The following is a 144179-nucleotide window of genomic DNA, read 5'->3' on the forward strand; positions in this document are numbered from 1 at the left end:
CAGGCTGGGCTGTTCCCATGGGGAACAGGGTCAAGACTTATTTGCATATGGCTGGGTCCAAACAGGGGTGGCATGGTGAGCAAAAGAACTGATGGATTAAACCCAGATCTGTGACTGGGGGTGAATGTTTGATTGGTTCCACATTCCATCCATTATTTGCTTTTGTCGCCATGAATGTGTGGGGTATGCCCAGACGTAGATCCCAGGAATACTGTGCCAATGTACTCAAGCTAGCCTGGCTGATGAAGGGTGATACCCTGAAACCAGTTCCAGGATGCTTGTTTCCAGTCCGGGGAGGACCTAGCCTGGCAGTTCAGGCTGGACAGTTCCCATGATGAACAGGGTCAAGACTGATTTGCATATGGGTGGGTCCAAACTGGGGTGGCATGGTGAGCAGAGGAATTGATGGATTAAACCCAGATCTGTGACTGGGGCTGAATGTGTGATTGGTTCCACATTCTGTCCATCATTTGTGGTTGTTTGTGATTCATACATAGAGCGTGTTTTCATAGTCCAGTCTGCTAGTGATGAGGGTCTGCGTGATGGTCCTTCTGGTGTCTGCTGGGAGAAACCTGAAGATCTTGCGGAGCATGCGAAGGGTGTGGAAGCAGGCAGATGAGAGTGCATTGACTTGATTCTTCATGGATAGCTTGCTATCCAGGATGATGCCGGGGTTTTGGGAGTGGTCCTTTGGAGCGGGAAGTGTACCAAGCCCTGTGGGCCACTATGTGTCAGTCCATGGCTAGGTGTTGTTCCCAAAGAAGTGGATTTCCATTTTTTCAGCATTGAGTTTGAGTCAGTTGTCCTTCATCCACTCCATTCATCATGCATTTGTGGAAGTTAACTTTTGTGATGGAGGGATGTTCGCACAGTGAGAGGATGAGCTGTATGCCGTCAGCATCAGAGTTGATGATGAATCTGTGTGATCTGACAGTTATGGCCAGGCGGTTATGTAGGTGTTGAAGAGGGTCGGGCAGAGGGAAAATCCTTGGGGGACTCCAGAGATGATCTTCATGCGCTCTGAGGTAAAAAGTGGGATACCTAACTTTTTGGTTCTGCTGGTGAGGTACGAGGTGATCCATTTGAGGATGTTTCCTTGAATCCTTATGTGGTGAAGTCTTTTTATCAGGATGTGGTGGGAGATGGTCTCAAACGTGGCAGGCAGGTCCAGGAGGTCGTGGGCAGCCCTTTCCCCATGGTCCAGCAGGGCTCTGATGTCATCTGTGGCTGCAATGAGGGCTGTCTCCATGCTGTGGCTAGCTCGCAATCCAGATTGGGAGTGGTCTATTAGGTGTTGAGTGAGTTGCTGGTAGATCGCTTTCTTGAGGACTTTTGCTGGATAGGGGACCAGAGAGATGGGTTGGTAGTTCTTCAATTTGGTGTGGTTGTCAGATTTTGTTTTCAGGAGGGGCCTCACTTCAGCGGGTTTCCAGCCCACAGGGAAGGAGGCCATGGTGATGGAGGTATTCAGGATGTTCCTGAGCTTGTCGCCGATTGTCTTGCTTCCCATGTTAAAGAGATGGTGGGGGCAAGGGTCTGTGGGTGCTCCCGAGTGTATGGAGTTCATGATGAAGATAGTGTATTGCATGGTGAGGAGTTCCCAGTGGGTGAGAAGGTGTTTGTGTTTGTGCATATGAGCTGTTTGATGCTGTCTGCGGTAGAGGGTTGGCATTCAAAGTTTTCAGTAGCCGGGGTCTTGTCATGGAAGAAGTCCGCGAGGATGTGGCACAGTTCCTGGGAGGGAGTGATGTCATTCTCGGTGGCTGCGGAATTTGGTTAACTCCTTCCCGATGGCAAAGAGTTATTTACTGTGGTTTGTGCTGGCCTTGATGTGGTCTGCTAGTGTGTTCTTGGTTTCATCACTTACATAGCAATACAAAAAGATGATGGACGGAGTGCTGACAATGCAAACACTCCCCCCCAGTCACAGATCTGGGTTTAATCCATCGTTCTTTTGCTTACCATGCCACCCCAGTTTGGACCCAGCCATATGCAAATTAGTCTTAACCCTGTTCCTCATAGGAACAGTCCAGCCCGAACTGCCAGGCCACGTCCTCCCTGGACCGGAAACAAGCATCCTGGGACCAGTTTCAGGGTATCACCCTTCTTCAGCCAGGCTAGCTTCATTCCAGTGGCACAGTGAGCAAGGGACCCACGACTGGGCATATCCTTCCCACTTAGGGCAACTTTAGCAATACAAAAAGATGATGGACGGAGTGCTGACAATGCAAACACTCACCCCCAGTCACAGATCTGGGTTTAATCCATTGTTCTTTTGCTCACCATGCCACCCCAGTTTGGACCCAGCCATATGCAAATCAGTCTTGACCCTGTTCCTCATAGGAACAGTCCAGCCCGAACTGCCAGGCCAGGTCCTCCCTGGACCGGAAACAAGCATCCTGGGACCGGTTTCAGGGTATCACCATTCTTCAGCCAGGCTAGCTTGATTTCAGAAGCACAGTGAGCAAGGGACCCATGTCTGGGCATACCCTTCCCACTTAGGGCAACTTTAGCAATACAAAAAGATGATGGACAGAGTGCTGACAATGCAAACACTCACCCCCAATCACAGATCTGGGTTTAATCCATCGTTCTTTTGCTCACAATTCCACCCCAGTTTGGACCTAGCTATATGAAAATCAGTCTTGACCCTGTTCCTCATAGGAACAGTCCAGCCCGAACTGCCAGGCCAGGTCCTCCCTGGACCAGAAACAAGCATCCTGGGACCAGTTTCAGGGTATCACCCTTCTTCAGCCAGGCTAGCTTCATTCCAGTGGCACAGTGAGCAAGGGACCCACGTCTGGGCATACCCTTCCCATTTAGAGCAACTTTAGCAATACAAAAAGATGATGGACGGAGTGCTGACAATGCAAACACTCACCCCCAGTCACAGATCTGGGTTTAATCCATCGTTCTTTTTGCTCACCATGCCACCCCAGTTTGGACCCAGCCATATGCAAATCAGTCTGGCCCCTGTTCCTCATAGGAACAGTCCAGCCCGAACTGCCAGGCCAGGTCCTCCCTGGACCGGAAACAAGCATCCTGGGACCGGTTTCAGGGTATCACCCTTCTTCAGCCAGGCTAGCTTGATTCCAGTGGCACAGTGAGCAAGGGACCAAAGTGGGGTGGCATGGTGAGCAAAAGAACGATGGATTAAACCCAGATCTGTGACTGGGGGTGAGTGTTTGCATTGTTCAGCACTCCGTCCATCATCCTTTTGTGTTGCTAAAGTTGCCCTAAGTGGGAAGGGTATGCCCAGATGTGGGTCCCTTGCTCACTGTGCCACTGGATTCAAGGTAGCCTGGCTGATGCCAGGATGCTTGTTTCCGGTCCAGGGAGGACCTGGCTTGGCAGTTCGGTCTGGACCGTTCCCATGAGGGAACAGGGTGAAGACTGATTTGCATATGGCTGGGTCCAAACTGGGGTGGCATGGTGAGCAAAAGAACTATGGATTAAACCCAGATCTGTGACTGGGGGTGAGTGTTTGCATTGTTCAGCACTCGGTCCATCATCCTTTTGTGTTGCTAAAGTTGCCCTAAGTGGGAAGGGTATGCCCAGACGTGGGTCCCTTGCTCACTGTGCCACTGGATTCAAGGTAGCCTGGCTGATGCCAGGATTCTTGTTTCTGGTCCAGGGAGGACCTGGCTTGGCAGTTCAGGCTGGACTGTTCCCATGAGGAAACAGGGTCAAGACTGATTTGCATATGGCTGGGTCCAAACTGGGGTGGCATGGTGAGCAAAAGAACGATGGATTAAACCCAGATCTGTGACTGGGGGTGAGTGTTTGCATTGTTCAGCACTCAGTCCATCATCCTTTTGTGTTGCTTCATCACTTACATAACCTCGTAAAATCACACTTTCAGTGCTGTTTCCACTCTGTCACATTGTGGTGCAAACAGTTATTTTTTCACGTCTCAGTTAATGTAGTTCTCTGTACCTAGGGCTTCCTGTTTCAAGTCTTTCAAAGTTGTCCAGTTTTCATAACTCTGACATTTATTTCACCTTTCAACTGCCTCATCACTCTCACCTCTTCTGTTACAATGCACTTTGCATTGCCACTTTCTATTGGCTCACTCTTTCCAGCACTATGAAGATCAAGGGTCTCCTAGGCCCTTATTTATACTTTTTTAGCGCCGCATTTGCGCCGCTTTTTGATGCAAAAACGGCACACACTTAGAAAATACAGTTGTATTTTGTAAGTTTGCGCCATTTTTGCGACAAAAAGCGGCGCTAATGCGGCGCTAAAACAGTATAAATATGGGCCTTAATGCTCATTTTGCTTTTCACCATTCCAGTACTTGATTTCTTTATATTATTGATCACTTAGATCATCCTCTGAATTAATGCTCACATTTTACAACATTCCTCACACTCATGCTGGTGGTCGTTCTTTCTTATACATGGCTGCAAAGCGTGGAACTCTCCTCTGCTGTCCAATTGCATGATTGAGAACCCCCTATCCTTTTGCAAGGCCCTTAAAACTTACCTTTTCTCTCTTCTTCTATAACAAGCTTTGTGTTATTTGATTCTTTTACCAGCTAGAGCAAGAATCTCCTTATTAGCCAATAGCGTGTTATACATTTTTTTTTACATTACATTACTATGAGAATGTGGATTATCAGTTGAATTGGATGGTGGTCCACTTCAAGCAATAATGACAGTATTTTTTAACAGGTCCAGTTAGGTCTCAATAATTTAACCTGAGCTCAAACCTTGGTAACTGTAGCTCAAAGCAGAGAGGTTTAGGACTAAATTGCAAATCCTTTATCGGTACCAAAAAAAGTAAAAAGCAGAAACAACAGCATATTAAAATTCCCACTTCAATGTATACAAATAGAGATAATTTTATTGAACTAACAGACACCAAAACAACTAAAACTTGATGAAGAGAACAGGAGATATGATTTTTCAAAGTTTTAGTTGTTGTACCTCCAGAAAGCACAAAGCCCCAAGTGGTTATCTGGTAGTACTAGACAGGTCAAAGCCACAAGTTAAGGATGAACACGAAGGAGCACAGGTTGGATACAGATACCAGGTTAACTCCTGGTGGAAACTTTACTGTCTGACTTAGTTATTTTTCTGGACAAATGTCATCATTGATGAGGTTGTCGGCGGGTTGAGGTGCAGGTTAGATCTGAAAAAGGACTTGTCAAAAAGGGCCAGCTGAAGCGTAGCGAATGTGCTAGCCTCAGCTCCAATGGGGGGTTCGAGGCTCTCGACATTGATTGCAAGAAAACGCTGAGTGAGAAAAGTATGAAGTTAGTGCCCAGGAAGGCATCAAAGTCATTGGCAAGCTGCTTGGCTTTGTTCCTGGTGAAATCTTCTACATTCAGATGTAGAAACTTTTCTGGAAGTCAGGATCCTTTCCGCAGGGAAAACCAGCAGGTGAAGTCTGACCATCATTTCAGCTGCTGTGGGTTGACAGCCTCTGGTCCTTTTTGCAAGAAGTTTAGAAAACACTTCTAACTATCCAATCTTGCACTTTTGGAAGGAAAAAGAGTACCCTCTAATACCAGAAAATGGTCTAGGATCTTTTGGGCAGCACTTTGGGGTTAGAACTCAATTTCCAGAAGCCACTAGAAGGGTCCAGAGCAGATCAAGTTAGAACTGCTCAGTTGGGTTCAGCAAAGACTGGGGCTTCTTGCAGCTTTTGTGTTCCTGGACCTGAACAGGAGGCCAGCCAGCTAGCCTGTGGAGTCTACCCTTCTGTCCTGGGTACAAGCGGGAGCAGGTCCAGCCCTGGGAGTTTCACACCACAGGTTTAACAGCAGGTGCTGTCCTTCTTCAGTCTTCCACAGGTCCAGAAGTATCCTGAAGAATGTACGCTGGGGTTACACTCTTACGCATGGCACTAGCTTATGGGTAGTGCTTAATTAGTAAAATAATGAGAGCCGGTACCCAGATCGCTGATCAGACTCCTACGGTTAGTTTAATTAAACACTGGTACTCATAATACCGAGGCTAGTAGTCTTAAATCCACCTCAATCCCTGCAGATGCTCCCTGCCATATTATCTATCTCTTGCAGGTCCCTGCTTTCATCTTTTGTGACCTTTTTTGCCGTCTTTACCCTCCTCCATCTTCCTAATCTTCCTAATATGTGTTTATTAAAATAAGTGCCCGTCCCCAAAAATAATTGATGTGGCCCCACCGGCAATCACAAGCTCAAATTAAGTACTGCTTATGGCTCTGGAAACTGGGGAAACTCCATGACCAATAAGAAAAAAGTTGTCAGGGCAACCATCTCGAAGAAGCCACCAGAAGAGTCCAGGTTAAGTCCAGTTGGAACTGGTTATCAGGGCTGTTCAAGAAGGTGGGCTTCTTGCAGCTATTTGTGTTGTTGTAGCTTAACAGGAGGCTAGCCAGCTAGTACTGGGAGATCACTCTTCTCTACTGGATTCAGGTGGGAGCAGGTCCAGTCCTTTGGGTCTATCTAAACAGGTTGCAATGGGTACCGCCCGAGGGAGGGTTCAGCAGGAGCAGTCTTTCTTCTGTCTTCCTGATGTCTAGTAGTGTTTTGAAGAAGGTAATCATTGGGGCCACTTTAATGCCTGGTACTAAGTTGTGGGTGAGAGTGACTACCTCACCAAGAGGGAAAACGTTCCTGGTGGCAACCCTCCCACTTACACATCACTTCCTGGGGATTCGACCCACACCTCCTCCTACCCAAGGCCCTTTTGTTTGCTTTCCTGAGAGCCGTTCACACCTCCTTTCAGGGGGCCAGCAGGTTGGCAGGTGACAGTTGGTGAATAACTCTGAAAAGGCTACCAAAGGTTTTAGGCAGAAAAATAGAGGCATTACAAAGTCACTATTTCTGAAATAGTAGACCAAATTCAACTTTGGTATTAAGCTACACTTTGTTTAACAATACAAATTAGTATGTGAGATATGTTTCTAGCTAGTGTCAACCTGAAGTTAGCTCGATTAAGTTTAGTAAAGCAACCCATGTTTTCTACGGCACAGCCAGCCTTGCTACAGTAAAAAACGGGTGTGGGGCCTTTTTCACTGTCTGGACATATAATACTTATGTACACATAGGTGTAAGTTTGAATTTACAAACCAGGCCCCTAGGGCTTAGTGGAACTACTCAAAAGCCAGGACTTCAGCTTCTATCAGAGTTCAAGAAGTGAGGAGGAGGCTGTTATGTGCAGCAGCAGGCTGTTCCATGCTTTAGGAGTAGTGTAGAAGACCGCCGGATCTGGTTTTCTATATACATGGGATATGTCCAAGTAGGAGTCTGGATGAGCAAAGGTGTCAGGAAGGTTTGTGTAAGCAGATGTAATAGGTGAGGTATGCAGGGCCAGTGTCATGTAGTATCTTGAAAATATGGGTGAGGGGTTTGAATTGTGCTCGTTTGTAAATGGGAAGCCACTGGAGCTCCTTCAGCAGTGGTGTGGTGTGAGTGTGTGGTGGGAGGTTGAGGATGATTCTGTATACAGAGTTCTGAATAATCTTTAGCCTTCTGGTGAATATTTTGTTGATCTCAACATACAGGGTGTTCCCTTAGTCCAGCTTACTTGTGATCAGAACATGCATGATGGCTTTTCAGGTGTATATTGGGAGCTGTTAGATAATCTTCCTCAGCATCTTCAGGGCATGAAGTTGTGACGACATTGACTTGTGCGGTCTGTTTGAGCTTGCGGATGATGAAGATCACAAGGCTCTTCACAATGGTGGTGGGGTTGAGTGTTGGCCACCATGTGGAGTCCCACAATGATGTGTTCTTCCCAAAGATCACGATTTCGGACTTTTTGGTGTTCAGCTATAGACAGTTGGTCCTCATCCAGTGAGTTATTTTAGTCATTTAACTTCTTCCGGATATTGGGCGTCTTGTCTGAAAGAAAGAGAATGAGTTGTGAGTTATCTGACTAGGAGAGGATGTTGCTATCATGAGAGCGGATGATGCTGGCTAGAGGAATCATGTATGTATTGAAGAGGATCGGGCTCAGGGATGATCTTCACAGAACTCCAAAGATGAGGTCATAAGTATCCAAAGTGTACGGTGCCAGGCTGACTAACTGGGTCCTTTGAGTCAGCAAGGAGCAGATCCCTTGGCATGTGTGTCCTTGGATTCCGAGGTTGTGAAGGTGTTGGATGAGGATGGGGTGGGAAACTGTGTCAAATGCATAGTGAGGTCCAGGAGGATGAGGGCCACTCTGTCTTCTCTGTCCAGAATATTGCGGATGTCATCCATGGTAGCAATGAGGGCAGGTCCATTATATCTCTGAACTCAGACTGAGTGGTGTCAAGGAGTTGGTGGTCTTTGAAGTATTTGGTGGGGTTTCTGTTGGTGATTTTCTCTAAGACCTTGGCCAGGAATGGTAGCAGGGAGATTGGTCTGTAGTTTGCAAGCATTAAATGGTCCATAGAGAGTTACTTCAACAATGGGAGGACAATTGAGCATTTCCAAGCATCTGGGAAGGTTGCGGATGAGTTGGCACCATATACAGTGGGTGTGAGCATGGCCTTGATGGGGTACAGCCCACTGCAGTAGGCATGGTGGAGGCAGGGGTCTGATGGGGCCCCTGAGCTTATGGACTTCATGGTGGAGGCAGTCTTTTTTTCTGTGGTGATGACAGGCCATGTGGATAGCAATGGTTCTTTGGATAAGATCAGTAGGCATTTGGCGAGGTTTGTCAGAACTGGTTGCAGGCTGCAGTTGCTGTAAATTGTGGTGATTTTGCTGCTGAACAACTGAGAGAGATTACTGCATAGGTCCTGTGAGGGTGTGATCGATTTGGAGGCAGCTGATGGTGAGAGGAAATCTTTGACAATGGCAGGGATTTTTTTGCTTCTGTTGGTGCTAGCATCATTCCAGTCTGCAAAAGTGGTAGGTTTGGTGTTCTGGATCGTTTGCTGGTAGCGTCTCAGGATGCATTTGAACATGGTCATGTCTGTATTGTCCTGGCTTATTCTCCATTTGAGCTCCAGTTATTTGCAGTGGCATTTTATCAGTGTGAGTTCCTCTGTGTACCAACTGGCCTGGAGTCTGGCTCTTGCTGTATTGTTGTGTTTGAGAGAGGGCAGGGAGTCAGCGCAGGAGGTGATCCAGCTGTTGAAATTCTTAATGGCTTTGGGTTCGGGTCAGTGGGTGTTGAGAGCAGTGCTCCAGTCCTTGTCTGTGATTATTTTCCAGTTTGTTTATGTTGTGTGTACTTTACAGATATAGTATATTGCAGTGTATTTTCAATGTTTTCTGTAGTTAATTCTTTACAAAAAAGTCTATGGAGTACCGTGGTGTTACCTAAAAATTACTACGCTACTTAATCTGTATTTTTAAAAAGTGTGCTGTTCTATAAAGCGCTGTAAAAATATGTATAAAACATAAATATATTTCTCTATCACCACTTTAATAAAGTGGTACTAGGCACGGAACAACAATAAAACCTACTTCTTACCCATATCTTAGGCCCTAACCCAGAATGCAGTAAAGTGTGCTGAAAATTACATGGCTCCCTTTAATGTTTTGTAAAGACAGCCATTAGTAAGTCAGACTTCTCATTGGCATGTACCACAGTATACTGAAAAGTTACCACAATATATAACTAGTGATGGGCGGAACTTGTGGAGTTGAACTCTGCAGAATTCCGTGAAGTTATATAAAAACTCTGTGAAATTCCATGGGGCTCTGCTCATACTATCAACATCAACCTTGACATTAGGTGTCTCCACTGGTCTAGTCTCCAAGTTCGGTAAACTCCTTTCTGCTTTCAATGTTTTCATCCCTAAACCGTTTCTCTCTGCTTCCACACTCCCCTCTGGTTCTGGATGTAGCGGTGGGCCTGGAGCTGTGCCACGCTTGTGCTAGAGACACAGAGCAGGCTACAGGGTCCGGAAAATTAACAGGGAAAAACTCAGACCCTGACAAACAGACACCACATAGCTGCAGTAGTCTGAACAATCGACCAGTGGATGCGTTTTTGCCAGGAAGACACATCATCTATCGGTCATTGATTATCTCAGTGTGCCAGAGCTTCTGGCAAGGATGTTCTACATGGAATCCCTGTTGGAAGGGGAATAGATTGTAGACTCCTTGAAGTCTCAGAAACAATCAAATGCCTATTCATGTAAAGCTCCCTCTCAGCTTTTCCTTCCTGGATGTTTGCCATATATCACTTAACTGACTGTCTTTTTTGGTTTTGTTAATGATTTTTTACAAAAGGTCTACCTTGAAATAATAACGTTTGCCCATCTTTAACATGGAGGCCATTACAGACACAGACACTATCTGCGCAGTAGGCTTTTAATGTCTAGAGGCAGCTGTCAAGTGAACTGTCTGCCCATTCCTGAACCTAGCTTTGTTCTGTATGGTGGCATTGGCGGCATCAAAGACAAGGTTAAGTGGACTTATTTTAAAAGTATGTGTGAAGTGGGGCTGGTGCTGTGCTTTCCTTCCTGCTCTCAGTCTTTTTCCGCGTGGGCTTCATGGAGGTTGTAATTAGCACCATGCAAACACCAAAGTTCGAATTTCAGAGAGAAACTCAACACTGCTGCCTGTCTGTCCAATGGCCACCACCTATTGACCATGTGCAGTAGGAATGCCTGTTCTGTCATGAGGGAATGGTGGTTGTGGGTTGTCGCTGTCAAGCTGGTAAACTCTGCCACACAGCAGTGACAGAGTTTTAGCAGAACGCCCCACTCCAAGTGGAGCGCAGAGTGGGCAAAACTCCATTAACTCTGATGGCAGAACAGAGTTTACCATCCACCCCTAGATATAACTATTTTAATACTTATAACTTTAACACTACTTAAACTAATTACACAAACTACCAAAAATTATCTTTTACCCCTCCTCATCTATAATCCTGCCACATTATATTTTCAACTATTCACCCACTTTCATGCTGTGTCTGTTTCAAGTACCACACTCTACTCTATGCCACTCACTTCTATGTTATTACATTCTACACCAATCCACTCTGTCACTCCACTGTATGCCACTCTACTCTACATTAATCCACAGTATGGCACTCCACTCTACAACACTCCACTCTAGAATACGCTATTCTAAAATGCTCCATCCTACGCCACTCCACTGCACACCCCTCCACACTACGATACTCCACTCTAGTCTACACCACTATACACAATTCCACTCTACAACACTACATTCTACACTATGCCACTCTATGCCCCTCCAATCTATGCCACTCCAGTGTACCCCATTTCATTGTATTCTATTCCACTGTACAGCACTCCACTCTAAGCCACTCCACTCTATGCCACTCCACTATATGCCACTCTACTCTATGATGCTCCACTGTACACTGTTGCACTGTGCACCACTCCACTCTACCGCACTCCAGTTTACGCTATTCCACTGTATGGCCCTCTACTGTATGCCACCCCACTCTATGATATTCCAGTGCATGTCAATACTCTGTTCTTCACTCCACTCTATGCCACTTTACTGTACACCACTCAACTCTACATCACTCTAATCTATGCTGTTCAATTGTGTGCTGTTCATCTGTATCCCACTTCACTCCATCACGTTTCACTCTACACCTCTCAAATCTACACCACTCTACTGTATTCTATGCCACTGAATACCACTCCACTCTACGCTACTCCAATCTACAGCCCCCCATTTTACACTACTATACTGTACGCCACTCCATTCTGTGCTATTCCACTGTGTGCAACTCCACTGTAGGCCAATCCACTCTATGCTATTCCAGTCTATGCCACTCCACTCATTGCCAATCTACTGTACACTACTCCATATGCTATTCCACCGTACGTCACTCCACTCTTTGTCACTCTACTCTATCCCACTACACTTTATGCCACATTACTGTACACTATTCCACTGTACAAAACTACACTTTATGCCACTCCATTCTACACTATTCCACTGTATGCAACTACACTCTACAACACTACACTCAAGGACACTACACTATACAACACTGTCCTCCACTCTACTGTGCAACACTCCACTTAATAACACTCCACTCAATGACAGTGGACTCTACGATTTAAAGCACATTGTTATTAAAAAGAAACATTTATATTCACTGAAAAAAAGGGTAAACCTTTGTCATAGTTAGGAAAGCTTTATTTCCTTTTTCTAAGCAAATCAAACTTAAACTACACAAACACCAGAAATGCGAAAGTTATAGTTATACCTTAAATTTATAATTTACGCAACACCTTCAAATTATTATAACTCATGCACCTCTATACACAATGTATTCAACTCAGTAACCACACTATATTAACTATAACTCACCGCCCTACCATGCACTCTGTTCTCACAAATAATACGATTTGAGATGTCATAAGTGGTGTTGTAAATGTGGTAATTTTAGATGGTATAAATAATACAATATGAAAAGGTATAAGGAGGGTCTAGCAGTTCTAAATAAGTAAATAAAAGCTTCCTAACTACAACAAAAGTTGAACCTCTGTTTTTCAGTGATTGAACCTCTGTTTTTCAGTGAAAACAATAAATAAATATATATATATATACATATATATATATATATATATATATATATATATATATATATCAAAGGTTACAGGGATGTTACAGTTAGGCTCGATTTTACACACACAAAACCACAGAAATTCAGCAATTATAGTTAGAGTTATTTCAAGTAACTATAACTCACGCCCTTGCCATGCATGGTTTTCTCATCAATAATTTTACTGCAAATGTTACTGTGATATTATCATAGACGATGTCATGAGTGATGTAATAATTGGGGTAATTAGCCGTGCATGGCGAGGGCGTGAGTTATAGTTACCTTAGGGCACGAGTTATAGTTACTTGAAATAGGTCTAACTATAATAGCTGAAGTCCTATGGTTTTCTGCATGTAAAATCTGAGCCTAACTAAAACGTCCCTGTAACCTTTATTTTTTTTAGGCCATTTGTAAGGTTTTTTAAATTCTATTTGCTAACTCCTACATCCTTGTAAGCTTTGTTTTTTCAGTGAGTTTCTAGGGTTTTTTAACATTAAGTGAGATGACAATTGCAATGCACGGTGGGGGGTTTGTATGCAGGGTCTGGCTTGGCCTGGCATTGTGTTGCCCCCACCCAAGCTTGCTGCTCCTACCCCCTCATCCTTGCCATCCATTGCCCAGGTTCATGCCCCTCCTCTCGAATTACAGCCCTGTGTGGCTGTTGTTCTGCCACTGCCCTTCCCACCTGCCCTGAACAGTTAGCTTGCTGCCTCTTCACCTCCTCCCTACCCTCTGTTGTCCATGCATCAGCCCCCACACTCCCCGCCCTGCATAGTCAGATGTGCTTCCACTGCCCTCCAATCAGCTTGAAATCCCTGCCCACTCCTCCTGCCCTTCGTTGCCCAATTCTATGCCCCATCATTGCTCTCCTGCTTAGCCTCTGTGCTAAGCTTGCTTCCTCCTACCCTCTGCCCTCTGATGTCTGTATGCATACCCCTGCTCCCTTCTTTTTGCCCACCATGTTCCCTGGACCTGTCTACTCTGAGTGTTCTGTTGAGCTGCCACTACCACTCCCACCTGCCTAGAATGGTCAGATGGCTGCCGCCTGTTTCTGCAACTTCCACCCAGCCTGTCCGAGTTCTATGCCCCTATCCCCTCCCTCCTATTCTCTTTGGTCCATTTTGCTGCCACTCCCTTCTGCCCTGCATACTCTGTTGTGCTGGAACTGCTCCTCCTGGCTGCCCCGTGTTGTCTGTGTCCACCCCTTAACCCTCCGTTCTGTCCTCATGGTCTTTTGTGCATGCCCCTGCCCTCTTGCCCACCGAAGCTGTTGTGCTGCCACTTGCCATGCATGGTCTTCTGTAATGCCACAGCCCCCTTATCTGCCCAGTGTTGTCAGCTTGTTGCCCCTGAACCCCTCACACCTTCCCTCCGTTGTCTGTGTGTAAGTCATTATAGTCTCACTTTTGCTCTCCATGGTGTGTTGTGCTTCCATTGCCCATCCCAACTGCTCTCCATGGTCAGCTTGCTGCTCCGCCCCCTTGCCCTCTGCTGTCCCTTTTCCATGTGCAGGCCCCTATCCCCTCCCTCCTGCATTGCCTTGTCCGTTGTCGTGTCCCCGACCCCTCCCTCCTGGCCTTCATGGTCTGTTATGCTAAAACTATACCTCCTGTCTGTCCGGTATGGTCAACTTGCTGCCCTTGCCTCTTTCTCCTCTTCTCTCTGCTGTCCATGATGGTGGCCCTGCCCCTTTCCTACTGCTTTCCATGGTCCGTTGTGCTGCACTGCCATCACGCTTGAACTGTATAGTGTATTGTGCTGCTGCAACTCCTGATGCCTGCCCTGTAAGGTCAGTCTGGTCTGGTCAGGTTCCCCTCTCCATCTCCCTCCTGCCTTCTGTTATCTGAGTTCATGCCCCTACCCCATTCCTCCTTCCCTCCATGGTCCAATGTACTTTACTTGCCAACATTTTGAACTAGGTAAGAGGGAGATTTTTGAAAAACAAACCTGGGGAATTGATTTTCCCCATAGACCTATATTGAAAAAGAGGAGATTTTAGGCAGGGGACAGATAAAATAAAGCCCTTTTGGGCTGAAAACATCGGGCGTCTCCTATCTGAAGTGGGTCTGCTGGCATGTATGGTTTTACTGCCACTTCCTCTTCCTTTTACTCTTAATGGTCTGTTATATTGCCTGTCCTGCATGGTTGGTTTGTTGCCCCTGCTAATCTTTCCCCTGCCCTCCATAGTTCATTGCGCTGTTAATGTCCCTCCTGCCTGCCCAGCATGGTCAACTTGTTGCCTCTTCACCCTCCTACCTGCCCTCAATTATCCGAGTCTGTGCCCCTGGCCGCTGCCTCCTCACAATATTCTAATGAACAACTAGATTGCTAACATTCTATGTTTATTACAAAAGTGTGGCACGCCTGCTGTCATCTTGATATAATCAAAACTGTAATACCTAAATCATTTCCTTTAGAAATTATAAAAATGAGAGGGTCTTATTTCATAAAATTATGGTTAGTGTTCTAAAAAACTAAAATGAGAATATATTGTCTGAGTGCTTAAATAGTGACAAAGCGCTTTTAAATTATTTGCTATCTTTATGTTCTTTTATTCAGTTCATCACTTAATTATATGTTTCACTTAGGGGAGAGGGTGAGGCATTACGGCCAGAGCTGCAGACTTTGCAACTGGGGAAACAGGTTTGAGGTTCAGAGTCAGCTCGAAATCCTAATCACTTAATCTCCCAATGTCTAAAACTAAAATGAATGTGTTCTTGTGTAATGTAAAAGATGGTCACGTACAGCACTCCAGTACCTCCTGGTCTGGTCTGTGCTATATAAAACTCCCAAAAGAAAAAAAGAAAAAAGAAATTAAGGCCCTCATTACGACCCTGGAGGTCGGCGGTAATTTGGGGAAAGGTACTGCCAACAGGCTGGCGGTACCTTTTCCCAAATTATGACACTGGCGGTTTGGCTCAAGCCAAACTGCCAATGTACCATTCTGTCTGCCAGGGTGGTAACGGCCGCTGGGCTGGAGACTTTGGTCTCCAGCCAGGCGGGCGGCACAATCCCACCCTCGGGCCATGGTTTTCGTGGCAAGCGTACCGCCACGAAAACCATGGTGGAAGGCCCTATCAGTGCCAGGAAATTCCTTCCCTGGCACTGATAGGGTCTCCCCCACCCTCCTCCCCCCCACAGTCCTCCCACACCCTCCCTCTCCAGTCCCCCCGCACATTTACACACCCACACGAGCACACATACACACTCATACACACATGCATGCCCACATCCACCCACGCATGCACGCATACATACCCACACACAGCAACACACACCAACATACATTGTTGCAGACATGCATTCACAACACACAACATACATGTAAACTCACATTCAGTCATTCATGCACTCATTCATCGTTACTCACACCCGCATGCATGCATACAAAAACTGACACACACACACACAACACCCCCACACTTGCACACACCACCCCCCCACCCCCTCTCCTGTCAGAGAGCCCGACTTACCTGCTTGCAGTGGGTCCTCCAGCAGTGGACAGGATGCAGCGCTGCTGTCAGCAGCAGCGTCCGCCAGCAAAACACAGCCAGACCGTATCATTGCTCATGATACAGTTGGCGGTGTTTTGCTGGTGTGGCACTGCTGCTGACAGCAGCGCCACCTTACCAGCTGCCCGCCATGACCGTCAATGGTATTCCGCCAGCCTTCTGGCAGAATTCCGTCTACGGTCATAATGCGGGCGGGCGGCTGGTAGCCACGGCGACGGTATGGTGACGGCCGTCGCCGTGGCGGTAGGCGGCATTTAACTTCAATGTTGTAATTAGGGCCTAAGTGTTATGCACACTTCTGTCTTTAGGCTACATTTGGATGATATCTGTGCTACATGTAGGCTTTTTTTTGGCTGGTGGCCATCTTGGGAGACTTATTTGTCATGAAGCTCTCTAATTTCCTCATTTACTGCAGTATCCTCGGAAAAAAATGCTTTCAGTTTTTGACTTTGATTCCATCAAGATGGCATTCAGATGTGTCACACTTTTGGCATGAATTCAGAATATTAGCGCTGTAGTTGCTCATTAGAACATTGTGGTAAAGCCGCTGGTCACCAGGGACTTAACTGGCAGTCTCCTGCTGGTGTTGAAAGTGCATGTTTCAGTCTGCATGTCAGAATGTTTTAATGAAATACAAGAGGAAGATATGTGAGAAAGCACTTAAACGTGTCCTAATTTTTCTTTCTACAGCACTAACCATAATTCCTATGACAAAATTAACCCCCTCATGTTGTTCCTTTCTAAATTAAATGTATTAAGGATTGCCAGTTTGATTCAATCAATATGGCTTTAGGTGTGCCACACTTTTGTCAAACGTATGACTATTAGCACTCCAGTTGTTCTTTAGAACGCTCTGTGAGACTGCAGAAGAACACAAGGGAATCATTTGACAGGTTGCGCCTATTGGAAGTTCATATTTTACTGAGAAAAGCAGACTTAGGGGGTCATTACAACATTGGCGGTAAATGCCGCTTACTGCCGTGCAGAAGACCGCCAACACACCGCCGCAGCCGCAGAATTCTGCCACAGCTATTATGACCCACAGCTCGGAATCTGCCAAAATTTAGACACCCACACAAGTCCGCCACACCAAAGGTCAGTGATAAACTGGCGATAACAAAACCTCCACCGTCACGCCAACAGGAATATACCCACACTATCACGACCCACGAATCCACTCAGCGGTCTTTCAGCTGCGGTATTCCATTGGCGGTGCACACCGCCGCGCTCAAAATACACACACATTTACAAAAAACACTACCACATTGGACAATTCCAAATACACACACCTGATACACATACACACACCACTCACACACACCCAATACAATATAAAAAACACACCCACATCACCCACAAACCCTTACGACCACAATTGCGACTGAAGGCCAGAGAGAGACACCACCATCTACAAACTAGCATCCACAGGCACTCAACACCATCACTCACACAACATCCACGCACAAAACACCACACACCACTAAACATCACCCCACACATCACAACACACACCACCCCAAACATCACCCACACCACCCCATGGCACCGCAAAGACACCCCAGGTTCTCCGAGGAGGAGCTCAGGGTCATGGTGGGGGAAATCATCCAGGTAGAGCCACAGCTATTCGGATCACAGGTGCAGCACACCACCATAGCTAGGAAGATGGAGCTATGGCGCAGAATCGTGGACAGGGTCAACACAGTGGGACAGCACCCAAGAACACGGGATGTCATCAGGAAGAGGTGGAACGACCTATGGGGAAAGGTATGTTCCGTGGTCTCAAGACACCACATCGCGGTTCAGGGGACGGGCGGCGGACTATACTGCATCCTGAGGGCCTTGCAGGAGTAGCTGGAGGAATGGACTCTGGTAAGGCAAATCTTTCACTACCTCATCCCCCACCCTACCTGCATGCTATCACATACCACACTCTCTCCCTCACCCCCATCACTCCAACTCCTCACATATGTCCCTCTATCCCAACCCACCCATCCCAACACCAAGCCCTGCATGCAACACCAAAGCATGGACACCCATCACCAATGCATGGCCACTGCACATACCCACACACACCCCTAAACATTTAGCACAGAAGATCCTAACCAAGAATGCAAGCACTGAGGTACAGGGTCACCCACCCATTGCACACCATGGCACCCACAGATGAAATAATCATGCCTTTACCCCCCTGCAGGACCCCTACCCAACGTCACCGGACAGGAGGTTCCAGACATGTCCATGCCCCCCACAGAAGAGGCCCACAGTGATGACAGCAGCTCTGTCCAACTGGATCTAGATGACCAGCCCGGCGCATCTGGGACCTCGGGACAGTCTATTCCCCTCACACTGGCACAAGCCACTACAGAGCCTCCCCCCTCTGGAAACACCAAAACAACACCCACCCAGCGGGCCAATACCTCTGTCCCCAAGACACGTCAAGCAGCAGTGTGTCCACCACTACAGTGAACTACAGGGAACCAACCACCCCAACAACACCAGGGCCCTGGGGGCAGTGGCAGTGGGCACACCGTTCAGGGGACAGAGGCCCAGGAACACAGGGGAACAGGGCGGGCTGCTGTGCGACAGGTGGAGGACAGGCCCAGGGAACCCACTCTCCACGAGGCCCTCTCCAACATCATGGGAGCCTACCACCATTCCCAGGAGACGATGACAATGGTACTGGCCAAGTTTCAGGAGACCCAGTGGCTGCAGGAGGAACAGTATTTGGGGTTCAGGGAGGAACTCAAATCCATCAATACCACCCTGGGCACAATTTTAGGGGTGCTGAAGGAACTCGTCAACACCAGGAGGGACACTGTGGCACATCAAGAGGCCCCTGACACTAGCCTGGACGATGAACTGCCCACCACCTCCGCTGGCGCTAATGGACAGGAGGCACCGCCACAGGACCGCAAACACCAGCACCCCACCCCTGCAGATGGAGAACCACCCTGCAAACGGTCCCTGAGATCCAGGATAAAGACAGAGAACAATGCCAAGACCCCCGCCAAACAATTAGACCACCCTGATTGTCATCCTTCTGTCCCACTTTGTTACCCTGTCCATCCATCAACTGCCCCAGCTCCACTTCCTTTGCCCCTTTGGACAATGCACCTGTGAGACTAATAGACTGGACTCTGCCATGGCCATTCCTCCACCATCACCCCTGACCATTTTACACCACCCTCCAATATTTAGCACTTAAATAAACACCCTTAAACCACAAAACAATCTGGAGTCAGTCTGTGCTTTCGAAAATGTGTATTTGCAATAACTGTGGAAAACTGATATATATCCATTGTATTGTCAACATACCTATGTCACACAGCTCTAGTCCATGAGGAAACAAAGCAGATGTCACACAGTGGGACCCACATCTGTGAAATTGAAAGGGAAAGTAACAACTCAGGGTCCATACACTGGGTAAAAGTGACAGACAGATGAGAGGTAGAACAAGGGTATCAGATTTAGCAGGTAGTGATGTCTTCTTACCTGTGTCTCACTGGAAGTATTGATGAATCACTGTGTTTCTGTTGTCGATATCCTCTTCTTCTGCTTCCTCGTCTTCACAGTCCACAGGCTCCACAGCTGCCACAACTCCTCCATCTGGACCATCCTGCTGCAGAAAAGGAACCTGTCCTCGCAAAGCCAAGTTGTGAAGCATACAGCAGGCCACGATAATCTGGCACACCTTCTTTGGTGAGTAGAAAAGGGAACCACCTGTCATATGGAGGCACCGGAACTTGGCCTTCAGGAGGCCGAAGGTCCTCTCTGTAACCCTCCTAGTTCGCCCACGGGCCTCATTGTAGCATTCCTCTGCCCTTGTCCTGGGATTCCTCACTGGGGTCAGTAGCCATGACAGGTTGGGGTAACCAGAGTCACCTGCAAATGTCAAGGGACAACTGTTAGACACACACTAACTCTTAGGGACATCCCCAGACACCTAGTCACACTGTATAAGGTCCATGTCCTCACCTAATAGCCACACACGGTGCCTCTGGAGTTGCCCCATCACATAAGGGATGCTGCTATTCCTCAGAATGTTAGCGTCATGCACTGAGCCAGGAAACTTGGCATTCACATGGGAGATGTACTGGTCGGCCAAACACACCTGTTCACTCCTGCGGGGGGTGCCAAGGCCACATGTGTCCCATCAATGGCACCTATGATGTTGGGGATATGTCCCAGGGCATAGAAGTCACCTTTCACTGTAGGCAAGTCCTCCACCTGAGGGAAAACGATGTAGCTGCATGTGTGTTTCAGCAGGGCAGACAGCACTCTGGACAACACATTTGTGAACATAGGCTGGGACATCCCTGATGCAATGACCACTGTTGTTTGAAAAAACCCACTGGCCAGGAAATGGAGTACTTACAGCACCTGCACACGAGGGGGGATTCCTGTGGGATGGCGGATGGTTGACATCAGGTCTGGCTCCAACTGGGCACACAGTTCCTGGATTGTGGCACGGTCCAGTCTGTAGGCGACAATTACATGTCGCTCCTCCATTGTCGACAGGTCCACCAGTGGTCTGTACACCGGAGGATGCCACCATCTCCTCACCTGCCCCAGCGGACGTGCTCTATGGAGGAGAACAGCGAGCAGAGAGTCAGCCAACACTGAAGTACAGAAACACAACTTTATTCCACAATTTTTTTAATCCATTATGTGCCTGTATTAGTGTGTATGCAAGGCCTAGATATGTGTGACGCATTTAAAATTAATGGCATGTGGCCCCCTGAAATGGCGGCTGCCCGACCAGTAATGTTGGACAAGGGTATATGGGGTAACTGCGCTGGTGTTGTACACTGTCGCGGTAGGCGGTCGAAGATCGCAGCGCAATCCTGCATTGGTTAACATTGGACCCTATGGGTCTCAGGAGCCAATGACGATGTACGCCGGCGGTGACGGTACGTACCCATGTAAGCAGCAATCGGGCATAGGCCTTGTACCCCATGTCCCTGTGATTAGGGAACTCAAAGTGCACGGCGTAGTGCAGGGGGCTTCTGTGTCTGTAGTGTCCGCCAACGGTAGCGGTATTACATGCACTCAACATGTCTTTCTTCTGTCTTCCCCCCTTTTTGTGGTCTCCCTGTTCTTGTGTGCATTAGCATCATCAGGCGGAGGAGCAGTGGCACCGGAGCAGGAGGGAGCTGCATCCCACATGGCCCTGGAGGGCGACACAATGGAGTCTGAAGCCACCAGTGGGACGGAGGGGGAGGGGAGCTCCACGGCGGGGACAGGAGCTGAGACCAGCCACAAGGACTCCTCCTCTGATGGGAGCTCCCTTGCGGTGGCGTGCCCACCTGTGCCCACCGCATCTACAGTTACAGCCACCCCCCCCCACCAGCACCGCCCTCCCAGCCGCCCCTCAGCGTGTGCCCCGTGGCCGCTCACCCTGGAGGGTGGGCATCTCCTTTGCCCCAGGCACCTCAACTCCTGCCCCTGTCACGCCTGCTGCCCTCAGTGAGGAGGCCATTGACTTCCTCAGGTCCCTCACTGTTGGGCAGCCTACCATTTTGAATGCCATCCAGGGTCTAGAGAGGCAGTTGCAACAGACCAATGCATAACTGGAGGGCATTCATTCTGGTCAGGCAGCCCAACAGCTAGCTTTTCAGACTCTGGCCTCAGCACTGATGGCAGCCATTGTCCCTGTATCCAGCCTCCCCTCTCCAACTTCCTCCACCCAGACCTAAACACCTGTACCTCAGCCTATCCCAAGCACACCATCAGACCAGCATGCACCCACCTCAACACACAAGGGAAGCTCTTGCAAACATAAGCACCACACATCCCACAGGCACTCACACAAGCATCATACCCATGCACACATACCAACATCCACTGCCTCCACTGTGTCTCCCTCCTCCCCCGTCTCGTCTCCACTCACACCTGCATGCACTACATCTTCAGCCACTACGTCCATCACCAGCACACCCATCACCACACCCCGCTCACTTGCACTCACCACCCCCACTACCATTCACACATCCCCTGTGTCCTCTCCCAGTGTGCCTGTGAGCCCACCTCCCAAGGTACACAAACGCAGCCACACACTCACCCAACAGCCATCCACCTCACGACAGCCTCCAGCCCATGCACCTTCACCGAAAGTCAGCAAACGTACACCTCCTACAACCACTACCTCTTCCTCCACTCCCAAACCCCCTCCATCTACCCGTCCCAGTATGTCCAAACAACTTTTCCTGTCCAACCTTGACCTCTTCCCCTCACCTCCCCCACCCCTTCAGTCCCCTGGGGCCCATCTTTCCAGGTCCCAACCCAGCACCTCAGCCACAACATCAGCGGGAACAGTGGTGCCAGCAGTAACCGGCTTCTGGAGTGCGCCAAGCAGCAGGGTAGCTAGTGTGCCAAGGAGCCAGACCACGGACAGTCCCCCACCTCAGAAGCATAAAAAGTTGGCTACTGCCCGGCGGGAGAAAGGCAAAACATCTACCACCAAAGGATCTCCCAGGAGTACAGTTGGGAGTGGGAAGACTGCTGCGCCATCATCCAAGGTGGGGAAGGGGCACAGAAAGACAGGCAAGTCGCCGAAAACCTGCACGGCAGACAAGACCGCCACCAGCACCACTGCCAAGGACACCGCCGCCACCAGCACCGCTGCCAAGGACACCGCCGCCACAAGCACCGCTGCCAAGGACACCGCCGCCACCAGCACCGCTTCACAGGACACTTCCGCCACCAACACCGCTGCCAAGGACACCGCCGCCACCAGTACCGCTTCACAGGACACCGCTGCCACCAGCACCGCTGCCAAGGACACCACCACCAAAAGCACCGCTGCCAAGGACACCACCGCCAACAGCACCGCTTCACAGGACACCGCCGCCACCAGCACCGCTGCCAAGGACACCGCCGCCACCAGCACTGCTGCCAAGGACACCGCCGCCACCAGCACCGCAGGCCAATGACCACCGACAGCTCCAATGCTACTGAGGCCGCCACGAGCAGGAAGAAGTACTCTTGGCACAAAGCCCCCTCCAGAACCAGTGGAGAAAGGCATCCACTACCTCAGTCCTTGGCAGGATGTAGCACTCTGGGCACAAAGACCCCTCCAGAACCAGTGGAGAAAGCCATCCACTACCTCAGTCCTTGGTAGGATGAAGCACTCTTGGCACAAAGCCCCCTCCAGAACCAGTGGAGAAAGGCATCCACTACCTCTGTCCTTGGTAGGATGAAGCACTCAGGGCACAAAGCCCCCTCCAGGACCAGTGGAAACTGTTATCCACTAGAGAGGCTGTGGCTTTGCACTCCCCAGGATAAAGCAGTGGGCAAACCACTCACTGGAGAGACTTGTGAGACTGTGGCTTTGCACTCCCCAGGATAAAGCAGTGGGCAAACCACTCACTGGAGTGACTTGTGAGACTGTGGCTTTGCACTCCCAAGGTACACAAACGCAGCCACACACTCACCCAACAGCCATCCACCTAACGACAGCCTCCAGCCCATGCACCTTCCCCGAAAGTCAACAAACGTACACCTCCTACAACCACTACCTCTTCCTCCACTCCCAAACCCCCTCCATCTACCCGTCCCAGTATGTCCAAACAACTTTTCCTGTCCAACCTTGACCTCTTCCCCTCACCTCCCCCACCCCTTCAGTCCCCTGGGGCCTGTCTTTCCAGGTCCCAACCCAGCACCTCAGCCACAACATCAGCGGGAACAGTGGTGCCAGCAGTAACCGGCTTCTGGAGTGCGCCAAGCAGCAGGGTAGATAGTGTGCCAAGCAGCCAGACCACGGACAGTCCCCCACCTCAGAAGCATAAAAAGTTGGCTACTGCCCGGCGGGAGAAAGGCAAAACATCTACCACCAAAGGATCTCCCAGGAGTACAGTTGGGAGTGGGAAGACTGCTGCGCCACCATCCAAGGTGGGGAAGGGGCACAGAAAGACAGGCAAGTTGCCGAAAACCTGCACGGCAGACAAGACCGCCACCAGCACCACTGCCAAGGACACCGACGCCACCAGCACCGCTGCCAAGGACACCGCCGCCACAAGCACCGCTGCCAAGGACACCGCCGCCACCAGCACCGCTTCACAGGACACTGTCGCCACCAACACCGCTGCCAAGGACACCGCCGCCACCAGCACCGCTTCACAGGACACCGCCGCCACCAGCACCGCTGCCAAGGACACCACCACCAAAAGCACCACTGCCAAGGACACCACCAGCACCGCTTCACAGGACACCGCCGCCACCAGTACCGCTGCCAAGGACACCGCCGCCACCAGCACTGCTGCCAAGGACACCGCCGCCACCAGCACCGCAGGCCAATGACTACCGACAGCTCCAATGCTACTGAGGCCGCCACGAGCAGGAAGAAGCACTCTCGGCACAAAGCCCCCTCCAGAACCAGTGGAGAAAGGCATCCACTACCTCAGTCCTTGGCAGGATGTAGCACTCTGGGCACAAGGCCCCCTCCAGAACCAGTGGAGAAAGGCATCCACTACCTCAGTCCTTGGCAGGATGTAGCACTCTAGGCACAAAGCCCCCTCCAGAACCAGTGGAGAAAGCCATCCACTACCTCAGTCCTTGGTAGGATGAAGCACTCTTGGCACAAAGCCCCCTCCAGAACCAGTGGAGAAAGGCATCCACTACCTCTGTCCTTGGTAGGATGAAGCACTCAGGGCACAAAGCCCCCTCCAGGACCAGTGGAAACTGTTATCCACTAGAGAGGCTGTGGCTTTGCACCCCCCAGGATCAAGTAGTGGGCAAACCACTCACTGGAGAGACTTGTGAGACTGTGGCTTTGCACTCCCCAGGATAAAGCAGTGGGCAAACCACCCACTGGAGTGACTTGTGAGACTGTGGCTTTGCACTCCCAAGGTACACAAACGCAGCCACACACTCACCCAACAGCCATCCACCTCACGACAGCCTCCAGCCCATGCATCTTCACCGAAAGTCAGCAAACGTACACCTCCTACAACCACTACCTCTTCCTCCGTTCCCAAACCCCCTCCATCTACCCGTCCCAGTATGTCCAAACAACTTTTCCTGTCCAACCTTGACCTCTTCCCCTCACCTCCCCCACCCCTTCAGTCCCCTGGGGCCCGTCTTTCCAGGTCCCAACCCAGCACCTCAGCCACAACATCAGCGGGAACAGTGGTGCCAGCAGTAACCGGCTTCTGGAGTGCGCCAAGCAGCAGGGTAGCTAGTGTGCCAAGGAGCCCGACCACGGACAGTCTCCCACCTCAGAAGCATAAAAAGTTGGCTACTGCCCGGCGGGAGAAAGGCAAAACATCTACCACCAAAGGATCTCCCAGGAGTACAGTTGGGAGTGGGAAGACTGCTGCACCACCATCCAAGGTGGGGAAGGGGCACAGAAAGACAGGTAAGTCGCCGAAAACCTGCACGGCAGACAAGACCACCACCAGCACCACTGCCAAGGACACCGCCGCCACCAGCACTGCTGCCAAGGACACCGCCGCCACAAGCACCGCTGCCAAGGACACCGCCGCCACCAGCACCGCTTCACAGGACACTGCCGCCACCAACACCGCTGCCAAGGACACCGCCGCCACCAGCAGCGCTTCACAGGACACCGCCGCCACCAGCACTGCTGCCAAGGACATCACCACCAAAAGCACCGCTGCCAAGGACACCACCGCCACCAGCACCGCTTCACAGGACACCGCCGCCACCAGCACCGCTGCCAAGGACACCGCCGCCACCAGCACTGCTGCCAAGGACACCGCCGCCACCAGCACCGCAGGCCAATGACCACCGACAGCTCCAATGCTACTGAGGCCACCACGAGCAGGAAGAAGCACTCTCAGCACAAAGCCCCCTCCAGAACCAGTGGAGAAAGGCATCCACTACCTCAGTCCTTGGCAGGATGTAGCACTCTGGGCACAAAGCCCCCTCCAGAACCAGTGGAGAAAGCCATCCACTACCTCAGTCCTTGGTAGGATGAAGCACTCTTGGCACAAAGCCCCCTCCAGAACCAGTAGAGAAAGGCATCCACTACCTCTGTCCTTGGTAGGATGAAGCACTCTGGGCACAAAGCCCCCTCCAGGACCAGTGGAAACTGTTATCCACTAGAGAGGCTGTGGCTTTGCACTCCCCAGGATAAAGCAGTGGGCAAACCACTCACTGGAGAGACTTGTGAGACTGTGGCTTTGCACTCCCCAGGATAAAGCAGTGGGCAAACCACCCACTGGAGTGACTTGTGAGACTGTGGCTTTGCACTCCCCAGGATAAAGCAGTGGCAGTGGGCAAACCACCCACTGGAAAGACTTGTGAGACTGTGGCTTTGCACTCCCCAGGATAAAGCAGTGGGTAAACCACCCACTGGAGAGACTTGTGAGACTGTGGCTTTGCACTCCCCAGGATACAGCAGTGGGCATGGAGCCCCCTCGTGGATCTGGCATTGTGCATTCATCCGGCTGAGGTGCTCCCCTTCCCTTTCCCCTGAGGTGCCTGTTGTATTTCTATCTGATGCCCCTGCAGTGTTCTCTCCGTTTTGATTGGGTATCTGGTGTGGGCCTCGCCCACGCATTTTGGGTCCAGTGGTCCACGGACTTTTATGGTGCAATACCTTGGACTTGTATTCTTGGTGTAGATATTTGTTTATAATGTATATATATTTTTTGAGTACTGGATTTTAATCGATTACAAATGTTCAAATCATTTCCTTTTGTCTTTGCATTCTGCTGGGGGGTGTAACTGTAATGTATCATGATGTATTAGTGTGTGTGTTTTAGTGGGTGAGGGTGGGGGTGTTGCGTGTGTGTGTCACTCTCTTTTCCCTCCCACCTCCCCTGTGTCGTAGGTGCAGTACTCACCGTGGTCTTCGCCGCCGGCGTTCGTGCTCCTGGTAGAGGAGCAGGAAGACAAAGGCAGGGAGTACCTGGAGTTCGGGTTCCATGGCGTCCTGGTTCCTTGTGGGGTGTGTAGAGGTGAGCGTTTTCCCTTCCAAGTCCTGTTTCCGCCGTGTTTTTGTTTGCTGTGAATCCGCCCCGGAAAAGGTGGCGGATTGGACTGTTGTAATACTGTTTGCGGTACATTGTGTTCCGTCTGACTGTTGGCGGTTACCTGCGCGGTGTTTGTTTGTACCGCCGTGGCGGTCGAAATGTTAAAGTGGCTGTCTATGTTGGCGGTTTCCGCCACGGTCGTGATTCCATTTTTTTGGCCACCAGCCTGTTGGCGGTTTTACCGCCGCTTTAACACCAACCGCCAGGGTTGTAATGACCACCTTAGTTCTCATCTGGCTGAAAATGAAATCTCTCTTTTTAGCTTCTGGAGCACCTTCTATAACCTCTATGGGACAATCATGAAAAAACTGTTTTCTCTCAAACATGATTCATGAAATCCCAGCAGGGTAAAATCACCTTAGAACACACCACAATTCCTAAAATTAGTATGGCACCATCAACAAATGATTTATATTGTAACTAAAATTTGTTATTACCTTTATACGTTCCTCTTTTTGTGACCCTCACAAAAGTGTCCTTTTAGGTCTTGTTGTCCACTGAAAGATTTGGGGTGATCGGTCACGAAGGGGAATCGAAAAAAGGGGGGGTAAAAAAATGTGTTCTCCATGTTAATTACCATAGGGATTTTGAACACGACTACAGCCCGAATCGCTCGGCGGAATTACACCAAATTTGGCAAAAAGGTAGCTCTTGGTCCAGAAAGCATGCTTTTTGTTATATGGTGTAAATACGTTCAGTAGTTTTTGAGATAATAAAGGGAAAATAAATTTGTACATCTCGGCTTTTGGATCCAGGGATAATTTTTCAGAAACCAGTCAAATGTTATATTCGCGAGCAGTCTTTGGAATGTCTTCTTTCTCAAAAAAGAAGAATAAGCATGATGAAAAGAAAACTAAAAGGGACTTGGTGGCAGCTAAAAGCATACAGAAGCAAGTGTGAGAAACCAGCGTACTCTCATTTGGCGATGAAGAGGATGAGAATTAGATTTTGCACATAATGGCCCTCACTACAACCCTGGCGGTAAGTTCCGCTTACCGCCGTGCCGACGGCCACCAAGATGCTGTGCGCGCGGCGGTAATCCACCACGGGTATTATGACCCACATAGAGAATACAGCCACAATACAGACACCCACACAAGTCCGCCACACCAAAGGTCAGTGATTAACTGGCAATAGCAAAACCCACACCATCACGCCAACGGGAATATGCCCACAGTATCACGACCCACGAATCAACGCAGCGGTCTTTCAACCGCGGTAAACCATTGGCGGTACACACCGCCGCGCTCAAAACACACACACACTTACAAAACTACACCACATTGGACAATTCAAAATACACACACCTGACACATACACACACCACACCCTCACACTCACACCACTATAAAACACACACCCACACTACCCACAAACTCTTACAACTAAAAAAAGAGATCAAGCACAGAGAGACAAGCAAAGAGCATACACTCAATCAGAGGCACAGAACACCATCACTCATACACCATCCACGCACATCACAATATACACCCCAACACATCACCCCACACATCACCTCACACATATCACTCACACCACATCAATGGCACCCCAAAGACACCCCAGGGTTTCTGAGGAGGGGCTAAGGGTCATGGCGGAGAAAATCATCCGGGTAGAGCCACAGCTATTCGGATCACAGGTGCAGCAGACGTCCATTGCAAGGAAGATGGAGCTATGGCAGAGAATCGTGGACAGGGTCAATGCTGTGGGACAGCATCCAAGAACCATGGATGACATCAAGAACAGGTGGAACGACCTACGGGGGAAGGTGTGTTCCGTGGTATCAAGACACCAGATTGCTGTACAAAGGACTGGCGGTGGACCCTCACCTCCTCCCCCACAACTAACAACATGGGAGGTGCAAGTCTTGGCGATCATGCATCCTGAGTGCCTCGCAGGAGTAGCAGGAGAACTGGACTCTGGTAAGTCAAATCTTTACCATTATCTCCCCCACCCTACCTGCATGCCAAACATACCCCCACCCATACCCTCACTCCCATCACTCCATCACCTCACATATAACCCACCATCACAACACACACATCCCAATACCAAGTCCTGCATACAACAACAATGCATGGACATCCATCACAGCCCTGCATGGACACCCATCACCACAGCATGCCCAGTAGAGAGACTCACCCAGCCCACACAATCAGCAATCACACAAGGCCAAGGCGACAGGGAAACCACAATTATACAGGGAACACACCCATTGCACAAGATGGCACACACAGATACAATAACAATGCATTTGCATCCCAACAGGACCCCTATCCAACGTCACCGGAGAGGAGGTGCCACCAACATCCAGTCCCCCCACAGAAGAGGCCCACAGTGATGACAGCAGCTCTGCACGCCTGGATCACGATGACCAACCTGGCCCATCAGGGACCTCTGGACAGTCGGTTCCCCTGCCACTGTCCCAACCCACCACAGAGCCTCCCCCCTCAGAAAACACCAGCACAGCACCCACCCAGTGGGCCCATTCCTCTGTCCCCAGGACACATCAATCAGCAGTGTGTCCACCACCACAGGGACCCCAGGCAACCCCACAAACCCAAGAAAATCAGGGACCTGGGGTCAGTGGCAGTGGGCACACGGTTCAGGCACAGGATAACAGGGAAGCTGGGAGGACTGCTGTGCGACATGGGGAGGACAGGCCCAGGGACCCGACCCTCCACAAGGCACTCTCCAACATCATGGGAGCATACCACCATTTCCAGGAGACCCTGGGTACAGTACTTGTCAAGTTACAGGAGACCCAGCGGCTGCAGGAGGGACAGTACCTAGGGATCAGGGAGGACCTCACAAAAATCTACACCATCCTGGTCACCATATCAGGGGTGCTGGCTGACACGGGCAAGACCATGAGGGAGGTAGTGGCACAACAAAGGGCCCCTGACACTAGCCAAACCGAGGAACAGCCTTCCACCTCCGCCGGCGCTAGTGGACAGGAGGCCCCGCCACAGGACCAACAGGCCACCAGCACTCCATCCCCTGCAGACGGAGAACCACCCCGCAAATGGTCCCTGCAATCCATGCAGAAGACAGAGAACATTGCCAAGAACTCCGCCAGGAAAAAAGACTTTCCTGATTGTCACCCTTCTGTCCCACTATGTCACCCTGTCCACCTTGAACTGCCATTACACCCCTTCCTATGCCCAATTGGACAATGCAACTGTGATACCAAGAGACTGGACTCTACCATGGACCTTCCTCCACCATCCCCCCAGCCCCTTGCACGTACCCCCATACTATTTAGCACAAAAAATAAACACCATTGAAATATAAACCATACTGGAGTCAGTGTAATAATTGGAAAGATGTATTCTTACAACATTCTCAAAGCATTTCAACATCTATGATCATTGAATTATACCAATGTATGACAGTTGGTGGGCAGCAGTACACATAGCAGGAGCCACAATGGGGTACACAGATCTGAAAAAAGGGAATCCAAAGGGAACAGTCAGTGGACATAGACAGAGGGTAAGAGGATGCCATGTACACTGTCCAAAAGTAAACTGAAATGTGAACAGGAGTTCCAGTCTCTTACCTGTGTGTCACTGGAAATACTGTTGTATAATATTTGTTCAGTTGTCCACATCTTCTTCATCTGCCTCCTCTTCCTCACTGTCCACAGGCTCCACTGCCACAAGACCATCACCAGGCTCATCCTCCAGCAGAAAAGGCACCTGGCATCTCAAGGCCAAGTTGTGCAACATACAGCATGCTACAATGATCTGGCACACCTTCTTGGGTGAGTAGTACAGGGATCCACCTGTCAGATGGAGGCACCGGAACCTGGCATTCAGGAGACCGAAGGTCCTCTCAATAATCCTCCTTGTTCGCCCATTTGCCTCATTGTAACATTCCTCTGCCCTTGTCCTGGGATTCCTCACAAGGGTCAGTAGCCATGAGACGTTGGGGTAACCAGAGTCACCTGCAAATATCGAGGGACAACTGTTAGACACACACTAACCCTTAGGGACAACCCAATACTCAGACACCTAGTTATACTGGGTGGGGACCCTGGGCTCACCTATTAGCCACACCCGGTGCCTCTGGAGTTGGCCCATCACATAAGGGATGCTGCTATTCCTCAAGATATAGGCGTCATGCACTGAGCCAGGATATTTGGCATTTACATGGGAGATGTACTGGTCCGCCAAACACACCAGTTGCACATTCATCGAATGATAGCTTTTTCTATTCCTGTACACCTGTTCATCTCTGATTTCTGCGGGGGGGGACAAATGTCACATGTGTATTATCAATGGCACCAATGATATTGGGGATATGTCCCAGGGCATAGAAGTCAGCTTTCACTGTGGCCTAATCCTCCACCTGGGGGAATACGATGGAGCTACGCATGTGTTTCAGCAGGGCAGACAACACTCTGGTCAACACATTTGAGAACATTGGCTGAGTCATCCTTGATGCCATGGCCACTGTTGTTTGAAAGGAGCCACTTGCCAGGAAATGGAGCACTGACAGGACCTGAACTAGAGGGGGTATTCCTGTGGGCTGGTGGATAGCTGACATCAGGTCTGGCTCCAATCAGGCACACAGTTCTTGGGCGGTGGCACGATCAAGTCTGTATGTGATGATAATGTGTCTGTCCTCCATTGTCGACAGGTCCACCAGGAGTCTGTACACTGGAGGATACCGCTATCTCATCATCTACCTCAGCGGTTGTAGCCTATGAAGGAGAACGGTGAGCAGAAGGTAATTTACCACATAGATAGCACAACTGTGTTTGAATTAATGTCACAGATGCAGAGTGTGAATTCGAGAGTAAGAATATGTGCCAATATGTGCTGTGACTCAGTTAGGTGCCATGCCATGTGCCGCCCTGAAATGGCAGCTGCCTGACCTGTGAGGAGGGACAAGGGGAAATGAGATAACTGCGCTGGCGTTGTGCTGCATCACGGTAGGTGGTCGATGACCGCCGCGCAACTCCGCATTGGTTGTCATTGGGCCCTATGGGTCCCAGGAGCCAATGGCGATGAATGCCGGCAGTGACGGTACGCACCACCGCAGACATCACTGCCATTTTCTATCTATGCACTCACTTGCTGCCTGACCATCAACAGGAGTGGACCTCCACTGCAAGTGCTGCTGTGACCTGAGTCTGAAAGCGACAATGGCTAGAGTGTCTGGGGAAAGGGCCCCTGCCTTCATTGCGGAGGAGTTGGAGAAACTGGTGGATGGGGTCCTCCCCCAGTACACGTTACTCTATGGTCTTCCAGACAAACAGGTGAGTACACTGTGAGCATGATGCGCGGGCAATGCCTGTTTTGAGTGTTGTGGTGTAAGCCACATGTTGTGGGGTGCTAAGGCATCCTGGCCTGAATGCTTGATGAGAGGTGGTCACTGTATGTTTGTCAGGGCATGGGTGGGAACTGGTGGGCAATGAGTATGATGGTCCGGACGGGTGAGTAATTACATTTTCTGCTGTCTTTTCGCTCTAGGTCAGCGCCCACCAGAAAAAGCTTATTTGGCATGCCATGGCCAAGGAGGTGCGGACCCTGGGGGTCTATCACAGGCGGAGCACCCACTGCCGCAAGAAATGGGATGACCTGTGCCCCTGGACCAAGAAGACGGAGGAGGCCTAGCTGGCATCCCAACGTGGAAGGGGTGCCCGTCGCACCATGACCCCCCTGATGTTCCGCATTCTGGCAATGGCCTATACGGAGTTGGATGGGCGCTTGAGGGCATCACAGCAGCCACAAGGGGGTGAGTACAGTTTCAGAAAGCTGACTTTTCACACTTAAGGAACTAGCTTGGTGGGGGATGTGGGCTGTGGGTGCCCAAAGGCCAGGGTGATCATGGCAGGGTAGGTCCCTTGTTTGCAGGCTCTGAAGCACCCCTAACCCAATGGTACAAGTGACCAACTACTACTGGGCAGGGTCCTGTGGGTGTCAGGTGTGCAGATGCTGGCGTTAAGCATTGTATCTCATGGGCTGGTGACTACCTTAGTGAGTGGTTCGGCATGGCCTTGTGCATAGGGCAGCTCAGTGTGTGTTGTGTACGTCAACGGTAGTGGTGTTGTTGCCATTGACCATGTGTGTCCTCTGTCTATCCCCCCCTTCTTGTGTTGTCACCCAGTCCTTGTGTGCATTAGCATCATCTGGTGGAGGAGCAGAGGCACTGGTGACGGAGGGAGCTGCATCCCACATGGCCCATGAGGAAGAATCCACTGAGGGTGAAGGCACCAGTGGGACGGAGGGCGAGGGGAGCTCCACGACGGGGACAGGAGGGGACACCAGTGACAGCGACTCCTCCTCCGATGGAAGCTCCCTGGCAGTGGTGGACATCTCTGTGCCCACCCCAACTACAGGTACAGCCGCCACCCCCCTACCAGCACCGCCCTCCCAGTAGCCCTTCAGCATATTTCCGTGCCCGCTCACCCAGGAGGGTGGGCATCTCCTTTGCCCCAGGCACCTCAGGTCCTGCCCCAGTCAGCCCTGCTGCCCTCAGTGAGGAGGCTATTGACCTCCTGAGATCCCTCACTGTTGGGCAGTCAACCATTCTGAATGTCATCCAGGGTGTCGAGAGGCATTTGCAACAAACAATGCATGCCTGGAGAGCATTCATTCTGGCGTGGGGGCCCAACAGAGAGCATTTCAGGCTCTGGCCTCAGCACTGATGGCAGCCATTGTCCTTGTGTCCAGCCTCCCCCTCCAACTTCCACTACCCAGACCCAATCTCCTCTACCTCACCCTATCCCAAGCACACCTTCAGACCAGCATGCAACCAGGACAACACACAAAAGTGGCTCAGGAAAACATAAGCACCACACATCATCACACAGGCACTCACACAAGCACCATACCCATGCACACATACCAATATCCACTTCCTCCACTGTCCCCCTCCTCTTCGCCCACCTCTCTCCCAGTAGCATCTCCACTCACACCTGCATGCACTACATCATCAGCCACTGCCTCCATCACGAGCACGCCCATCACAACACACTGCTCACGAGCAATCACCACCCCTACAACCATGCACACGTCCCCTGTGTCCTCTCCCAGTGTGTCTGTGAGCCCTCCTCCCAAAGTACACAAACGCAGGCACACACCCACTCACTAGCCATCCACCTCACAACAGCCTGCAGTACATGCACCTTCACCCAAACTCTGCAGATGTACACCTCCTACAACCACTACCTCTTCCTCCACTCCCACACCTCCTCCATCTTCCCGTCCCAGTGTGTCAAAAAAAGTTTTCCTGGCTAACGTTGACCTCTTCCCTATGCCTCCCCCCCGTCCTTCCCCGAGGACCAGGATGTCTAGATCCCAGGCCAGCACCTCAGCCACCAAGTCGGCATCCGCTGTGGTCCCTGCAAGTCCGAGAGGATCGAAGGAGGCACCCATCAGGGCTGGCAGTGTGCACCCTACCGATGCTAAAGACCACCCGATTCGGCCACCTGCCAAGGTTAAGAAGGGGCCGGCATCCAGCACACACAAGACGCACCACCCACCCAGCAATGCCTCATCCAAATCAAAAGAGGACAGTGCCAAGGTCCCAGCTGCGTCTACCAAGGTAGGGAAGGGACACAAAAGCAAAGGCAAGTCACTTCAGGGCTCGGAGCCTCCTGGTGAGGAACTGGTGACCACCATTTGTCGTGACAGGCCAGCAACCTGTACCACGGTAAGCACCGCCGCAATGACCGCCACCTGCTCCGCCACCTGCCCCGCCATCTGCACCGCCGCTGCCACAACAACAGTCACCAGCATCATGCCCAGTGGGCAGCTGTCCGAGCCTGCTGGAGACGGCCTGGTGTCTCCCTTCACTACTACAGACACCTGCACCACGGGCAGCACCGGCAGCATCTCCACCGCAGGCACCACCACCTGCACCGCCATATGCACTGCCACATGCCCAGCCGGTGCCACTACATCGGACATCAGCAGCATCCCCAGTGGGCAGCTGTCCCAGGCCGCAGGAGACGTCATGGACTCTGCACACACCACTTGAGGCACCACCACCAGCACTGGCACTTCCAGCAGTTTGCAGCCTAAGTCGCCGTAGACACCCAGGTGAGGGAATGAGAACTGCCACACCCCAGGTGCAGCATCACTGGGCACAATGCCTCCTCCAGAACCAGTGGAGAGATGCATCCACTCACCCAATCCTTGGCAGGATGAAGCTGACACTGGAGAGATGCATCCACTCACCCAATCCTTGGCAGGATGAAGCAGACTGGTCACAATGCCCACTCCAGAACCAGTGGAGAAATGCATCCACTCACCCAATCCTTGGCAGGATGTAGCAGACTGGGCACAATGCCCCCTCCAGAACCAGTAGAACATGTCACCCACTTGAGAGACTGTGGCCTTGCACTTCCAAGGAGGAAGCTGTGGGCAAACCACTCACTTGAGAGACTTGAGAGACTGTGGCTTTGCACTCCCCAGGAGCAAGCAGTGGCAAACCAGCCACTTGAGATACAGTGGCTTTGCACTCCCCATGACCAAGCAGTGGGCAAACCACCCACTTGAGAGACTGTGGCCTTGCACTCCCCAGGACCAAGCAGTGGGCACCCCACCCACTTGGGAGACTTGAGAGACTGTGGCTTTGCACTCCCCAGGACATCGCTGTGGGCATGGAGCCCCCTTAAGGAGCAGTGGCGTAGTACCATCTTCCGGCTGAGGTGCCCCCCCTCCCTTTCCTCCTGAGGTGCCTGTGTTTTTTCGACCTGATGCCCATGCAGTGTTCTCTCTGGTTTGAGGCAGGAGTCAAGTGTGTGCTTCGCACATGATTTTTTGGGCCACTGGTCCATGGACATTTACAAAGGACAGTGTACGGCCTTCTGTACATATTGTAAATGTTTGTTTATACTATTTTTTTATATTCGTTAGCTATATCTGCATGTTCCAAAATATCACTGTTTGAACTCAATTCCTTTTGTCCTTGTGTTCTTCCAGGTGGTTACAGGGTGTATCTGTAATGTTGTTCGATGTGTTTGTGTGCATGGTGTTGTGGGTGGGGGTGGGGCTGTTGCATGTTGCGTGTGTGTGTCACTCTCTTTTTCCTCCCCCCCTCCCCTGTGTGCTAGGTGCAGTACTCACCGTCATCGTCGCCACCGCCATCTTTCAAATTCCTGGTGTATTAGTAGATACACCAGCATGGGGAGGACCTGCAGTTCGGGCTCCATGGCGTCTTGGTTCTTCGTTGAGTGTCGAAAGGTGAGTGGTTCCCCTTCAGTATACTGTTTCTGCCGTGCTTTTGATGTTGTTGGTACTGCCCCGGAAAAGCTGGCGGAATAATGCCTTGTAATAGTGTGGGCGGTACATTGTCTTCTGTCTGTCTGTTGGTGGGGACCGCCGCGGTGTTTGTTCTAACGCCCTGGCGGTCGGAGTGTTAAAGTGGCTGTCTGTGTTGGCGGTTTCCGCCGTGGTCGTGATCCCATTTTTTTTTACCGCCGGCCTGTTGGCAGTATTACAGCCACTTTAACACCGACCGCCAGGGTTGTAATAAGGGCCAATGTGTTGCTTCCCTAAGGTAACTATAACTTGCACATATATATATATATATATATATATATATATGTATAAACATATATATATATATATATATATATTCACTGAAAAACAAAGGTTACAGGAAATGGGGGAATTAACAGACGGAAGGAATTCTGTAGCAGTATAACAAGTATTTTGGACTGATTTTCGCTTATAAGCCCTGAAGAAGTGATTGTGTCTTGAAACATGCGTTGGCTGTTGGTTTTCAACATATATGCGAGATCAGATGCTCTACAATTTTCGATGTTCTTTGCTGTGTATGTGCAAAATTTGATGTTCCACGAAACTTCAAAGAAAATACACCAATAAAAGAAAATTGGCATTTGATATATGGACTAAAGAATAAGGACTGTTATTACAATTTCTTCTCAGATAAACCAGAGTGTGCACATTGTACTACATTATATATCACTAATATAGTGTACTGGAGTGAATTTTAAATTTTTGGACTTTTTTTCTATATCTATGACGGTACTTCCTAGGGATAGAGGTGGTAGTCTGTAAAATTTTTTTAAAATATATCAGAAAATATAAATACACTCCCCTACCTATTACCACTTTGACAAAGTGGTAATTGGTGGAGAACAACAATACCTATATTTGAGGCCCTGGTCAGAACAGAGCCAAAGTGTGGTAAAAACAACATGTCTGCTCTTTACTTTTGTAAAGGCAGCCATTACCCAATGTCATCAGCATGGTATAGCACAAAGTTACTGCGGTATATCCTTGCCCAGTATATAACTAAGGGACAGATTTATTATTGTATTCTGTTGCCTTGCATCACACATGGTGTTGTAAGGCAACGCAATACTACATCAGATTTACCAAGCAACGCAAGGTCACCATGCTCTGCTGCATTGCTTGGCAAATGTGGAGTAATGCAAGGCAGCACAAGTTGTGTTCTTCTGCCCAAGGAAGGCATCCCATGGGTGAAGCATGGGCAAGAATCTTGATTGATATGGCACAGTCCTGCACTCTCCCTGTTACACAACACAGCAAATCCATTCAATGCCACTTCACTTTATGCCACTTCAAACTACACCAATCCTCTCTACGCCACTCCACTCTATGCTATTTAATTATATGCCCCTCCACTCTATGCCGCTCCACTCTACACTAATCCACTGTACGCCACTCCACTCTACACTATGACACGCAACAACTCACTACTCTATGCCACTTGACTCTATAATATTCCATTCCATGTCACTCCACTCTACACCATTCTACTCTTCGCCACTCCACTCTACGCTATTTAATTATATGCCACTCCACTCTATGCCGCTCCACTCTACACTATTCCACTGTACGCCACTCCACTCTACACTATGACATGCAACAACTCACTACTCTGTGCCACTTCATTCTATAGTATTCCATTCTATGTCACTCTACACTACACCATTCTACTCTTCGCCACTCCACTCTACGCTACTCCACTCTACAGCACTCCACTCTACTCTATGGCACGCTAGTAAACACTACACCACTCCACTGTTTGCCACTTCACTCTACTCTATGGAGCGCCACTCACAGTCTATGCTACTCCTCTCTATGCCACTCAATGCTACTGTATTCCACTGTACGCTAGTCCACTCTACACTATGACATGCAATGCCTCACCACTTTATGCCACTTCACTCTACAGTATTTCACTCTATGCCACTCCACACTACACCACTACACTCTTTGCCATGCCAGTTTACGCTACTCCACTCTACAGCACTTCACTCTACTCTATGGCACGCTACTCAACGCAGCACCATTCCACTGTATTCCACTTCACTCTTCTCTACAGAGCGCCACTCCAGTCTACGGCACTCCACTCCACTCAACAGTATTCTTCTATATGTCACTCCACTCTATGCCACTCCACTCCATGCTATACCACTGTATGCTACTGCACTCTCCACTACTCCACTCCAAGCCACCCACGTCTATGTTATCTCGATGTACACCACTCCACTATATCCTGGGACATTCCACTCCACTTTACCTCACTCAACTCTACGCTAAGACTCGCAGCTCCACTGTACACTACTCCAGTTTACATCACTCCACTATATGCGATTTAGGTAGCTAAATGCTGTTTGTACTTGAAGAGCACAGTATTTATACATATCTTAACCATCAGTGTTTGATACCTGAATTTCTCTGTTAATTCAAAAACAATTCAAAATTCATATGGAATGTAAAATTCTAATGTCTTTGATCCAATCAATATCAGTTCAAAATCAGTTAACGTTCATCTTTCAGTCAATTTGATTTCCAGTATAATTCTCTGAATTCTGAATGTCTTTTGGGAAATTTCCAGGGAAGATTACTGTGTACCTCCAACACAAATACATGAAGCAAGGGGCCCTGGCTGCAGCAACATAGTTCGATTACCTAGCAAGGATGCCGTGAAGCATGAGGAAAGTTATACTTAGCAAGCTTGGATGGCCGCTAGCATTTCTAACTCACGTGAGAATTCAATGGACCTTTGGGAACTGTAGTTAATTCTCTGTCAACATTACATAGTGTAGCTTCCATGCACTTGAAGCCTTCCACCAGTCAGCACCAACACTTGATGCATACCACCTGCCTCTCCTCCCATGAAATATTCAGCAGGGTTGAGTTTGGAATATGGTTCCTCCAAGTTCATCTAATAATGTGGATAACCCCTTAGTCCTGATGAGGGCCTTGCTTTCTCTGAACATTGAGGGATCCCTCCTATGAAGGAGAAAGCTGCTACGAAAGTATTTTCAAACATACTTTTCCTACTTGGTAGCACACAGGTGGACTGATTAGCCAGTTCTTTGAAGCAAGAGCTAGCAGTCAGATGAGACAAAATTATGAATTATGTATGATCACAGGTTCAAATGCGTGGGCATTTTGGAATGCTCAGGCATAATACATGTAACATTCTAAAACAGACATAATGATGATAAGCAATGAGAATTTAACTTCACCATGGTCTTTTCAATCTAGGTTACCTACATACTATCTATTCTAATTTGTTTTCTTTGTCATTTTCATAAGAAGATTCGAAGATTTAGGGTTAAAATCCATTTCATACAAAAGGAAAATTTCAGGCAGCACAGGCTTCTAGGAAACACAACAGCTGTGCAAAATGGAGGCTGGTTGCTGACAGAGTGTTGGCTACCCTGTGGATGCTTTTATCAAAGAAAAATTCAGTACAAAATATAGAATTATAGATCCGTAACTGTTAGTTACGGCGATATTTTTCACTGAAGGGTTTTGAGTGATATTAAATAAACTACAAAAGCGAAGTTCGAGTTGTCTATCATGGCGCTCAGACCACAGAGGTGAAAAACATCCACGGAACTCAGATACCCACTGTTGCTAAGGTCATAGAGGAATTCCAGGCTCCTCTGTCTAGGCTGTCTAACAGCCTGTCAGAGCAGCAATGGAAACCACGGATCATTGCATCTGGAGGAAAGGGCACAGAGGATGGTTGGACTGTGTAGCAAGAGGAAGGTATTTTTTTTACATTTTGTTCACAGAAGAGAGGCCATGTTATGTATGGCTCCTACCTTACTCCTCTGCCCCTGCATCACAGGTGACAGCAGAGGCAGATAATTTTGAGGGCCATACATAACATACAATTATAATTGGGTAAAAAGTTAATTAGGGGATGTTTTTCTCAATGTCTATTTGATTTTTTTTAAATATTTCTTTTTTGGCATTTTCAAGTCCTTACAACAGTGATTTAGGCACTGGCATGTCAATTATATCAGCATATAGAACACAAAAATCCCAACAATGTAACATTTGATTATAAAACTATATGGAGAGACAGGTGGTGTGCAAGTAGACCAGATTTATTTTGCTTGTTATTAGCCCCCATGCAGGTGAGGTAGGCCAGGTCAGTACATTCCCCAGGTTAATGCCATCACTATAAATCCTCTCTACAATAATGGTCAAAATTCTACAAAGTAAAACATGTTTAAACAATCGGGGAAACTGGAGTGGCCATGGGAACTCAGTGGTACGATCCATATGATAACAAAGAGAAAAAACACAAATGGAGAAGCATTGGGGACATCCATGTGTGACCATGTATAAAATGATGCTCTCTGTTCTGTCCACCTTCAGGACGTCTAAAGGCGAGGGCCTTCCCTGCGTGTGCATTGGAATCCCATTTGAGGGTCTCCCCAGAGCTGGCAGACTGGCAGCCATCCCACGTGGCGTAAGAGGCCAGGAGTGTTTTGGACTGTGCCAGTTATCAAGTAGGGGCACCTAATCTGTCCTGCAGCTTAAGCACATAAGTGTCCCATAGTGTGGCAGCACCCCACTCTCCCTGCATATGTGAGTCAACTGCCATAACGTCAGCCTTGGCAGTCTCCCACCTGAGCACAACCCGAAGTGAGCAGGCGATTCAGGGTGGTTGAGCTGCCTTCCATGACATAACTATTAGTCGCCTGAAAAGGACCATAGCTAGGTCAGCCAGTTTTAGATAATGTTTAGTGCATTTTGTGTGCTTGTTAATACCAAGCAAAAAGAGCAGGGGGAAGGGCAGTAGTGGCACATCGATCACCTCTGACATATGATCCATAACTTGCACCCACATCTGTGCCAATGGGGGGCATTTCTACATCATGTGGAGTAAGGTTGCATCATAGTGACCACATTGGGGGCAGACTGGGGCTACCCCCAGAAGCATCTTATTATAGATTTTGTATTATAAGGTAAGTGTGATATTGGTAACTGAGCTGGGTGAACTCCTGACAAGTATTGCAGGGCACCCCTTTTACCTGTTCGAGCACCATCCCCCACTGTTTAGTGGTCAGGACTGTCCCCAAACATGCGTCCCAGCTGGGCTTGCCTAGAAAAGCAAGATCCACATCTGCGACTTGTAGTGCTGCATATAGCACCATGACAGTCTAAAAACCTAGTTTGTGCCTCAGTATACACTTCAACCCATGCCTCCTGACCCACCATTCAGGTATTCCTGAACTCCAGCATGAGAGCATTGTAGGCCAGGAATTGGCCAGTTCCCAGGTCAGTTACATCCTGCATACCCTGAAAGGAACACAGGTCCCCATCATTGTATAGATCTCCCAAGTAGGACACCTCTAACTCCCGCCAGGGCACCTGGTCATGTGATTCTAGCAAAACCCTCATCCTAGGCATGTTCCAGAGTGGTAACTGCAGGGCATAAGACAGTGTGCCACGTCGTGACTGAATATATATATTCCAACAATGCTTAGAGATGCATGTCAGTCTACTCATTCCTCTGTGCAGACTACTGGTGACAAAAGCCACTCCGGTATTTCCAAACCACTCAGGTTCTCTCTGACAGATCTGCCCTTGCCGATTGGGTCTCCTGCCAGCTACTGCACAGGCCATTGTAGTTGTGTCACCGCAAAATAGAGCTTGACATCAGGTACTCCCAAGCCACCTTCAGTTAATGGTCACTGAAGTGTTTGAATAGATACTCCCTTACGTGCTCCACCCCATATTAGGTCAGTGACTAATCTCTGTATGTCCGTAAAAAAGGCCCTGGTGGGGATCACAGATATCACAGCGAAGAAATAGAGGAGCTGCTGGAGGATAAAAAAATTTGGTCTGGATGGCAAGCCCATAGGCGATAGGGGCAGGCATGTTAAAAGCCCAAGGACTGCTTAGCGATGTGAGGTTTCTGCCATGGTTCCCCTAGAGGAGGTCCCTGTCAGTGTGACATATGTTCACCTCAAAATAACAAAATGTCTCGAACTGCCAGGGTAGAAGGTCAGAATCCAACTCCTCTGGGTTTGCGCGTTCCATGCTCCTCAGGGACATTTCTCCAAAAAAGTCCAAAAAAGTAAATAGAGCTGGCAGTTCTCTCCCAGGTTCCATAGGAAGACAAGGAAATTGTCTGCATATAACAAGACTGTGTGCCAATAGGGCCCCACTGCCATGCCCCATTCTGCGCCTCTCGCCCGCACCAGGACAACCAGGAGTTCTATGGCCAGTGAGAACATTATAGGGAGAGTGAGCAACCCTGTTGTGTATCTTCACCAATGTCAAACTGACGAGATATTTGTTGTGCCCTCCGCACTCTGGCCGGGGGTGCTGTGTAACGTAACTTCACCCATTCAAGAAACTCTGGACCCATCCCAAGGGCCTTCAGGACAAGTAACAAATACGCCAACCCAAGGGTGCCAAAAGCTTTTTCGAAGTCCAAGCAGACCGCCACTGGAAGTTGCACAGACCCTTCGACTGCACACATAATGTGGCACAGCCTTCTTGTGTTATAGGGGGTGGCTCTATGGGTGCAGGGGGTGGACCAACATCTGGAGCATCAGGAGCAATCGGTTTGCCAGCACTTTGCTCAAACTTTTATGGTCAATATTCAGCATTGACAAAGGCCAATAGGAGCTTACACTCAGGTGGTCTCTGCCAGATTTGAGTACTACCACTATAAGGGCCTCACGTAGAGAGTCAGGCAGCATACCTTATTGATGTGCCTCTTGATACATTGCGAGCAACTTAGGTGCAAGGCTAGCCCTAAACATTACATAGTATTCCACTGGGAATTAATCTATTCCTGGCACTTTGTTAGGATCATCTGGCATATTCCTGCCTGTATTTCCTTGAGCTGTAGTTGTTGCTCAAGTTCCTGGAACTGCAGGGGATTAAGGTGGGGGAGGGCAGACCTAGTGATGTAGCTCTGGAGGCAGCCAAGGAAAGGGTCTGGTGAGGGGAATACAGCATCTTGAAGTACTGAGCAAAGACCTTGCAAATAGCTGCCTGGGAGTTCACAACCTCGTCACTGTGAGTGTGAATCATCCCAATAGTAGTCCTAGGAATTGTGGAGGGCAGGAGCCACGCCAACGTGCAGCATGGTTTATCCCCATCTACACAAGCTAAGCCAGGGTCACCTTATAGTGAATGTTATTAAGGCAGCACGTTTCTTCCCTACCTTGACCTCTCAGGTCCCAAAGTCGTGCACAAACCTAGACCATCATCACTGCCTCTAACTCAATGGTGTGCCAATGTGCCTCTAGTTCCAACACACTATGAAGGAAGGATGCCCGTTCCCCTCATGAAGTCTTGATGTAAAGTCCCCTCATAACCACCTTCATGGCATCCCACTCTACAACCTTGGACCCTACAGAGCCTTCATTCTCCTCCAAATAATGGAGCAGAGGAGCACTGATGGCCCTGTAAACTGTATCTAGAAGGGCCTCTGTCAGCAATCGCCAGGTCAGTATTGGTGCCCTGCCCCCCCCCCCCCAGCGAAAGGTCAACTTAAGGGGGCTTTGGTGTGATGTTGTCCGGCCTAAGTATTCTGAGCTTTGCACATGGTGCCAGAACTCTGCATTACAGAAGATGTAATCTAGTCTGGTGCCCCGGAGTTTAATAGAAATATTCTGCTTCTCCTAGGTAGCCCAATTGCCAGATATCGCAAAGTTGTGTCGTAGATGTCCTTTGCCTGAAGTGCTTGGTTGCCTGTAGGCCCTGTGTCACGGGCAGAGGGGGTACCAATCTATCCATAGCGGTACAATGTGCACAAATGAAATCTCCTTCCCAGAGGTTAGGAACCTGGGGATCCATAAGACAAGCTTGAGAAAATGTGCACAGGAATTCACCCTGGGGCATGTTAGATGCGTATAGTGAAATGATTGACAGATAGCAAGCATCCATCTAGTGCACTTTCTAACAGTACAAAGCGCATATTGGGTTCTACCATCATTCTGCTCTGTACAAATGGAACTCCAGAGGCAATCCGAATAGTAACTCCTCTAGCAAACACAGAATACCCAGTACCAGACCCCTGCCCATTCCAGTGCTTGAACACTTTCTCTAACTCAGTGGCAAGAAGTTGTAACTCCTGCAGTCAGACAATCTATATGTGTCTTCGCCTTAGGTACACATGTATTCTGTTGTAATGCTTAGAAGTTGCCATATCCCTGATATTCCATGTCAGTGTATTATACATGGTAGCCATAAAATATGTAAAACGCCCCACCACGCAAACTTGCTAATATGTTCACCCCACACTGGAATCCCACTGCCCCCATCAGTACCCAGCCACCCTGCTCAATCCCAGCTAAGAATAACAACCAAAACATACCAGTAACACCCACTCCCTTGACTTGGACACCAACGGGCACTGTGCCACAATTTCCCCAACAGAGCATTTAGTAAGAAAAATTTGACTTTAATGCTGAAGAGTCCTTGCAGAAGTCCTTGAGGATTGGGTCAACAGGTGTATGAAGTAAGGTTCGATGAGCCCTGAACAGCCTGGGCCCCCATGCAGAGCATGAGTGCCCCAGAGATACACCACAGTCAAACATGACCTCCAAGTGCCAACAAAGTAACTACCCCACCATCCACCCTCCCAGCACAAGCATAATTCAGTTCACCCACTGGCCTGGTACTGGTAAGAGTCACTGTTCTGGAATCTCTCCTTCAGGCAACCTCACCGAAGCAATGGTAGATTCCCCATCTGAGGTCACTGAACCGGGAGTGCCGAGCATGGATTGCTGGTCTGTGTTGGGTGCCAGCATTTGGAATCAATTAGTCCCAAGAAGCAAGACCTCTGCCTCCACCTGTGCTCGCTTTTCACAGCTTGTTCATCGGATGGACGTCATCAGGGTCTGTGTGGGTGGCGGCGGCTTTTGGGTCTCCCATTGGACAATCCTCACGGTCTTCACCTTCCACTCCGGACTGGCCCTGAGCTCCCTTGGTGCGCAGGCACTTCCAGGCCTTATCGGGGAAGAAAAGAAGTGAGTCATGTAGGCGTCTACTACCCTGAGCTTCACAGGGAAGAGCAGGGCACACTTCATTCCCAAGTTCCACTCTGCACTAGTACTGCTCCAAATGTATTGCAACACCTTTGGACCTCTGCTGTGTAGTAGGGGTATGTCATGATGGTATTCCCATTATGTATCCAGGGGTTCTTCACATGGAACAGCTGCAAGAGTAGGTCTCCTGTAGTTGGGCAGATGCACAATCACTTGGTGCAGAGGGGCCCCCGGACCAGGTGGAAGGCCAGGAATGAGTGCCCTTTTGCATCCTCTGCTCTCGCCTTGAGGTTGCATACTTCAGTTTGCAGGAGCTTCAGTTGATCTTGTAATGCCACCATAGAGGGTCACAAAGAAGTCAGAGAGGACTCTGTGTCATCTACTGTCTCTGCGAGCTTGGCATGATCTTCCCCCAAGAGCCAGATTTCTATCTGGATGGCCACAAATTGCATCTCCATGGCTGTTTTAGAGTCCTAAATGGCCTGCAGCACCTGTTGAATATTCCAGTATGCCTTTTGAGAGTATCTTCCAATTGGTGGATCCGGTCCACCAGCGCGGGGGAGGCTGCCTGCATAGCCATGATCATTTTTTGAGGGGACATATGTTTGGAGGTTTTCAGTCTAACCATGCCTCAAAGGCTTCAATTGATGGCAACTGAAGGTGCGGGGTGAGGAGATGCTGCCTCCAGCCTTGATTCCAGGAGTTTTCAGGGGAAGACCAGGTAGTGGTGGTAAAACTCAGCACCATACAGCACTTCCAGGCTATAGACTTAAGTGCTCCTGAGTCTGTCTGTAGCACCAGTGTTGAGGTGTTCTTCAGGGGATCATGAGGGGCCCCATCACGGTCAATTGGGGCCCTGTTGGCTGGATGCGCCATCGCATCTCACTCCAGCACCACATGCACAGATGCTGTTCTGTCATTGCCCATGGGAGTCCTGAGTGTGCCCCTTAATACACAGGCAGTGCCATCCCAAGGACTGCTAGGTAGTGTGGCAACCAATCCTTTCCTCATGGTACTGGAAGAGTGTCTCTCCCATAAAGGATGAATTAGAATTCAGGGCACTTGGCGATGGGTTACGCCATGGGGCATTCACATGGGTAGTATGCCTCAACAACATCTCCAGCTCCCTGCCACTCCTGCAGCCTATGGGGGCAGCTCTCTGTCCACAGAGTCATGCAGTGCAATATTTGGTGGTTCCCTAGTGCTCTATCCCAGCTGGTCGCTCCCTTTCCCCACTCAGACTGCCTTAAGGTATATGCTACAGTGAGGCATGGCCCCCGCGCCTCAAGCAGCCCCTCCTTAATCAGGACAATATCTCTACTGGCCCCCAATGGGACCGCCACCTTCCCTCACCACCGTCAGCCCCTGCGAAGGTCCAGGTGACAGGTCCAGGTGACAGATTGTTTCCGGCTTGAATGCCCTTCAGAGGAATATCAGAGGCCTGTCATGACTGCCGTGCTCTTCTTGCAAGCCGTAGCTGCACTAGGTCTTGCTCCTGGCCGTCTTCCAGGACCGGAGTCCTTGATATCTCCGGGTGTGGCAAGTGGCAGTGTGCTCACCTGTATGCCCTCATGTGGATGATCCCGACATGTTGATGGCCTGGACAGGCAGGGATCGCGGGGCAGGTGTGGGCTCCATAAATCGGTAGCTCGCCCTTCGTTTGGGCCTTCAAGCAAGCACAGGCCCTTCCCATGGGTGACGGCAGTACAACCATGTGGGTGCTGGAGCAAAAGTCGCTCAGTGCTTTTGGCGCAATGGCCATCTCGTGGCGCCGCTCTCCATACATCCCCCAAGCTGCATCGGGGTGTCAGAGCATTGCGTACTGCAGGCATCCTGGCAGGTTTTCGCAACAGGCGGGGTGCGCTGTGGACTCCCAGCGCTGAGTCAGGCATGAGCCTTGTGTCACAGCGGGGCAGGCCTCGCTGATGGATATGCCCTCCTGGTCACCCATGGATTGCCAGCCTCATTGGAGGACTTTCCCAGCACTCCGCATTAGACAGCAGCTACAATTCTATATGTTATCAACTGTTACTACTTCATTGCAGTGAATTAGCAGATTTAGACTCTGGTGTAAACATTAGAGACTTCCTATGGAAGCCATGCATACCATAGAAAACACACTAAAACGCACAGCTCAAAATCCAATGCTGTTTGTTTAAAAATAGAGTCTGACATTTCCTTGCAATAATACAGCTAAAGTTAGGTTCTGGTTACAGTTAAAGTGAGGTTATGGTTAACAACTGAACTATAAAATACCCAGAAATTGAACAGTGTTGGTTAACTGAGCATAACACAACTTGTGCCGCAGACAAGAAAAGCATACATCACCTACCTAAATCACTGCCCATGATCATGAAATTTGTGTCAATAAAACTTGAAATTAACAAACCAACAGTATTACTTAGAAACACATAGCCAAACAAAGGATAATGGGCCAGATTTATTACAAATTACTGCAGTGTGGTGCAGTGCCAAAAAATTGCAGCACTGCACTGTGTCACTTTAGGAATATAGGGATGCACTGTATTTACTAATTTACAGTGCACCTCTGTGTCTCCCCCTGCGCTTCGCTAAATATAGCTGCTAACCCAGGCATCCTTGCACCATAGTGCAACAGTGTCTGCATTGAAGGGAATGAATGATTGTGTATGTGCAGGAAGGTGTCCCTACCTGCACATAAAGGAGCTACAATGATGATTGGCACTTCTATGTGTGCTGCAGAATGTAGAATGCAGCACACATAGAAGTAGCAAATCGTCATTTTTGAATGATTGTTTATGTGCAGGAAGGGACACCTTCCTGCACATACACAATCATCCATGGATTTTTGCTTTTTTTGCAGCACACATGGAAAAAGCAAAAACGAGGAGGAATAAAAGTATTCCTTCTTGTTGTGCCATGCTAATACACCCCCTTAGGTGGCATTAGCTTTTAGCGCTGCCACAGATTTGCCACTTTTTGTGAATCTGGGGCTCAGTCAGAAGCAATGTGTGTGTCGGTGGGACGCCCACATCAACACGAATTGCACGCCCCTCTGATACAGAAAATTGCTTCGGAGGAACCCATCTTTACACAAAAAGTGGCTTAGCGCTGCTTTAGAAATGTGGTGCACTGCACAGCGCCACCGCAGCGTCACAAAAAATTACACTTCAGTGGCACAAACAAGGGCCTTGTATATCTGGCCCAATGTATCCATGGAGATATCATCCCTAAGGTGACATGGAATGGCACCAGTGATGTCATCAATGTCATTTATAATCACTTCTGCCACATCATGTGTGAATTCTGGTCCCCCTTGCTATTGTGTGACCAAAGCCCAGCCATAGAGGGCTCTAGAGACAGGAATATTGAAATCAGATGGAGAGCAGTGCTTAATTTTTGCTTTACAGAAAAAAGTCATAGGCAAATCAGCCTCTGTTTGAGTAGGGACAGCCTAGACCAAACCATGCTAGTTAAACTGAGTCGTCAGTGAGGTATAACTTTATTTCTGTGGTATAGTGAGCGCAGGACCCATATTTGGGCATACCTGACGCACTTAAGGCATTAGACTGAAGACACACAAAAAAATGATGGACCGCAATGTGCCGGAGTAAATATAGTGGCGGAGATTAGTTCAGGCATTCCACCCATCACTTTTTTTTTTTTTCCTCACCGCAACACCCTCGGTGCAGATGTACTGGATGGGATGAATATTTAGAAGAACTACCAAATGTTACTACAACATTCTCCAGTTAAAATGAGGAAAACTATAAATGTGCACACACGTTATGCATGATTACACATTTGAATTATAAACTCCACTTTAAAGTAGCCTGCATGGCCATGATGAATTCAGATAAGACAGAGCTACAACATGTTTGATTGACTGGGGCTAAGTCTTACAAATGACCGATTTGTAGCGTGATGGTTTAAATTTGAAGGATTAATATGAATATATTTATGTTTTGATATATGTAGATGCTATGCACAAGCTAGCCCTCTGCTAGGCACTTTGCAACAGGTTTGTGTCAATAGGTACAAAGTGTTGATTTTGGGATTTGTTTTCCAGTGTAAATCATGTTTTGCTCTACTTACTTTGGAGACCCACAAGTAGATAACATTCCCAACCGATGGAACGTTTCGTAATAATGTTCTGTTTACCTTTCCTTTTGAGTTGTATAATGCCATTGTTCTGAGGCTTAGCCGCTGGCTGCTAGTTAAGTATGGTTATGTTTTATTGGAGTAGCTTTATTATTTTAATATGCATTTTTTCACATCTTTTGCTACATTATGCCTGAAACCTCTCTCTCTATGATCAGTACACTACATTGAACAACCCACGTTCTCCTCCTCCTAAACTTCAGGTCCCTGTTGTTTGAATGCTATGGGTCTTGTTGTATCTGCTAATTCTGGATTTTAAATATGTATTATTTGTATATTTCATATTGCACCATGCACAATGTCACTTTTCACCGAATTAAGGCCCTCATTACAACCCTGGCGGTCGGTGTCAAAGCGGCAGTAATACCACCAACAGCCTGGCAGTAACCAAAATGGAATTATGACCACAGCGGAAACTGCTCAGACACACAACCACTTTAACACACCGACTGCCACAGCGATAGCAAGATGCACCACGGTGGTAACCGCCAACAGCCAGGCGGAAGACAATGTACCGCCCACACTATTATGACACACCTATCCGCCACCTTTTCTGGGGCGGTACCAACAACATCAAAAGCACAGTGGAAACAGAACACAGAAGTCAAAGAACTCACCTCTATAGACTAAGGGAACAACCACGATACCATGGAGCCCAAGTTGCACATTTTTCCCATGCTTGTCTACCTTTTCCTGCATTACGAACATCAACCCCGGCGAAGATGACCACAGTGAGTACTGCCCCCTAGCACACAAGGGAGGAGGGAAGAAAAAGAGAGTTACTCACACACGCAACACGCAACACCCCCACCCCCAACACCATACACACAACCAGATGCACTAACATTACATATCCACCCTGTACCCCTCAGGAATAATGCAAGGACAAAATGAATGGAAGAAAGTGAGTGTAATATGATTAAAGAACATGAATAAATGCATCAATTTACAAACTTATATACATATTTACAAATGGAGGGATACTGCCCAGTCCTCAATTTCCGTGGGCCACAGGACCACAACACATAGGCCAAGGCCCCACCTCACTCCTGCAACAACACGGAGAGAACATTGCAGGGGCATCAGGTCAAAAATACACAGGCACCTCAGGAGGACGGGGGATGTGGGGACAACTCAGCTGGAAGATGGTACAACGTCACTGGTTCTGGAGGGGGCTACATGCCCTGTGCGCTGTCCTGGGGAGTGCAAGGCCACAGTCTCTCAAGTGGGTGGTTTTCCCACTGCTTGGTCCTGGTGAGTGCAAGGCCACAGTCTCTCAAGTGGGTGGTTTGCCCACTGCTTGGTCCTGTGGAGTGCAAGCCACAGTCTATCTAGTGGATGGCTTCTCCACTGGTTCTGGAGGGGGCCTTGTGCCCTGTGATGCAGATTTTGGGGGGTGTAAGGTCACAGACTCTCACCTGGGTGTCACACCTACAGGATTTGCAGGGCTGCCCGCAGGCGGTGACGGCTTCTCAGTGGTGGCAGTGCTGGCAGTGGTGGGGGGAGGCTCCAGCCCAACCCCTGCAGCCTTGGGCGGCTGCCCACTGGGGCTGCTGCTGCTGGTGGCGGTGCTGGCAGTCGTGGGGGTAGACTCCAGCCCGTCCCCTGCAGCCTCGGATGGCTGAACTGCCATGGTTGGTGGTGGGGGCTCCGAATGAGTCCCAGCACCAGGCCTCCTGTCTTTTCTTCCTGCCGGGGCAGGCCCCTTGCCCTTCCATTTTGCAGCTGGTGGTGCCTCCTTGCCCTTCCCTTGCGCAGCTGGTGGTGCCTCTTTGCCATTACCTTTTGCAGCTGGTGGTGCCTCCTTGCCCTTCCTGATGCACCTGGTGCAGGCACACTTTCAATGCTGCTGGCTGGTTCCTGGGATCCTCTCCCACCTGCAGTAGCTGTCGACACTACTGTGGCCGTGGACTTGGTGGCTGAGGTGCTCGCCTGGGTTCTGACCACCCTGGTCTGAAGTGAAGGATGGGGGGACGGGCAGGGAAGAGGTCAACGGTGGTGAGGAAAAGCTTCTTAGGGACATTGGGGTGGGCAGAGGGTGAAAGTTTGGGAGTGGAGGAAGTGGTTGTAGGAGGTGTCTGTCTGCAGTGTTTGAGTGCAGGTGCATGGGATGGATGCTCGTATGAGGTGGGTGGCTGTTGGGTGTCTGAGTGCTTGCGTTTGTGTACCTTGGGAGGAGGGGGCACAGACGCAGTGGGAGAGGAAACAGGGGATGTGTGCATGGATGTGGGGGTGGTGACTGCCAGTGAGGGGTGTGTAGTGACAGGGGTGCTGGTGATGGAGGTAGTGGATGAGGATGTTGTGCATGCCGGTGTGAGTGGAGACGCTACTGGGAGGTAGGTGGAGGACGAGGAGGACGGGACACAGTGGAGGCAGTGGATGTTGGTATGTCTGCATCTGGATGGTGTTTGTGTGAGTGCCTGTGGGATGATGTGTGGTGCTTGTGTTTGCCTGAGCCACTCCTGTGTGTTGTCCTGGGTGCCTGTGTGCTTTGGATAGGTTGGGGTTGAGGGGAATGGGAATGGGTTGAGGAAGTTGGATGGGGAGGCTAGAAACAGGGACAATGGCTTCCATCAGAGAGGAGGCCTGAGCCTGGATTGATCTCTGTTTGGCCGCCATGCCAGAGTGAATGCCCTCCAGGAATGCATTTGTTTGTTGCAAATGGGCTGCCAGCCCTTGGATGGCATTCACAAAGGCTGACTGCCCAACAGAGATAGATCGCAGGAGGTCAATAGCCTCCTCACTCAGGGCAGCAGGGCTAACTGGGGCAGGGCCTGAGGTGCCTGGGGCGAAGGAGATGCCCACCCTCCTGGGTGAGCCGGCACGGGAAACATGCTGAGGGGCTGCTGGGAGAGCGGTGCTGGTACGGGGTGGCGGCTGTACCTGTAGTTGGGGTGGCCACAGAGGTATTTGCCACCACCAGGGAGCTTCCATCGGAGGAGGTATCACTGTCAGAACTGTCCCCTCCTGTCTCTGCCGTGGTGCTCCCCACGCCCTCCGTCCCACTGGTGCCCTCACCGTGGGTAGATTCGGCCTCCAGGGCCGTGGTGCGCCCCACGCCCTCCGTCCCACTGGTGTCCTCACCGTCGGTGGATTCGGCCTCTAGGGCCATGTGGGATGTAGCTCCGTCCATCGCCGGTGCCTCTGCTCCTCCGCCAGATAATGCTAATGCACAAAAGGACAGGGTGACAAAACTAAAAGGGGGCGGGGAGACAAAGGATACACTTCGTCAATGGCTGCTCCAACACCACCGTTGGCGTACATGACACACACACAGGGAACAGCCCTACGCACTAGGCAATGCACTAACAGTCACAATGCTAGTCACCAGGCCATGGACAGGAATACCTAACGCCAATAGCAGCACACCTGAGACCCACAGACCCCTGCCCAGTAGTGGATGCCTAGTAGCTTGGTTGGAGGTGGTTCACATCATATCCTGCCCAACATGGGACCTACCCTGCAATGTCCGGCCTGGCCTAGGGTCACCCATAGGCCCACATCCCCCACCCGGAGACCACCCCACCTCGCGCAAGTAGTATATTGGAAAACTGTACATACCCCCTTGTGGCTGGTGTGATGCCCTCAAGCGCCCATCCTGCTCCGGATAGGCCACCGTCAGTATGCCAGCAATCAGGGGGTCAGGGTTCGACGGGCACCCCTTCCTCGTTGGGAGGCAATCCCCAGCTGGGCCTCCACCGTCTTCCTTGCCCAGCGTCTCTGGCCCTCCCACCGTTTGCGACAGTGGGTGCTCCACCTGCCACAGACCCCCAGGGTCCCACCTCCTTGGTGATGGCATGCTATATACCCTTTTTCTGATGGGTGCTGATCTGCAGAAAAATACGCATAGAAAAAGGTATCAGCTAGACCGTCTGGCCTGGTACACTCATGACCCACCATAGCCCTCACATCCCCTTACGCACAGACATTGCCCACCATACATGCAGCACGCTGCCCAGGACTCTTCCACTACCCCCCCTTACACGAGGCCCTCACACACAGCACTCCATGCATTCATGCCCCATGCATTGTGCTCACAGTGTACTCACCTGTTGGTCTGGAGGCCAATACAGCATTCGGTACAGGGGTAGGACCCCATCCACCAGTCTCTCCAATTCCACAGCGGTGAAGGCAGGGGTCCTTTCCACAGTGACACGAGTCAAGGTCCGGTCCAGACACAGGTCACAGCAGCACTTGCAGTGTAGGTCCTCTCCTGTTGATGGTCAAGTAGCAAGTGAGTGAACAGATAGACAATGGCGGTCATGTCCGTGGCGGTGCGTACCGTCACCACCGGTGTGCATTACCATTGGCCACTGTAACCAATAGGGCCCAATGACAACCAATGAGGAGTTGCACTGCGGTACTCGATCGCCTCCTGCAACGGCGCACAACGTCAGTGGAATTACCTCATTTCCACATGTCCCTCCATTCAGGACAGGTGGGCGCCATTTCAGGGCGGGCAGGCCATGGCACCTAACTGCATCACAGTACACTTATGCACCATTTGGGCCTATACAACAGTATACTGTTACAGTCACAACATGCAATGCAGTGTAGTGTTTGGAAATGTGGAATACTGACCAGCTGCTCACGTTCTGCCCCTAGATTACAACCGCTTCTGATGAATAGGAGATGAGACACCCCTGTGTTCAGACCCCTGGTGGATTTGGTAACTATGGAGGACAGGCACATAATCCTCACCTATAGACTTGACAGGCCCACAATCACAGAGCTGTGTGCAAAATTGGAGCCTGACCTGACATCTGCTATCCGTCACCCCACCAGGATCCTCCCTCTTGTGCAAGTCATATCTGTGCTCCATTTCTTGGCAACTGGCTCCTTCCAAGTGACAGTGGGCATGGCAGCAGGAATGTCACAGACAATGTTCTCAATAGTGCTGACCAGAATGTTGTCTGCCCTGATAAATCACATGCACAGCTACATCGTATTCCCCCAGGGAGAGGATTTGGCCACAGTGAAAGCTGATTTCTATGCAATGGGACATATCCCCAACATTATTGGGGCTATTGATGGTACAAATATTGCATTTGTCCCCCACCCCAAGAGAAATGAACAGGTGTTCAGGAATAGAAAGAGCCTTCACTCGATGAATGCGCAGATAGTGTGCCTAGCGGACCAGTACATCTCCCATGTCATTGCAAAGTATCCTGGGCCTTCTCATGATGCCTTTATCCTGCGGAATAGCAGCATCCCATATGTGATGTCTCAACTCCAGAGGCACAGGGTGTGGCTAATTGGTGGGCCCTTGTTCCCACCCAGTGGATGTTGTTGTATGATGTGGGCCATAAGGGTGAGTGTGTGGCTAACAGTTGTCCCTCGATATTTGCAGGTGACTCTGGTTACCCCAACCTCTCAGGGCTACTGACCCCAGTGAGGAATGCCAGGACAAGGGCAGAGGAATGTTACAATGAGGCACATTGGCAGAAAAGAAGGATTATCAAGAGGACCTTTGGCCTCCCGAAGGAGAGGGTTCTTGCCTCCATCTAACTGGTGGATCCCTGTACTACTCACCCAAGAAGGTCTGCCAGATCATGGTCGCATGCTGCATGTTGCATAACCTTGCCTTCAGACGCCATGTGCCTTTTCTGCAGGAGGATGAGGCTGGAGATGGTCGTGTGGCAGCAGTGGACCCTGTGGACAGTGAAGATGAGGAGGCAGAGGATGAGGATGAGGACAACAGAACTGCAATAATACGACACTACTTCCAGTGACACACAGGTAAGACACTGTAACTTCACTTTACATTGACAGTTTTGTGTTTGACATTGTACATGGCAGGCAGATTCTCCCAATTCTCTGGCCACTTACTGTACCCTTTTTTCAGATATCTGTGCCCCACTCTGGCTCCTGGTGTGTTGACTGCAGCCTACTACAGGTCATTCCCATGTATACATTCCTGTACAGTTGTATTGCAGTGTTTAACGCTTGTTAAACTAATACATAGTTCAATCATTTGCCAGACTCCATACTTGTATTTTTTTTTAATGGTGTTCATTCAAGTGCCAATAAGTAGAGGGGTATGTGCAATGGGCTGGGGTGAAGGTGGAGGAAAGTCCAGGATAGAGTCCAGTCTATTTGTATCACAGGTGCATTGTCCAAGGGGGCATAGGAAGGGGAGCAATGGCAGATCAAGGTGGACAGGGTGACAGAGTGGGACACAAGGGTGACAATCAGGAAAGTCTTATTTCCTGGCGGGGGTCTTGGCAAAATTCTCTGGCTTCTGCCTGGATCGCAGGGACTGTATGCGGGGTGGTTCTCCTTCTGCAGGGGGAGGGGTGCTGGTGGCCTGTTGGTCCTGTGGTGGGGCCTCCTGTAGACTAGCGGCAGCAGAGGTGGAGGGCTGTTCATCGGTGTGGCTAGTGTCAGGGGTTGGGGGTGTGCCACTGCCTCCCTCATGGTGCTGGCCATATCTGCCAGCACCTCTGCAATGGTGACTAGGGTGGTGTTGATGTCCTTCAGGTCGTCCCTGATCCCCAGGTACTGTCCGTCCTGCAGCCGCTGGGTCTCCTGCAACTTGTCCAGTATCTGGTCCATCGTCTCCTGGAAATGGTGGTATGCTCCCAGGATCCCTGCAAGTGCCTCCTGGAGAGTAGGTTCCCTGGGCCTGTCCTCCCCCTGTCGCACAGCAGCCCTCCCAGCTTCCCTGTTGTCCTGTGCCTCTGTCCCCTGAAACATGTGCCCACTGCCACTGACCCTAGGTCCCTGATTGTCCTGTGTTTGTGGGGTGTCCTGGGGTCCCTGTAGTGGTGGACACACTGCTGATTGACGTGTCCTGGGGAGAGAGGTATGGGCCCACTGGGTGGATGCTGTGCTGGTGTTTCCTGAGGGGGGAGGCTCTGTGGTGGTATGGGACTGTGCCTGGGTAACCGACTGTCCGGAGGTCCCTGATGGGCCAGGTTGACCATCCAGATCCAGGCATCCAGAGCTGCTGTCATCACTGTGGGCCTCTTCTGTGGAGGGACTGGATGTTGCTGGCACCTCCTCTACAGTGACATTGGGTGGGGGACCTGTGGGGGTGTAAATGCTGTGTTATTGTTTCTGTGTGTGACATCTTGTGCATGGGTGTGTTGCCCTCTATGGTTATGATTGCCCAGGCAGCTTTGACTTGTGTGCGTAGTCATTTGGTGGGCTAGGTAATTGTCTCCAGTGTACATGCTTTAGTGATGGGTGTCCGTGCATTGGTGTTACGTGCAGGGCTTGTTATTGGGATAGGCGGGTTGTGATTGTGGGGTGTATGTGAGGTGGTGGAGTGATGGGGTGAGGGTACGGGTGGGGGTTTGTGATTGCATGCAGGTAGGTGGGGTGATAGGAATAGAGATTTGACTTACCAGAGTCCAGTCCTCCTGCTACTCCTGCCAGGCCCTCAGGATGCATGATTGCCAAGACTTGTTCCTGCCATTTTGTTAGTTGTGGGGGAAGAGGTGGGGCTCCACCGCCAGTCCTCTTTACTGCTATTTGGTGTCTTGCTACCACAGAACACACCTTCCCCCGCCGGTCATTCCACCTCTTCCTGATGTCATCCCTTGTTCTGGGGTGCTGTCCCAATGCGTTGACCCTGCCCACGATTCTCCGCCATAGCTCCATCTTCCTAGTGATGGATGTCTGCTGCACCTGTTATCCGAATAGCTGTGGCTCTATCTGGATGATTTCCTCCACCATGACCCTTAGCTCCTCCTCTGAGAACCTGGGGTGTCTTTGTGGTGCCATGGGTGTAGTGTGAGTGGTGTGTGTGAGAGTGTGTGGAGTGATGTGTTGGGGTGTGTGCTGTAAGGTGCGTGGATGGTGTATGGGTGATGGTGTTATGTGACTCTGGTTCTGTGTGTGCTCTTGGTCTATCTCTCTAAGTTGGCAATTATTTTTAGTCATAAAGGGTTGTGGGTAGTGTTTGTGTGTGTGTGTTTTACAGTGGTGTGGGTGTGTGGGTGTGTGGGTGTGGTGTGTGTATGTGTGTCAGGTGGGTGTAATTTGAATTGTCCAATGTAGTGTTGTTTTGTATGTGTGTGTGTATTTTGAGCGCAGCGGTATGTACCGCCAATGGTTTACCGCGGTTGAATGTCTGCTGCGGTGATTCGTGGGTCATAATGCTGTGGGCGTAGTTCTGTTGGCGTAACGGTGTAGGTTTTGGTGCTGCCAGTTTATCACTCACCTTTGGGCTGGCGGACTTGTGTGTGTGGCTGTATATTGACGGATAGCTATGTATGTGTCATAATATGGGTAGCTGTAATCCGCCGCGCCGGCGGTATGTTGGCGGCAGTCAGCATGGCGGTAAGCGGGACTTACCGCCAATGTCATAATGAGGGCCTAAGTGTTATGTAGTATGATCTATCAACTTGCTAATTAATTTTAAACTTTTACTTTTAAATTGCAATTTATGTAAATTTGGAGGAGTTTTATCTCGACTTATAATGTATTTGTATTGTTGTTTTGTTTTCTTTTTAAATCTGATGTTATTAGTTATGTGGACCTCTGTCAGAGTTCCACATCATAATAAAAATGCTTGATGCTTGGCTACTTTGCTGCAAAGGGGCGTACCGATGTGTGGTACATGGGTGTTCCCATGCAACCACCCATGGGTTTTGATGCAAATCTTTCAACTAACATTGGTAGGCGTGGATTTGTGTAAAAAATGTGTGTCTTTTTTAGGAAGGCGCAACACTAGAGAAAGTTTTATTTTCTCAATAGTATTTTGGACTGTAACGGTTCCTTTCCAGTACAAAGTCTATGCTTTACATCATTCACAAGTCCTTGTACTATGGTGCAAGTGTGTGTGCATTAGTGCAAGTCAGCCAACTTCAGTGCAAGCAAAGATAAAAATAATGCTGTATCTTAATAGATATGGTACTGTTCTTCTCTCCCTTTCACACAACCCAACATAGCAACATTGGTTGTGTGAATTCCTCTGAAATGTGCCCCTTAAATCTTACTATTTGAAGTAAATCATTTAAAGCAGATGTGGTCCATATGTACTTAGTTATATTTACCACCGGGCTTTTCGGAAGAGAACATTGATTTTGTGAGTCACATTTTGCCTTTGTGCTGCTAATATGCAGCTTGTCACACAACAGGAAAGCAAGCCCGGAACAAGTGAAAGCTTCAGAATATGAAATAAGATGTGAATGACAACATTCCCACGTTAGGATCTATTGATCTATGGATCATGCAAAGAATATCAATGAGGATTCTGGAAAGAAATAATTGGTACAGGATATCACATCGGCATTCGGAGAACACCAGGGAAAGACCAGCTAAGTAAAAGGGGTGTGAAAATCTGATCAATACTTATATAAAAATATTGAACATGGCCTGGAGCAGTGACAATCCTTTCTGTGCACAATTTAGTTTAGACAGACCTAATAAGACACGTATTCTGCCAGCTGCTTCCTCTGGGCTACTTTATGAAGGAGGTGACTGATTAATTAATGTGTAAATTTATAAACATTAATGCTGACCTTCAGGAACATCCATGTAGGAGGTAAGAGAGCTAGTGAGGTAGTAGTGTGAGCCATATAACTATGAGTAGTTGCACGTAACAATAGCATTCATTTCTTAACTTTGATAAAGTATTGAATTTTTTTTTTTTACATTTCTACTAATCTTACCTAGGTTTTTCGCCTGGTCTTGAAAAGCATAATGCTTTCTGTGTTGCATTGTGATTAGGAGGGCCTCATATCTCTATGGCTGAAAACTAAGGTCCTGATTTAAGGAAAGTGGCGCTGCTCCCAGTGCGGCGCCACTTTCCTTGTGCCCTGTAGCACACCCCCAACGCCATCATTTGTGTGTCGAATCTAAGACACAGCGCACCATGGCGGTAGTTAGGAAAACTAGCATCAGAATTTTTTAAGCTATTTCGGAGCTTTGCAGGACTAGCGTCAAAAAAATTGACACTAATCCTGCAAAGCCAATTGAGGCCCATTGAAAACAATAGTGTGCCTCCTTTTAACGCCTGCTCTAAGCAGGTGTTAAAAGTGCCAGAATAAATGACGCAAAGAAATCTTTTAGATTTCTTTGCAACATTTTTTCGCCCCCCCAATGGAGGAATGCCCCCTTTGCATACATTATGCCTGGCGCAGTCATCAGCAAAGGGTTACAAAGTGGCACAATGCATGCATTGCAGCACTTTGTAAATTTGGTGCAGTGATTTTGGCCTCTTTGGTCCACATTAGTGTCATGAAAAATCAAGGTAATGTGGCGCAAGGAGGAGCTATGGGCTCTTAAATCAGCCCCTATGTGTGCAGATGAGATCCTCCAGATCACCACCACTTCCTCTGAAATCTTATTGCCCCTATGTTGCTAAACCTGTACGTACAGCCGTAACCAGCATTACTCGGCCAGTTCTCGTTGCCATCCACCACTGATGACACCCAACCACTGAAGACACCAAACTACAGCTAAAGTGTCATCCTCTGAAAGAACTAGGTCACCCTACCACAGTCTGGAGAATGCAGATAATCGTCATATTCCAGCAAGCATTGGCAGAATCAATTGGTCTGGCACTGGTTTCCAGCCTTTTTGCCTTACCAATGCTTGTTTTGTTTAGTCGTATTTTTTTTTTTTTAAATAATTTTTATATTTGGGTGATCTACAAGGAACCGCCAACATAAACAATATACATAGTCAAAAAGCAAATATATTTTTGATTTCAGAAAGCCCTCATTGTCAGAGTAGTTTCTGGTACTGAAAGGAACTGCTTTGGAGGCTGACCTAATGCCCCATGCTGTATGCTACATTCAAACATGTACTTGTAAAGTTCTTGTAAAGCATGTTGATTCATGCTGTATAAAAATGTGAAATAAATAAATACATAAGTACATAAATAAATATTACATTTTGGGCTTCCTCATTTGCTACGGATTCTACAGGTTTACTAGGCCTTGAATTTCAGAGCGTCCTTAGCTGGGTCAAATGGAAATGAAGTGGAATCCTAAACATCACCAGCTATAATCTGGCAGTTACACCATTACAAAGCATATGTTTTTGTAGAGGGGCCTACACGCTGGCAGGAACGGCACACAGAATGTACTTTTGTCAGCAAAAGGCCACGAGCGACCTCAAGCCCATTTATGTATGCCCTCGAATAGAAAAGTGAGTGCAATGTATATTAAGAGGCCGGGGGGCTCTACAATTGTGTATACTCACTTTAATGTCGGCTGCTCTTGTGTGTCGGCTGCTAGCGTATGATTTGAGCCCTTGACTCTGTATTGGACTAATAAGCAGAAGGAAATATAAAATATTAACTTGTAAACGTTGTATCCGCATATGAGGAAATGGACACTCGGCGCCATCCCTAGAGAACACAGAAATCTTAAGCAACGCCACAGCCGTGTTAAAAAAAAACAGGGGCACAGAATTAGAAAGCGCGGCACTGTCTTTTTCAACAGAGAATGATAAATCACGTCCCATAAGTAAGGTAACAAAAGCAAATCCTTTGACTTAGAATAACAAAGAAATCAGCCAACGTTGCTGCTTCTCAGAAGCATTTTTTTCATATTCTGAGAGTGTTTTATAAGCTTTCCATGTCCTCCTCTGCGTACAGCATCCCTTGTGATTAACAGAAGATTCACAACATCGCTTCTTACAGACAAAAATATGTGTCCTTGTCCCAGTCGAGGGCTCGGCTAGTATTGTCCTTTCTGTCCGGTATCCGTGGAATGTCGCGCGTGCCTTGCTGGTAGTCTCGCTGCGCGTTGACGTGTCTGTTGGCGTCTTTTGTGAGCTTTTCAGTTGTTTCCTTTTGTTTTGTGGGGAGCGGGGACACAGCTCTTTTTCAGCAATAGGAAAATAAGTGCTAGTAAAAGCCGACCGGTGACTGAAGATGAAGGGTCTGACAGTGAGTGGTGCGGCAATGGCCCCATGGGACCTAAAGCAAACATGAAATGTGGGCTCCATCTCCTAGTTTGTAGTAAAAAATAGCCATGAACTGAGGTAAGGGGCCCTTCACACCCAGACTTAATGATGGTTACACCTTTGGGGAATCATGAAAAATGTGTCTAAGATAAAGTGAGGGGAAAAAAACTGAATTACAATAGAAGAAGTGATCGACATCCTAGCCGGTGCTAATGAAAGTGCTAATATTTGCACAAAATATATCATTCTTTAGTTTTGATAATACTGCCGACAATAAATCAATGATGATTGAATAAAGACATTTCATAAAACAATGCATGAGTTACTTTCGTAACAATTTCAATTATATATATAAATCTAAAAACACAGGTGTGTTGATTGATCAAAATCATAACTGAATAACACAATGAGAGAGTGAGAACAGAACACGTTTGTCTACCCTATCTTCATATGATCAAACAATAAAAACGAGTTCACTACCGAGCTCGTTTTCTTTGTTTAATCAAAATCACAACCACGCTAGCCACTGTGTTCCCGAGCATAGGGGGCTCATTTACAAGTCCCTCTTTACAAGTCCCTCCTGCCACCAGAGTATCACTTTCAGCAACGCCCAGGTAGCGCTGTGCCCTTTTCCATATATTCACAAGCTGGCGCTAAGCCACGGTGCGTGGTTTAACACTGCCGTGTAAATATGCCCCCCCCTCCCCAATGCAGTTTTCTGCAGCAGAGGGGCATGCAATGGGTGTTTCCAAGCAGCATCCATTGCTTTTGACACAGCCCCAGATTTACGAGAAATCGTAAACTTAAGGCACTGCCAAAACCTAATGCTGGGGTGGTGTTAGAGTGGCCCTAAGAGGAGAAATACTTTTAATTCTCCTCGTTTATGCCTTTTCTATGTATGCTGCATTATGCAGCACACATAGAAAAAGCAAAATGCCATTAATGATTGTTTATGTCCAAAAAGGTGTCCCTTCATACACATAAACAATCATTAAATAATGATGATTTGCTACTTCTATGTGTGCTGCATTCTGCAACACATACAGAAGTAACAAATCATCATTATTGATTGTTTATGTGCAGGAAGGGACACCTTCCTGCACATAAACAATCATTAATGGCATTTTGCTTTTGTTATGTGTGCTGCAGAATGCATAAAGCATGCTCTATATACAAATTTAAAACACAGGGTATTCATTTATAATAGCACTGATCACCATACATCATTTTAAACCCCTTAGCTCCGGAGGCATTGCCACACTGAGTGCTGAGTCCTTTTTTGACATTTGGATTGACGCGCACTGGTGGAGGAGCGGGTGCAGCCCAAGGAGCAGACTACAAGTCCGAGAAAGCCTATACCCCCTAGGAGGCGGGGTTTGTGACTGCACTGCAAATGCGGCTCCAATTTACACTCCCAGGGCCCCCGCTGCATGGGACAGGGGCTGGTGGAGAAGCAGGCGAGGCCCGAGCTGTGCACTACATCCACAGGAAGCCTTTACCCCCTAGGAGGCGATATTTGTGACTGCAGCACAAACGCAGCTCCATTGTAGACCCCCGGGGCCCTCGCTGGGCGCTGGTGGAGGAGTGGGTGAGGCCCAAGGAGCGGCTACAAGCCCAAGGAAGCCTTTAGCCCTACGAGGAAGGGGTTTGTTACTACACCCCAAACGCAGCTCTATTTCAGACTCCGTGGCCGCTCACTGTACGGGAAGCGCCTTGGCACATGCCCGGGTGAAGACCGGGCCAAGATGGGCCTATCTTTGCCCGTCACAGCCCGGAATAGGCTGGGCCACCCCCTTTGGCTGCAAGTATAAAGGTACTGTGGACATTTATTTTAGATATTTAATAATAGGGTTATGTAAATATGCCTGTTCCCTGCATGAGGGATAGTGAGGCTAACTGGAGACATACCTTAAAGTATTTATATCTCTGTACCCTACATTTGTATTGTCCCTGCAATGGGGAAGTGTAGAACTGCTCCATTGAAGTCCACATCTGGCACCACCATAGATGATTATTTACAATAGACCGTAGGAGCACTTAACAAAGAGATTGAAACTGAGGAATGATGTTTACCCTGCCTTTTACCACAGTATCTGAGCCTTCACAGACTCTTACTGTGCCAATTATAGCTAGATAGACATTGATTTACCACAATAAGTTGTTACTCCTGGAAATTCTGACTTTGTTTTTGGTCAATTAGATATTGCTTTTATTGAAGGGGTTGGGTCTGTTGAGCTTATGGATAACCTGGGCAATTTGGAGGGGATACAAACCACTGCAGGGATAAAAACACTAAAAAAGAATGAAGAGAAAAGAAAGCGGGTGGAGGTGGTGGACAAGTCAAAGACAGTTCATGGCCCCTCAGATTCATTGTGCAGTACCTGCTCTGGTTTGACCCCTGGCCTCAGTAGCAAATCAGTAGAACTTGTGCCTGATATGGTTGATGAGATATGCAAAAGGCTGGCCATACATGTTATGAACATGTTGGGCCAATTCTGATTCGTCTAGATAAAGTGAAAAAAGCTTTGATGAATTTGAAAAGTGCCCTACTGCCAGGCAACAATCATGGTGACTTGGGGAGTACTGTTGCCACAGCTGTTACTCCTATTAGTTCATGCCCTACTCAGTCAATTAAGGTCAGAATTGATAATCAAAGTACTGAACTGGATACTGTAGGTTCCTCGGGTATCCCTCCTGTCATCATCCCTACCATTCCACAATTTACCCAGCTGGCTAATGCGGGAATTGATAATCCAGGTACGTGCCCTGCTACTGCATGTCCCTCCAGCATGTCCTCTTCAGGAGAAGCACCACATGGTACGAGTCAGCCTATTAATTCTGAACAGAGGGAGAGGCAAAATAATAACACAAATAATAATGTGATCACTAATTTACCCCGTCGCATGTTGCCTGTGTGTGGCAATTATGACCAATGCCCCCCCTTGCCACCAGGTGAGGTTGAGTCCAAAGATCAATTAAGGAACAAGGTCCTGCATTGGTTGCAAGCCAAGTTTATCTTTGCAGTAGCGAAAGCTGATCTGATAATTATAATGAGAAGAGTTAGTTGGTTTGGACCAACCAGGAAGGCTTTTAAGGGGGACTGTGTTTGCTATCATAAATTCTAAATACCCTAGGGTTGCAGAAGAAATGTTATCTAAATCCTAAGCATCTAATACCAACCCTAGGAATGTAGTTGTTCTTCCCTAGGGATATTTTTATTGCCACTTGCATCCATCTTGTAGGACACCAGCCCTTACTCCACCCACCCAATTCCAGCTGAATAATTATTAACCCTCTGTTTTCACATCCAACAGATTTTCGACCTTAAGTGAGTTACAGGATGTTGATTGACAGAACATGAATGGGGTTCTTTGTGGTTGGGTGGAAGAAGACAATTACCTATATGGTCCCCACTGTGTTAATAAGGGGCAGACTGATAGATCTGTTTAATCATAGTACCCAGTCATTGGACCCAGTAGCATTAAGGATTGTTAGGAATAACGATGTACCCCTTTTGCTAGAAAAAGGGGAACAAAAAGGGGCATATTCTTTTACATCATGGAATATGTCTGGGCTTAATAAAAAGTTAGATGCTCCTGAATGAGTTAAAATTACTAGAATTTCACACATTATGGCCGTCATTACATCCCTAGCGGTCTACAGACCGCCTAGGCTGCGGTGGCGTTTTAACTGCCACCAAAGCAGTTGTCCGACCGCATTGGCAGTGGTCAGACCACCACATTATGACCGTGGCTGTTCGGCCATGGTCGAACCGCCAGTTTCCCTCCACTGGAGGGACTGGCAGTCCTAATCATCCAGGGCAGCAGTGCATGCAGCGCCTCCCTGAGGATTACGAGCCCCCTCTCCACCAGCTTTTTCCTGGAGGTTGTACCACCATGTAAAAGCTGGCAGAGACGGGATTGCAGGGGGCCCCTGCACTGTCCATGCACTTGGCATGGGCAGTTCAGGGGCCCCCATGGACAGCCCTGTCGCGCTGCTATGCAGACAGTGAAAAGTGCGACGGGTGGTATTGCACCCTGTGCACCACAACATTGCTGCCGGCTGCATTATGAGCTGGCATCAATGTTGTGGGCAGTTCCCCGCTGACTTAGTGGGGAACTTGTAATGGGGTCCCTGGGAAGGTGGTCGCACTCTTGGCAACCTTACTACAGGAGTTTGGCGGGCGGGCTTTTCCGCCTACCAAAATCAAAATGACCCCCTATATGTTTACTGGAAACATGGGATATAACTCCTTCCCATGTTGAAGGTTTTCTTACTATTTTTTTGTTCTGCAGATTCTATGTCATTAGGTCATCCAAAGGACGGCCTTCAAATTTTAATTTCTAATTTGTCACCTGTGACTGTTAAGAGATCATTTTCTGCCTCTCCTTATGTACTTATTTGGGGGGCCTGATTTGATCCTAATTAATTATATAAATATATTTGTGAAACTACACATAGCACAGTTGTGGCTTCTCTAGAGGCAGACCTAAATATATTTCTACAGGTTTGCCCATCTAACAGTTTTATTCTATGACCTGGGGATTTTGATGTACAGAAATACAACCTTGAAGCCAAACCAGTATGTGGCATAACTGACCAAGTAGGTGATGAAGCCCCTCCTTTTTTTACATAATGGTTATGGGCAGACACTTAATGCTTTTATTTTTAAATATGATTTACTATTATGATACTTAATTTGGAGCAGGTAAAGTCTGGGGAAAGCGCCCGGGCCAGATGACTTAATGCAGCTGTATGGCATATGACCCCCTCCAGTTAGGCTGGTTCAATCATAGTCCCTATCTTTAAGACGGGGGAAAGATGGAACTCCAGGTTTTAATGTCCAATCTCTTAATTGGAGTCCTCAGCTAAATTGAGGGTCTTTTTGGGGGCTGCTGATAATTTTATATTGACTGAAGTTCAGTTTCAAGACAGGTTTGGGGACACTAGAGCAGTGCGTTAATCTGGACATACCTATTGGGAAATACACAAAGGCTAAGTCTGGCTTATTATATTTATGTTTCACTGATCTCAGTAGTGCCTTCGATTTGATGGACCACTCAATTCTATGGCAAACTCTACTCTCGCTAGGGGCACCTAAGAATATTGTTAGCTTCCTGGCTAGTCTATATAGGAAGTTGACTGCCAAGGTACGTTTTGGCCCAAATGGGGAATACATCAGCCCATTTAGAGTTAACAAGGGGATAAGACAGGGTAGTGCCTTGGCCCATTACTTTTCTAGCTTTATATTTATAGGGTTGATTACGCCCTTCTGCCGTGCCTATCATCGTAGGACGTTCAGTCCCTGTGTTATTATACGCAAAAGAGACTGTTTTAATGTCGAGAACAGCTGTGAGCTTTCAGAGGCTGCTGGATGCCTTAATAGACTTTATGGAAGAGAGGAAACTGATGGTGAACACTACCAAGACGTTATAATGGTATGTGGGAAGAGGCCCCAGAGGAATCAAACTTTTTTATTAAAGGATCCCCAATTACAAGGGTCATTGCCATTGATGGCTCTTGCAGTAAACATATACAAGGCACCGGACTTAAAATGAGCAGGGCTTGTAAAAGTATCTTTAAATTTTCGCATAAGCTTTGTAGTCGCCCTAGTAAAGAACTGATTAAAATGTACCAAGCAAAAACACTGTCCATTGCCATGTATGGAGTAGGTATCTGGGGTCATGCAAAGAGTGGTCCCTTACAGATGAGGAGAACACCTTCCTCAAATGGCTATTGAGTATTCCCACCTTGGTTTCAACATACATTACCCATAAGGAGGTTGGGCTTAATTATGTACAAGATCAACTTTCACTCCAACCAATTTTGCTTTGGCATTTGGGTTAAGTCTGAAACAAATTTTACAAAATCTCTTGTAAGGACTGCTTGCTCTTTATTACCCCTTCATTATTCCCTGTCTTTTTTACATTATTAGTAACCTAATGAAGCTCTGCGGACCCCTTATGGGGGAATTACCAGATGGTGTACTGGCCTTGCAGAAAAAGGTGAGCTGAAAGCCCTCTTGTTGGGCTCTATATGCGAAAAACGGGCAATTACATAAGGAGGGGAAACTAACGATCTGCTCATATATGACATTTTCATTTAGTGAAGGTTTCCAACCCTATTTTTTTATGGTCACACACCCCAAGCATAGATTTGTTTTAACTAGGTTGCGGCTGGAAATTGTGCATTTTTTAATGGCCTTTCCTATTATGAAACAGCGACCTGGAGAGATGACATTTTGTCTACGTGATGCTATTTTTAAGCAAAGCATTCACACTTTATTCTATTTTGTGGATTTTAAGATGGGTTGACGATTTTATCTGAAACTTCTATTTATCAAGAACAATATTAGGGATCACAAAACTGTGTTAAAATACCTATGTGCTCTGACAAATTTATCCTTGTGTTTTAGTTTTGCTTCTTTTATATGGGGTGCGGTGAACATTAGGAAGAGTTATTTTTTAAGATAATATGTTGTAATTTTGTCTGAGTATTTTATTCGAGCATTTTATCTCTGTTAATAATGAATTGGTTGATGTATGTAAAAATAATTTTTACGCTAGATATCAATTCTTCCATATATTCTCTTGTTTTTACTGTTGATATAGTATATATTGCTCTTTTATGGTCAGTTTGTTTGTACCGAATAAAAAATAAGAAATAAAGAAACAAAAAAGTTTGGGGTGCTGATATTTGGGGTAAGTTGTGCTTATACTTTCATATTTATTCTTTATATGCTCTCCAAGCAACATTTGCAACCTTTTTTCAACATACTGGGTATTTCAAAGGTTTGTAAATTTCTAAGTAGGGAACTGAGACAATAGCCAAAATATAGCTAAATCTGTTTTTTTGTGGGAGAATAGTGCAGTGCAAGAAAGCATGGGGCAGATTTATGAAAAGTGGCGCTGCACCTAGTGCAGTGCTACTTTTTTTGCACCGGTGTGAAACTCATGGGTGGTTCTGGAATCTATACAATTTGAAAAGTAGATATAACTCTGAAGTCCACAAGTGGTAATTTGTGTAGATCCTTCAAGGCTTTTTCAAATAAATTAACTGTTTAATTAAGAAAACAATGAAAATGAGTAAGAAAACCATCCATTTGTAACAACATTTTCATCTGCAATGTTTTGGCACAATGGCTGGTATATGAAAGAAATATACTGTTACATTGAAAAGGCCCTTCTCTTTGAGGGGACATTTAGGGGTTTTAGGTTCTTCAAAAATACACAATACCCAGATCCAACAACTGAGCTAAACCTTACAATGATTGTTCGTTGTGTACCAACTATACAGCAATTCATACAGTAAAATAGAAAGGATGACAAATGGGCATGAAAAAAACCTACATAATTCTGAAATGTAAATAAAATGCTGAGATTAATAACAGTGGTTATTTGTACACCTCTGAATTTGTGATTACCCATAAAATCATGTGATTCAGAGGGCATTTTGCAAAACAATCTTCTACTTTGCACACTGGCTTACATTTGGAAGCCACAAATGCAGAGAAATCCAATTGATAATATCAAATGTGACTCCTGATAAAAAAAACATTTTTGTGGGTGAGCCTAGCGCCTGCAACAAGAAAGGACCTAAAACACAATATGAACATATCAAATTTTCCACTCAAATCCAAACTTTTTTTTTACAGTGTAAGCAACCACATAATTAGGACCGTAGCTCAGCTGCACCAAGGTAAACCTACCAGATACAGTCATTTCTGAAAAGTAGATACCCAGGGGTGTAAAGGGTTGCTGAAGTGCTGGGACATCAGTTCACAAGTAACAGCTTATGAGAAAGTCTTACTAACTCATCAAGGAGACATCCCACTCTCTAGGCCTATGGATCTTTAGTATTAGATGTGATTAACCAGGAGCTTTACATAAGTTACATTATTATGACAGTTTCAATTAAATTCTCAGTCAATAATGAGAGTTGATGTGAGCTTAATCGCCTTATTAATCAGTGTTTCAGAAGCTCATTTTTATTAAGTGAGCATTCACCTCATCAACTTAAATCAGCAATGAATCAATTATTAACAATAAGCAGTCAATTATCCATAATCAGTGCATAAAGTGTGTTCCATAGAGGAAAGAATCCCACTTCTAACAATGAGGATGGTTAAGGGAGCAGAGCAAAAAGAAAAGATGTCAGTCAAAACCTGTAAAGAGTTCCAAATTGAGAGTCAAATATCAGAATTAATCGAAGCGAACTTCCCATAAAGAGAGGCTCAAGAAACTCAGTAAAGTCTCAGCTCGGGCAAGGAAAGTGGCCTATGAGAGAATCATCAGCAATGGGGCAAAGAATCTGTGATGAGATCTGATGAGGTAAACTACTCTAGCCACACGCACTATTAAAAACAGTATGATCTAAGCTTTTGCAACATGTTTCTTCTTCATTCTTCAGTCGGCCAATCAGCTTTTGGTATCCTCATGGGAACAGGAACACTCTTTCATCATCTCTCAGGGACACAATACCACAGATGGCAACATCGAGAGACTGCATCCACTTTATATTACTAAATGTCCTTCTTTTCACGCTGTATTATTCAATCTTTTATTCAGAAAAACACAGTTTGCATGTGGGAAAACTTTACTTTATTCATTTATCAGCAGGGGTCATTGTTTTTTAGCAGAAATACACATTCTTATCAATACAATGCTTTGTTTCACAGCTGGTTGTCACCATTCATTTGCTTCAAGAAATTGCATTTCAATTTTTAACATTTTACATTATCTCAGTAATATATAAGGTTCATATTCAATTATTCTACAGTGTGCTTTGTGTAAGTGGAAACATTCGCAGGGTTAAGTACCAAAAATGTATTCTGTTAATACATTTTATGGAACAAATGTTTATGCACCCTGTCCAAGTAGGGACCACAGTCCTAGCAAGGGTAAGTCAGTTGCAGTCCATAAATTAACCTGTGCTCAACCTTTGTTAGCTTGTCTCAGAGCAGTCAGTCTTAACTTACGAGGCAATGTGTAAAGTATTTGTGCAACACTTAATTAGAGTAACACAGAGAAAGACAGTACAAAAAGACTTAACATCAGTTTAGGAATATAGAGAATATTTAGATGACTAAAACAAGACCAAAATATAAAAAATCCAATAGTAGAAGTCGAATTTTTAAAGATTAAGGGGCCTCATTACGGGTTTGGCTGGGGGGATTACTCCATCATAAACGTGACGGATATCCCGACCACCGTATTACAAGCTCCATAGGATATAATGGAAACTGTAATACAACGGATGGGATGTCCGCCACTTTTGTGACGGAATGATCCCCTCCCCCAAACTCGTAATGAGGCCCTTAGAGTAAAAACAGTACTTAGAAGTCACTAGCGGTCAAAAGGTTACTGGAAGTTGTGAGATACATCTGCAAATCCAAAGTTCAGGCTGATCACAATGGAGGGTAGGCCTGCTACAGGACCCAGACAGGTCCTGCAAAAGAAATACTTCGGATGGAGCTTTTGTTGACGTCAAGAGTCTGCTGTGTTGCAGTTGAGCTGCGCAAAGGGGGTCCCGCGTCATCGTCGAGCTCTGTTGAAGTGAATTCAATGCATCAATGAGCTGTGCCGGGCATTGTCGCTGGACCGTGTAGACAGTGAATCCACTACCGTCGATGTTGAGTCGCGCTATCTCTCTGTATTAAGCCAGACCAGATGTCGAGGTGATGTTGCCTTCTAGCTGCTGCACCAGCATCGAAGGGGAGACGTGTCATCTCTGGGTAGTGCAAAATCCTCGATGCATCAACCTGAAGAGGGAAAAAGCTGCAACACCCACTTCCAAGGCCCAGGACTGGAGGGGGCACCTCAGGCAAGGGTAGAACTCACAGCTGGCAGAGTCCAGCAGCACCAGGGTAGTTGCAGGCAGTCTTTGATGTACCTGAGACTGCAAAAACAGGGGGCAAGCCAACAAGCCCTTGGAGCATCTTGGGTTCAAGGATGCAGAGATCAGGTCCAGTCCCTCTCACTTCAGGTAAGAAATAGCAGGCAGCAGGCCAACACAACAGAGCAAGTAGCTAAGTGGCAGTCCCTCCTGCAGCTCAACACACAGCAAGCAATAGGCCAATACAACAATGCATGTGCAGAGTGACAGTCCCACCAAGCAGCACGGCAGTCTTTCTTCCTGGCAGAATTTCCTTGGTTCAAATAGAGTTCTGATTTGGTAGGGTTTGGGTGCAGTATTTATACTAAAATCTGCTCTTTAAGTGGGGGAGACTTCAAAGAGGCCTTTGAAGAGCACAAGGCACTGCCCTTCCTTCCCTGGCACTAGACACTCTCCAGGGGGTAATGCACCCCTTTGTGTGAGGAGATGGGACAGCCTTGTTCAGGTGTGTCAGCTCCTCCCACCCATCAAGCCAAGGAAGACCCATCAGTCTGGTGATGGGCCATCAGGATGCAGATATCACACCCAAGCACCGTTTGTGTGTGTGACAGTCTAGATGAAATGCACAAAGCTGAGCTATCATCTACCCCAGACGTGTATTCAGAGCCAGGCAGAGGCACAGAATGGTCAAAGTAAGAAAATGACAACTTTCTAAAAGTGGCATTTTCAAACTTACAATTTAAAATCTGACTTCCCCATAAGGTGTGATTTTAAATTGTGAGTGCAGAGACACCAAACTTAAAATTTCTATCTTTTCCCAATTGGAAGTTACACATAAACTATGCTTCAAGGTGACCCCGATGTTAACCCGTGGGAGTGAGAGGCCTTGCATTAGTGAAAAACAAATTTACCAGATTTTCACTACCAGGACATGTTAAACCTAAAAGCACAAGTCCAACTATTTCAATATACCACACCCTGTCCTTTGTGTTAACTAGGGCCTACCTTAGGTGTGACTCACATTTAATAAAAAAGGAGGTTTGGGCCTGCCAAGTGGGTACAATTACCAGGTCGAAATGGCAGTGCAAAACTGCACATACACAGGATCTGCAGTGGCAGGCCTGAGGCATGTTTGAAGAGCTATTGTAGTGGGTAGCACAATCAGTGCTACAGGCCCACTAGTAGCATTTAGTTTGCAGGCCCTGGGCACACACTGTGCACTTTACTAGGGACTTACAAGTACATTATATATGCCAATTGCAGATAAGCCATAGTTACCATATTTTAAGAGGAGAGCACAAGCACTTTAGCACTGGTTAGCAGTGGTGAAGTGCACAGAGTCCTAAAGCCAACAACAACAATATCAGAAAACGAGGAGGAGGAAGGAAACAAGTCTAGGCATAACCCTGCAGGAAGGATGATCTCCAACAGTCAGTTTGTCATAAAATGCAGTTCCAGCTATTCAAGTCTAGTATGTGTAACTATGGTTGTTGTGTACATTTTTCTTCTTTGCAGGTTGAAAGCATTCACTTCTCAAATGAGGCCTACATGTTAATTGTGTACCATATTGATGTTAAATGCATCATTTTCTTAATTGTATAAATGTGCTCCTTCAGGGTGGTGTGCCTTACATAGAGCTCATGCATTTTTTTACCCAGAAGCCCTTGTAAACCTCAAACTTTGGACAAAACACACATTTTCATCACATTTGTGCGTGGGAAAGTTCTGGAAAATGCAGGGGTCCAAAAACATCCTTTCACCTAGCACTCCCACACCTGTATCAGTGGGTATAAGGCCCCAAAACACAGTGTTAAGACATAAACATTTTCTGTCAAAAAATGACCTGATTTGAGAATCAGGTAGCTGCAGTATTTGGGTCCGGGCTCAGTGATCACCCAGGGAAGCCTACCAAAACCAGACCTTTCTGAAAATTACACACCTAGAGGAGTCCAGGGTGTTGTCCCTTGCATGGGTCTCACAATGTTTTCTTACTCACAATGTACTGCAAACCTCAGACTATGGCCATAACACACATTTTCACACAAAGTTGAGATTCACAGGCCATTATGAATAAGACAACATCATGGGATTCATGCAAAGCGTACTATTCTGAACTCCCATGGGGGTCTCATTTTCAGAAATGTGTGGGTTTGGTAGATTCCCTAGGTGGCAGTCGCATCTGGGCCCAAATGCTACAGTTACTGCTATTGCATGTTGTGTTTTTGAGATTTTTGTACCACATGCATTATGCTCAGTCACACAAGTGGGGTAATGTTTTTATCAGGACATGTGGAAGGAATTTTTTGGATCTCAGCATGTAAGGAAAATGTATGATTTCATGTGAAGTTTGAGGTCTGCAGCGCACTATGGGTAAGAAGACACAATGGGATCCACACAAAGCACACTACCCTGGACTCATGGATGTGTAGTTTTTAAAATGTTTGACTCTAGTAGGTGTCTCAGAGGGCAACTCAACAAGGGCCAGAATAGTGAAGCCATTCACCATATCCACTAAGAGGACATTTGGATTTACTCCTACTCTGCAGGTTCATATGTCAAATCTGTACCCAAAGGAATCCAAATGTCCTCTTACCTGCCTTGGGAATGAGGATGCTCTGCACCCCAGGTAGACGGAACACTGTTGGTGCTTTATGGGTGGGGTGGCAGGTCCAACACTGGGATGGTAAGCTCATACTCCATATTTCTTTCAAAAAATATTTATCCCCGGTGGGATAGTTCCGTCCACCCCTCATGAGATCATAAATGTAGTAAACCCCACAGGGGGGAGCAAAAAGACTGTTGGGCCCATTCTAGAGTGGGAACACAGCCCAATGCCCAATGCTTGAATCGTTGGCTCACCCCTTCTGTTTTTTTGGGACAATGTTTTCCTTGCTTGTTGGCTTTCTGCCTGGTGGAGGAAGTTTGGAAGGTAAACGTCCCAAACTGCCCCAGCAGATTGTCAGACCTGGGTTGGGTGAGACCACAGGCCCATGGAATGCCTGCTCCCTTCTCAAAACACTATTGTTTCCAGGTTAAAGTAAATAATAGCCCTGGTACTAGCACGTTCTGACTAGTTTGATATAATCTACACTCAACTTTAAAAAAACAGTTCTATGACAGAGTATTAACAACAACATCAACCTACCAGACTATCCAATCAAAAATATTGTCTACCAAAATATTGGGTTTGCATACATTGAATATAAACTACCAAAATACTGTGTCAAAAATATTGTGAAATAATAACATAAGAATATAGAAAATTGAATATAAATACCATTATAAGTAATTTATTATAAATTATTACATTACAAAATAGTAGTATTAAAAGTAATAGCTTCAGTAAGTGATGTAAACAAAGTATATAAAACATATACATTCTTGAATAATATAAAACCAAACATTAAAAACATTTTAACATAGTTTCCATTAATATTGTGCACTAAATATGTAAATAAATTATACACACACAAACACACATATATAAGTATCTCTCTCTCTCTCTCTCTCTATATATATATATATATATATATATATATATATATATATATGTGTGTGTGTGTATACATATATATATAAATCTGTGTGTGTGTACGTATATATATATATATATATATATATATATACTGTATATATATATATATGAAAGAAAAGATGTCCTGATCTGCGTGTTACGGCGCACTTAATTCTCCGGTGGTGCTGGTTTGAGGCAGGACAACCATATTTTCAAAAAACAAGATTCTCTTTCTGTTTTAGCAAGAGAAAACCGCACTCTGTCGTTGTGCCAAAAATACCTTAACTTTTAATACATTAGTGAGATCATAAACAAACAAACAGGAATCCCCTCGCTAAATCCTGCACCTCTGATGGAAGAAAATTAATGTTTGGGTATTATTCCTTCAGTCAATTTATATTGATAGCACCAAAATTGTATGTCTATCTGACAAATGACAACGGGAAAGAAAGCATCTTATCAATTGGTGGAAATGACATAAAATAAATGAATGGCAACATCTTATGAGCTATGACAACTCTTATAGGTGTACAAATAACTCCTCATCCTGGTTTAAACCTAGCGGGGTGAGAGATCGGATATCAAGTATATGTCTGGATTCTAGTTGACGCAATTTCTTTTCTCTGTCACCACCGCGTTCTGATTTTAGTACCTGATCAATTACATAGAATGTCATGAGTTCCCACTTGCTATCATGTTTCTGTTCCATATGTCTCGCTGTTGCATAGCTCCTATCTATATTGATAGTGGCTCGAATATGTTCTAAAATTCGCTTTTTAGTCTCACATATGGTACTGCCAACATATTTCAACCCACAAGGACATTCAATCACATATACTGTGAATCGACTTTTACAGTTCAAGTGCTTACGTATCACTCTCTCCATGCCAGTATTTGTTGAGTACTCTTTCTTATTCACCCCAATTTTACATGCCTTACAGCTGCTGCACTTCCAAAAGCCAGTTTTCTGTAACCAGTTTGCTTTTGTAGTTTGGAAATGGCTGTGCGATAATTTATCCCTTAAGTTTGCTGTTCTTCTGAAAGTCATTAATGGGTATTGTCCCATGATTTCCCCCACTATTGGGTCCATTTGTAAAATTGCCCAATGGTTTTCCAAGATTTTACGAACTTGTGTAGCACTCTGTGAGTATGTTGTTATGAACCTCAGCTGTTGTTGTTTGGCATGTTTAATGGCTTGGTTTCCTCCATGAATTAGTTGTTCTCTTGATGATTGTTTCACACGTTTCTGTGCCAGAGCTAAACACTTTTTCGGATATTGTCTTGCCAGGAATCTCTCCTCCGCTAATTTCAAGTGCTTCTCACACTCTTCCGGCTCTGAGCAGATTTTCTTTATTCGTAGAAATTCATCATAGGGAATGTTCCACTTTGTTCGTGGTGGGTGAAAACTGTTAGCATGTAATATGGAGTTCGTAGCTGTTATTTTCCTGTGCAATGAAGTCTGAATTGTCCCCTCTTTAACATAAATTTCTGTATCTAGAAATGTCACACGTGTTGCACTGATGTCGTAGGTGAAATTAAGTTTGGCTACATTAGAGTTCAAGATCTTAAAGTATTCATCAAATTCTGACTCAGTACCATCCCAGATAAGAAAAAGGTCATCAATAAACCTCAACCAAGTCACTACTTTTTGTTGGTAAATCTCGTTTTCTTCTGCCCAAGCTATTCGTTGTTCAAACCATCCCATCGTCAGATTCGCAAAATTGGGAGAAAAAGAAAAACCCATTGCTGTGCCCTTAATTTGCAGATACAGTTGTTGGTTAAACAAAAAATAATTATTTGTTAGACAAATGTTCATCATTTCCAGAAGCATCTCATTGTGTTGATAAAAACGTATATTCCTTTGGTTGAGAAAGAATTTGCATGCCTGGATTCCTATTTGATGTTCAATGTTCGTGTACAGCGAAACTACATCCATTGTTACTAATTTATAGGTGTCCTGCCAAGGTATCCCTTCCAATTGTAACAGTAAGTCTCCTGTATCACGTAAATAGGAGTTCAAATTTCTTGCCAAGGGTGCTAGAAAGAAATCTATGTATTCTGACATAGGTTCTAATAGAGATGCTTTGGCTGATATTATAGGTCTACCTGGTGGATGTTGCAAATTTTTATGAATTTTAGGGAGGAAGTATATTGTTGGAGTTACAGGATGTTCCACTAACAAATATTTTGCCTCTACTTGATCAATGAGGCCTTGATCTTCCCACCTTAAGATACACAAATTTATCTCCTCCTTCAGTTTTATTACTGGGTTCCCAGTAGCAAGTGCATAACAGGTTTTATCCGACAATTGCCGCATCGCTTCTTTCACATAATCCTGTTTATTTTGTATTACAATGTTTCCACCTTTGTCCGCAGGTTTGATTTCAACCATTGTTTCCATCTGAAGTCTGTGCAACGCCTGTTTCTCTGGTATGGTTAAGTTCTCCTCTTTCTTATTCCAATTCTTTTTATAAAGATCATGAATGACCATCTCCGCAAATAAATCTATTTTATTCCCTGCTGGTAGTGCTGGGTAAAACTTGGAAGGTGGTCTTTTATCTGTCAGGCCCGCCCCAAGGGGTTTAACTATTTCAGTAACTTCCAATGGTTTGTTTCCCAGATCTAAATTCACCAGAGTCATCAACGTCTCTTTATCTCCCACAGTAAGGTCATACTCCTGTGTTGGTGGATCATTTTTCTCTTTCATTTTAGTTTCCGCAAAGGTTTTGGCAAGTTTGATTTTGCGTATATACTTATAAAAGTCTATGCGTGTTTGTACTAAATCCAAATCTGTAGAGGGACAGAATTGTAGCCCCTTTTTTAGGACAGATTCCTCCGATTGGGACATTTCTCTGGTGGAAAGATTAATAATATTTAGCTCTTGAAAGTTGCCGCTGTTTGAGCCCTGGTTTTTCTTTGTCTTCCCTCTTTGTCCCCTTCGTGTGGGTTTATTCCTTTTGCGCCTCGTCCTCTTCCTCTCCCTCTTGTTTTGACTTGCTGATCTTTGGATTGTTGTTGGAGGGCGGGGCGCATCTCGTTTAACAAAGTTAATTTTACTCCCTGTGTATTTATTGAGGTTGATTCTCCTTCACTGGATTCATTATCAGTTGACCTTGATTCATTACTTGATTTATCCGATTTTTCAAATTGGGATACATCTATTTGTTCCTTCAACTTTGCATATTGAAATCTCCTTGCAAAGGTGAAAATTCTCCCCTCTTCATAGTCACTTTTGTCCCTTTGAAATTTAGTTTGTTTGCGTATTTTCACAGTCTCCTCATGTTGTTGAATTTTTGAAGCCATTTCACTCCTGATTTTACTTTCTTCTTCAGTTAATTTTATGCCCGCAATTTCTTGTTCTAAAGCCTTCAATTCAATCTGAATTTTATTCAATGCTATTTCCACATGTTTGATTAATATCAAAACTAATCCCTTTGATGAATCCAAGATATGTGCACCCCATTCTTCCAACAGTGCACTGCTTGCATCTTGGTGACTGGGCATGATACCAATTCGCAGGCCTCTTGGGATTCTGTTCACTTCAACATATTTCTTCAGGGTAAAAAGTTCCCACCATTTATTAATCTCTTTGCGTGATAGTTTCTCCCATTCACGTAATTTCATCTTCACACCACCATGATTCTGCGCCACTCCACTACTTTTGCCATTCAAGTTTGAGCTACTTGTCGGCTCATTAAAAATCTCTGCAGCTGTTGCAGTTCGTATAGCTTCTCTTTCCTCCATTGTGCATAAAACAACTCTATTTTGCTTGTAGATCCCACTAATGTACTTCACTTTTCAATTTAAATCCTGTGCACACACGACCACCCCTTTGGACAACAGCAAAGGATTCTCATTACCATGTGTGTTTGTCGGGGTTCCCTTTTAAACCATCAAAGAATAGAGAAAAGCTGAAGCCGCTTTTGCACCTACGTGTCTGTTGTTTTAACTGTTGAACTTGCACAGATACCAATCTCTCCTTTCTGTAACTTAAGACGGCAATTAAAGTTTCAACAATTTGCTTAGTTTCGATATGCTCAGAATTCCCTCAGGACTTCTCACACTGCAAACAACACTTCGCATTCATATATTTTCTTCGGTTTTCACAAAAGACAAGCCCTTGAATAGACACGAGTGCATTTTGTTTAAATTAGCAGCATTTCTGTTCTCTCCGCTTACCGTTTTGCTCTTATTCCTTCGGTTTCTGAGACAAAAGGCTTAGCAGATGGTGGCTGCCCACGCAATTTGAAAGGTATGAAAGAAAAGATGTCCTGATCTGCGTGTTACGGCGCACTTAATTCTCCGGTGGTGCTGGTTTGAGGCAGGACAACCATATTTTCAAAAAACAAGATTCTCTTTCTGTTTTAGCAAGAGAAAACCGCACTCTGTCGTTGTGCCAAAAATACCTTAACTTTTAATACATTAGTGAGATCATAAACAAACAAACAGGAATCCCCTCGCTAAATCCTGCACCTCTGATGGAAGAAACTGAAGGAATAATGCCCAAACATTAATTTTCTTTTGTTTTTTGAATATATATATATATATATATATTGTAGAACAAAGTGGTCGAAGAATTGCTGGGCGGCGCACTCCACTGCCGGTGCCAGTGACAGAGAGGGCCAATCTCGAAAATGTATATAATACCAAAAGGATTTCACCGCACTCCACGAGGTACAAGTAGCGTATATTTTCTTGCAGTAACAACAGTTAACAACAGTTGTTACTGCAATAAAATATACGCTACTTGTACCTCGTGGAGAGCGGTGAAATCCTTTTGGTATTATTATGTATATATATATGTATATATATATATATATATCTTCACTGAAAAAACAAAGGTTACAGGGACGTTATAGTTAGGCTCACATTTCACTTGTACAAAACCAGTGAAATTCAGCAGTTATAGTTACCTGAGCTAACTAATACTTAGGCCCCTGCAATGCACTGCTTATGACCTCACATATTGCATCACTCATGACAGTTATAGTTCGCACATTTTACTGGTTTTGTATGAGTGAAATGTGAGGCTAACTATAACGTCCCTGCAATCTTTGATTTTTTCAGTGAATTTCTACGTTTTTTTAAATCTTGTTTCCTAACTATAACATCCCTGTAACCTTTGTTTTTTTTAAGTGAATTTATAAGGTTTTAAAAATTTTACTTCCTAACTGTAACCTCTAACATTTGACAGTGAGTGTGTGAGTGAGTGGATAAGTGTCTCAGTAGGTCTGTGAGTGGGTGTGTCAGTCTCTGAGTGGGTCTGTGAGTGGGTGTGTCAGTCTCTTAGTGGGTCTGTGAGTGGGTGTGTGAGTATGTGTGTGAGAATCTGAGTAGGTCTCTGAGTGGGTACATGAGTTTCTGCGTGGGTCTGTGAGTGAGTGCATGAGCCTGAGTGGGTCTGAGAGTGGGTGTATGAATGTCTGAGAGGGTTTGTGAGTGGGTCTGTGAATGGGCCTGTCAGTGGGTGCATGAGCGTCTGAGTGTGTCTGTGACTGGGTTTGTGAGTGTCTGTGTGGGTGTGTCAGTAGCTGCGTGAGTGACTTGGCCACAAAGGAACCCCACCTGACTGTTTATCCAACAAGAGTCCACAGTGTTGCACAAAATGTCTACCCAACTGAAGTACTTTCTACTGGTTAGTTAGTAAGTGATACCTTGTTAGTTAAATGTTCAGCGTGTTTTCTAAACAAAAGCTGTGTAGTGGACCACAAGGAAATGTCTTCAGCGACCTTGTGTGCATTTGGCAATGTGATTTTTCCTTGTGCGTCTTTTTCCAGAATTCTGTGAAAACATTAATCCTCTTATAGAGAGGCCAACAAGACTACAAAGACGTACATCCACCAAACCAGGGTCCTTCCTATTAGCTGTATGACATAAGTGCTTCTTTGTTTGGTGGGGAAATTCTCATATTCATCGGTATCAAAAACACACTACTAAAATCTGTGTGAAATGCACTGGGGCCCTTTGGTGAGCTGTACATCATCCTGCAAAATGCAGGAAGACCTTTGCATACTACTAACGTGGACAGGGCGGGGCCAAGCGGGCAGAGCTTCCAGATGATTTGCACATTTGCACACTCGTAACAATTTAAAGGAAGAACCAGGAGAGGACAAGAAAGAATCCACTTGTCAAGTCACATACAGATTGCGCTCCAGTAGATGAAAGATGCATTCACACCACAAAGGATTTCAGATCATTTTTCAATTTGGAATTGTAGAGTAAACACATTTGCTTTGCCTTCCACAAGCCCAGGAGTCAGGATCATTTGTCCTTTCCAGAAGTAGAGCTTCAACTGGGGCACCTGCTACATTTAAATTTATAAGTGCTTCCTGTTGAGGTTTAATTTCTGTGAAATGAGCATTGTGGCCAAAACGGAAATTCACTTGCCCATTTATCCAACAAGACTCCACAGTTTTGCACAAAATGTCTATTCAACTGGAGTACTTTCTACCAGTTAGTTATTAAGTGCTACAGCATTGGGTAAGTGGCCAGTGTCCAGGAGGGGGGGCTGCGTGAACCTCATCCCCCAGGCTGATTTTGGCCCTGGGGTCCCTATCCCCCTGGGACCGGTCAACTGTCATGGGTGCCACTAGGGCACCCAGAGTGCGATGGGAACCGCAGGGAAGCCTCATGGCCCCCACAGTCCCAGCCGGTGCCCCACTACCTGCAGGAGCCAGCATTGCTCTTGCACACAGGGAGATGCTAAACATGCAGCTCCCTGTCTGCAAAAGCAATTGTTTAATCTTGTTCCCTGCCCGCATCTCTGCGAAAACACTTTGACAGCTCTCGCCCACTGGAAGCAGAGTGTTTGCTCTGACTTAGTGAGAGCTGTCAAACAAAAAATGCTCTTCCTATGGAAACTAGAACCTAACTTTGACTACCTACTGCGACCACCAATAGGTAATAAATATATATATTTACTTACTTAGTGAAAGACTTTATGAGCCTTAAATAAACATCAAAGTTGTTTGGAGTGCTGGTTGGTAATTGAATCGTTTATGATTATTTATGGGTCCTGCGCCAATGCTAACTTTTTTTTAAATAGCATGTGGCCTCCACTCAGAGGTAAGTTACATTTAGTTTATGTTAAGAATATTATTTATTATGTAATCCAGTTAGAGCTAGGCAGGTGTTCAGCGCAACATCTTCGTACTTGTAGACACTAGCTTTGGCTGATTATTTAGAAAGCCATTGCAACACAGTCTCCTTTGTCCTCCTGTCTCCAGAGTGAATAAGTGATATCAGTGAGTTAGAGTTCTCTGTGACTTTATGTAGTTTGTAGAGTCCCAAGCAATTTCACAGTGATGCAAGTATGCAGGCACTGCAACAAAAGGAGACTGAGTTGGTCCTTCAAGGGGCATGAGAAATAAGAATAGAATGAAATATAATTCATTGCAATGCATTAGTTCCAAATGTAGTTTTTGTTATGGAAACTTGGAATAGGGATTTTAGGAGAATAGCCAACTCAACAATAGTTGATCATACTAGTACCATAGGCGATCTGATTTAAGTACAATGTTATTGCATTTGCCTGTTATATAATAATTATGTGGAGATTAACTATACCACTAGTGTCATTATTTTAATCTTCTTTGTTTCTGACATCAGCACCCAAGGGCAAGAAGAAAGGGAACTGCACCGGCAGGTCAAGCAGGAGCTGGGGAGGCTCAACCACCAGTACCAATGCTGATGGCTCTGCTCATCCCAGTAAGTCCTATTATGTAATATCGTCATTATTATTATTTCCCTAACTTTTTCCTCTTCCCACTTTTATAATACTTTTAATTTATTCTTGTTTGCTTTTTTATACTGTCTCCATTTTATTCCAACTCCCCTATCCAAGTTTAGTTTAATTCCTGGTACCCCTGCATTATCTTTTTTTCTGTCTTTCGTCTACCATTTTGCATTACACCGCTTCATTGCTCTTCAATGATTCCAAGTCATCATCAATCCTAGGCTATAGCTGTGCCCCTCTATTCAGCAAAGCTTTTGGTTAGCTTGACTACCTGGCTTTTCTAACATTCCAACAGAATGCCCAGTGTGATATTTTTGACAGAAGATACTGCAGTGCTAACCGAACCATAACACTGTATTACAATTTCATTTTGTTTGATTTAAAAAATCAAGAAGGGGAGGTGTACCTGGCATCTAAAAACTGTATACTGCTTTTTGTAGCCACACCAACCAGTGGAGCCAACTCAAATTCCACCTCAGCAGGAGCAGATGGAGCAGGGGGAGAGTTGGTGTCAGGGACGGCGATGGTAAGTCACTTTGCTTGTTTATTGACAATTACTATTATTTACTAGCTACAAGAACATTGTCATGATCAGATTCATGAACCCTCAACATTACAGCTAGAGTGGTGGTTAGGTTACTTATGGCCTCTTCTATCTGCACTCCACAAAAGCACACATAGGTGGTCATTACAACCCTGGCGGTCGGTGTTAAAGCGGTGATAAGACCGCCAACAGGCCGGCGGTAAAAAAAATGGAATTACAACTGTGGCGGAAACTGCCAACATAGACAGCCACTTTAACACTCCGACGGCCACGGCGGTACAAAGAAACAGCTTGGCGGTCACCTCCAACAGACAGGCGGAGGACAATGTACCGCCCACAGAAGTACAACCCACCAATCCGCCACCTTTTCCGGGGCAGATTCACCGCGAACAAAAACACGGCGGAAACAGGACTTCGAAGGGAAAACACTCACCTCTACACACCCCACGAGGAACCAGAATGCCATGGAAGCAGAGCTCCAGATTTTTCCAGCCTTTATCTTCCTGCTCCTCTACCAGGAGCACAAATGCCGGCGGCGAAGACCACGGTGAGTACTGCACCTACGATACAGGGGAGGGGGGAGGGAAAAAAGAGTGACACACACACGCAACACGCAGCACCCCCACCCCCACCCTCACCCACTACAACACATCCGCTAATACATCATGACACATCAGAGTTACACCCCCCAAACCCCACTGGAAGAATGCAAGGACGAAAGGAAATGAGTCGAATGATTGCGATATATTCAAAAACATGATACGAAAATATTTACAAATATATACATTTATACTATATACAATTAAATACACCAAGAACACAAGTCCAAGGTATTCCACCATCATAGTCCGTGGATCACTGGGCCCAAAAGGCATGGGCGAGGCACACACAAGATACCCGAACAAGACGGAGAGAACACCTCATGGGCATCAGATAGAAACAAAACAGGCACCTCAGGGGGAAGGGAAGGGGGGCGCACCTCAGCCGGTTGAGTGCACGACGCAAAATCCACAAAGTGGCCCCGTGCCCACTGTTCAATCCTGGGGAGTGCAAATCCACAGTCTTTCAAGTGGATAACAGTCTACACTGGTTCTGGAGGGGGCTTTGTGCCCAGAGTGCTTCATCCTTCCAAGGACTAAGGTAGTGGATAACAATCTCCACTGGTTCTGGAGGGGGCTTTGTGCCCAGAGTGCTTCATCCTGCCAAGGACTGAGGTAGTGGATGCTTTTCTCCACTGGTTCTGGAGGGGGCTTTGTGCCCAGAGTGCTTCATCCTGCTCATGCCGGCCTCAGTAGTGTCAGTGCTTTTGGCGCTCATGGGCCTGCGGTGCTTGTGGCGGTGGTGTCCTTGGCAGCGGTACTTGTGGTGGCGGTGTCCTTGGCAGCGGTGCTTGTGGCGGCGGTGTCTTTGGCAGCGGTTCAGCTGCTGGCGGCCCTGTCTGTGGCAGTGGGGCTCCTGGTGGCCGCCTACTGGGCAGTGGGGCCACTGCTGGCGGTCCTGTCTGTGGCAGCGGGGATGCTGGCGGTCGCCTCCTGGGCAGCTGGGCTGCTGCTGGCGGTCCTGTCTGTGGCAGCGGGGCTGCTGGCGGTCGCCTCCTGGGCAGCGGGGCTGCTGCTGGCGGTCCTGTCTGTGGCAGTGGGGCTGCTGGTGGTCGCCTCCTGGGCAGCAGGGCTGCTGCTGGCGGTCCTTTTGTGTTTGTGTACCCTGGGCAGTGGGCTCACAGACACACTGTGGTGGTGGGTGTGCTGGTGAGGGACGTAGTGGCTGAAGATGTAGTGCATGCAGGTGTAAGTGGAGACAAGACTGGGAGGGAGGAGGGAGACGGGGAGTGGGAGGGGGGACACAGTGGAGGCAGTGGATGTTGGTATGTCTGCATGTGTCTGATGCTTGCATGAGTGCTTGTGGGATGTGTGGTGCTTATGTTGGCCTGAGCTTCCTTTGTGTGTTGAGGTGTGTGCATGCTGGTCTGATGGTGTGCTTGGGATAGGCTGAGGTACAGGGGTGTGGGTCTGGGTGGAGGAGGTTGGAGGGGGAGGCTAGAGACAGGCACAATGGCTGCTATCAGTGCTGAGACCAGAGTCTGAAAAGCTTGCTGAAGGGCTGCCTGACCAGAATGAATGCCCTCCAGGAATGCATTGGTTTGTTGCAACTGCCTCTCTACACCCTGGATGGCATTCAAATGGTAGACTGCCCAACAGTGAGGGACCTGAGGAGGTCAATGGCCTCCTCACTGAGGGCAGCAGGGGTGACGGGGCAGGGCCTGAGGTGCCTGGGGCGAAGGTGATGCCCACCGTCCTGGGTGAGCAGGCACAGGGCAAAGGCTGCTGGGAGGGCGGTGATGGAGGGGGGGTGGCGGCCGTACCTGTAGATGCGGTGGGCACAGATGGGCCCGCCACCGCAAGGGAGCTCCCATCAGAGGAGGAGTCCGTATCGCTGGTGTCAGCTCCTGTCCCCGCCGTGGAGCTCCCCTCGCCCTCCGTCCCATTGGTGAATTTGGAGTCCGTAGTCTCGCCCTCCAGGGCCATTTGGGATGCAGCTCCCTCCTGCTCCGGTGCCACTGCTCCTCCGCCTGATGATGCTAATGCACGCAGGTACAGGGAGACCACAAAAAGGGGGGGGAACAGAAGAAAGACATGTTGAGTGCATGCAATACCACTACCATTGGCGGACACGACAGACACAGAAGCCCCCTGCACTAGGCCGCGCACTTGGGGTCCACTATTCAATCTCTGGGACATGGCTTACAAGGCTATGTCCGATTTCTGCACACATGGATGTCACAGGAGCCTCACTAGGTGTAATTTGCACTGTACCCAGGTGGGCTGGGGTGACACAGGGTCTGCCTGAAAAAGAGGACTTCACTAGCAAACTCGCCCTGGCCTAGGGGAACCCACAGCCCACCTCCGCCACCCAGACACCTACAATGTGCGCAGAATCAGCTGAATGAGAGTGTACTCACCCCCTTGTTGCTGCTGTGCTGCCCTCAAGCGCCCATCCAACTCTGGGTACACCACCGCCAGGATCCTGAACATCAGGGGGGTCATGGTGCGACGGGCACCCCTCCCACGTTGGGAGGCCATCCCCAGCTGGGCCCCTGCCGTCTTCTTGCTCCAGCGGCGAATGTCCTCCCATCTTTTCCGGCAGTGGGTGCTCCGTCTGTCGTAGACCCCCAGGGTCCGGATGGCCTTGGCGATGGCACACCAAATATCCTTCTTCTGGTGGGCGCTGACCTACAGGAATTGTACAGGGGAAAAAGAGAAGTTATTTCCAACTGCACCGTCACAGTCATTGGCCCGCATCCCTACCCCTGCCATGTGGCACATGCACTCACCGTCGTTTCATGCACACCTCGTTCTCCCCCCCTATCTTTCATCCACCCCACTCCACACAGGCATTGCGCATACAGCATGCTCCCAGTGTACTTACCTGCTTGTCTGGAGGACCGTAGAGTAGTGTGTACTGGGGAAGGACCCCATCCACGAGTTTCTCCAACTCCTCCGTGCTGAAGGCAGGGGCCCTTTCCCCAGACGCACAAGCCATTGTCTCTTCCAGACTGAGGTCACAGCAGCACTTGCAGTGTACGTCCTCTCCTGTCGAAGATCAGGTATCGAATGATTGAACAGATAGAAAATGGCGGTCACGTCCACGGCGGGGCGTACCATCACCGCCGGCGTACATCGTCATTGGCTCCTGGGACCCATAGGGTCCAATGTTAACCAATGTAGAATTGGGCTTCGGTCTTCGACCGCCTACCGCGACGGTGTACAACGCCAGCGCAGTTACCTCATATCCCATTGTCCCACTTTACAGGTCAGGCACCCGCCATTACAGGGGCCCACATGGCTTTATTTTTTACTGCGTCACACATACCTAGGCCTTGGCTCAACACTCATAAAGGCAAATTTCAGGTTATGTATAGTTTTCTGAGTAAGCTGTGTGTACGTACCTCAGAGTTGGTTGACTCTGTGCTGGCTGTACTCCTCCATAGGCACCGTCCGCTGGGGCATGTGAGGAGATGGCGACATCCTCCGGTGTACAGACCGCTGGTGGACCTGTCGACAATGGAGGAAAGACATGTGATCATCACCTACAGGCTTGATCGTGCCACAATCCTGGAACTGTGTTCCCAGTTGGAGCCAGACCTGATGTCAGCCATCCGCCATCCCACAGGAATCCCCCATCAAGTGCAGGTGCTGTCAGTACTCCATTTCCTTGCAAGTGGGTCATTTCAAACAACAGTGGCCATAGCATCAGGGATGTCCTAGCCTACGTTTTCCAACGTGTTGTCCAGAGTGTTGTCTGCCCTGCTGAAACACATGCGGAGCTACATCGTTTTCCCTCAGGTGGAGGATTTGCCTACAGTGAAAGGTGACTTCTATGCCCTGGGACATATCCCCAACATCATAGGTGCCATTGATGGGACCCATGTGGCCTTGGTCCCCCCCGCAGGAGTGAACAGGTGTACAGAAACCGGAAGAGTTATCATTCGATGAATGTGCAGATGGTGTGTTTGGCAGACAAGGACATCTCCCATGTTAATGCCAAATTCCCTGGCTCAGTGCATGACGCTTACATCCTGCGGAATAGCAGCATCCCTTATGTGATGGGGCAACTCCAGAGGCACCGTGTTAGGTGAGCACCTGGAACCAAATCAGTGGGAATAGTTGCCTGGATCTGGGGATATCCCTAAGAGTTAGTGTGTTTCTAACTGTTGTCCCTCGCCATTTACAGGTGACTCTGGTTTCCCCAACCTGTCATGACTACTGACACCAGTGAGGAATCCCAGGACAAGGGCAGAGGAACGCTACAATGAGGCCCATGGATGAACTAGGAGGATTATAGAGCGGACCTTCGGCCTCCTGAAGGCCAGGTTCCGGTGCCTACATATGACAGGTGGTTCCCTATTCTACTCACCAAAGAAGGTGTGCCAGATCATCGTGGCCTGCTGTATACTTCACAACTTGGCTTTGCGACGACAGGTGCCTTTTCTGCAGGAGGATGGTCCAGATGGAGGTGTTGTGGCAGCTGTGAAGCCTGTGGACAGTGAAGACGAGGAAGCAGAAGAAGAGGACATCGACAACAGGAACTTGGTGATCCTGCAATACTTCCAGTGAGACACAGGTAAGAAGACAAACCTGCCTGCCACATGTACTTTAACACTACTACCTCTCTACTGTCTGTCCTTTTCACCCACTGTATGGTCACTGAGTTGTCACTTTCCCTTACCATTTCACAGATGTGGGTCCCACTGTGTGACATCTGCTTTGTTTCCTCATGGACTAGAGCTGTGTGACATAGGTATGTTGACATTACATTTGAAAGAGCATTTTGTCACTGTAATTGACCATTTGCGGGGTGGTTCTCCATCTGCAGGGGGTGGGGTGCTGGTGTGGTGGTACGGGGGCGGTGCCTCCTGTCCACTAGCGCTGGCGGAGGTGGTGGGCAGTTCATCATCCAGGCTAGTGTCAGGGGCCCCTTGTTGTACCACAGTGTCCCTCCTGGTGTTGAGGACTTCTTTCAGCACCCCTACAAAGGTGCCCAGGGTGGAATTGATGGATTTGAGTTCCTCCCTGAACCCCAAATACTGTTCCTCCTTCAGCCGCTGGGTCTCCTGAAACTTGGCCAGTACCGTTGCCATCGTCTCCTGGGAATGATGGTAGGCTCCCATGATGTTGGAGAGGGCCTCGTGGAGAGTGGGTTCCCTGGGCCTGTCCTCCCCCTGTCGCACAGCAGCCCTCCCAGTTCCCTTGTGTTCCTGGGCCTCTGTCCCCTGAACCGTGTGCCCACTGCCCCCAGGTCCGTGCTGTTGTTAGGGTGGTGGGTTAGCCTGGATTCCCTGTAGTGGTGGACACACTGCTGATTGACGTGTCCTGGAGACAGAGGTATGGGCCCGCTGTGTGGGTGCTGTGCTGGTGTTTCCAGAGGGGGCAAGCTCCGTGGTGGCCTGTGCCAGTGTGAGGGGAACCGACTGTCCCGAGGTCCCAGATGTGCCAGGCTGGTCGTCTAGATCCAGTTGGACAGAGCTGCTGTCATCACTGTGGGCCTCTTCTGTTGGTGGTGTGGACATGTCTGGACCCTTCTGTCCGGTGACGTTGGGTAGGGGTCCTGCAGCGGTGTAAAAGCATGATTATTGCATCTGTGTGTGCCATGGTGTGCAATGAGTGGGTGACCGTGTACCCCAGTGCTTGCATTCCTGTGTGGGACCTTGTGTGATGATTGTTTAGGGGGGTGTATGGGTATGTGCAGTGGCCATGCTTTGGTGATGGGTGTCCATGCTTTGGTGTTGCATGCAGGGCTTGGTGTTGGGATGGGTGGTTTGTGATATTGGGACATTTGTGAGGAGTTGGAGTGATGTGGGTGAGGGCGAGGGTGGTGGTATGTGATAGCATGCAGGTAGGGTGGGGGATGTAATAGTTAAGATTTGATGTACCAGAGTCCATTCCTCCAGCTACTCCTGCAAGGCCCTCAGGATGCAGAATAGCCAAGACTTGCTCCTCCCATGTTGTTGGTTGTGGGGGAGGAGGTGGGTGTCCGCCGCCAGTCCTCTGTACCGCAAGGTGTCTGGATACCACGGAACGCACCTTCCCACGTAGGTTGTTCCACCTCTCCCTGATGTCATCCCTATTTCTTGGGTGCTGTCCCACTGCGTTGACCCTGTCCACTATTCTGCGCCATAGCTCCATCTTCCTAGCTATGGAGGTGTGCTGCACCTGTGATCCGAATAGCTGTGGCTCTACCCGGATGATTTCCTCCACAATGACCCTGAGCTCCTCCTCAGAGAACCTGGGGTGTCTTTGCCGTGCCATGGGGTGGTGTGGGGTGGTGTGTGTTATGATATGTGAGGTGATATTTAGTGGTGTGTTGTGTGGGGTGCGTGGATGTTATGTGGGTGATAGTGTTGTGTGCCTGTGGATGCCTGGTTATAGATTGTAGTGTCTCTCTCTGGCCTTCTATCGCAATTGTGGTCGTAAGGTTTTGTGGGTGATGTGGGTGTGTGTTTTATATTGTATTGGGTGTGTGGCAGTGGTGTGTGTATGTGTATCAGGTGTGTGTATTTCGAATTGTCCAATGTGGTAGTGTTTTGTAAATGTGATTATATTTTGAGCGCAATGATGTGTACCGCCAATGGAATACCGCGGTTGAAAGACCGCCGCGTGTATTCGTGAGTCGTGATAGAGTGGGCATATTCCTGTTGGCGTGACGGTGGAGGTTTTGTTATCGCCAGTTTATCACTGACATTTGGTGTGGCGGACTTGTGTGGGTGTCTAAATTTCTGGCAGATTCCGAGCTGTGGGTCAGAATGACCGTGGCGTAATTCCGCTGCGGTGTGTTGGTGGTCTTCTGCACGGCGTTAAGCTGCTTTTACCGCCATTGTTGAAATGACCCCCATAATGTATGTTTACAATGATGACTTAATGGAAACGTGAAAGAGCGGAAGGTTAAAAAAGATGATGGCTGAAAAGAATGAAAGGAAAGTATGCATGGGTGGATGAAAAAGGATGCGTGAGTGAGAATTGGGTAAATGGATGGATGGTTGAAAGGATGATTGAAAGAAAGGGTGGATAGTGGGTGCAGAATGGATGAATAAAGGATTGTGAATTTGGGTGAAAGTCTGGATGAGAGAAAGTAAATCTTAAATCATGGTGGCTATGGGTGTATATAGGGGAAGAATGAAAAGAACGATTGAATAATTGCTTGGATGAATAAAGAAGGATGCTCTTCTTCTGTAGAGAGATCAGTGACACCCCTTGTTAGAGGACGGTTCTGACCATCAGGTCTGCCCTGATTTTTTGATTTTTGACCACCTGGTTTTTGACTGTTTACTGTGAGGAAGCCTCCTGTGAGGTGACTCCCGCACAATAAACACATGGTAAAACGGACTGCGCGTGTTTACCACTGGTGTTGCGGTGCTAAGGAAAGGCTGCTGTGACGCAGCCAGGGCAGGAGGCCCCGGGCAGGTTACATGTGATCACGTGTGCGCATGGATGTACACCCATGTGATGGCTGTGGGAGGAGGATTCCTAGTGTGCGCAGCCCAAGAACTGCGCTTAGGTAGTCCTGGTGCAGGAGGAACTATGCAGAGTGGGTGGTGACCTGGAGTAGGTCTCATGAGAGGGGTGTATACATGTGAGGGAGAGTCAGTGTGCTTACTGTCTTTTCAATGTAGGGACACCCAGTTCAATGCCAATGTCAGGGTGCTTAAGATATTTGCATTGGGGGGATACTCCATTGAATGTCAATGGGAAAGGAGGGCCTAGGGTGCAACTCCAGTTCTCTGGGGTCCACCGAGACCAGAGTCACACCAAAGTACACTGTAACCTGTAAGAAAAGAATGATGCAGTAGGTTACAAGACCATAGTTGTACAACTTATGGGTCATCCAGGGATGTCATCTTTCTCTGACTCAGCTCAGGATTAGGGCCAATTACTGCTCTGTCCAGTTGCTGGAGCAGGGCCTAGCATCAATCAGCCAGCTGTCATTCTGTGCCAGGAGCAGGCTGGAGAAGCCCTGCGAGGAATGTCAGGAAGGAGGGGCTGAGACTTTCAGAGCACATGTGACTCTGCCCCTGAAGGATTCCAGGCCAGCGAGGCGAATGCCAGGGCCAGTCAAGCTGGCCCCCTTACCCCCCCAGAGGACTAGTTGGGGGAAGGACTGGGCTAGCGCAAGGAGAGCGGGCTGCCCAGAAGGAAAAGACGGAACCCAGAGGAAAGATTGGCACAGGAGTCAGTGGGACTGGCTCCCTGATGATCTGGGACCCTTCCAGGCCAGGAGGCCAAAGGAGAGTGCTCCTGGTGGCAAGGGCTTGTCACCAGGAGCGGAACGACACAAGAATGATGAAAATCGGCCCTTGGGGGCCTGAGATATCACAGGACAAAGGATGGTGACCTTTGACCTTTGGGAAAGCAGCTACGAAGCGCGTGGAGCTCCGCAGCTGCTTGAGACTGCGCCCCCAGGGTGGGCCAGGGCGTGGGAGCTGCCCAGGAGGAAGAGGAGCAAGAGGGGTGCTGTTGCACTCCCCCTCGCAGAAGAGGAAGGGGGCCTGGACCCCATCCCGGGGCCCCGTGAAGCCTGGTTCATTTTTGGTGTTCTCAAATGGGGGGGGGCGCCATCGCGCACCCCCCTGCCGCTGTGGAAAGGGGACCCCGGACCCCCATCCCGGGGCCCCTGGCGGCGAAGACAAGCCGGAGAGCGCTGTCCCGCTCCCCGTGAAGGAATGAGGAATGGGGGGGGCGCCGTCGCGCACCCCAGCTGAAGGAAAGTCGGGGAGCGTCATCGCGCCCCCGTGAAGATGGCCAAATGGGGCCCCAGACCCCATCCCAGGGCCCCGTGAAGAGGCAGGAGTGGGAGTGCGCCATCGCGCACCCCCAGCTGAAGCGGAAGTCGGGGAGCGCCGTCGCGCTCCCTGTGAAAGTGGCCAGAGGGGCCCCGAACCCCATCCAGGGGCCCGAGCAGAAGAGGGCCTGGGGGAGTGCCGTCGCGCTTCCCCACCGAAGAGAAGAGGGGCCCCGGACGCCAGCCCGGGGCCCCAAAGACACCAGGAGGAAGGAGGAGTGCCGCTGCACTCCCCCGCGCGGCCCGTCCGGCCGCAAGCATCCCTGTGTCTGCCCGCTCCAATGCAGCTGGCCGGCTCCCGCGGCAGCACGCGGAGGTGCTGGCCGTGCGGGGAGCTGGCGGGGGCGGCCAGGGGTGGGCTCCCTAGGCCGCCCTCCAACGAGGGATCCTCTTTGTGGTGCTGGGGGTGTCCGGGTGGGACCGGCACCCTCAAGATGAAAGGCAGCAAGGAAAGGGCACAGCGGCTCTCCCCAGTGCAGCGGGAGAGCCGCTCATCAATTATGCTGCCGCCCCAGCATGCTTTGCGGGGGCAGGAGGCTGCTGTTTGAGCCCCCAAAACGCCTGTGGTGGTCCCAGGGAGCTGGGGGCCGCCACCAACGGAGTACTAGGAGACAGGGGGAGCTGCAGGAGCAGCGCAGCCTCCCCCCAACATCTGTTGGTGTCCCCACCCTAGGTAGGGTGGGACACATGAGAGATAACCCCTCAAGGGTTGGATGAATATTTGAAGCACAAGCTTCAGTGAATTTTTGTTCCTGTTTGTGTAAGGGTGCCTATCGTAGGTGTAGGTTGGTATGGCCCCCTGTATTCTACTGCTATTTTATGGTTAATTAGGAGCAATCCAAAAGTAATCCTAAAGTAATCCTGATGGTTATAATGCTAGAATTTGGTATCTTATGTTCCCTGATTATGCTAATTTGAATAATGATACTGATAGTCACCTCTTGGCAAGATGAAAGTATTTAGTCACAAATGTAGGTGTCATCATTGCACTGTACTGTTGAATACTGTCAAAATGTTCAAATGTCGCAAGGGGGGCACTGGGATTGTTTTGCCATGTGGATTGTTGGATTATATTCTCCCTTGAGGAGACCTGAGAGATTACATAATGTTTGCCCAGAGTGATTCTATCACTTTGTATATATTTGTAGATTGTTGCATATTATTGAGTAGTGTGTGTGAATAATAAATGTACTTTTACTTTATCAAAAGAAAAAGCACAGACTGGACATTCATTTATTGAGAATCATGCTTGTGTGCTTGTGAATGGGGATTACTAGCCCACACCACCTCCCTTAAGTAAGCCTTGGACTGCTCTGCAACGCTACCCTATGAGAGTCAAGCACTACAGTGGAGTGTTTGGTTCCCAGTGGTGGTCGTGTGAGGACTCGTTACTTGTGCAGGCCACACAACTAATGACCCACCTTCCAACACCCCTCTATTCTTCTATAGCAAAAACTCTACCTACCTTCCTAATCCATCTGCCTTACTCTGCAGTAGAGTAAGTCAAGTTTCTTTACTCTCTTTACTGCCCAGTGAATAAATTTATTGGAAAGAATTTGTGATGGTGGGCAAGACCAGTGAGTAAAGTAGGACTAGTAAGTTTACCAATCTAATTTCAAGTTTGGCATAGGGGATACTCTGTGACGAACATTCCAAATACAATCTACATAGCCCACTCCTTTCCCTTTAGTGTACTGCATCGTCCCCCCATCTAGACAGGATAATTATATCCACATTGTGAGAAAACAGGGCTGATTAGATTAGGAGAGGGCAGGAGAGGGGTGTGTTTATGATTTTTAGCCACACCAGTGGGTGGGCTCAGCCAGATGTAACCTCCAAAAATCAGATTCAGCCATGATGGATTTTTAGAGAATGTTGCCTCCTGGGATTGATTTTTGCCACACTTCCCAGGAAGTGGTCATCACAGGGGGAAGGACCCTGTACCGGATTGGAGAACCAGGACCCCCCTGCTTTTCACCCAGGAGCAAGGATAAAACTGGCAGACCTGCACCCACACCTCAGTTCCCTACCACATCCAACACCGAAGAACTACAGAAGAAGAAGGACTGCCCTGCTGGACCCCTGGCCTGCACCTGGAACCTGCACTCAGAAGGAGTGCACCAGCTGCACACCGGGGCTTCACCACAAGAAGGACTTTGCCTGGCTTCAACTGGTTCAAGGAGGGCTCCCTGTTTGCTACAGGTGAAAAATTGCTAACCAGAGTCCCCTGCACCAACTCCTGAAGAAAGCGACCAGCTGACCACTGTCCAGTGGCCAAAAAGGAGTTTGCTCCAGGTGCATTCTGGGAGTTGTAGTCTGCACCCCCCAAGGACCATCTCAGAACTTCTGAACCCTTGGGGTGAGCTGTGGACTTCAAAATAACCTTAAAAGGACATCTGGGAGAAGCCCCAGAAGTTTGGAGAAGTTTGGAGAACTTTTGAAAAAAAGTACCATAGAGGGACCGACCCACCGCAGCAACTCTAGCTGGCTTGCCTCAACCGTGACCCGGCCTGATTTGCTGGTTCGTCCCGGTAAAGAAAAATCTCCGAAAAAGAGACGAAGGCGGTCATTCTGACCGCGGCGGCTGGCGGTCGCCGCCCGCCCTGCGGTCACTGCCGAATGACCGCTCCGTGGTCAGGAGACCACGGCGGCCTTTCTGGCTTTCCCGCTGGGCCGGCGGGCGACCGCCAAAAGGCCGCCCGCCTGCCCAGCGGGAAAGCCCCTGCAACGAGGATGCCGGCTCCGAATGGAGCCGGCGGAGTTGCTGGGGTGCGACGGGTGCAGTGGCACCCGTCACGATTTTCACTGTCTGCTAAGCAGACTGTGAAAATCTTTGTGGGGCCCTGTTATGGGGCCCCTGCACTGCCCATGCCAGTGGCATGGGCAGTGCAGGGGCCCCCAGGGGCCTCACGACACCCGTTCCCGCCATCCTGTTCCTGGCGGTAAGAACCGCCAGAAACAGGGTGGCGGGAAGGGGGTCGGAATCCCCATGGCGGCGCTGCTTGATTCCCTGGGCCAGGGGAAAACCGGCGGGAAACCGCCAGTTCCCCTTTTCTGACCGCGGCTTTACCGCCGTGGTCAGAATAGCCCAGGAAGCACCGCCAGCCTGTTGGCGGTGCTTCCGCGGTCCCCGGCATGACCGCCAGGGTCGGAATGACCCCCTAAGTCCGAAGGTAAAAAGTTGACCGGGACCTCCCAGCCAGCGTATCCGAGGAGGGCTCAATGGACGTCGGATCAAGATCCAGGTTTACCCCGGTCGAAGGATTTTCACCTCAAAAAAAACAACTAAGTCCGAAGGTAAAAATCTCCACTGAGGATTCCCGCAACGCGTATCCGGAGAAGGGCTCCAGGAGGTCGGATTGGGCTGGCGGGTTCGTCCCGCTGAAGAAAATCTTCGAAAAAGAGACTAAGGGGTCATTACGACCCTGGCGGTATAAGGCGCTTACCGCCGTGCAGAAGACCGCCAATACACCGCGGCGGCGGCAGTAGACCGCCACAGCTATTATGACACACATCACGGAATCCGCCGAAATTCAGACACCCACACAATACCGCCACACCAAAGGTCAGCGATAAACTTGCGGAAACACATCCTCCACCTCCACGCCAACAGAAACACGCCCATGCTATCACAACCCACGAATCCACGCGGCGGTCTTTCAACCGCGGCATTCCATTGGCGGTACACACCGCCGCGCTCAAAATACACACACATATACAAAACACCGCCACATTGGACATTTCAAAATACACACACCTGAGACACATACACACACCACTCCCACACACCCAATACAATATAAAACACACACCCACAAACCCCTACAACCAGAAATTCTGACAGAAGGCGAGAGAGAGAGCACAGAATAGACAACCCCATCACACAGAGGCACACAACACCTTCACCCACACAACATCCAAGCACAAAACACCACATACCACCACACTCACCACACTCATCACCACATACACCACCCCACACATCACACACACCACCCCATGTCACGCCAAAGACACCGCCACTTCTCCGAGGAGGAGCTCAGGGTCAGGGTGGAGGAAATCCTACGGGTAGAGCCACAGCTATTTGGAGCACAGGTACAGCACACATCAATTGCAAGGAAGATGGAGCTATGGCAAAGAATAGTGGACAGGGTCAACGCAGTGGGACAGCACCCAAGAAATTTGGAGGACATCAGGAAGAGGTGGAACGACCTACGGAGGAAGGTGCGTTCAACGGTATCCAGGCACCACATTGCGGTACAACGGACTGGCGGCGGACCCCCACCTCCTCCTCCACAACTAACAACATGGGAGGAGCAAGTCCTGACCATCTTGCATCCTGAGGGCCTCGGAGGAGTCGTCGGAGGAACGGACACTGGTAAGTCAAATCTTAACTATCACATCCCCCACCCTACCTGCATGCTATCACATACCCCCACCCTCACACCCTCCCCGATCACCCAAACTCCTCACTAATGTACTAAGAACACCAACTACACATCCCAACCCCAAGACCTTCATGACACAACTAACCATGGACACTCATCACTAAAGCATGCCCACTGCACATACCCAGAACACCCCCCAACCATCAGCAAACAACCCCACACACAGGAATGCCTGCACTGGGGTTCACGCACACCCAACCATTGCACACCATTACACACACACATGCAATAATCATGTACTTATACCCCCGCAGGAACCCGAAGGAACGTCACCACACCAAAGGGTCCAGACAACACCACTCCACCCCCCAGAAGAGGCCCACAGTGACAAGAGCAGCTCTGCCCTACTGGATCTTGATGACCAGCCCGGACCCTCGTGGGCCTCAGGACAGTCGGTTCCCCTAGCACAGGCACAGCCCAACACTGACCTTCCACCCTCTGGTAACACCAGCACAGCACCCACCCAGCGGGCCCAAACCTCCATACCCAGGACAGGTCAATCAGCGGTGTGTCCACCACTACAGGGCACCCAGGCTAACCCACCACCCCAACAACAACAGGGACCTGGGGGCAGTGGTAGTGGGCACACGGTCCAGGGGACGGAGGCACAGGAACACAGGGGAACTGGCAGGGCTGCTGTGTGACAGAGGGAGGACAGGCCAAGGGAACCAACTCTCCACGAGGCCCTCTCCTCCATCATGGGAGCATAACACCACTCCCAGGAGACGATGGCCACGGTCCTGGACAAGTTGCAGGAAACCCTGCGTCTGCAGGAGGAGCAGTATTTGGGGTTCAGGGAGGAGCTCAGGACCATCGGCTCCGCCATGAGCACCATCGTAGGGGTGCTGACGGACATTCAAAAGACCTTGAGGGACACCGTGGCACTCCAAGGGGCTCCTGACACTAGCCACGATGATGAACTGCCTACCACCTCCGCTGGCGCTAGTGGTCAGGACGCCCCGCCACAGGACCACCACACCAGCACCCCATACCCTGCAGACGGACAACCACCATGCAAGCGGGCCCTGAGATCCAGGAACAGGACAGAGCAAGATGGCAAGACCCCCGCCAGGAAATAAGACCACCCTGATTGTCCCCCCACTGTCCCACTTTGTTACCCTGTCCAAATCGGAACTGCCCCAGCTCCACTTCCAATGGGTAGATGTGCTATGTACCTGTGAGACTAATAGACTGGACTCTGCCATGGACATTCCCCCACCATCACCCCTCACCATTTTACAAGCCCCCTTCATTTTTAGCACCTAAATAAACACACTTAAAACACTAAAATAACTGGAGTCAGTCTATGATTTGTATTTTACTATTATCAATGACAGTGTCATACTGGGTTACCCATTGGAAGGCTAACATACCAATGTCACACATCACAAGCCCTTCAAGGATGCAAGCAGTTGACACGTAGGTTAGCACATTTGTGAAACTGAAATGGAAGGGGACAACTCAGTTAACAAATAGTGAGTGAAATGTCGGTACAGGATAGAGGTAGACGTGCGAAAGTTAATGTAATGTTAAACCAGAAAATGTTCTCACCTGTGTGTCACTGGAAATATTGCTGTATGACTGACTCCCTGTTGTCGTTTTCTTCTTCCTCAGCTTTATCCTCATCACTGTCCACAGGCTCCACAGCTGCAACAACACCGTCATCTGGATCATCCTCCTGCAGAAAAGGCACCTGGCGTCGCAATGCTAAATTATGGAGCATGGAGCAGGCGATGATGATGTCGCACACCTTCTTCGGTGAGTAGAATAGGGACCCACCTGTCATATGGAGGCACCTGAACCTGGCCTTAAGAAGGCCGAAGGTGCGTTCGATCACCCTCCTAGTCCGCCCATCGGCATCATTGTAGCGTTCCTCTGCCCTGGTCCTGGGATTCCTCACTGGGGTCAATAGCCAGGAAAGGTTGGGGTAACCAGAGTCCCCCAATAGCCATACACGGTGCCTCTGGAGTTGAGCCATCATATCAGGGATGCTGCTATTGCGCAGGATATAGGTGTCATGCACTGAGCCAGGGAACATAGCATTTACCTGCGAGATGTACTGGTCTGCCAAACAGACCATCTGGACATTCATCGAATGATAACTCTTCCGGTTCCTGTACACCAGTTCACTCCTGCGGGGGGGACCAGAGCTACATGGGTCCCATCAATGGCACCTATGACGTTCGGGATATGTCCAAGGGCATAGAAGTCACCTTTCACTGTAGGCAAATCCTCCACCTCAGGAAAAATGATGTATCTCCTTACGTGTTTCAGCAGGGCAGACAACACTCTGGACAACACGTTTGAAAACATAGGCTGGGACATCCCTGATGCCATGGCCACTGTTGTCTGAAAAGACCCACTTGCAAGGAAATGGAGCACTGACAGCACCTGCACGTCAGGGGGGATTCCAGTCTGATGGCGGATTGGTGACATCAGGTCTGGCTCCAACTGGGTACATAGTTCCTGGATTGTGGCACGGTCAAACCTGTAGGTGACGATTAAATGTCTCTCTTCCATTGTCAACAGGTCCACCAGCGGTCGGTACACCGGAGGATTCCGCCATCTTCTCAATTGTCCCAAATGACAGTGCCTAGGAAGGACAACAGCGACCACAGAGTCAACATTTTTCCAGATATGTACCCACAGTTACACAGAACCCGACACCAAACACAAAACCCTTCCTGTATGTGTGTTAAGTGTAGGCCTCGGTATGTGTGACGCAGTTGAAAAAGAATCCATGTGGGCCCCTGAAATGGCGGCTGCCTGACCTCTAGACTGGGACAATGGGATTGTGGGGTAACAGCGCTGGCATTGCACACCGTCGCGGTAGGCGGTCGTAGACCGCGGCGCACTGCTGCATTGGTTAACATTGGACCCTATGGGTCCCAGGAGCCAATGAACAGGTGCGCTGGCGGTGATGATGCGCACCGCCGCGGACGTCACCGCCGCGGACTTCACCGCCATTTTCTATCTCTTCAATCACTAGATACCTGACCTTCGACAGGAGAGGACCTACACTGCTAGTGCTGCTGTGACCTCGGTCTGGAAGCGAAAATGGCTGCTGCGTCTGGGAAAGGGCCCCTGCCTTCACTGCCCAGGAGTTGGAGAAACATGTGGATGGGGTCCTCCCGTAGTACATGCTACTCTACGGTCCTCCAGACCAACAGGTTAGTACACAGGGAGCACGTTGTATGGGCTAGGCCTGGGTGGACAGGGCTGGGGGAAGAGTGAAGGGGGCAGAGTTCATACTACAGTAAAGAATGGGAATAAATGGGCCACATGGTCAGAGTAGGGAGGTGGCCACTCACAACGATGGTGCAGTTGGTAATGACTGTTCCTCTTCCCTTGTGCATGTCATGTAGGTCAGCGCCCACCAGAAGAGGGACATTTGGCGTGCCATCGCCAAGGAGGTCCGGACCCTGGGGGCCCACCAGAGACGGGGCACCCACTGCCGGAAGAGATGGGAGGACATTCGCCGCTGCAGCAAGAAGACGGCGGAGGCTCAGCTGGGGATGGCCTCCCAACGTGGGAGGGGTGCCCGTCGCAACATGACCCCCCTGATGTTCAGGATCCTGGCGGTGGCTTACCCGGAGTTGGATGGGCGCTTGAGGACATCACAGCAGACACAAGGGGGTGAGTACAACCTCATTCTGCGGACTTTGCGTGCAGTGGAGGGGTCTGGGTGGGGGAGGTGGGCTGTGGGTGTCCCTAGGCCAGGGCGAATTCTGTAGGCAAGGCCCCTCCGTAATGTAGGCCATGTGGCACTCTACCCCACCTCAGAAGAGTTCCAAGTTGAGGTATAGTTGCCCCTGTGGCATCCATGTGCGCAGATGTCCACCATTGCCATGTAGGCCATATCCCATAAATTGCATGTGCAGAGGCCAGGAGCACGGCGTAATGCATGGGGCTGCTGCGTCTGTCTTGTCCGCCAACGGTAGCGGTATGCCATGCACTAAAACTCTCTTACCGCTGTCTCCCCCCCTTTATCTGCTCTCCCTGTCCTTTTGTACATCAGCATCATCAGGCGGAGGTACAGTGGCACCGGAGCACGAGGGAGCTGCATCCCACATGGCCATGGAGGGCCACACCACAGACTCTGAATGCACCAGTGGGACGGAGGGCGAGGGGAGCTTCACGTCGGCCACCGGATCAGCAACCAGCGACACGGACTCGTCCGACGATGGGAGTTCCCTTGTGGTGGCGGCACCATCTGTGCCCCCCACTTCTACAGGTACAGCCGCCACCTCCCCTACCAGCACCGCCCTCCCAGCAGCCCCTCAGCGTTCGCCCCGTGCACGCTCACCCAGGAGGATGGGCATTGCCTTCGCCCCAGGCACCTCAGGCCCTGCCCCAGTCACCCCTGCTGCCCTCAGTGAGGAGGCCATTGACCTCCTCAGGTCACTCACTGTTGGGCAGTCTACCATTGTGAATGCCATCCAGGGTGTAGAGCGAGAGTTGCAACACGGTAATGCATTCCTGGAGGGCATTCATTCTGGTCAGGCTGTCCTTCAGCGAACCCTGCAATCTCTGGCCTCAGCACTGATGGCAGCCATTGTCCCTGTGTCTAGCCTCCCCCCTCCAACTTCCTCCACCCAGACCCAATCCCCTGTACCCCAGCCCATCCCAAGCACACCTACAGACCAGCATGCACACAAGTCAACACACACAAGTAGCTCAAGCAAACATAGGCACCACACACACCACAGGCACTCACACAAGCATCACACACATATGGATACAGCAACATCCACTGTCTCCACTGTGTCCCCCTCTTCTTCTTCTCCCTCCTCCCTCCCAGTCTCGTCTACACACACACCTGCAAGCACCATAGCTACAGGCTCTACGACTCGCACCAGGACACCCAGCACCACAAGCCGCTCACCTGCACTCACCACCTCCACTGCCATTTACACGTCCCCTGTGTCCTCTCCCAGTGTGTCTGTGACGCCCCCTCCCAAAGTACCCAAACACCGGCAATCACTCACCCAACATCCATCCACCTCACCACAGCCTCCAGTACCTGCACCCAAAACAGCTAAGGTGACACCTCCTACAACCACCTCCTCTTCCTCCACTCCCAGACCCCCTCCAGCTACCCATCCCAGTGTCCGTCAGAAACTGTCCCTCTGTCAAATTGACCTTTTTGGCCCCACACCCCCTCCCTCCAATTCATCAGTCCCGTCGCCTCAGCCAAAAAGCCTCCAGTACCTGTGGTGCGTGTTCCAGGTTTTTGGAGTGCACCGTCCACCAGGGCAGGCAGTAGGACCCGGAGCCAAGGCACTGGCAGCCCACCCCTTGTAAAGGCTCCAAAATTGGAGAGTGGACGACGGGACCGTGTCAAGACTCCTGGTGGGACAACAAGTGAATTGGGACCGAAGGCGATTGGTGAGTCAGCTGTAACTCCAAAAAAGGTGGGGAAGGTCCAGAGGAAGTCTGCCCAGCCTGTTGTGAGTGTCACGGCGGAGAAGTGCGCCATCTTTTCCGGCGGTCCAGACACAACCGCCAGCACCGTCGTCACTGGTCCAGAGACCACCGCCAGAGTCACAGCCCAGGAGGGCACAAGTATCGTCACTGGTCCAGAGACCACCGCCAGAGTCACAGCCCAGGAGGGCACAAGTATCGTCACTGGTCCGGAGGCCACCGCCAGAGTCACAGCCCAGGAGGGCACAAGTATCGTCACTGGTCCAGAGACCACCGCCAGAGTCACAGCCCAGGAGGGCACAAGTATCGTCACTGGTCCAGAGACCACCGCCAGAGTCACAGCCCAGGAGGGCACAAGTATCGTCACTGATCCAGAGACCACTGCCAGAGTCACAGCCCAGGAGGGGACAGGATGCCACAGCCCCGCTGGCCAATGATGGAACGTCATGCCACACACCAATGCCCAGTGTAGAGATCGTCATGCCACACACCAATGCCCAGTGTAGAGATCGTCATGCCACACACCAATGTCAGTATCAGGACCGCCATGGTAAAGCACCGCTGAACAGTCATGGACCTCAATGGCAAAGCACCGCTGAACAGGGCAAAGACCGCCATGGTGAAGACCGCTGAACAGGGCAAGGACCGCCATGGCAAAGCACCGCTGAACAGTCATGAACCTCAATGGTAAAGCACCGCTGAACAGTCATGAACCTCAACGGTAAAGCACCGCTGAACAGGGCAAAGACCGCCATGGTGAAGACCGCTGAACAGGACAAAGACCGCCATGGCAAAGCACCGCTGAACAGTCATGAACCTCAATGGCAAAGCACCGCTGAACAGGGCATGGACCATGTAGGAATGAATGGACCACCACATCAGGCATCCTTATCCCATGTGCAGCTGGGACAGTGACAGGACAGGAACTTCAACGGGGAGACGCATCCAGTCTGGGCACCAGTCCCCCTCCAGAACAAGTGGAGACCTGCATCTACTTGAGAGACTGTGGCTTTGCATTCCCCAGGATGGCACAGTGGGCAAGCCACCCACTGTAGAGACTTGAGAGACTGTGGCTTTGCACTCCCCAGGATGGCACAGTGGGCAAGCCACCCACTGTAGAGACTTGAGAGACTGTGGCTTTGCACTCCCCAGGATGGCACAGTGGGCAAGCCACCCACTGTAGAGACTTGAGAGACTGTGGCTTTGCACTCCCCAGGATACATCAATGGGCATGGAGCCCCATCGTGGATCTGGCTTCACATTCATCTGGCTGAGGTGCCCCCCCTTCCCTTCCCCCTGAGGTGCCAGTTTTATTTCTATGTGATGCCCCGGCAGTGTTCTCTCCGATTTTGGTCAGGTATCTATTGTGGGCCTCGCCCATGCATATTTGGACTGTTGGTGCACGGACATTGTTGTGTACATATTGTATATATAATTATGAGTGATTTAGACATATATATCTGTATATTTTTGTATGACATGTATATTGGCACATTACAATGTTTGACCGAAATTCGCTTTGTCTTTGGATTCTTCCGGGGGGATTGTGGGTTGTTAATGTGATATTTTTGACTGCATTGGTGTGTATGTTGTAATATGTGAGGGTGGGGGTGTTTGTTGGGTGTCCCCCTAACTTTTGCCTCCCCCCTCCCCCGTGTCGTAGGTGCAGTACTCACCGGTATCTTCTGCGCCTACTTCGCTGTTGGTCGTAAAGGAGCAGATAGACAATGGCAGGTTGTATTTGGAGTTCGGGGTCCATGGAGTCGTCGTTCCTCGTGGGATATGTTAAGGTGAGCGTTTTCCCTTAGCACAATCTGTTTCCGCCGTGTTTTTATCCACGGTGAATCCGCCCCGGAAAAGGTGGCGGATTGGCGGGTTGTGATAGTGTGGGCGGTACATTGTCTCCCGCCTGTCTGTTGGCGGTGACCGCAGCGCTGCTTGTCTGTACCGCCGTGGCGGGCAGTGTGTTAAAGTGGCTGTCTTTGTTGGCGGTTTCCGCCAGGGTCATGATTCCCTTTTTTTGTCCGCCGGCCTGTTTGCGGTATTACCGCACCTTTAACACCGTCCGCCAGGGTCATAATGACCCCCTTAGTGTGAAGGTAAACTTTTAACCGAGGCCTCCCGCGGCCTGTAGCTGAGCAGGGCTCCATCGCGGTCGGCCTGAAACTTTGACTTTGACCCGGTCGAGGTGCAACCAGAGGACCCGATTGGCGCTTTTTGTTTCTAGGCGCTAAAAAATAATAATTGTTTAAAAATTCATATCTCCAGTTCCCCTTATCCAATTTTATTCGCTTTTGTGTCATTTTAAAGATAAAAATATAATCTATTTTTATAAATTGGTTTTGGATTTTTAAACTGTTTCCTGTGTTTTATTTAATTACTGTTTTGTGATATTTGAATGCTTTACACTCTGCCTCCTAAGTTAAGCCTCGACACTCGTTGCCAAGCTACCAAGGGTTGAGCTGGGTTTAATTTACGGAGACCTAACTGGACCTTAGTTGAGGTTAGTGGCCTATTGCTAAGTGTAGGTACCTACCTGCCCTTACCAATAACCCATTGTCCAACACACATTTTATACATGATATGTGTGATGTATCTTATTTATTCACCTGCCTCTTTGGCGTCAGGGTAGAAACTAAGTGAAACGCATGTGGGGAAGAGTAGGGGCATTGGAATTAAAGATACATAATTTTCAGCTACAGCTGCCCAAGCTGCAGACAGTAGCTGGCTAGCATGTCTCCATTTATTTGGCACAACAACTTGTACTCCCTAGTGCATAATGCCATACTCATCATAAATGAAAAGTAATTCATTTTTCCCACTAAAGGTATCTGTTCAGTTGCTAGAAAAGCCTTTAAAATGAATAAAATGAAATCACTGTTTTTTTTATCTGTTCTTATTCTGTCTTAATTCTTTTCTACCAGACAGTCAGTGTTTTTTATGTGAGGCATGTGTAGGTAAACAACTAAAATTGTCCCTATGATTCTCCTAATCATAATCACATGAAACTCCAACATCCCTAGGGGACAAGCAATGTAGTGCTACTGTCCTACCCGTTATCGATCATTTGAAGAAGTGTTTGTTCGGAGCATTGTTTACAATTTGTCTTTTTTTCTCAATATAGCTACTACTGCTTGAAGACCACCAACTGGGCAAGATAGAGGCCCATCTGTGGCAGCAGAGGCTGGGGAACATCCAGGCCGAATATCAGGGGCAGGTAATCCTGGAGGAGGAAGAGGCCGAAACAACTGCCTCAGACACAGGACCCAGAAAAGCAGCACACCAGCCCCCAGCCTCCCAGCCAGTATATCAGTGGCGCCGCAACCAGCAGGCAGAGTCCCTGACTGCACCTGTTGCTGCACTCTCCCACTCTAACAGGGCATTGCTTGGATGCATCCTGTAGTGGATGGACCCTCCTTCCTGTTCTGCCCAGACAGCTAGACTTTGACAGTTCTCGCTCGCTGGAGAAAGAGTGCTTTCTCTGACCTGGTGGGAGCAACCAAAGCTCCTGCCAAGTCAGATCAAACAACTATGTCCTGGGGTGGGCACCCCAGGACATAGCAGGGGCTGGACCTGGTGGGGTGGAGGTTTCCAGGGCCATTTTTGGCTCCACAAGGGTGACGGCACAGCCCCCCCTCCAACATTCAAACAGTCCCCAAGGCCAGGGGTCTGGGACAAATCCCCTTCATTATTTAATTTCAGCCCTGGAGCCCCCTTAATTAATTAAATTGCCCCAGGGAGGCAGTGGTCTCTGCATTCATTTTACATTTAGTCCTGGGGAGGTGGCGGTCCACAGGGCTGTGGGGAAGGCCATTCAGGCCTCCCCCATTTGAAATTAAGGTTTTGCCCCAGGAGGTGGCGCGCCCTGGGGTGCAGGAGGCAGTGCCACCCCCTCAATATTTCTCTGTCATCGCCCCAGGGAGGTGGTGGTCCCCGGGGCTCATACGAGCCCTAGTGGGGGGGCCATGCACCCCCTCCCCTTTCAATACCCCAATTCCCCCTAGACCTGGCCTGCCTGGTGGCTAGATTAAAAAAAGGGCAGGAGACCGCCCTTTTTTCAAAATGGCAGGACAATTTTCAGATCAGGATCCACTGATTTTTCCAAGATTGAAAAAGAATTGTTTTAACCGTAGCGGGGTCTTTAAGGGACACCTAGACCAAGGCCAGGGGCTCAGGTTGACTGTACACTGGCCCCTTTTCTTTCACTTTTTTTTGGGAACTCGACTGAAACCGAGTCCCAAGATGAATGCCAATACTTCCTTGTTGAAGTGTTCGCAACAATCAGATATCAGCATCGGGACAGTTAGATCCGCGGAGGATCCGCGTCCCCAGATATCTATATTTGTTTACCTTTAATATCTCTGAAACTACTGTGCAGGTTCACACCAAATCACAACAAGCACTCTTTCTGGACCAAGAGCTAGCTTTCTGCCAAATTTGGTGTCATTCTGTCCAGCGGTTCAGACGGTAGTCCTGTTCAAAATCCCTAGGGGAAAATGGGTTTCATGAAGATCCGTCAAGTGGCGCCAAAGTTATTGGCAAAACAAAATATGCTCTTCCTACAGAAACTAGAGCCTAACTATAGCTACCTACTGGTGACCGCCAGTAGGTAATGTGTATATATATATATATATATGTACACTCTACAGTTTAAAAAAAATAACTGTAGAATATTAAGAATAACAAACATTTAAATTAACAAACATATATTAAGAATAGAACATCATAATTAATTACAAACAGAATCAATATATAAAAGGAAACTTCAAATAAATATATATATATATATCACCTAGTGGCGATGACCATTGTTTCCATGAAGAAAAGTTTTTGGACTTGCCTATATCTTTTGCACCTTTTGACGAATCTTCACAAAATCTTTCCCAAAAAGTGGCCTGGTGATTCTTGCTGCACATGAAAGGTTTCGGGGTGATCCGTCAAGCAGTGGCTGAGAGAAAGAGGGAGTCAAAAAAGTGGTATTTCCCATGTTAATTCCCATAGGACCTAGAGACTAAACCACTAAACAGAATTACACCAAATTTGGCAGAAAGATAGCTTTTGGTACGTAGATTATGCTTTCACTTATTTGGTGTAAATCCGTTCACTAGTTTTTGAGAAATTAAAGGGAAAATAAATGTGCACGTCTAGGGACGAAGATCATTCGCAATGATTTGGGCCAGGTCCCGGGGGCAGTATGAGAAAGTAATGCGGGGAGAACCTCCCAGACCCCCAGCAGCCCGGGGGACCACCACCTGCATGGGGCATGAATGAAAGTAGTGTGAGGGTTGCCGCACAGGCACCCGCAGCCCAGGGAACTGCCACTTCCCCAGGGCATTCACTAAATTTGGTGCACAGGCCATGTAGCCCCCAGCAGCTCCACCGCAGCCTCAGGCACCACCAAGTCCCTAGGGCTATAATGTAATTCTATATGGGGATGCCCCCCTGCAGCCCTGGGAACCACCACCTCCCCGGGGCTTCACAGAAATATGGTGTGGGGTCCGCACACCCATTTCCCTGCAGCCCCGGAGACCAAAATCCAAGAGGCAAAGTGTAAAAAATAGAAAGTGGGTCCATTTTGGACCCAAACAGTTCCAGGGACCACCACCTCCTCTGGGCTATGTTCGTTGGAGGGGGGACCACACGGCCCCTCTCATGGAGCTAGTGATGGCCCCCAGGGCTGGCTCCTGTTATGTCCCGGGGAGCTACCCCCAGGACATAGCCGTTTGCCGTGACTTGGATGCAGCTTTACAGCTGCTGCTGCCAAGCCACAGCAAACACTTTGCTCACAGTGAGGGAGAGCTGTCAAACAGTTCTCCCTCACTGCAAGCAGAGGTTTCCTCTGTCTCCCTGCCCACGGAGATGCAGGCAGGGAGACAGAAGAAACAATTGCTCTCACTTTAACTTTAGCAGCTCCCTCTCTGTGATGGCAATGCTGGCACCTGCAGGAGGTGGGGAGCGAGGAGGGACCTTGGTGGCCTTCAAACTCCACCTACAGTCCTAAACATTGTGTCTAGGTGCCCTGGGGGGCACCAGGTCACATGGCCAGGCCCCAGGGGATGGGGACCCTGGGTTCAAGATTGGCCCTGAGGATGGGGCCCACACACCCACTTTCCCAAAATAAAAATAAAATTTAGGCCGGCCCAGAGGATGGTGTCCTATGGGCTGAGATCGGACGGGGGGGTGCTTTGCATCCATCTTTCTCCCCAAAATGTAATATTTACGCTGGGCCCCGGGGGATGGAGTCCCCAGAGCCGATAGCTCTCTGAGGAGGGGGGATCATGTGGGGTTGGGTTGTTATAGGGGATGGCTACAGGGAATGGCCACAGGCCCTGTGACTATCCCCAGCCGCGAACAACCGAGGTTATGTGTGGCAGTGGTTGGATTAACATATAGGGCCTGATTCTAACTTTGGAGGACGGTGTTAAACCGTCCCAAAAGTGGCGGATATACCACCTACCATATTACGAGTCCATTATATCCTATGGAACTCGTAATACGGTAGGTGGTATATCCGCCACTTTTGGGACGGTTTAACACCGTCCTCCAAAGTTAGAATCAGGCCCTGTGTCTTTGCACTCCCCAGGATTGAACAGTGGGCAAACCACCCACTGTAGCGACTTGAGAGACTGTGGCTTTGCACTCCCCAGGATGGCACAGTGGGCAAACCACCCACTGTAGAGACTTGAGAGACTGTGACTTTGCACTCCCCAGGATACATCAATGGGCATGGAGCCCCGTCGTGGATCTGGCTTTGCAGTCATCCGGCTGAGGTGCCCCCCCTTCCCTTCCCCCTGAGGTGCCTGTAGTATTTCTATCTGATGCCCCGGCAGTGTTCTCTCCGATTGTGGACAGGTATCTTTTGTGGGCCTCGCCCATGCATTTTAGGACTAGTGGTACACGGACATTGCTAAGTGGATATCTGCACTACTTCTCGTAATGTATATATTTCTGGCTGATTTTCTTATATATCTGTATATTTTTGACAGAGGTATATTGATACATTACAATGTTTGAACTGATTTCGCTTTGTCTTTGCATTCTTCTGGGGGGATTGTGGGTTGTTACTGTGATTTTTGTGGATGCATTGGTGTGTATGTTGTAATATGCGAGGGTGGGGGTGGGGGTGTTTCGTGGGTGTCCCCCTAACTTTTGCCTCCCCCCTCCCCCATGTCGTAGGCGCAGTACTCACCGTTGTCTTCGGCCTCGCCGCTGTTGGTCTTCGTAGATGAGCAGGAATACAAGGGCCGGTAGAATGTGTAATTCGGGCTCCATGGAGTCCTCGTTCCTCGTGGGATGTGTTCAGGTGAGCGTTTTCCCATTGCAGTAACTGTTTACGCCGTGTTTTTATCCACGGTGAATCCGCCCCGGAAAAGGTGGCGGATTGGCCTGTTGTAATACTGTGGGTGGTACATTGTCTTCCGTCTGTCTGTTGGCGGTGACCGCCGCGCTGCTTGTCTGTACTGCTGTGGCGGGCGGTGTGTTAAAGTGGCTGTCTTTGTTGGCGGTTTCCGCCAGGGTCATAATTCCCTTTTGTTGTCCGCCGGCCTGTTTGCGGTGTTACCGCACCTTTAACACCGTCCGCCAGGGTTGTAATGACAACCAATGGCTCGTGCGTCTGGGGAAAGGGCCCCTGCCTTCACTGCAGAGGAGTTGGAGAAGCTCGTGGACGGGGTCCTCCCCAGTACACACTACTCTACGGTCCTCCAGACCAACAGTTAAGTACACAGGGAGCACGTTGTATGGGCTAATCCTGTGTGGAGAGGGCTGGTTGTAAGAAGGAAGGGGGCACAGTTCTGCGTGCATGAAGGACTGTGAATGCATGTGCCACATGGCAAGGGTAAGGATGTGGGCCACTCACTTCGACGGTGCAGTTGGCAATGACTTCTCTTCTTCCCCTGTACATGTCATGGAGGTCAGCGCCCACCAGAAGAAGGATATTTGGCGTGCCATCGCCAAGGACGTCCGGACCCTGGGGGTCCACCACAGACGGAGCACCCACTGCCGGAAAAGATGGGAGGACATTCGCCGCTGGAGCAAGAAGACGGCGGAGCCTCAGCTGGGGATGGCCTCCCAACGTGGGAGGGATGCCCGTCGAACCATGACCCCCCTGATTTTCCGGATCCTGGCGGTGGCCTATCCTGAGTTGGATGGGCGCTTGAGGGCATCACAGCAGACACAAGGGGGTGAGTACAACATCATTCAGCGGACTTTGTGTGCAGATGTCGACCATAGCCATGTAGGACATATCCCAGGAATTGCATCTGTAGAGCCCAACAGCGTGACGTAGTGCAGGGGGCTGCTGTGTCTGTATTGTCCGCCAACGGTAGCAGTAAGCCATGCACTCAACCTGCCTTTCTTCTGTCGTCCCCCCCCCTTTTTGTGGTCTACCTTTTCTTGTGTGCATCAGCATCATCAGGCGGAGGTACAGTGGCACCGGAGCATGAGGGAGCTGCATCCAACATGGCCATGGAGGGGCACACCACGGACTCCGAATACAGCAGTGGGACGGAGGGCGAGGGGAGCACCACGGCGGTCACAGGATCTGCAACCAGCGACACAGACTCGTCCTCCGATGGGAGCTCCCTTGTGGTGGCGGCAACAATCTGTGCCCCTCACTTCTACAGGTACAGCCGCCACGTCCCTTAACCAGCACTGCCCTCCAAATAGCCCCACAGCCTTCGCCCCGTGCCCGCTCACCCAGGAGGGTGGGCATCACCTTCGCCCCAGGCACCTCAGCCCCTGCCCCTGTCACCTCTGCTGCCCTCAGAGAGGAGGCCATTGACCTCCTCAGGTCCCTCACTGTTGGGCAGTCTACCATTTTGAATGCCATCAAGGGTGTAGAAAGGGAATTGCAACACACAAATGCATTCCTGGAGGGCATTCATTCTGGTCAGGCTTCCCTTCATCGAACCCTGAAAACTCTGGCCTCAGCACTGATGGCAGCCATTGTCCCTGTCTCTAGCCTCCCCCCTCCAACTTCCTCCACCCAGACCCAATCCCCTGTACCCCAGCCTATCCCAAGCACACCATCAGACCAGCCTACACACACCTCAACACACAAGGGAAGCTCAGGCAAACATAAGAACCACACATCCCACAGGCACTCACGCAAGCATCAAACACATATAGACACACCAACATCCACTGCCTCCACTGTGTCCCCCTCCTCGTCATCTCCCTCCTCCCTCCCAGTGTCGTCTACACTCTCACCTGCATGCACTACCACTACAGCCACTATGTCCCGCACCAGCACACCCACCACCACACCCCGCTCACGTGCAGTCACCACCCTCACTCCCATTTACACATCCCCTGTGTCCTCTCCCAGTGTGTCTGTGACGACCCTCCGAAGATACACAAACGCAGGCACACACCCACCCAACAGCCATCCACCTCACGACAGCCTCCAGCCCATGCACCTTCACCCAAAGTCACCAAACATACTCCTCCTACAACCACTACCTCTTCCTCCACTCCCAAACCCCCTCCAGCTACCCGTCCCAGTGTTCCTAAGAAACTTTTCCTGGCCAACCTTGACCTCTATCACCCCCCCCCCCTCCAACTCATACTAGCACCTCAGCCAAAAACTCTCCAGGACCAGTGGTGCCTGTTACAGGTATGTGGAGTGCACCGGCCACCAGGCCAGCCAGTGTGGCACGGAGCCACAGCACAGCCAGTCCCCCCGTGAAGCACCAGGAGTTGGACAGTGCCCGGCGGGAGAGGGGGAAGACTCCAGCCAGCAAAGCCGCTCACAAGGACCCCGGGGGGAGTGTGGACTCAGCTGTGACTCCTCCCAAGGTGGGGAAGGGGCAGAAGAAATCTTCAAAGTCTGGGAGGAGCAGCACAGTGGAGAAGACCGCCATCATCCCCGCTGCCCAGGAGGCCGCCGCCAGAGTCACTGCCCAGGAGGCCAGCCTAATCGTCACTGGCCAGGAGGCCACCGCCAGAGTCACTGCCCAGGAGGCCAGCCCAATCGTCACTGGCCAGGAGGCCACCGCCAGCCCCAGAGTCACTGGCCAGGAGGCCACCGCCAGCCCCAGAGTCACTGGCCAGGAGGCCACCGCCAGCCCCAGAGTCACTGGCCAGGAGGCCACCGCCCGCCCCAGAGTCAATGGCCAGGAGGCCACCGCCAGCCCCCGAGTCACTGCCCAGGAGGCCAGCCCAATCGTTACTGGCCAGGAGGCCACCGCCAGAGTCACTGCCCAGGAGGCCAGCCCAATCGTCACTGGCCAGGAGGCCACCGCCAGAGTCACAGCCCAGGAGGCCAGCCCAATCGTCACTGGCCAGGAGGCCACCGCCAGCCCCAGAGTCACTGGCCAGGAGGCCACCACCAGCCCCAGAGTCACTGGCCAGGAGAGGCCACCGCCAGCCTCAGAGTCACTGGCCAGGAGGCCACTGCCAGCCCCAGAGTCACTGGCCAGGAGGCCACCGCCAGCCCCAGAGACACTGGCCAGGAGGCCACCGCCAGCCCCAGAGTCACTGACCAGGAGGGCCCCGCAAGCCCCAGCCCAGCAGACCCATGAAGGACCGCCAGCCACAGGCCTGCTGGGCAATGAAGCACCGCCTTGGCAAGCACCGCTGAACAGGGCAAGCACCGCTGAACAGGTCTGAAACTGGCAACTCAAGCACCGCTGAACAGGGCAAAGACCGCCCTGGCAAGCACCGCTGAACAGGGCAAGCACCGCTGAACAGGTCTGAAACTGCCAACTCAAGCACCGGTGAACAGGGCAAGCACTGCTGAACAGGTCTGAAACTGCCAACTCAAGCACCGCTGGACAGGACAAAGACCGCCAAGGCGAGCAACGCCAGCCCATTAGCGGCAGGGGCAGTGACGCAACTGGGACCGTCACGGGGTGAGTGCTGCACTCTGGGCACCAGTCCCCCTCCAGAACCAGTGGAGCCACTGTAGAGACTTGAGAGACTGTAGCTTTGCACTCCCCAGGATGGTACAGTGGGCAAACCACCCACTGTAGAGACTTGAGAGACTGTGGCTTTGCACTCCCCAGGATGGTACAGTGGGCAAACCACCCAGTGTAGAGACTTGAGAGACTGTGGCTTTGCACTCCCCAGGATACATCAATGGGCATGGAGCTCCCTCGTGGATCTGCCGTGGTGCACTCATCCGGCTGAGGTGCCCCCCTTCCCTTCCCCCTGAGGTGCCTGTTGTATTTCTATCTGATGCCCTTGCAGTGTTCTCTCCATTTTGATCAGGTTTCTAGTGTGGGCCTCGCCCATGCATTTTGGGCCCAGTGGTCCACGGACATTGAATGGTGCATTACCGGCACTACTAATCGTGGTGTATATTTTGTTTAATGTGTATATATATATATGTACATATTTGGTTACTATATTTTGATATATTACAATGGTTCAACTCATTTCCTTTTATCTTTGCATTCTTCCATGGGGGTTGGGGGTTGTTACTGTAATGTTTGGATATGCATTGGTGTGTGTGTTGTCGTGGGTGAGGGTCGGGGTGGGGATTGGGATGTTGGTTGTGTGTGTCCCTTTGTTTTTCCCTCCCCCTCCCCTATGTCGTAGGTGCAGTACTCACCGTGGTCTTCGCCGCCGCCGTTGATGATCCTCGTATAGGAGCAGGACCACTATCGCTGGCAGAATATGGAGTTCCGGCTCCATGGTGTCGTCGTTCCTCGTGGAGTGTGTAGAGGTGAGCGTTTTCCCTTTGAAATGGCAGTTTCCGCCGTGTTTTTATCCGCTGTGAATCCGCCCTGGAAAAGGTGGCAGATTGGTAGGTTGTGATACTGTGGGCGGTACATTGTCCTCCGCCTGTCTGTTGGCGGTGACCGCCGCGCTGTTTGTCTGTACCGCCGTGGCGGTCTGAGTGTTAAAGTGGCTGTCTTTGTTGGCGGTTTCCAAATTTTTTACCGCCGGACTGTTGCCGGTTTTACCGCCGCTTTAACACGGACCGCCAGGGTTGTAATGACCACCTTAGTCCTACTGTGCTAGCATCAACCATAACTATTGAATTTAATTCATCTTTAAAGGCATTGAGGGCAGGTGCCTCTATGATCAATGTCTTGAACTTCCCAAGCACGTCACATTCTTCTTCCCCCCAAGTACATTTTATGAACTTCTTAACTTATCTTTATCTTTCGAAGCAGGGGCATCTTTTATGGCCTCTAATATATTTTCCTTAGGTCTATACCTTGTGCTGATTATTGGTTATGTGAACTATTTGGTACGTAAAGTATTTCTTGTATTTTTATTATTCATTCATTTATTGTTTAATAATATTCATGTTGTGTTTAACAATACACTATGTAAAATGCATTTCATATTTATTGTTGGATTTATTTTGTGTTTTATTTAATTTCTATCTTAATATTATTATTTATTGCCTAATCTATAATGAACTTTAAATTTTGTTGAGCCTAGTGATTTTTTGGGTAACAGAGGGAAGTGTAGTTATTGTAAATGTATTCATTTTGTTTATGAAATTATTTTGTATACATTTTTTATTTACATTTAATTGAGTTAGCTTATATTGTATTTTTTATTTTTCTTATGCTTTAATAGTTATATATTGTTAGCTGGTTAAATGTTTGTTTAATAATGAGAAGGAGTTGGAATTGTATATGTAGCCCTTTCTTCATCCAACACTTTCACTTCTTTTGCGTATATTGCAGTGAAAATAGTAAACATAACCCTTTTAAAGGCCCACACTTTCCCTGCTTTTGCTTATGGTAGGGTAGGAATAGTAAATTTGGCCCTGCCGATATTCAAAACTTTACCTACTCTTGCTTTGATTGGAGCGGGAGTAGTAAATGTAACCTCTTTGAAGTCTGATACTTGCACTGCTTTTGGTTATATTGGAGTGGGAATAGTAAATTGAACGCCTCCAAGGTACAACAGCTTCCTGAATTTTGCTTACTTTGGAGTGGAAATACCAAATGTAATCCCTCTAAATTCCAACATTTTCCCTATTATTGTTTAGATTAGAGTTGGAATAGTAAATCTAACCTGTCCAAAGTCTATCACTTTTTGTATTGTTGCTTGTATTATAGTGGGAATAGTATATCTAACCCCTCTGAAGACCAACACTTTCCCTCCTTTTGCTTATATTGGAGTTTGAATAATAAATCTAACCCCACCAAAGTTTGACCCTTTCTCTTATTTTGCTTATGTTGCAGTAGGAATAGTAGATATAACCCCTACAAAGTTTCCCTACTGTTGCTTACGATGAAGTGGAAATAACAAATGTAACCCATCCAAAGTCAACCACTTGCCCTGCTTTTGCTTACATTGGAGTGCAAATAGTAAATCAAACCCCTCAAACATTCAACACTTTTCCTACTTTTGCATAAAATTGGAGTTAGAATCGTTAATTTGACTCCTGCTGGAGCATTAGTTTTCTTTGCAGGAATCAATGCTCAATGAAATTAATGGATCTTTGGACCCAGCATAAGGGTGTGGAAAATCAAACAACAATTTCAATACAAACCAATTAATTGCATAGTATGTCCAATGTGGCCATACAAGGAAAACTCCAGCCTGGAATAAAGTTAAGGCTTTTTATTACAAACTTAAGCTGTAAGTCATGTAGGCAGGCTGGCTCTCAGGGAGAGCTGAGGCCAATACCACCACACTGTCGATGCCACCAGCATCCTGGGAATGAACACTGTCTGCCTCAGCAGACAGTGTGTATTCCCAGTGTGCTGACAGGGGGGTTCTGTGCACTGCCAATGGCATGGGCAGTGCAGGGGCCCCTATGAGGCCCCATCCCTGTCTTTCTGCCAGCCTTTTTTATGGTGGTGTCCCTGCCTTGGAATGTTAAAAAAATGACTCTGTTAATACATTTCAGTCAATGCGGTGTAGAACTACATTTCTCTATTTTTGTTCATGTATTCACAACACATCAGCCAGGTGCGACGGCCACTAGGTAGTTATAGTTTGGGACTAGTTTCTATACAAAAAGCTTGCCTATTTCTTTGGCGCAGCTTGACGAATCCTCAAGAAATTTTCCAAAAGAATTTGGGAGTTATGTGAACTGCTGTCTGGAAAGTTTCGGGACGATCTGTGAAGCAGGGGCCAAGACACAGGGGGAGAAATTTAGAGCAATTCCAATGTTAATCCCAACAGAAAAAATTGAACAGCGGTAGCACCAAAACCACTGGATGGAATTACACCAAATTTGGAAGAAAGGTAGTTCTTGATTCAGATAGAGCCCTATTTGGTGTAAATCCATTGTGTAGTTTTTGAGAAATTGAAGAAAATCCAAATTTGTATTTCTAGGGACGAGACTCCTTCTGATCTCAAGCTGAAATCGGATTTGCTGCCAACACTTCAAACCAGGAAGTGCTTGGCAGCCATCTTGGGACTCGGCTTGAGCCGAGTCCCAGACAAAAATGTAAAAAAAAAAAATGGGTCAGGGTACGGACACCATGACCCCTTAGCTCTGGTGCTGGGGACCGCCCACCCAGAGCAAAAAAGCATTTTTTTTTATTGCCGATTTGCGACAGATCCACGGATCTGGCAAAAAGGAAAAAAAAAACAAAGTGCAGGCTCCTGTGCTTCGTCTTTTTCAAGCCCCCGGGTGGGAGAAATCCTGAGGGCAATCCTTATCGAACTACCTGTAGCCCCGGGGACCGCCAACTCCCCGAGGAATTAATTAAAATTAATGCAAGGGCTGCCTGGTCACCACCACCTCCCTAGGGGCATTGATTTGATTGTGTGTCGAGGGCTGCGTGGGCCCCCCGCAGTCCCAGGGACCAGCACCTCCCCTAGGAATTGATTTGACTATGTGTAGGGGGCTGTGCACCCCCTCCGGGGTCCTGGTGGCCACCACTTCCCATGGACATTGATTTGATTTTGTGTAGGGGGCTGCGTGCCCCCCGCAGCCCAAGGACCACCACCCCCCTGATTAAAACTATAAAAAATAGAACAGGGGTCCATTTCGGGCCCTCTGCAGGCCCAGTGTCCACCAAATCCCCCAGGTTCTTTTTTGCTGGTGGGGGACCATGTGGCCCCCCCTGGGTGGGCTCCTGCTATACTCCCCTTGTGGTCCCAGATAGGCCATAAAGGGGCACAAATAATTTTTAAAAAATATAGCAGGGACCACGGGGGAGACCTTGAGGCTCCCCCCATGGTCCCAGACAGCCTGGGAAGGGCAAAATAAAAATAGGGAAAAAAATGTGAATAGCTCAAGGGTGAAGGGCACAGACCTTCATGCTGAAAGTTTAGGGTTCATGTCCAGGTGTATCCCTAGTCATTTCCCTCCTTTACTTTTTTTCAAGTGCAAATGTTTAAGGCTCATACTGAAAAGTGATCCTACTCTTTTTAACTAGATCGCTAACATTCTATATTTATTACAAAAGTGTGGCTCACCTGCCGGCATCGTGCTGTAACCAAAACTTTAATACATAAAGGATTTATTTTAGAAATTATAAAAATGAGAGGGTCTTATTCCCATAGAAACTAAGTTTAGTGCTGTAAAAAACTCAAATGAAGACATATCTTCTGAGTTTTCGGCATCAGCTCGACATCCTGTGATTTTGGGCAAATCACTTAGGCCCTCATTACAACCCTGGCAGTCGGTGTTAAAGCAGCGGTAAGACCGCTAACAGGCCGGCGGGAAAAAAATGGAATCACGACCATGGCGGAAACCGCCAACATAGACAGCCACTTTAACACTCCGACCGCCACGGCGGTAGAAACAAACACTGCGGCGGTTACCGCCAACAGACAGGCGGAAGACAATGTACCGCCTACACTATTATGAGAGGCCAATCTGCCACCTTTTCCGGGGTGGAACCAACGCAAACAAAAACAGGGCGGAAACAGGACTTGGAAGGGAAAACACTCACCTCTACACATTCCACGAGGAACCAGGACGCCATGGAGCCAGAACCCCAAATACTCCCTGCGATGGTATTCCTGCTCCTATACCAGGAGCACGAAAGATGGCGGCGACGACCACGGTGAGTACTGCACCTACAACACAGTGGAGGGAAAAAAGAGTGACACACACACACAACACGCAACACCCCCACCCCCACCCTCACCCACAACACCATACACACAAATACATGCTGCAACATTACATTTACACCCTCCCACCCCCCTTGAGTAATGCAAGGACAAAAGGAAATGAGTTGAACGATTGTAATAAATAAAAATCCATTCGTCAAACTTGAAATACAGTATAAACAATTATGTACACCAACTACACAAGTCCGGATAGTGCACCATTCATAGTCCGTGGACCACTGGGCCCAAAATGCATGGGCGAGGTCCACACTTGATACCAGACTCCAAACGGAGAGAACACTGCAGGGGCATCAGATCGAAATGAAACAGGCACCTCAAGGGGAAGGGAAGGGGGGGCACCGCAGCCGGATGAGTGCACGACGCCAGCTCCATGAGGGGGCCCCATGCCCACTGCTGTATCCTGGGGAGTGCAAAGCCACAGTCTCTAAAGTCTCTCCAGTGGATAGTTTGCCCACTGCTTTATCCTGGGGAGTGCAAAGCCACAGTCTCTCAAGTCTCTCCAGTGGGTGGTTTGCCCACTGCATTATCCTGGGGAGTGCAAAGCCACAGTCTCTCAAGTCTCTCCAGTGGGTGGTTTGCCCACTGCATTATCCTGGGGAGTCAAAGCCACAGTCTCTCAAGTCTCTCCAGTGGGTGGTTTGCCCACTGCTTTATCCTGGGGAGTGCAAAGCCACAGTCTCTCAAGTCTCTCCAGTGGGTGGTTTTCCCACTGCATTATCCTGTGGAGTGCAAAGCCACAGTCTCTCAAGTCTCTCCAGTGGGTGGTTTGCCCACTGCATTATCCTGGGGAGTCAAAGCCACAGTCTCTCAAGTCTCTCCAGTGGGTGGTTTGCCCACTGCATTATCCTGCGGAGTGCAAAGCCACAGTCTCTCAAGTGGATAACAGTCTCCACTGGTTCTGGAGGGGGCTTGGTGCCCAGAGTGCGTCATCCTGCCAAGGACTGAGGTAGTGGATGCCTTTCTCCACTGGTTCTGGAGGGGGCTTGGTGCCCAGAGTGCTTCATCCTGCCAAGGACTGAGGTAGTGGATGTGATACTCTACTAGTTCGAGAGGGGGCTTGGTGCCCAGAGTGCTTCATCCTGCCAAGGACTTAGGTAGTGGATGCCTTTCTCTACTGGTTCTGGAGGGGGCTTGGTGCCCAGAGTGCTTCATCCTGCCAAGGACTGAGGTAGTGGATGTGATACTCCACTGGTTCTGGAGGGGGCTTGGTGCCCAGAGTGCTTCATCCTGCCAAGGACTGAGGTAGTAGATGCCTTTCTCCACTGGTTCTGGAGGGGGCTTGGTGCCCAGAGTGCTTCATCCTGCCAAGGACTGAGGTAGTGGATGTGATACTCCAATGACAGTGGTGCAACATGCAAGCTGCCCAGGCTCCTGGAACTGACCACCAGCCTCGTACGACTGGCCACTGGGGATGGCAGCCATGTCTGCGGTGGTGCCACTGGCTCAGGATGTTGCGGGGCCGCTGGCAGTGGCCTCTGTGGCATCGGTGCTGGCGGCGGCCTCTGTGGCATTGGTGCTGGCGGCAGTCTCTGTGGCATTGGTGCTGGCAGCGGGCTCCGTGGTGGCGGTCTTTGTGGCGGCGGTGCTGGTGGCGGGCTCAGTGGCTGCGGTGCTGGCGGCGGGCTCAGTGGCGGCGGTGCTGGCGGCAGGCTCAGTGGCGACAGTGCTGGTGGCGGGCTTAGTGACTGCGGTGCTGGTGACGGGCTCAGTGACTGCGGTGCTGGTGGCGGGCTCAGTGACTGCAGTGCTGGTGGCGGCTCAGTGACTGCGGTGCTTGTGACGGTCTTGTCCGCCGTGCAGGTTGGCATCGACGTGGACCTGCCCTTGATTTTCTGGCCCTTCCCCACCTTGGATGGTGGCGCAGCTGTCTTGCCACTATCCACTTTTGTTTTGCCTGAGCCCTTGGTGGCTGGTGTTTTCGCCTTCTCCCTCTGGGATGTGGGCAACTTTTTTACTTTTGGAGGTGGCGGAATGTCCTTGCCCTCGCTCCATGAACACTGGCAGCCGTGTGGCTTGGCGCACTCCAAAAACCCACAGTTGCAGGCACCACTGTGCCTGGTGATGTGGTGGCTGAGGTGCTGGGTTGGGACCTGGAAAGGAAGGCCCTAGGGGACGGACAGGGGGGGAGGGGTAGGGAAGAAGTCAATATTAGGCAGGAAAAGCTTTTTAGACACACTGGGACGGGTAGATGGAGGGGGTTTGGGAGTGGAAGAAGAGGTAGTGGTTGTAGGAGGTGTACGTTTGCTGACTTTGGGTGAAGGTGCATGGGCGGGAGGCTGTTGTGAGGTGGATGGCTGTTGGGTGGGTGTGTGGCTGCGTTTGTGTAGTTTGGGAGGAGGGCTCTCAGACCCACTGGGAGAGGACACAGGGGATGTGTGAATGACAGTGGGGGTGGTGAGTGCACGTGAGCGGTGTGTGGTAATGTGGCTGATGGTGTAGTGCATGCAGGTGTGAGTGGAGATGAGACAGGGAGGGAGTAGGGAGACGTGGAGGAGGGGGACACAGTGGAGGCAGTAGATATTGGTATGTCTGCATGGGTATGATGCTTGTGTGAGTGCCTGTGGGATGTGTGGTGCATATGTTTGCCAGAGCCAGCCTTGTGTGTTGAGGTGTGTGCATGCTGATCTGATGGTGTGCTTGGGATAGGCTGAGGTACAGGGGATTCGGTCTGGGTGGAGGAAGTTGGAGGGGGGAGGCTGGACACAGGGACAATGGCTGCCATCAGTGCTGAGGCCAGAGCCTGAAATGCTCTCTGTTGGGCTGCCTGGCCAGAATGAATGCCCTCCAGGTATGCATTTGTTTGTTGCAAATGCCTCTCAACACCCTGGATGGCATTCAGAATGGTAGACTGCCCAACAGTGAAGGATCTCAGGAGGTCAATAGCCTCCTCACTGAGGGCAGCAGGGCTGACTGGGGCAGGGCCTGAGGTGCCTGGGGCGAAGGAGATGCCCACCCTCCTGGGTGAGCAGCCACGGGACACATGCTGAGGGGCTGCTGGGAGGGCGGTGCTGGGAGGGGGGGTGGCGGCCGTACCTGTTGATGCAGGAGGCACAGAGGGGCCCACCACCGCAAGGGAGCTCCCATCAGAGAAAGAGTCGCTGTCGCTGAAGTCACCTCCTGTCCCCGCCGTGGAGCTCCCCTCGCCCTCCGTCCAACTGGTGGCTTCAGACTCTGTCGTCTCGCCCTCCAGGGCCATGTGGGATGCAGCTCCCTCCTGCTCCGGTGCCACTGCTCCTCCGCCTGATGATGCTAATGCACACAAGAACATGGAGACCACAAAAAGGGGGGGGACAGAAGAAAGACATGTTCAGTGCATGCAATACCACTACCGTTGGCGGACACTACAGACACAGCAGCCCTCTGCACTACGCCATGCTCTTAGAGTTCCCTAATTAATCACAGGGACATGGAGTACAAGGCCTATGCCCGATTGCTGCACACATGGAAGTCACAGGAGCCTGACTAGGTATAGTTGGCTCTTACCACTGGTGGGATTGGGGTGTCACATAGCCTGCCTCACGAAGGGTCATTGCCTACAAAACTCGCCTTGGCCTAGGGGAACCCACAGCCCACTGCCCCCACCCAGACACCTCGTAATGCACGCAGAGTCAGCTTAATGAGAATGTACTCACCCCCTTGTGGCTGGTGTGATGCTCTCAAGTGCCCATCCAACTCCGGATAGGCCACCGCCAGGATCCGGAACATCAGGGGGGTCATGGTGCGACGGGCACCCCTTCCACGTTGGGAGGCCATCCCCAGCTGGGTCTCCGCCGTCTTCTTGCTCCAGTGGCGAATGTCTTCCCATCTTTTCCAGCAGTGGGTGCTCAGTCTGTGGTGGACCCCCAGGGTCCGGACGTCCTTGGCGATGGCACGTCAAATATCCTTCTTCTGGTGGGCGCTGACCTAGAGGAATAGTACAGGGGAAAAGGAAAATCTTTAACCGTCCGGACAGTCACAGTCATTGACCCACGTTCCCACCCTAGCCCTAACGCACATGCACTCACCGTCCGCTCATGCAGGCCACAGCCCCCCGTATCTTCCATCCACACCACTCCAAACAGGCATTGCCCATACAGCATGTTCACAGTGTGCTCACCTGTTGGTCTGGAGGACCTTAGAGTAGCGTGTACTGGGGGAGGACCCCATCCACTAACTTCTCCAACTCCTCCGAAGTGAAGGCAGGGGCCCTTTCCCCAGACACATGAGCCATCGTCGCTTCCAGACTAAGGTCACAGCAGCACTTGCAGTGTAGGTCCTCTCCTGTCGAAGGTCAGGTATCAAGTGAGTGAACAGACAGAAAATGACGGTCACGTCCGCGGTGGTGCGTACCGTCACCGCTGGCGTACATCGTCATTGGCTCCTGGGACCATAGGGTCCAATGTTAACTAATGCAGGATTGCGCCGCGGTCTTTGACCGCCTACCGCAATGGTGTACAACGCGAGCGCAGTTACCTCATATCCCCTTGTCCCACCTTACACGTCAGGCAGCCGCCATTTCAGGGGGTCACATGGCATTATTTTTAAATGCGTCACACGTATCTAGGCCTTGCATACACACAGGGTCGTAATAGCTGTAGCGGAATTCCGCCGCCGCAGCGGTGTGTTGGCGGTCTTCTGCACGGCAGTAAGCGGGATTTACTGCCAATGTTGTAATGAGGGCCTTAATCTTCCCATGCCTAAAATCAAAATGAATGTGTCCTTGTGTAATGTAACTAATGCTTATGTAAAGCATTCCGATACCTTTGGGTCAAGTCTGCGCTATGTAAAACTGCAAAAAAAAAAATCGATGTTTTGCACAGTTCTGTCATTGAGCTATACTTGGGCTACATTTGGGTAATATTTTTGCTACATTTAGGCTCTTTTTTCTGATGGTCATCTTGGGAGACTCATTTGTTATAAAGCTCCCTAATTTCCTGAATTACTACAGCACAAAATGCTTTCAGTTTTCCACTTCAATTACATCAAGATGGAGTTCAGATGTGCCACACTTTTGGCATACATTCAGAATGGTAGCACTCCAGCTGCACATTAGAACTCTGTAGAGTAGCTGCTGATCACAAGGGAGTTAACTGGCACTCTGCTGCTGGTGCTGAAAGTTCATGTTTCAGTCTGCATGGCAGAATGTTTTAATGAAATAGAAGAGGAAGATTTTTGAGAACTCACTTAAAACATGCCCTGATTTTTCTTTCTACAGCACTAACCATAATATCCATGACAAAGTGAATCCCTTTGTTTTGTTGCTGTCTAAAGTAAATGTTTTAACAGTTTGATTCAATCAAGATGGCTTACGGTGTGCCACACTTTTGTCATAAGTATGACTGTAAGCACTTTAATTGTTCTTTACAACACTCTGGGAGGCTGCAGTAGAACTCAAGGGAAACAACAGACATGCTTCTCCTGTTGGAAGTATGGCCCTCATTCTGACCTTGGCGGGCGGCGGAGGCCGCCCGCCAAAGTCCCGCCGTCAGGTTACCGTTCCGCGGTCGAAAGACCGCGGCGGTAATTCTGACTTTCCCGCTGGGCTGGCGGGCGGTCGCCTTCAGACCGCCAGCCAGCCCAGCGGGAAAGAGGCTTCCACGATGAAGCCGGCTCGGAATCGAGCCGGCGGAGTGGAAGCTGTGCGACGGGTGCAGTTGCACCCGTCGCGTATTTCACTGTCTGCGCAGCAGACAGTGAAATACATGTAGGGGCCCTCTTACGGGGGCCCCTGCAATGCCCATGCCAGTGGCATGGGCACTGCAGGGGCCCCCAGGGGCCCCGCGACCCCCCCTACCGCCATCCGGATCCCGGCGGTCCGACCGCCGGGATCTGGATGGCGGTAGGGGGGGTCGGAATCCCCGCGGCGGTGCAGCAAGCTGCGCCGCCGCGGAGGATTCAATGGGGCGGCGGTACACTGGCGGGACCCCGCCAGTGGTGCCGGTCCGACCGCGGCTTTACCGCCGCGTTCGGAATCCCCATTGGAGCACCGCCGGCCTGTCGGCGGTGCTCCCGCGGTCCTCCGCCCTGGCGGTCAAAGACCGCCAGGGTCAGAATGACCACCTATATGTTTTACTGATGTCAGACTTCATTCTCATGTGGCTGAGAAAGACAGTTGAATTTACAGAAAATATGCTCCCATTTTAGCTCATGCAGCACCTTTCATAACTTCTATGGGAAAATCATGAGAAAACAGTTTTCTCTCACTCATGATTCATGAAATCCCACCAGAAGGCTTATTCATAGGGTAAAATCCCCTTAGAACACACCACAACATAAAATTAGTATTGTACCATCAACAAATGATTTATATTGTAACTAAAGTCAGTTATCCCCCTTTATACGTTCTCCTTTTTGTGACCCTCAAAACCTACCATTCACTACAATACATTTCAATAGGGTACTATCATGTATATTGGTCCGAAGATGGCTGCCAGCACTTCCTGGTTGAAGTTCTGACAGCCAATCAGATCTCACCATGAGATCTGTGCTTAGGCTCCACCCAGATATCTATATTTATTTTTCCTTTAATAACTCCAAAAGTTCTGAACGGATTTACACCAAATAACAAAAAGAAGGATTTGCACACCAAGGTTTAGCTTCTGGCCTAATTTGGTGTAATTCTGTTCAGCATTATGGGTGGTAGTTGTGTCTAAAGTCCCGATGGGAAAGTGCATGGGGAAAATGCATTTTGTGACCCTTTTTCTCGGCCCCCTCTTGATGAATAACCCTGCAAAATTCAGCACAGCAGCAGAACTGACTGTTGTACTAGTTTTGAAAATGTAGTGGAGAATCCACAAACGGCGTCAAAGTTATTGGCAAAACAAGAGACACTTTTCCTGTGCAAACTAGGTCCTAACTATAACTACCTATTTAGGTAATACAGTAGGTTTATATAGATATATCTATGTATGTATGTGTATATATATATATGTTTTTCTAAATTCTATTTCCTAACCATAACGTCCCTGTAACCTTTGTTTTTTTCAGTGAATATATACATTTATTCACTAAAAAAAACAAAGGTTACAGGGACGTTATAGTTAGGGAATAGAATTTAAAAAAAACCATAGAAATTGACTTAAGAAACCAAAGGTTACAGGGGCGTTATAGTTAGGCTCCCATTTAAATGTACAAAACCATAGAAATTCACCTGCTACAGTTAGAGTTATCTATAGCTTGTGCCCTAACGCAGCTATAACTCGTCGCCACGCCATGCACAGTTTTTACGTCAAAAATTTTACTACAAATATTACATTGATATTATCAGTGTTCTTATCAAGTATTTCATGAGTGCCATAATTTGTGGAGTAATTAGCACTTAGCGGGTGAATTTCAATGGTTTTGTACGTTTATAATGGGAGCCTAACTATAATGTCCCTATAACCCTTGATTTTTTAAGTGGATTTCTATGTTTTTTTCTACTTCTATTTCCTAACTATAATGTCCCTATAACCTTTGGTTTCAGTGGATTCCAATGTTTTTTTCATTACTATGGGCCTGATTCTAACTTTGGAGGACGGTGTTAAACCGTCCCAAAAGTGGCGGATATACCACCTACCGTATTACGAGTTCCATAGGATATAATGGACTCGTAATATGGTAGGTGGTATATCCGCCACTTTTGGGACGGTTTAACACCGTCCTCCAAAGTTAGAATCAGGCCCACAGTCTCTCAAGTCTCACAAGTGTATGGCTTGCCCACTGTGCCATCCTGGGGAGTGCAAAGCCACTGTCTCTCAAGTCTCACAAGTGGGTGGCTTGCCCACTGTGCCATCCTGGGGAGTGCAAAGCCACAGTCTCTCAAGTCTCTACAGTGGGTGGCTTGCCCACTGGGCCATCCTGGGGAGTGCAAAGCCACAGTCTCTCAAGTCTCTACAGTGGGTGGCTTGCCCACTGGACCATCCTGGGGAGTGCAAAGCCACAATTTCGCAAGTAGATAACATGAGCCAGTGGCTCTGGAGGGGGACTGGTGCCCAGACTGGATTAGTCTCCCCGTGAAAGTTCCTGTCCCGTCACTGTCCCAGCTGCACATGGGATAAGGATGCTTGATGTGGCGGTCTTTTCATTCTTACCCGGTGCATGCCCTGTTCAGCGGTGCTTTGCCATGGCGGTCTCTGGACTGTTCAGCGGTGCTTTGCCATGGCGGTGCTTGCCCTGTTCAGCGGTGCTTTGCCATGGCGGTTCTGGACTGTTCAGTGGTGCTTTGCCATGGCGGTTCTGGACTGTTCAGCGGTGCTTTGCCATGGTGGTGCTTGCCCTGTTCAGCTGTGCTTTGCCATGGCGGTTCTGGACTGTTCAGCAGTGCTTTGCCATGGCGGTCTCTGGACTGGGCATTGGTGTGTGGCATGACGTTCTCTGGACTGGGCATTGGAGTGTGGCATGACGATCCCTAGACTGGGCATTGGTGTGTGGCATGATGTTCCCTCATAGCGCACCGGGGCTGTGGCAGCCGGGGCCCTCCTGGGCACTGACTCCGGCGTTGGCGGTGGTCTCCTGACCAGTGACGATACTTGGGCCCTCCTAGGCTATGAGTTCGGCGATGGTCTCCTGACCAGTGACGATACTTGGGTCCTCCTGGGCACTGACTCCGGCTGTGGCGGTGGTCTCCTGACCAGTGACGATACTTGGGCCCTCCTGGGCACTGACTCCGGCGGTGGCGGTGGTCTCCTGACCAGTGACGATACTTGGGCCCTCCGGGGCTATGACTCTGGCAGTGGTCTCCTGACCAGTGACAATACTTGGGCCCTCCGGGGCTATGACTCTGGCGGTGGTCTCCTGACCAGTGACGATACTTGGGCCCTCCTGGACACTGACTCCGGCGGTGGTCTCCTGACCAGTGACGATACTTGGGCCCTCCTGGGCACTGACTCCGGCGGTGGCGGTGGTCTCCTGACCAGTGATGATACTTGGGCTCTCCTGGGCACTGACTCCGGCGGTGGTTTCCTGACCAGTGACGATACTTGGCCCTCCTGGGCACCGACTCCGGCGGTGGTCTCCTGACCAGTGACGATACTTGGGCCCTCCTGGGCACTGACTCCGGCGGTGGGGTGGTCTCCTGACCAGTGACGATACTTGGGCCCTCCTGGGCTATGACTCTGGCGGTGGTCTCCGGACCAGTGACGACAGTGCTGGCGGTGGCGTCTCGACCGCCAGGAATGATGCCGCCCTTCTCCGCCGTGATACTCACAACAGGCTGGGCAGACTTCCTCTGGCCCTTCCCCACCTTTGGTGGGGTCACAGCTGACTCTCCAATCCCCTTGGGACCCCTGTGAGTTGTTTTCCCACCAGGAGTCTTCACACGGTCCCGTCGTCCACTTTCCAATTTCAGAGACTTTACAGGGGGTGGGCTGCCAGTGCCTTGGCTCCGGGTCATACTGCCTGCCCTGGTGGCCGGTGCACTCCACATACCTTGAACAGGCACCACTGGTATTGGAGGCTTTTTGGCTGAGGCGCTACGACGGGACTGATGAATTGGAGGGGGGGTGGGGGCAAAAAGGTCAACTTTACAGAGGGACTGTCTCTGACGAACACTGGGATGGGTAGTTGGAGGGGGTCTGGGAGTGGAGGAAGAGGAGGTGGTTGTAGGAGGTGTCACTTTAGGTGTTTTGGGTGCAGGTACTAGAGGCTGTCGTGAGGTGGATGGATGTTGGGTGTGTGGTTGCCGGCGTTTGTGTACTTTGGGAGGGGGCGTCACAGACACACTGGGAGAGGACACAGGGGACGTGTAAATGGGAGTGGAGGTGGTGAGTGCAGGTGAGCGGCTTGTGGTGCTGGGTGTCCTGGTGTCCTGGTGCGATTCCTGGTGCCTGTAGATGTGGTGCATGCAGGTGTGTGTGTAGACGAGACTGGGAGGGAGGAGGGAGAAGAGGAGGAGGGGGACACAGTGGAGGCAGTGGATGTTGCTGTGTCTGTCTGTGGGTGAGGCTTGTGTGAGTGCCTGTGGGTTGTGTGGTGCCTATGTTTGCTTGAGCTACTTGTGTGTGCTGACTTGTGTGCATGCTGGTCTGTAGGTGTGCTTGGGATGGGCTGGGGTACAGGGGATTGGGTCTGGGTGGAGGAGGTTGGAGGGGGGAGGCTAGACACAGGGACAATGGCTGCCATCAGTGCTGAGGCCAGAGATTGCAGGGTTCGCTGAAGGACAGCCTGACCAGAATGAATGCCCTCCAGGAATGCATTTCCGTGTTGCAACTCTCGTTCTACACCCTGGATGGCATTCACAATGGTAGACTGCCCAACAGTGAGTGACCTGAGGAGGTCAATGGCCTCACTGAGGGCAGCAGGGGTGACTGGGGCAGGGCCTGAGGTGCCTGGGGCGAAGGTGATGCCCACCATCCTGGGTGAGCGGGCACCGGGCGAAAGCTGTGGGGCTGCTGGGAGGGCGGTGCTGGTAGGGGAGGTGGCGGCTGTACCTGTAGAAGTGGGGCGCACAGATGGTGCTGCCACTACAAGGGAGCCCCCATCGGTGGACGAGTCCGTGTCGCTGGTTGGTGATCCGGTGGCTGACGTGAAGCTCCCCTCGCCCTCCGTCCCACTGGTGCATTCTGAGTCCGTGGTGTGGCCCTCCATGGCCATGTGGGATGCAGCTCCCTCGCGCTCGGGTGCCACTGTACCTCCGCCTGATGATGCTGATGCACAAAAGAACAGGGAGAGCACAAAAAGGGGGGGGAAGACAGAAGAAGAACAGGTTGAGTGCATGGCATACCGCTACCGTTGGCGGACAAGACAGACACAGCAGCCCCATGCATTACGCCGTGCTCCTGGCCTCTGTATATGCAATTCCTGGGATATGGTCTACATGTCTATGGTGGACATCTGCACACATGGATGCCACAGGGGCAACTATACCTGTACTTGGCACTCTACTGAGGTGGGGTAGAGTGCCACATGGGCTGCATTACAGAGGGGCCTAGTCTACGTATTTATGGCTGGCCTAGGTACACCCACAGAACTCCTCCTCCACCCAGACCCCTCTACTGCGCGCAAAGTCAGCAGAATGAGGTTGTACTCACCCCCTTGTGTCTGCTGTGATGCCCTCAAGCGCCCATCCAACTCCGGGTAGGCCACCGCCAGGATCCGGAACAGCAGGGGGGTCATGGTGCGACGGGCACCCCTCCCACTTTGGGATGCCATCCCCAGCTGAGCCTCCACCGTCTTCTTGCTGCAGCGGCGAATATCCTCCCATCTTTTCCGGCAGTGGGTGCCCCGTCTCTGGTGGGCCCCCAGGGTCCGGACCTCCTTGGCGATTGCACGCCAAATGTCCCTCTTCTGGTGGGCGCTGACCTACATGACATGCACAAGGGAAGACGAAAAGTCATTAGCAACTGCACCGTCGATGTGAGTGGCCCCCTCCCTGCTCAAGCCATGTGGCCCATTCATTCACATGCATTAATGTTCCCTGAACTCTGCACCCTTCCCTCTTCCAACCAGCCCTCTCCACCCAGGCCTAGCCCATACAACGTGCTCCCTGTGTACTAACCTGTTGGTCTGGAGGACTGTAGAGTAGCCTGTACTGGGGGAGGACCCCGTCTACCAGTTTCTCCAACTCCTGAGCAGTGAAGGCAGGGGCCCTTTCCCCAGACGCAGCAGCCATGGTCGCTTCCAGACCGAGGTCACAGCAGCACTTGCAGTGTAGGTCCTCTCCTGTCGAAGGTCAGGTATCTAGTGATTGAACAGATAGAAAATGGCAGTGACGTCCGCGGCGGTGACGTCCGCGGCGGTGCGTATCATCACCGCCGGCGCACCTGTTCATTGGCTCCTGGGACCCATAGGGTCCTATGTTAACCAATGCAGCATTGTGCCGCGGTCTACGACCGCCTACCGCGACGGTGTGCAACGCCAGCGCAGTTACCCCACAATCCCATTGTCCCAGTTTAGAGGTCAGGCAGCCGCCATTTCAGGGGCCCACATGGCTTCATTTACTTCTGCATCACACATAGCTAGGCCTACACTCAACACACATACAGGAAGAGTTTTGAGTTTGGTGTAGTCTTCTGTGTAACTGTGGGTACATACCTGGAGGAAAATTGACTTTATCGTCGCTGTTGTCCTTCGTTGGCGCCGTCAGCTGGGACATGTGAGAAGATGGCGGAATCCTCCGGTGTACCAACCGCTGGTGGACCTGTTGACAATGGAAGAGCGACATGTAATCGCCACCTACAGGTTTGACCGTGCCACAATCCAGGAACTATGTACCCAGTTGGAGCCAGACCTGATGTCACCAATCCGCCATCCCACTGGAATCCCCCCTGACGTGCAGGTGCTGTCAGTGCTCCATTTCCTTGCAAGTGGCTCTTTTCAGACAACAGTGGCCATGGCATCAGGGGTGCCCCAGCCTATGTTTTCCAACGTCTTGTCCAGAGTGTTGTCTGCCCTGCTGAAACACGTAAGGAGATACATAATTTTCCCTGAGGTGGAAGATTTGCCTACAGTTAAAGGTGACTTCTATGCCCTTGGACATATCCCCAACGTCATAGGTGCCATTGATGGGACCCATGTAGCTCTGGTCCCCCCCCACAGGAGTGAATAGGTGTACAGAAACAGGAAGAGTTATCATTCCATGAATGTACAAATGGTCTGTTTGGCAGACCAGTACATCTCCCAGGTTAATGCTATGTTCCCTGGCTCAGTGCATGACGCCTACATCCTGCGGAATAGAAGTATCTCTGATATGATGGGTCAACTCCAGAGGCACCGTGTATGGCTATTAGGGGACTCTGGTTACCCCAACCTTTCCTGGCTATTGACCCCAGTGAGGAATCCCAGGACCAGGGCAGAGGAACGCTACAATGAGGCCCATGGGCGGACTAGGAGGGTGATCGAACGCACCTTCGGCCTCCTTAAGGCCAGGTTCAGGTGCCTCCATATGACAGGTGGTTCCCTATTCTACTCACCGAAGAAGGTGTGCCAGATCATCGTAGCCTGCTTGATGCTTCATAATTTGGCTTTGCGACGCCAGTTGCCTTTTCTGCAGGAGGATGGTCCAGATGACGGTGTTGTGGCAACTGTGGAGCCTGTGGACAGTGATGAGGACGAAGCAGAGGAAGAAGACATTGACAACAGGGACTCAGTTATCCAGCAATATTTCCAGTGACACACAGGTGAGAACACATTCCTGCCTACTACAAGTACTTTCACACTTCTACCTCTATCCTGTCTGTCGATTTAAACCAGTATATGGTAACTGAGTTGTACATTTCCATTACGGATTCACAGGTGTGGTTACCAACGTGTGTCATCTGCTTACATTCCTCATGGACTTGAGATGTGTGACATAGGTATGTTGACATTACATTTGAGAACGCATTTTGTCACTGTCATTGCTAATACACATTCTCAAAATCACAGACTGACTCCAGATTGTTTTGTGCTTCAAGGGTGTTTATTGCAGTGCTAAATATTGGAGTGGGGTTATAAAATGGTGAGGGGTGATGGTGGAGGAATGTCCATGGCAGAGTCCAGTCTATTAGTCTCACAGGTGCATTGCCCATATGGGCATAGGAAGTGGAGCTGGGGCAGTTCCAATATGGACAGGGTTACAAAGTGGGACAGTAGGATGACAATCAGGGTGGTCTCATTTCTTGGCGGGGGTCTTGGCATCGTGCTCTGTCTTGTTCCTGGATCTCAGGGACTGTTTGCGGGGTGGTTCTCCGTCTGCAGGGGGTGGGGTGCTGGTGTGGTGGTCCTGTGGCGGGGCGTCCTGTCCACTAGCGCCGGCGGAGGTGGTGGGCAGTTCTTCGCCCATGCTAGTGTCAGGGGCCCCTTGGAGTGCCACAGTGTCCCTCCTGGTGTTAAGGATGCATAATAGTCAAGACCTCTTCCTCCCATGTTGTTATTTGTGGGGGAGGAGGTGGCGGTCTGCCGCCAGTCCGCTGTACTGCGATGTTGTGTCTGGAGGCCACGGAACGCACCTTCCCCCGTAGGTCGTTCCACCTCTTCCTGATGTCGTCCCGATTTCTTGGGTGCTGTCCCACTGCTTTGACCCTGTCGACTATTCTTCGCCATAGCTCCATCTTCCTTGCAATTGAGGTGTGCTGCACCTGTGATCCGAATAGCTGTGGCTCTACCCAGACGATTTCCTCCACCATGACCCTGAGCTCCTCCTCCGAGAACCTGGGGTGTCTTTGCCGTGCCATGGGGTGGTGTAGGTGATGTGTGGGGTGGTGTGTGTTGTGATAAGTGTGGTGATATGTAGTGGTGTGTGGTGTTTTGTGCGTGGAAATAGTGTGGGTGATTGTGTTGAGTGCCTGTGGCTGCTAGTTTGTGGATGGTGGTGTCTCTCTCTGGCCTTCTCTCTCTAATGGTGGTCGTAGGGGTTTGTGGGTGATGTGGGTGTGTGTTTTATATAGTATTGAGTGTGTGGGAGTGGTGTGTGTATGTGTATCAGGTGTGTGTATTTCGAATTGTCCAATGTGTTGGTGTTTTGGAGATGTGTGTGTATTTTGAGCACGGCGGTGTGTACCGCCAATGGAATACTGCGGTTGAAAGACCGCCACGTGGATTCGTGGGTCGTGATAGCATGGGCATATTTCTGTTGGCGTGACGGTGGAGGATTTGTTTTCGCCAGTTTATCACTGACCTTTGGTGTGGCGGACTTGTGTGGGTGTCTGAATTTTGGGGGATTTCGGGATGTGTGTCATAATAGTTGTGGCGGATTTCCGCGGCTACGGCGGTGTGTTGCCGGTCTTCTGCACGGCGGTAAGCGGCTTCTACTGCCAATGTTGTAATGACCCCCTTAGTTTTTACAAGAATTGTTTCATAGGTAAGTCATACTTCAATTCTTGGTTACTGATTTTGGAGTCACAGTTTTTTGAGCCCTTTCTATTGTCTTTGGGTATCAAGCATCTTGCTGTGGCCTTGTAGAGACCTCAAGAGCATGGGATGGTGTAAAGTGTAACCTGCATCATGATGGAACCATTCCATTAGCAGTTTCATCAGTGTTTAATGTTCAGGAGGCAGTAGCTGAAAGATTACATAGTTATCATAATTCTCTTCATTCTACCACCTGTGTTGCACCATATTTATTGCTAACATGGCAGAAACTCTTTGACTATACTATCGCAATGTTGAATACTGGAAAAGACAGGCATGGATGACAGGTATCCCACTGTCAAGGATGTGTGTCAGAGAGTGATGGATGCCCAAGCCAAGAGCAAGTTAAGGTATGTTGATCTGAAAAATGTTAAGGACCTAGGAGCATATTTTAAAGCCCCTTGTGCCGCTGGTGCATCAATTTTTCTGATGCTCCAGTGGCGCAGTGTGCAGACCTATATCTAAAAGGCCACACTAAGCCACTTTGCATGGCTTGTCATAACTTCATACTTATAGCGTAAGGCAACGCAGCGCAAGTCGACTTGCTGCCTTACACTGCCTCAAGGAAGCATACCATGGGCGTTGCGATGGGTGTTCCTATGCAACACACATGGGTTTTGATGCATTTCCAGATTTACAAGAATCTGCAAACCTTGAAATGTGTGAAAACTGTAGCCTCCTCAGGGCAGGCGCAACAAGGAGAAATATCTTTATTTCTCCTCGTTGTTTCGTCTATATGTGTTCCATCCCGCAACACACATAGAAAGAGGAAAAAACCTCCCTAGATTGATTGTGTGCAGGAAGGTGCCTCTTCCTGCACAAAAACAATCAGGCCACGAATGCAGACACCCTTGCACCATGGTGCAAGGCTGCCTACATTGGTGCTAGGCAGCAAACTGTGAACCAGCACAGGGGGGAGGACGGAAATGCACTGTATCTTGTAAATATGGTGCATTTCTGCCCTTTAGAATTGGTGTATGGCAGCGCAGCAGAAAGACTTGTGACGCTTCCCTACTTCAATTCCTTGACAATATGCCCCATAGAACTTTAGGTAGGAGACTTGGTTGAGATAAGAAGACCACCAGGATTGAGGAAAAGTTGTTTGAACTTTTACCCTGTTACTTAAAAAAAGTATTTGAACATGCCATAATGGCCAAAATGGGCACCTGGGGGAGCAAAAGAGTCACAGCTAAGTTCAGTGTTGTAATATGTAGAAACTAGGAGTTAGAAACTTGGTTTCTGATTGGCAGAGGTGTGCACCCTGACTAAGCAGGAACCACAATCCTATTCAGGGTACATCAGTTACACACTATAAATTAACCTGTGCTCACCCCCTGGTAGCTTGGTAGAGAGCAGACAGACTTAACTTAGGAGGCAATGTGTAAAGTATCTTTGCAACACTTTAATCAGCAAAACAGTGAAAACACCACACAAAAATAATCCACACCAGGTTAGAAAATAGAGCTTAATTTAATGAGAAAGGCAAAACCAAGCAACAAAAATCCAATAAGTAGAAGTCAAGATATGAATTTTTAAAGAATATTTGAAAATATAATGCTTAGAAGCATAAAGCGCCAACCGGGGCTATCTGTTCGCAATACATCCGATAGAATCTGATCGAGTGCGGGTTGGATACAGGGACCAAACTTGACCCACTGAAAAAAGTACTTTTTGGATGAAGATGTGTCGACATCGGAGACCTGATGAGAAGAGCACAGAATGGTATCTAAAGGCGATGTGTCGGCTTCGATCCACGCAGTTGGGGATGTGTCATCAGTGAACCCTTGGCGATGAAGGTGAAGCATCGTCGTCGAGCTGTGAGCTGGTGATGCAAAGGCAAAGCGTCGGTGCTTAGGATGATGTGTTGATTCTGGCTTATGCAGTCTACACTGCGATGTCCTCTTCCTCAGTGGAAGCAGTGATGTGTCGGTGTTGAGGAGTGATGCAGTGGTTCCGATCGATCATTCACAGGGATGCATGTGTTTTTGTAGGAACAGCTGTAGAACCCACTTCCAAGGGCCCAGAAGTGGATTGGCCCCACTTGGCATGGCAGGACTTACATTTGGCAGAGTCCAGAGGCTGTAGAGGGGGTGAGTAGAGTCCTTGATGTCCCTGTGACTTCAGAACAGGAGGCAAGCCAGCAAGCCATTAGAGTGAATCCCGAATTAAGGGATTTTCACGACTTGGACATGTGAAACTTAACACTAAGTACACCTCCAACTTTTTAAATACACTGCACCCTGCACTTGGGGCTGTCTAGGGCCTACCTTGGGGTGACATATATATTAAAGAGGAAGGTCTGGGCCTGGCAAGAAAGTTAACTTGGCAGGCAAACATGGCAGTTTCAAACTGCACACACAGGCTCCGCAATGGCAGGCCTGAGTCATGTTTAATGGGCTACTGAAGTGGGTTGCACAATGAGTGCTGCAGGGCCACCAGTAGCATGTAATTTACAGGCTCGTGCACATGTAGTGCACTTTACGAGGGACTTATAAGTAAATTAAATATGCCAATTGTGGATATGCCAATGGTAACATGTTTTAGGGAAAGAGCACATGCAGTTTAGCAGTGGTCAGAAGTTGTAAAGTGCCCACAGTCTTAAAGACAGCAAAAACAAAGTCAGCAGACAGAGGCCAGATGACAAAAAAGGTAGGGGAGACCACACCAAATTTAAAAGGGGTCCATCCCACAATCTGAAAGTGGGAAATTCTACCCAAACCCTTGGGAGTTCTCTTCGCTAAGGCGGAAGAACCTTGAGAGACTATTAGCATTGGCATGGTCTGTTCCAGGATGGTGTTCCACCGTAAAGTCCATTCCCCCTTGAGAGATGGACCAACTCAACAGTTTGAGATTCTCACCCCTCAATTGCATTAACCATATGAGGGGCCTATGGTCTGTCTGAGCCCGGAAGTGAGTGCCAAACAGATAAGGCTTTAGCTTCTTCAGTGCCCAGGTCTAACAGTAGGGTTAGATACCAAACGTTCTTCATGCATGAATGTTAGCTGCTGGAGAAGACTGGGTGGCTATTTGTGATAATAAGGCCAATAGATGGAGTACAGAAGATTCTTTAAGGGTAATGATCAGGCTGAATGAAATAGTATGTTCATCAAGTGAGAGTTATTAAAGAGCTGTGCATCGAGATGTTCGAATAAGGAGAAGTGAAGAGAGTGATAAGTGAGTTGAGGATGGTGGCAGGATCAAAAAGCATAAAAGTAAAATCCAAATATCCGAAAGCTTTTGCTTCAAACTGAAGAAGTCAACCTTTGGATTTGCATGAGTTGTTTTATACTGTTTGGTTTCATCTTTGCTGTGTAGTCTGTAAAGTGGGGGGTGATGTGGGCTTGTTCTTTGTGGGGCTCTTAAAATAAACAAAAATTTAGGGGGTAGTTGTATTGGTATCACTTGGTATATGTTCCAGCCTCCTTTATCTGGCTGGTGGAGCTCAGATCAGGTCCCAAAGAGACGTCTGTTTTTCAATTCAACAGTATGTTTGCTCCACTGGTACTAAAGTATTTACATTTTGAGGCATTTAAGAGTTAGGCATCAATTCTAAATATGATTATGTGTTTACAAGGAGCAGGTTTGCAATCTGATTGTTTGGGTCCTTTGAAGAACATAAATAGCTGAATGCCCGTATTTTGAATGCTTTATAATTTGTTAATAATTCGGTAACATATACAAATGTTAAGAGCATTACTATACCATTACTATACTGAAGGCTACTAGAATTATGCGTAGGGGGAGGACCAAATTATGCAGTAGGGTTTGCTAAAATATGCCCCAAGAAAAGGCACATTTAGAGGCATTATGCAGCACATTTTGTAACTGTATTACCTTGTTATTTTGTTATTTTCACATATGGACAAAGGTTTCATCACACTTGTATCAGTCTAACAATAAGCAACATAAGGAGGAACAGTTAACGTTTGCAAAAGGCCTTTCCTCTGAGCAGCTGTGCTGTGTTTTTAGTAACTTTTGAGCTAGAAAGTGCAGATAATGCAGCAGATGAAGGGTTCAATGTCAAGTGCGATAAATCCACATTCACCTGGAAAATGCCATGGATGCAAAATCAAATATTTCCAGTGGTCCTGGCTATAGTGAAGGCATGGTTTTATTTGTACCCCAGCCATTTCTTGATTGAGTTTTTGTTAGATTCAAGGTAGGGATTTTTAAGAGCGTAATTTGGAAGAATTTGCCTTTCACCACTGCTCCTATCGGGGAGCTGAGACCAAGGTCTGTATCCCCAATAATACCAACATTTCTGACTTTGTTTGAGGTGGGAGTGGTATACCCAAAGGAAGTCAGAGACGGGTTGAATGCATTTTCCTTTTTTTAAGGAGTCTGAGGGCCCCAGCACCATAATTTCTGTTTTGGAGACATTAGGGGTGACGCTTTCCAGATAGAAAATCCTGGGATAGGTCCCAGTGTCTATTGCTTTTGGTCTTCCATCACAGTTGTACATGTTTTTGTCTTCCGTGTCTGTCATGAGCATATGAGTGGAAGAAGGGCTGTGGGGTTTGAAGAGGGCCTTCGACTCAGGTTGCTCTAATTAATATTTGTTGGTTTTAGATAGATAAGGTCAGGATGTCTATGGATGAAAAATACTTTTTAATTATATCGAGTAGGGTGTTTATCTATAAAGACAGGCAAAAACATTATGAACCTCCTTGGCAATGGCATCTGCAGAGGTCCTAAACTGTTACAAGATGTCTAGCAAGTTGTGTCCTTGCTGCTGATATCTGGTACTGAGGATCATAAGTTGTGATCAAAGGTGGTTGGCATAGCAAACCCAGTCATTCATCCTTTTGAGGTCAATACATAGGGTACCTTTAAATCAGGTAATAAAACACCAGTTATGGACAGTGGCTTGGCTAGAAATGAAATAGTGATAATTTCAAGCACAAATACACACAAAAAAGAGTTGTCCACATTATTGATAGATTTTTTGTTATTCATTATTTTCACAAATCGCAGTGATTGTAAATATGCCCCTCTTTATATTTGTTAAGCAGTTAGTCATAAATCTGCCCATTTTGTTACTTAGCAAGTATGCATGCTTTGCTATCTTGTACCGTAGTTCTCTTACAAGCACAGAATCAAAATGATAATGACCTGGCTGTATGCCTTTAAGAAACGCCATCATTATAAGAATAAATACAGATGCTTGAGTGTTTTTATGTCTCAGTAGAGCTGGGATATTTTACTACAATTGTCTTAATGGAAACTGCTGCTTTTAACATGTCATTGAACACATGTCCAATCGCAGGATGGGAAGCATCAGTGCTTTGTCTCCCTCAAAATAATTCTAGTTCATTTAAGATGGAACTAGGGCAACCCTTGTTTCCAGGAGTGGCTCGCGTGGCTGGGGCCGGGCAGGGGGGGCACGGAGGAGCGGAGGGCGAGGGAAAACAATAATTAAAAAATAATAATTTAAAAAAACATACCTGCTTTGCTCCCGTGTCGCACTCCTCCTGACATTGCTCAGAGCAGCATCAGGATTGGGCAGACTGGGAGCCTGTGCAGGCTCTCTCCGCCCAGCAACAAGTTGCTGGGCTGGAGAAAGCCCTGTGCGCATGTGTGTCTGGCCAGCCTGGGGCAGCCGGCCAAAAACACATGCGCTCTGAGGGGAGTGCCTTCCCCTCAGCTCGTCACCCCCAGTGTCCTAGAGAGTTTATTATCCTTTGCATGTAAAAGGATTTGCAGCAGTTGCTGCTGGCGGGCGACACTCTTCCGCCCTTATGCAGGAGCCACGCCTGCTTGTTTCATAAAACAGGTGGTCCCACTTGGATTGGTATTTAAGATCATTAGCAACGAAAGTATAATCATTCTGGTTACAGAATTTTCATCTCTACCAATCAGGCACATTAGCCAATTAAGGCAAATTTCAGTAATATTTTGATACCTAGGATGTCAGAAAGAAACTTTAAATTGCCTTGCTGTAACAGATATATGATCAAGTTAAAGCAATTCCTTTTAGGGACAAGTACATTTAAATGTACAGTTTTGTGACCCCCAGTTATACCAGCAGCTCTCGCGCAGTAACTGTTTGATTTATACTCAGGCATATTACGATTAATATTTGTATAAAAATTAACATTTCTGCGGAATCGAATAATATCTCCATTCTAAGAACCAAAGAGGAGATCGCAATCCTCTGAACTCACGGTTTACGATTTATCAACAATTTGAGATTCTGGTAGGAGTGTTATCCTACATTATATTATCTTTAGTCATCAAACCTCCTTTTTTCAACTAGGTGTCTAAGTCACAAAATGTTCGCACGCAGTGAGGCTGTACTAAGGACCTTTGACGGCCCTACAAAAGTTAGAAAAACAGGCTTAATGAGTGTCAGGTTAGTCTATAAGCATTTAAAATGCTAAGGTCTCAGCAAAGTAAATTATACACTCGTCTCTATTACAGCCCACTCATTAAGTTGCATCTCCAGTCTAACTATTTGGTGCCCTGTCACCCAAAACCTAATGGCTTCATAAATCGGACTATGTTGCATGCATGTAATGCCAAGGCCTTGATGGACAGCCAATCCAAACAATCACAAACTATGAAAGAACCATGAAAGCCAGTGGCTGAAGGGGGCTCACGCAAAGCCTGCTCTGCTAAATCTGTTTGTAGCCAGACCTAAAACTAGCTGAATGTTCCACACAAATGTGCATGCAGAACTATGGGATCGGGGGACATTGTTTCTCCTAACACTGGGAAGATATTTCTAGGGTGGGAAGACCACTTACACCTCAGATGAGTCATCATTGCCATAGAGAATCTTCGGTTTGTTTTACATCTATATATAGTTCGGATTTGAGGGCTACTTTTCCTATACAATGAAGTACAATGCCACACATTGAGTTTACCAGCTTACTTTCTAACACTCCCTCCTCATCATAGACATTAATGTTGTAACAATGTTGCATGTTGTAAAGTGTCAGCATGAAATATCCAAAAGTTGCTGATTGACTAACCGGTCAATATTTAGCAGGCAGATTGACACTCACATAAAGAATAAGCCTCATCACTGCCCATGTCATTAAAGTCGGTTTACGCTACAGTTTGCTGTCAGAAAGATGAAACTGCCTTGTGACAGAAATATGTTTCTGTCAGGATGATAAATGATTTCAGCAATTTCAACATTGATTTTGAAGCCACAGTTTTGGCACAGGAGGATCTGCAGACTGACAATCCTAAAAACATTTTACTGCCCATCCAAAGTTGTACAAACCAAATGTTTTCAAAGAACAACAGTCCTTCGTGTTTGAACAAAAGTAAGTCAAATTTATTGTAGGGCTCACACTTATTAACACTTGTGCAGGGTTTGCGGCACAAAAGTGACACAAACAGACTCAAAGTGTTGAATAGGTACTTATTGTGCAGGACAAAACTTATTGGAACTGGAAATCAACCCTAAATGAATATAAAGTAGTGCGATGCTCAACTGTGCACTAGTTTGCATCAAGGTAGAGGACATAGATTGTTCCATGCAACCACCCTTGATTTTTGACACAAAGCGTGATCTACTCTAAGACGTACACACATACAAACTTGAAAAAGATTTAAACTATGTCTAAGCATAGTATTTTGTAGTAGAAGGATACCCTTCAAGTACAAGTTCTAAGCTAGAGATCACACAGACACTCTTGTTCTATTGTCCCAGGTCCAGCTCTCCCCATGCTGCTGCATTGCTCTTGCTTCTGTCTTCTCTTTGCTTTTGCCCCGGTTTTTTGAGTGCCTTCTCCTTGCTCTTCCCCATTCTCACTGCTTGCTCCTTGCTTTTTCCTCCGTTTTGTGTGTGCCCTCTTCTTGCTTTTCGCTGATTTTAACTGCTTTCCCCTTGCTTTTTCCCACAGTTTTTGTGTGCCCGCTCCTTGCTTTTCCCTTCTTTTCACTGCTTTATCCTTGCTTTTGCCCCATTTTTACCTGCTTTTCCCTAGTTTTCACTGCTTTCTCCTTGCTTTTTCCCCATTTTTTTGTGTGCCTCCCCTTGCTTTTCTCTCATTCTCACTCCTCTCTCCTTTCTATTTCCCCTGTTTTTTGTGCACCCTTTCCTTGCTTTTACCTAGTTTTCACTGTTTTTGACTCGCTTTTCCCCCATTGTGTGTGTGCCTTCTCCTTGCTTTTTCCTCGTTTTCACTGCTGTCTCCTTGCTTTTTTCCTGTTTTTTGTGTGCCATCTACTTGCTTTTCCATTGTCTGTGCTGCTTTTTCTGGAACCTGCAAGCACCTGGATACCCTGTAGGGCGATTAGCCATGCTGTACAAATTCTGATTGATTGATTTTGTGTGGTGCAGGGCAGCCTAAAAATGCATCAGTGCACTGGGAGAGAGATATGGCACTGCGCTACTCTCCCACTTTCACACAAGGCAGCACAGCAACTTTAGTTTCTGTGCTGGGTTGAGTAAAAAATTAGTAAATCATGAAAAGCATGAGGAATTATTATGAAGATTCTTATATTTTCTTATAGAGGTAGCAGATATTACCCTAGAACCAACAAGTACAAACGTAGTGAACACCAAAAGCCATCAAAAATAGTTAAACTGAAGTGCTCTTGCTGCTTCTCTCTAAAATATCCCTTGTGTACAATGTTTTTTCATTTATTTAAAACGGTGGTCTTGCCTTTCAGATATGCATCACTTAACAAATTAGTGTTTAATCTTGGCTGAACCATTTATTTGACCATTTTACATGTATTTATATTCAGCAGGAGCAGAGCACTAAAGGCCAAATGTACTAAGCTATGTAGAGTTTTGTACATTGTGATTCACTAAATCACAGGGATTGTGGCTAATACATGGCTTTAGATATGCACTAAACCCATCATGCTATTCCATAAGTGCATATAAAATCACAAAATTGGATTAGAAATGCATAATGAATTGCAATTTGAAAGGTGACCGTTTACCGCCTCCCTTCAAAACTGTGATTCACATGCAATTTACCAATGGTTTGTTTCTGCAATTTCGTTTGCAAATCATCAAAAGTTGTCCACTCCTCAAAGGAGGAGGTAACTCAGTTGCAAAGGAGAACTGCTTCCTGGTTGTGAATGTTAAATAGAAATTTATCTGGTAGGAGAGGTCATTTTTTCTCTTTAAATGCAGACCCATTTCCTTTAAGAAAGCCTTCATAGTGACAGCATCCAACTGGATCAAGTGGCAGTTTTTGACTTGCCTCAGTAATATTCATGATTTAGATCAGATTGTGACACGCTCCGAATTATGATTTTGCAAACTGACCTAATGGTACATTGTAAGATTCACAAAATCCCTTTAGATCAGCTAACTGTTTTTGTACAATTTGTAACCACGTTTTGTGAAAACAGTGTTAGTATATCTGCCCTTATATCACCCACCACTCTGCTTCTGCACATGGCAAGTGCTAAAGAGGAGGATTAGAAGGAAGCTAGGGAACCACATGACACAGTATATCAGTGTCTCTTCGCTCATCCTCGCAAAATGCAACATCCTGGCCCACAACTCCATTACTTTTACAAAGGTTATGATGTAGGCTAAGTTCAGGTAGAGGAACATGATGCAGTTGGAAGAGTTACCATAAGTGGCGGCTCCTCCACGTGGTTGGAGGAGCATTGCCCCTCTCCCCCACCTGCAGCGGTAGCTGCAAAACCTTTTAAAGAAAACAATAATGAACTATGTTTATTATTGTTTTCTTTGAAAGGGGTGGGCCACGGGAGTCACTTGCACTGAGGGGGAGTGCTCAGCCCTCCCCATTCACAGTGCATGTGTGTTTGTCCGGCTGTCTCGGGCCACCCAAACTCACATGCACTGGGAGAGCCTGCACAGGCTCCCAGTCTGCCTGGGAGCACCCTGGGTGGGCGCTCCCAGCTAATCCTGATGTTGCTCTGAGCAGCGTCAGGATTGGCGCAGGGCAGGCTGGGAGCCTGTTCCTGCAGCGGAGCGTCGAGGGGCAAGGAGTGACGGAGGAGGTAAGTGTTCTTTTTTTAAATTAAATTTAACATTTATTCCCTCCCTCCTCTACCCCCTCACCTCCCCGCCCGCCCCTTCTGGTTACCATAATTATTTAAAGCATATGCAGAACTTTAAAACCCGCAAATGTGACAAGGCCTTTCCAGCACTAACTTTCAAAGAAAACATAAATACACCGCACACAGAACACATTGATACTTTGCCTATTCTAGGTGTTTATTGATATAATCATACTATTAAGTAGTACTATTCAAATAGGTGTTAAAGTTACCAAATCCAATGGTACTTCTTTTATCATTATTTGAACGATTGTGAGGCTTATATCCAATCCTCGCCGTTGCAGAGGCAACTGAGCACCATGAAAGGTGAGACTGCTAGCCTTCTGCACCAACCAGAACACTGGATAGTCAGCCAGCATGGTAAAGTTGGCCTCCGAATCCTTCTTGACTCACAAGGAAGAGGTCGATGTCAGTCACGGCATAGCTAATAAGAGAGAATGTAGGTTTGAACCTAGCAAGAGTAAAATAAAGTTATCAAAGTTGCAGTAAAAATGTGAATACTACTCATTGCACAATACTGATGGATAGATAGATGTCTGGTGATATCATAAACCACAATGACAAAGGCCACATACTTTGTAAATGTCACCGGACCTCGAGATGGCAACATAGGACCACATTACTCTTGTTTCCTATTATGTTTTTTTTTTATAATTCAAGTCTATTTTTGATGTATTTCTCTTGAAAAAGCTGTTTTCCTCAGAGCGGTTAATAATGGTAAATAAATGATTGTAATTCAATTGTTTAGTTTTGTTTACCTTTCATTAATGTATTATTGATAGCAATATTAACATTGATGAAGGCCAGTTAATTGTGACTTTTACTGCATCTTTTCAGATATACTCCATTTGCCCCATAATGTGTATGCAGATTTCGCAAAAATAATTTTAGCTAAACTAGATGAAAATATTGCTGCCAGAGAATGTGCTTTATAATTTGCACAAGTTCCTGAATGTAAAGGTTACACATGCATACATTATTATACCTACATATGCAGTCATGATCATTACCTGATAGTTAGAAAAAACCGAAGATGAGAAACACAATACACAGCAAACACGGGTTCTGTAAAACGGTTAGATTTTACTTACAGTGTTCACCAACATATAACATTTGTGGGGTCACCTCACCATAGTGTGAAAAAGGGTATCACAATCATCTTTCCTTAGCATAGACTTTGCGAAGCTTGCCAAATACATTGCTAATGATCGCAAATGCCAAATCCTGGCTGAAGGAAAAGCAACACAATGGCAATTGAAAAACAGTGCAAAAGTTTGTATCTATATTTGTGAAGATGC

Source organism: Pleurodeles waltl, chromosome 10, assembly GCF_031143425.1.
Source record: "Pleurodeles waltl isolate 20211129_DDA chromosome 10, aPleWal1.hap1.20221129, whole genome shotgun sequence".
Classification (NCBI taxonomy): Eukaryota; Metazoa; Chordata; class Amphibia; order Caudata; family Salamandridae; genus Pleurodeles; species Pleurodeles waltl.